The sequence below is a fragment of the Vombatus ursinus genome, unplaced genomic scaffold (assembly GCF_900497805.2).
Source record: "Vombatus ursinus unplaced genomic scaffold, bare-nosed wombat genome assembly UNPS02014801.1, whole genome shotgun sequence".
NCBI classification, from domain to species: Eukaryota; Metazoa; Chordata; class Mammalia; order Diprotodontia; family Vombatidae; genus Vombatus; species Vombatus ursinus.
This window is the reverse complement of record NW_020954579.1, coordinates 3,033,426-3,176,740: the sequence shown is the minus strand read 5'-3', so window position 1 is coordinate 3,176,740 and position 143,315 is coordinate 3,033,426. Positions and strand designations below refer to the sequence as shown.

At 42.7% G+C, this 143,315-nt stretch overlaps 4 protein-coding genes across 5 annotated transcripts in view; 3 read left to right on the top strand and 1 right to left on the bottom strand.

The window, feature by feature from the left end:
* Nucleotides 1-27,781: 27,781 nt before the first annotated feature.
* MRPL45 (mitochondrial ribosomal protein L45) lies at nt 27,782-41,265 on the top strand. The gene is made up of 8 exons (XM_027873052.1): nt 27,782-27,863; nt 36,190-36,388; nt 36,908-37,025; nt 38,148-38,246; nt 38,906-38,954; nt 39,987-40,136; nt 40,451-40,624; nt 40,821-41,265. The coding sequence occupies exons 1-8, from the start codon at nt 27,798-27,800 to the stop codon at nt 40,917-40,919; spliced, it is 954 nt and encodes a 317-aa protein (XP_027728853.1). The 5' UTR covers nt 27,782-27,797; the 3' UTR covers nt 40,920-41,265.
* Nucleotides 41,266-44,767: 3,502 nt separating this feature from the next.
* Nucleotides 44,768-62,187, bottom strand: GPR179 (G protein-coupled receptor 179). The gene is made up of 11 exons (XM_027872948.1): nt 61,388-62,187; nt 59,695-59,803; nt 55,191-55,278; nt 54,160-54,395; nt 53,391-53,459; nt 52,954-53,063; nt 52,342-52,580; nt 51,952-52,090; nt 51,458-51,563; nt 50,797-50,943; nt 44,768-49,819 (listed from the first exon to the last, which is right to left on the bottom strand). Exons 1-11 carry the CDS (start codon nt 62,185-62,187, stop codon nt 44,768-44,770), a joined length of 7,095 nt encoding a protein of 2,364 aa, XP_027728749.1.
* Nucleotides 62,188-71,631: 9,444 nt separating this feature from the next.
* On the top strand, nt 71,632-108,259 carry SOCS7 (suppressor of cytokine signaling 7). The gene is made up of 10 exons (XM_027873091.1): nt 71,632-72,710; nt 82,392-82,456; nt 85,637-85,741; nt 86,231-86,332; nt 87,231-87,361; nt 88,087-88,255; nt 90,896-91,024; nt 104,337-104,472; nt 104,941-105,096; nt 107,473-108,259. The coding sequence occupies exons 1-9, from the start codon at nt 71,632-71,634 to the stop codon at nt 105,059-105,061; spliced, it is 2,037 nt and encodes a 678-aa protein (XP_027728892.1). The 3' UTR covers nt 105,062-105,096; nt 107,473-108,259.
* Nucleotides 108,260-129,622: 21,363 nt separating this feature from the next.
* Nucleotides 129,623-143,315, top strand: part of ARHGAP23 (Rho GTPase activating protein 23) — a 121,359-nt gene continuing 107,666 nt past the window's right edge. Inside the window, exon 1 of one of the 2 annotated variants that reach the window (XM_027872995.1) lies at nt 129,623-129,676. Coding sequence is in view for 1 of the 2 variants with exons in the window: in XM_027872991.1 (XP_027728792.1) it covers nt 138,294-138,356 (63 nt within the window). In the remaining variant the exon portion in view is untranslated. Of the gene's footprint in view, nt 129,677-138,269; nt 138,357-143,315 lie in introns of those variants that run through there. The other variant, XM_027872991.1, reaches the window with a different exon arrangement.

Sequence of the window (143,315 nt, the reverse complement as noted above, 5' to 3'; positions counted from 1 at the left end):
TCAGCCAGTCAACTAGTGGTGATGGGGTTCTGAGCTGTGGGTTCTAGTTGCTTACTTACTCCTTTCTGTCTTTCTGCCCTCTTTTGACACACTATTCCTGTTTCCTAAAGACTCTTCACCAGGAGTATCCAAGCCTTTCACAACCTGACTTCAACCTATCTGTTCAGCTTCATAATATATTCCTACCCTCCCATACTTTATGGTTCAGCCAAACTGGCCTCTCGGTTCCTCATACATAACATTTTTATCTTTAATCTCTGTGAATTTGCATTGGTTGTCCCCCCCCCCCCCCAGGCCTGACATTCAATCCCTCCTCCCCTCCACTTTACACAAAATCCCCTTACTTCCTTCAAGATAAAACTCGTACCACCTTCAATCCAAAGTCTTTCCCAATGCCCTATGAGCAGCCTCTCCTTCATAACTACTTTGTGCTTATTTTGCATGATTTTCTATAGATTTATTCTGCTATACTTATATATGTACATGTCTCCTGAGAGCAGAAATTGTTTTTTTTTCTTTGAATTCCTTTACCTAGCACAGTACCTGGCACGCAGCAGGACCTTATAAATGTTTGCTGAATGATCCTGGGTATCAAGGTGGAAGACACCATAAGAGTCATCTAGGCCAACCCCACCCCATTTTACAAATGAGGAAACTGAGGCCCAGAGAGGTCACACAATGAGTGGAAGAATTGAGATTCTAGCCCAGGTTCTCTGACACCAAATTCAGCACTCTTTCCGTTACACCATAGTACCTCTCATGTTTCCCTAGTTCTCTTTTTCCACTTCGATAAGTTGGATTCTTTACTCCTGTGATCCTTGCCTTATATCCTTTTCATTTGTTTCCTTCTCATTCTTTTCAGTCATCTTTCTCCTCTTTCTGTCTGTCTCTGTCTACTTCTTACTGTTCCTTTCTCAGTTTCTTTTGCCATCCTTCTGCCCCACCCCTTTCCCTCTTTGTCCCTTTCTCTCTTCCCTCTCCCTTTGGAATCCAGCTCAACCCCACCCTTGGCATTTTTTTCTCTTCTTCTGTATATACACTTCAGGGACAAAGTGTTTCGTTGGGATTGCTGGCCTAGACTTTAATGACTTACTTGGTAAGGTAGGTAGAGGGCCAGAAAACTGTAAAGAGCAATTGGCTTAATTAAGACCTGGCCCTTCTATCCTTCTGTCAGTAGCCAAAGTTTCTTGTCCAGTTAATAGGGTAATGCTGTTCAGGCTGAGGCCCTTAGCTTTATCCAGGTCAGGGGGTGTGTTTTCTGGCTAATGCTTCCTTATTATTTTTTTTTTTGAGGCTGTCTGAGAAATGATCTGAATGACCTCATTTATCTTTCCGGTATTTTTCTTCTAAGAGTTCTAAATATTTATCTGAGATAGAGGCAATTAAAAAGTCAGAAGGCCTCTGATACTTGCCAGCTGTGAGACACTGGACAAGTTGCTTCCACTCTTAGACCCTCGGTTTCCTCATCTGTAAAAGAGGAATGATAATGTCTGTAGTACCTGCTTCACTGGGCTATTGTATGCATCAAATGAGATAAGTATATAAAATCCCATATAAACCTTAAAGCACTATTAGTGTCACCTTTTATCTGCCTATTTATTCATTCCCATGAGAACATTGGAAGGGAGGGATGCTATGCTCTTGGTTCAGATAAGAAAATGAAGTATAGACAGTGACCTTCCAAAGGTCATGCAGTGAACTGGAGGCAGATATAAGTGTAGAAGGTAGGTCTTCTGACTCCCAGCCTGGGGCTCTTTCTGTCAGACTACTTTGCCCTATAAATGTGTAAGATATTGAAAGATTTACTTATTTATTTCACTCCAATTATGCTTGGAAAATGAACTCAAACTTTTCTTGATAGAACTCTGCAGTTCTGGATAAACCCCAGTGGTATCTCCCCCCCTGCCCCCCCCCCCCTTTATCACTTGTCATTTTGGTTCACACAGTACAGAGATATTCACAGGATCACAGGGTGATCAGCAAAGCATAGACTTAAAGATCATTTTGTAGATGAGGAAACTGAAACCAAGAGAAGATAAATGATGGCCTTAGGTCACACAGGGAATAAATGAAAGAGCTGAGATGTAAACCCAAATCATAGGCATCCAGCCCCAAGACTTGTTCTAAGGCACTCTTCCACATGCTGCTCCCCTCTGAACAAATGATGTGGCATATTTTATGAAGAGTAAAGCCTGCAAGGGGGCAGTTAGGTGAAGCAGTGGATAGAGCTCTGGCCATGGAGTCAGGAGGACCTGAGTTCAAATTCAGCCTCAGACACTTGACACTTACTAGCTGTGTGACCATGGGCAAGTCCCTTAACCCCGACTGCCTCACCAAAAAGCAAAAAAAAGAAGAGTAAAGCCTGCTGCCACCTAAATGTGGAGTGGTGAAAAGAGACTGAGATTTTGGAATCAGATGACCAGGGTTTAAATCCCAACACCCTGAGGACATCAAGCAAGCTGCTTCATCTCTCTAAGCTTTGGTTTTCTTCCTTGTAAAATAAGGAAGATGGGCCAGATGACCTCTAAGGTTCTTTCCTGCACTAAATCAATGAGCCTTAAGCCCTAAACTATTGGGACATATCACTCAGAGAAGTGATATCTCCCCTGGGGATTTGTAAAATAGGCTACTATCTGGAAAGGCTCAGGTACAATCAGGTACAATGGAAGGTAGGAGAATGGGTGAGATGACCTCTGGAGATCCCTGGCCTTCTTTTCTTCTACCACCAAATACCATGTAAGTTTTCAAGCTCTGACTGAGTAGTCTGAGATCACACTACCAAAAACACTGACAAAATGGTTTGCAAAAGACTCCTCTTAGGATCCTGGAGTCTTTTTCACCTGCCCTTCATTTTTGCTCCCCCAATTCTCCTTCACCCCTCCTCCCAAAACGGTAGAAGGTATCTGACCCTATTACAGAGCTTACTGCTTCTGATTCTGTACACACTTCTGCATGAAAACTTTCCAAGGATCAATTACAATATTTCTCCCTGGTATGTTTTCTTTGAAATTAAAACTCAAAGCAAAAGCACCTTCCCCAACTCTCACTACCTGCCTGTTTCCTTTTGCTATTCCTCACCCCAAATGGATCATTCCAGTACCTAGTTGCCCAAATCTCCCCCAGACACCTCATAAATTTTGGCTGAACTGAATTTCAGGGAAGAGTAATTGAACCTGTTGCTACTTTTCAGTCTAGGAGGTTCTACCCAGGTTTCCAGGATGTGAAAGCCAAACCTTCACTGAAGAAGTAGTAGATTTGAGTGATGATTTCTTACACTCTAATTCCTACCCACCATTCTATTGCTTTCATTCTCCCCATCTACTTTCCCTCCCCACCCCCACATACACAGCAATGCCACCATCTCAGTTTGGGCCTGGAACTTATTTTTCCTAGGCCTCTGGCAAGAATAAATCCCATTTTCCACAGGGGAACGACTAGATGAGTGGGCAGGGGCCACAGCAAAAAAAAAAACAAAACAGAAATTGGAACAGAATTTAGAGATCAGAAATAGAAATATGGTTGGGGGAAATGGAAGCCTGGCCAAACTCTGACCTACCATGTTAATTAAATTTGCATATGATACAAGCTGGAAAGGATAACTAATAGTATGGAAGGCAGAATCAAAATTCCAAATTATATACCAAATTCAGAAGGATTAATTTTAACAGGGATATATTTATAAGATCCTGCATTTAGGTTGAAAAACTCAGTTGAGGATGAGCAGGACAGTGAAACTCACAGTTCATGGCCACAAGTTCAAGGTGAGCCAACAGTATAACATGACTGCTTTCATTAACAGCCAATGCAGTCATAACTGTTAAAAGAAAACAAATTTCTCATAACAACATCAAGAGAGGTGATAATTCCATTTTAAAAGGTACATTGACCAACTAGATAGAGTATGCTCAAGAAAAATAGAACAAAACAGCGAGGGGTCTAGAAATTACATTATATGAGGAAAATAGAATTTTTAGCTTGGAGAAGAGAGTACTAAAGAGCAATAGAACAGCTATGTTATAATATATAAGGACCATCATGTAGAAGGGTTAGGTTTATTCTATGTACCCAGTAGGGCACAGTGAAGATCAATAAATGAAAGTTACAAGGAGATAAATTTCACCTCACTACAAAGAAATAACTTGACAACAATAAGGATTATCCAACAATACAACAAACTGACTCACAAAAATGAAAGCAATATGGTATAAAGGAAAGGGCACTGGATTTGGGATACAATCCAGCAATTTGGTAAAGCAATTTGGAACTATGCCCCTAAAGTCATTAAACTGTGCATACCTTTGACCCAGAATATATTACCACTACTAAGCTTAAGGCCTATAAGGTTAAGGCTGAAGAAAAAAGGAAAATGACATGCTTACAAAAATATTCATACTAGTTTTGGGGGTTTTTTTTAATTATAGTAAGAGAACTGGAAAGTAAGAGGGTGCCTGTTAATTGGGGAATGGTTGAACAAATTATGGTATGTTAATGTAATGAGTATTACTTTGTCGCAAGAAATGATGAGAGGAATAGTTTCAGGGAAACCTGAGAAGATTTATCTGAACTGAGGAAAAGCCAGAAGAATAATTTATACAATAACAACCACATTATAAAGAAAGACGACTTTGGAAGTCATAACTACTCTGAACAATGCAATAACCAACCACCATTCCAGAGGACTAATGATAAATCATGCTACCTATGGATCCAGTGTGCTAAGTGAGACATTTTTAATCTGTTTTATTTGACTATACAAATTTGTTAGAAGGGTTTTCTTTTTCTTTCTTTCTTTTTTTTTTTTCCAAAGGGGGAGCCTAGTGTTAAAGATAAGGGTTTCCACTAAGGTATTTTTTAGATGCACAGAAGAGGACAGAAGGTAGGCCAGAAGGAAACAGACAAGCAAGGCAGCTTTGAAAGTTACATATTGAATTTATTATACACTTAAAAGGAAAAGTAAACTATACATAACTTAGATTTCTCATTTCATGTACAATCTTCTTTTTCTGTTCTACTTTGGATATGAAAATGCTGATTTTATATAGTTTTAAGAAAATTAAATTTTAAAAGGACCAAAGAGACTAAGAAAAATTAGTAATATCAAGATTGAATAATAAGATGACATTTACATAGTGCTTTAAAATGTACGAAGCTTTTTTTTTTAAAATCAGACCTATGATTTCATTGTAGTGACCTCCCAATGTTGAGATTTAGAGGCTTAGGGGTGCCGGGACCCAAAAATCACAACACACAGCTCCTGCCCAAAAGAATTCAACCCAAGCTTCAACATCAGTCTTACTGGGCACACTCTTAAGGAATCTAAAGCATTTGTATCACTAATGCAAGAGGGCCAGGTCTTAAGAATCTGAGCAGTGGCTAGATTTTAAGAACCTGAGCACCTTAATAGAAATAAGACGGACCTTATACACAAAAAGACTGTGGGAAGGATCCAGGAGTGGCCAAGTAGTTTGGAGTGACTGGAGGAGGGGCCTAAGGAGGATCTGGATGGGAGTGGCCAGTAAGCTGGGGTGAACAGATCCTGGGACCTGGACCAAGGTGCTAGGAGGACAAGGCCAAGGGAGAATGGAGTCTAGATAGGACTAAGGGTGGGAAGAGGCCAGGGGAAATTGGGGGGTAACAGAATTGGGAGACTGGGTCTAGCCCCAATGAAAGGCCACTTGATAGGATTATAGCCTCAGGTGAAAGCCAGAGATTTGGTCAGGTGGGAAAGTCCTTTCTGGGGTCTAGATCCCAAAGACATGGTCTTTTCCTTTTAGGGGTTCAGATCCCATCCCCATCACTAGTGAGGAACTCCCTCTGTCAGTGTATATGCTCAAGGAACAGAGAGGTGAATTGTCCAGTGAATCGTCCAGAGATATTCAGCCAATACGTATCAGAGGCAGGTCTTAAACACAGGTTTTTCTGACTCCAAGTCTAGTTCTCTCTAAACTATACTGCTAATATGATCTCTTTTTATATACAAAACTCTTCATATATTATTTCTGTAGCCTTTGTATACACATTGTCCTCTTATCTATTTGAATTAGAGTTATTTTTCCTATGGGACTGGGGATGATGATGATGATGACAAAGAATCAGTGAGACAGAAGCTGGTAGATCATTTCAGGTAGCCACCATGACCTTCCTCCTGGGGAGCACAGATTCACAAAAGGCATGAAGCCATGTGAAAGGACAGGGAAGTGAGACAGCTTGCATGCTGGAGCCTAGGTTTTGTCTCATGGCCTTTGAGAAAGAGACTTCATTTCTGCCATACTGAAAACAGAGAGGGGCAAACCAATGTAATGGGATTGAGACTGTAAAGAACAGCAGCTGACTTTGGGTCTGGCTCCTGTGCAATGGTAGCCTCAGGTTACCTGGACTGAAGATTCTATCTGTGATGACCATGACTGGAAAAAGATGTGATGAAGCCTTCCCTACAGAAGCAACCAAACCCTGGAACAGAGACATGTACTGGAGTGTGAACAGTGCTCAGTGCACAAGACTGTAGGTGGTCATGAATCCTACTAGACTGGTGAGCCAAGGATAGGGAAACCAATCTTACTGCCAATACTCCCCGGCCTTCTCTTATTTTGTGCTCCCTGGCCTGGAGCTAGGGCGTGGACGGGCACACACCCTTCCTTTATTCACTTTTCACAATCTGCAGAGGAGTATAGTTCAGAAATTTCCTGGTCATATCAAAAGAATGAAAAAGATAAGTAGGGGGAGTTTGGAGATAAGGTAAAGTAGGAGACTCCATGGATAAGTACTTACTATTTTTCCTTTCATTTTTGCTATGTTCAGTAAACTATGAGGCCATTATAAAAACAAAAATAATTAAATGAGAGGATTGGACTGTGACTGTTTCAGGGCTAAAACTCTAGGTGTCATAATCCTTGTCTTTGGAAGTTTTCAAACATTAAATAACATGGCTTTCTGCCAGGTATAGCATAGGAAAGATTTTTATATTATGCGGACAGTTGGGTAAAACTCCAAGAGTGATTTTTTATTTTTTAGCTATGAGATGACTAAAATGGAAGGAAGGTAAACTAGGCATAGAGAACAGAAGAAATACTCTGTGTGAGAAAGAGGCAGCGTACACACGTATCTGGAAGAATGGAAGGGTGGCTTCACATGGAGGTAAAGAAACTCTATGTTACAAAAGAAGAGAGGAAAACAAGGATGGAACACTGCTCGGCAAAGTTTCTAGTCCACAGTTTCTAATACTTCTGCCAGCCCAACAGGCTTGGGGTTCCAGCTTTGCTGCTTCCCCTTTCCCTCCCTTTTAGGCAGCTCTTATGGAAACTTTGAAATTCTTTCCTTCCTTCCAGATGGGGAGCTCTGGCAGAGGGAATGTTTTGGCCAGGATAAAATGACTCTTTCCTCTCAGTCATGGGATAGAGCTGAGGTTTGCTTTCTTGAAAACCAGCTTTTGTTATTAGGAGGCATGACAATGGTTAGGGAAAGACAGAACTTTTTGGTAATAAGAAAGTAAGAGTAGATATTTCCAGGATTCATTTAAGTAGTGAGTCCCTGGAAAGAGATTCAAAGTTTCGAGTCCAACATTTGAACTGGAAGTAAAACACTCATCTCAGATATCCTGCTCCTCAAGTTACTTATTCCATATGGTATCGCCAGAATCCTACCTGACATAAATATATTTTCCAACAGCCAATCTTGGAAGCTCCATCAAACACCTCTCTTCAATTGGCTGAGGAACAAAATTAAAGCTTAATTTAAAAAAATTTACAAGTACTTTTTATGTGCAAGGTGACATGCTAGGTGCTGGGACTGAAGAAATAGAGGTGACGCAGTCATTGCTCTCAAGAAGCTTACATTCTATTCAGAGGGGGAGAGAGGGAAGGAAGAAGACTTATGAAAACAACTCTGATACAAGGAAGACTGCTAAGTGCAAAGCAAAGGTCCAGGCAACGTTCTATCAGAAATCTTAAATTCCCTTGCAACTGGGGGGTGGACAAAAAAAGAATGTCGGGAAGTTTCTGAGAAGGAGGGTATTGTAAGTTGGGACTTGAAGGAAAGGAAAAATCTGAAGGCTCTTGGGGGTAGAGGAAGAGAGTAGGGAAAGGAAAGGAGAAAGGGGAATAAGGAAAAGACAGGATCAAAATGAGGGGGTAGAGAATAATGCAATTTGGCTGGAATGAAATAATAATAGCTAGCATTTATTTAGTGTTTTAAGATTTTTAAAATGCTTTGCATAATGTCAACTCATTTGATCCTTACAACAACCCTGAGAAAAAGGTGCTAATGTTGAGGTTTAGGGGTGCTGAGACCCCAAAATCACAACACATGGGTCCTGCCCGAAAGAATTCGACCCAACCCTTCTTTCAGCCAGAGACAAAGTTTATTAGAACATCCGTCATATTGGGCAGACTCCTAAGAAGTCTGAACATTAATAAGCTATTGGCTAGGTTATAAGAATCTGAGCAGTGGCTAGATTTCAAGAATCTAAGCACCTTAATGGAGATAAGATGAACCTTATATACAGAAAGCTGGACCTGGAGAATGGAGCCTAACTAGAATTAAGAGTGGGAAGTGGCCTGGAGCCATAGGGAGGTAAGACAATGGAGGGCCAGGCTAGGTTAAGGGTAACAGAGATTGGGCATAGCCACAATGAAAGGCCAACTGATGGGATTATAGCCTCCAACAGAATGCCAGAGATTTTGCCTGTGGGAAAGCCCAGGGTTTTTCCTTTCTGGGGTCTAGATCCCATCCTTATCACTGAAAGGCACCCACCTGTAGTAGTGTTCAAACTCAGGTCTTCATGACTCCAAGTTCTACATTCTATCTACTCAACCACTTAGCTGCCACAATCTGACACGGGTATGCCTTAAAGCATTAGTCTCCAAACTTGTTTGATACACATCCATATCAGTAAAAAATTGTTGAGTCCACATCCTTAATATCTGTATACATATATATCCTTAATGTCTATATATGTATAAATAAATCAAATATGTATATGAATCAAGGAATCATGAATTTTTTAAAGTACCTGTTATGTTCTAGGAACTGAGCTGGCCATTGGGGAAAGATACAAAGAGAAAAGTACAACATTCGTTGCCCTGAAGGAGTTTACATTATAAGATTTGGAGACATGTACAGCCATATATACATATATATATATGTACACACACACACACACACACACATATACATATATATACAAAGCAAATATAAGGTAACCTTGGAGGAAAAGGCACTAGCAGTTGAGAGGATAAGGAAAGATCTTACTCAGGCAGCACTTGAACTGAAACTTGAAGGAACCTAGGAATTCCAAGAGGTAGCAGTTGGGTGGGGTGAGGTGGGGAGAGGGAAGCATTCCAGGTATGGTGTACACAAGCAGTAACAAGGCATTAAGATGGAGCACTTTGCGTGAGAACAGTAGGTAGCAATGGGTCAAGGATGACACTGTTTAAAAAAAAAATGATAATACTGTACTCTGCATTTTAGGCCCAAATCTGCTAGAAACCCTTTTATTAATTTAACGTTATTCTAAATCCAAGCATTTCTAACTTAGATAAATATCCAAACTGGCAAAGTTATCTCATCACCTCAGACATAGGCTTGAAATAACTTTACTGGAATCTTGAACGAGGAAAATATCATAACATATTACAAATATGATTCAACAATTCTAGGACAAGGGTAGGCAACCAAATCCCATTGCTGCCTGTTTCCGTATGGTAGACTTGTGCCTAACAGTACAAGATTAAGATTTTTTTTTTCTTTTAACAGTGTTATCTCTGGGGTTTTCTTGTCTTTTTTTTTTTAATTTACATTTTTATCCGTACCTCAAGCACAATGCGGAACATCATAGGCACTAAATAAATGTTTATTGACTTACTGCTGCCTAAATGATTTTTACATGTTTAAATAAAAGTTTACTGTATTTTAAAATGTAAAAATCATTCCTCACAAGCTCTGGAAAAAAAAAATAGGCCACAGGCCTGTTTGAGGACTCCTGTTCTAGAACAAGTCTCATTTAATGGTCAACTAAAACTACTAGATTCCTTCCTAAAAGGGCTCTTCCCAAGGACTGAAAGGGTTTATATTCTCTGAGATCAGTACCCTAATCCTTTCTGAATAGAAAAGAGCTCTTTGACTTTAGTTGAATCATAGGGCCACTCATTCTAGTGATAGAGAGACAAAGATCTTAACTAGACTTTTTGTTCTAAGTTTGGGTACCTCCCTTAATCCATTTTGCTTTAAATTTTGCCTTAGTTTTTTGTTCTTGACCTTCTACACATTTTCCTAAAAGGAAAAGCACAGATAGGATTAATCACAACTAGAAAAATGTATTATTGTTCAGTCCATCTCTTCCTGATCCCATTTGGGGTTTTCTGGGCAGAAATACTGGAGTGGTTTTCCATTTCTTTCTCCAGCTCATTTTATAGAAAAGAAACTGAGGCAAAGAGGGTTAAGTGACTTTACCAGGGTTACACAGCTACTAAGTGTTTGAGGCCAGATATGAATTCAGAAAGATAAGCCTTCCTGACTCCAGGCCCAGCACTCTATCCCCTGTGTCACCTAGATAAATATTTGTTTCTTAATATTTTCATTTGCACTAAAAGTGAATTTTTTTTAATGTCCTTTCACATCACTGAGGTTGCAAACCAGGGTGACTAGAAGGATGGTGGTGCCCTCAATAGTGAAAGGGAAATTTAGAAAAGGATTAAGTCTTTTAGACAAAGATAATGAGTTCTATTTTAGACATATTGACTTTGAAATGCCTATAGAACATCTAACTGAAAATATCCAATAAGCAATTGGTAATATGAGACTGGTGCTCAAGAGAGAGATTTTTTTTTTTCCAGCCAAAGACAAGGTTTATTAGAACATTCATCATATTGGGCAGACTCTTAAGGAGTCTGAACATGGGTAAGCAGTGGCTAGATTATAAGAATCTAAGCATCTTAATGGAGACAAGATGGACCTTATATACAGAAAGACTATGGGAGGGATCTAGGAGTGGCCAAGTAGTCTATGGGATAATAGAATTCCAGGGACCTGGACCACAAGGCCAAGGGAGGATGGAGAAATGGCCTGGGGCCACAGGGAGGTCCACAATGAAAGGCCAGTTGATAGGATTATAGCCTCAGGGGAATGCCAGAGATTTGGCCATGTGGGAAAGTCCAAAATTTTTCCTTTCTGGGGCCCAGATCCCAACCCCATCATTCCCCCCTCAAACAAATGGGACCCAAATTCTTTTGGAGTACGGGGCGAAGGTGTCAGCTTCTGAAACTGCTTCCTGCTGGCAAGGGGCGTAGAGCTGTCCCTGCCCCAAGGGGGTCCCATAGAGGAGGTTGACTGGACCAGAGCACAGGCTGCATCCAGGGAGCCATGGGGGGACATTGGCTGGTACTGGCTGTTTGCTACCAACTGTAGGTGAATGGCCCACAGTCTGGAAGACATAAATCTGACAGAAAAACTGCAGGGCCCAGATATAAAGCAGGGACTAGATTTAGGGCCCAACTTTGAGAGGATAAAACATTCTTAGCTCTGTTTGTATTCAGATAATTCAGTTTTCCAACTAAGCAGTATCAAATCCACCTCATAGCCAGACTCAGGAATAGCCAGGTGCGTAACATTACCTTTCAAAGGAACATAATGGGGAAACTGAGCCAGGAGGATCCCATCTTAGACTGAGGCTAAAATTGTCCTCTCAGCTTTTCCCAATGCTGACTTCCCACCAGTATCACCTTCTCTGACTCTTGTGGCATTTCTCTCAGATGGTGGATTATTGATTATCAATGGATTATGACCCACCAGACAACTCAAAATAAAATCCTATGAGTTTTTACCTCAAACAGCAAACCCCACTAATCACAGTTTAGGAAAAACTTTTCCAGGATTTAAATCTCAAACTTAAATTTGTCCTGGTGTAAAAAGCCAATCATCAGAGATTTCTATACACTTGCAAATTCTCAGCAAGTCATACATAACCCAAACAAACCTTTTGGCTAGTTTACACACCAAAACAATAACCAACAATAACCAACAATAGCCAAATTATTTTAGCGGTAACCAAATTATGAAGTTGCTTGACATAACTGATACAGAAAGTTCACCAATTTAAAACTTGAAACAAACCCATTATCAACCAGGTGACTTCAGTTTTGTTAAATGTACTTCCAAATTACTTTACACAGAGAATCAACATCTCATCTTAAACAGTTAAAACTACAAATTTAAAAGAGCATGCTTACCCAAGTTCAGAGGCCAGCTTCTTTACCTTGAGCAGGATGTGTTGAACCCGAGTGATGCTTCCAGGCAAAGGTTGCCTCAGAGCCCAAGGCCATTGCCAGTGGGGCCCATGCTGTAGTTGCTGCCCCTCCCCCCTCCTTCCTTTTCCAGGAAGGCAAAATAAAAGGTGAGGGGTAAAGGAGTGAAACTCTCTTCTCCTATGAGAGGGGTTAACAGATACCCTCTTGACTCAAGCAAAGGGAGTGGGAGAAAAGAGTGACCAGGGTTGTGAGGAGTTCTAAACTCCTTAATGATCAACCACAAAACCTCCAGAATCTGCCAAGATATTTTAAACTGTTCTAACTTTCCCTGTAACCTCCATGAAGGAGGATTCAGTGGTGTGGAGGGAAGGGCGTAAGTAAGCCTCAGGGAACCAAAAAGCAACTACAGTTTTCTCCAATTCCCTAGCACTGAGGGAATTAACAGAGCATACACTTCCGGATAGGGCATCCATCCTTGTCCTCTATGCTGTGGAAGGTGTACCCAGGTCCAGGACCTTCAATCGACCCAGTGGACCGAGAGCCTGAAAGCATCAAGCCAAGTTCGAGACAGCCTTGTAACTGTCTGCCAGAAAAGCATCTCCAAGCCTTGGTGCTTGGAAAGTGACCCCAACTGCAGAGCAAGAAAGGAGGGGAGGGGGTAGGTTTACATACCTTCCAGTCTTGGCTGGAGAAGAACTTGGGGTTAGGCAGTTTCCCCATACAGGCCACCAAAATGATGCGGTTTAGGGGTTCAGGGGTCCTGGGACCCCAAAATCACAACACGCAGGTTCTGCCCGAAAAAATTCGACCCAAGCCTTCTTTCAAACAAAGATAAGGTTTATTAGAACATCCATCATATTGGGCAGACTCTTAAGGAGTCTGAACATGGGTAAGCAGTGGCTAGATTATAAGAATCTCAGCCGTGGCTAGATTTTAAGAATCTAAGCCTCAAGAGAGAGATTAAGGCTGGCTATATAGATCTGAGCAGTCATCTGCATAAAGATAATAACTGAACCAGTGGAAGCTGATGATATTACCTAATGATTAAAGTAAAGAGACGAGTGCCCAGGACAGAGCCTTGGAGTACGCTCACAGTTAGCAGTCAGCAAAAGAAACTGAGATGAATGATCAGAAGGCCGGTAAGAGGAACCCATAATGGCCATGTGATGACCTGGTGAGTTTTTACAAGCATTTGACACTGCTGACCACCTCTTGCTAGATATTCTCCTCCCTCAATTTTCGTGGTGCTGCTCTGTCTCAGTTTTCCTCCTACCTCTGTGATCATGGCTAACAATGTCAATGGGAGCTTTCTGATGGGTCCAGAGTACACTCTTACTTCATCTTCTACTGCCCAGAATCCCTAGCTTTCTTCATACCACAACTCAAGTGCCACCTCCCTAATAAGGCCTCGCCTAAGGGCCCCTCCCTGCTAGTGACCTTTTCCCCGAAAATTATTTTGTATTTATTTATATTTGTACATACTGTTCCCCCAGAAAGAATGTAAATTTCTTGAAAGCAGAAGCCATTTTGTCTTTATCATGTTCCTGATGTTTAGAGCAATGCCCTGCATGGAGGAGGCAGCAAATAAACTCTGTTTGATTATTTGCCCCAACTTTTAAAATAAAGAGTATAATTCTTACTCTTTACTAAGAATGTGGTCAGGGTAAATCTTAACTACTTCTGTACTGCAGTCTCAAGAATAGTGCATTTCTTATCATCTCTGTGCTAATGATTCTCAAATCTACTTACCTTGCCCTCTCTGCTGCCCTCCAGTCTTGTATTGCCAACAGCCTATTAGATATCTCAAACTGGATGTCCTATAGACATCTTAAACTCAAAATGCCCAAAACTGAACTCGTTATCTTTTTTTTGTAAGTAATATTTTTTCCAATTACATGTAAAGATAGTTTTCAACATTCATTTTTTATAAGATTTTGAGTTCCAAATTTTTCTCCCTCCTTCCCCTCTGCCCTCCCCAAGAAAGAAAGCAATCTGATATAGATGATACATATGCAATCATGTCATTAAATGTATTTCCCCATTATGGATTCATATCTTTTCCCCTAAGTTCTCCCCACTTCCAAAATCTCTCTTACTGTTGTCAAGGACACCATCATTCTCCCAGGCCCCCAGGTCACAACCTAGATGTCTCCTCAACTCCTCACCCCCTCTCACCCCGCATTATCCAATCTGTTGACAAGGCCTGACCATTTCTCCTTGGCGACATCTCTAGATTTCACCTCCTTCTTTCTTCTCACACAGCTTCCTTCCTGGTGTAGGTCCTCATCACCTCATGCCTGGACTACTACAACAGCCTGCTAGTTGGTCTGCCCGCTACCAGTCTCCTCCTATTCCAGTCCATCCTCCATTCAGCTGTCAAAGTGATTTTCCTAAAGCACCAGTCCAACCATGTCATCCCTCTACTCAATCAACTCTAATGGCTTGCTATAACCTCCAGGAACAAATATAAAATGCTCTGTTTGGTGTTCAAAGCTCTTCTTAAGCTACCCCCCTACCACCATATTTCCTGTCTTCTTACATCTTACACCCCTCCATGTATTCTATGATGCTGTGACACTGGCCTCTGTCTCCTTGTTCCTCAAACAAGATACTCCATATCCCACCTCTAGGCACTTTCAATGACTGTCCCCCAACCTTGGAACTCTTTCTTTCCTAATCTCTGCCTCTTGGCTTCCCTGACTTCTTTCAAGTCCCAGTTAAAGGAACCCTTTCCCAATCCCTCTCAATTCTAGTGCCTTCCCTCTATTGATTATTTCCTACTTGTCCTGTATATAGCTTGTTTGTACATAGTTGTACATATACAATGTTGTCTCTCCCATTAAGCTGAGTGCTTTAGCACTGTTCCTGGCTCACAGCAGACACAGTAAATACTTACTGACTTGTCTGACTTAGTAGAGCAAATGTAGACTTGATTGCATTCATTTTACTAACATTGTAGTCTCCAGGGCTGGTATGTATTAAATCAAGTGGCTGGACTGGTAAACTTCACATACTTGTTTAAATGTTTGAGACTCTTAGAAACAGATTAAAGAAATAGGTAGTCTGATTTTCCCTTTGGTTCTGATCCAGGGATGCTGCTGTTACTGATATGGAAATGTAAAATCTAGAGAGATTTGGGTGATACTTGAGTAATCCCTGACAAGTCAAGAACAGGTGAGTCAATATGGACCTCTGTCACCCTGCTAGGAAGCCTCTCCAGTAAGAGAGAATAAGACAGGGCGGGCCTTTCTTTATCAGCACTTTCCCCCCTAGGGCCTCTTCCCAGTGGTTTCACCCTAGTGTTCCCAGCAGTAGTAATATATTCAGTGCCACACCCACCCTAACTACAGGGTCCAGTCTTTCCTCTCCCAACCCCATACCTTTACCCAATGTCAAGGAGGAAAGAGCTGGCACATTCCAAGAAATGGGTGTACATCAGGAAGATGTGATGAGAGGAAAAGGAAAGTCCAGAGCTGGGTAGAGGGGAAGCACTTTAGAAGAGGAGGTAAAATGCAAGAGGAAGATCTCAACCCCAGGAATGAATAACATGAGAACTGTACTAACCTACAAGGGAACTAGGCAGAAGGAAGGGGTACAGAGTTAGAGCTGGAGTTGGGGAAACTGAAAGAGGGAGGAAGGCCCAAGAACCTTAAGAGGCCACCTTGTTCAACCCCTTCATTTAGAGATGAGGACCCAAAAAAGGCTAAGTGATTTACCCAAAATCACACTGGGATAATGGCAGAGGCAGGTTCTTAACCCAGTAAGTAGTATTAGGTATTGTGACTAGGAATTTTCCAACCTGGAAGCGGACCTTTCAACCAATAAATCAACAATAATATAGTATTGGCAACTGTGTTGTCAAAAAAGTAGATTTACGGGTATATGGGCTCCACTTCTAGATACTTCCTCTCTTCCTCTTCTTCCTCCAACTCTGAACTTCAAATTAAAAAAGAAAGCGTGATAGAGAATCTCCTAAATTCAGCAAGAAGCCTACAGTAATAGATGAAGAAAGCCCTGCTGAAGAATGGGCATCATATGATTTCAAAGTAATCACAGCTCACTTGAGTTTCCCAAAGTTCCAATTCTAATGCAGCTTTAGCGCCCTCTAGTGGGAATTTTTCCATATTCATAAGACCGCTCAGGCTTGACTCCAGAAAGATGACAGGCCTAAGTGGTAGAGCTCTCTGTTGTCTTCAGTCAGGCCAAAGGAGCCACTAAGTTGACCCTGGAGTCACATGAATGACTGGATTATGAGGGTAAAGCCAAGAATGTACCTTACACAGAGTAGTAAACTTACCTTCAAGGTTTATAAAGTGCTTTATATACATTATGTACTATGATCTTTACAATAATCCTGTGAGGCAGGCACTACAAATTCTATCCTTATTTTATAGATGAAGAAATAGGTACTAGAAAGGACTCTCCTGAAACCAAGTTCAACCGTCTTTCCCTTACACCATGTTAGGTAAGTATTTCATAAAACCACTGAATGTCGGAGACAAAAAGGGCCTTAGAGATAATCTAGTGTCAATTCAGAGGAGGAAAGCAAGGTCCAAAGAGGTGAAATGACTTGAAGACAGAGAGAATTTGTGGCAGATCTCAAACTAGAACCCAAGTCTTTTAATTCTTAGTATAGTCTGCTTTGTACTGCTCTACGCCATTTGTTAATAAGTGAGCTGGTGGAAAGATTTTAGTGTTCCAGCAGGCACCCATATAATTAGCAATTCTTAGGGGGAGAAAAGGAAGGGGAAAGTTAAGTGATAACATCTAAAAATTGCATTCCTCTTCCCTGCCCCATGCCTATCTGTTCAACAAACATTTAGCAAAGAGTTTCTATGTATAAAGTCCTATGCCGTGTATAAAAAAACAAAAGTGAAAGAAAAACGTGGTCCTTGATCTCAAGGAATTCACACTGTACTAGGGCATACATATAAACAGGTTCATAAATACAAGATAATTCGTAGAGGTAGAGAAAGCACTCATCAGCTATTCTCTCCTATGTGGTCCTGTGCTCAACAAAAGTTTGTGCCTGCACTTGAATGAAGCTAAGAATTCTAAAAGGTGGAGGAGAATGGAGAGGGCCTGTTTGGCTGATTTCCCCATCTTCTGGCTCTAGCTGATAACTTTCTTGCACCCCTTTTAGGGGAAGAAGTCATAGAAGGGGTTGTGAGAGAGTGAGTAGAATAGGAAACACCCATATGAAGATCTGTTTGTCTCTTGATCAGGACAAAGTTAGTAAGGTGAAGTAGCTGCAACAGCAGAAGCAGGTTGGGAGTTGAGAGAAGTGCTATCTGGTCCATTCCATGCTTCGCCATAGATTGCTGCTCTATTTACCGCCCTAGTTAAATTCTTAGTTGGGGGCAGCTAAGGTGGTGCAGTGGATAGCGCACCAGCCCTGGAATCAGGAGGACCTAAGTTCAAATCCAGCCTCAGACACTTATTAGCTGTGTGACCCTGGGCAAATCACTTAACCCCATTGCCTTGCCAAAAAAAAGAGAAAAAAAAGAAAAGAAAGAAAGAAGAGAAAAAGAAAAAAAAAGGGAGAAACTAAGACATGCCTTTGATGGATCACTGGCCCTGGAGTCAGGAGGACCTGGGTTCAAATCTGGCCTTAGACACTTAATTTTTACTAGCTGTGTGACTTGTGGCAAGTCACTTAACCACAATTGCCTGACCCATAAAAAACCCAAAAATTCTTAGTGTATACAGTGGGAGTAGGATAGCAAACCATCCATATTCTGAGAACTAGAAAGTTCTGAGGCTAAGGGCAAAATTTATTCAGAAGTGAAGCTGCTCAAAATAAGTAGTTTAAACATTCCTACTTCATGGAGTGGGTATATAAGGACCCGGGGGAGGGGGAAGGGAATAAATGCTAGGGTTGGAAAGACTTGATTAAGGTAAGATTAAGAGGGATGAGGTGGTGATGGTAAAGTTCAGAAACTCAGAAATTCAGTTTTTTCCCAGGATAAAGAAAGTATTTTTAGACTATTTTCTTTATGCATACCTGTTATAAATTCATTTCATCCATATAGGGAGGTTCCCATTGAGAAAATTCCCTCTACTAACTCAGGTAGATAACTGTTCAGCAATTTATATTCCTAGGGAGTTTCATGGGACACCAAAAGGTTAAGTTACTTGACCAGAGTCATATGTTCCACTGTGTATCTATCAGAGGTGTGACTTGAAGCCAGTTCTTTTTGATGAGGCTAGCTCTCTATCCACTAAGTCAGGGCTGCCTCTCTTAGCTACATTAATTAGTAATAAAAGCAAATACTGTACTTGATCTTTTCCATTTCTTTTGTATATAACTTGCCAAGATCACCAAATGCTATACAAAAGCTTGCCTTCTCAAACTAACCTTCTTCTAGTGATGGTAGCTGGCTGAGAGTCATAGACCACTGCAATCTCTGAGGAATCAAAATTGTGGGTAATCCAAAGGGCAATAAGAACTTGCCAGGTGGGTTGTAAGGAGGCTGAAGCATATTGCCAAAGATGACTTGGATGCATAAAGTGTTAGAAAAGGCATTATTAGGGGCATTAAAAACAGAAAAAGGAGATGTATCAGTCACAGAGTGAGACTGAGAAATAACTGATGAAAAGCCTGAAAGTTAACAGTGGAATCCACGAAATATTAAGACCTAGAGAAAGCCTTTAGAGTGTGTGACAGATCCTTCATAAATAGACAATTTATAAAAGGTCATGAATAAGAATCACATAAAAGAAACAGAATCACGTAAGAGAAGACACGAATAAATTGTAATCTGTAAAAAAAAGGTTTCATATACACCAAATATTTACATCCAAAGAACTGGAAACAAAATTAATATCCCTCAACTGGGAAAAGGCCAAACAAACTGTGGTACATGAATATAATGGAAAATTACCATGCTATAAGGAACAACAAACATGAAAAATAATGAAGCATGAGAAGATTTAAATGAACTCATGCAAAGTGAAGTAAGCTGAACCATAAATATAATGTACACAATGACCACAATGTAACTGGAAATTCAACAACAAAAAATGAAATGAAACTAACACTGAATACTGTGTAATTACACTATATAATTGTAATGAGCAAGGTTAGCCCAGAAGAAAAGATGAGGAAATATACTTCTCTCCCTTCTTTGCAGAGACAGGGGGCATGAGTATATAACATATACTTTCAGACTTGGTTGGTTAATCTTGCTGAAATATTTTTGCCTCTCTTTTTTTATTCTTCATTATAAGGGATAGCTCTCTGGATAGGGAGGAGACAGTGGTATATTTGGAAATGAAAGCGACATAAACACAAAATACGTCAATAAACAGTTTTTATTCCTTTATAAGTCACAATCTGTGCCAATAATGGAAGAACCTACACAAGAAAGATCATGGATGCATCAACGTATCTCTCTCTACGCTATACACAAAGGATACATATATACTACTTTTAGCCTATGATATATAGGCTATAATGCAACATTTCATCTCCTGCCTCCATGCTTTTTTTTATCAATTGTTCGGTATACCTGAACTGAACTCCTTCCTTATCTCCACCTCTTACAATCATCAGCTTTCTTGAAAACTCAACTTAGGAGCCAACTGCTATAGGAAACCTTTCCTGATTTCCCCCTCCTTCAATCAATAAAAAAAGCATTTTTTAAGCACCTACTATATGCCAGGCTTGTGCTAGACTTACATTCTATAAGAAACTTACATTCTACTAGTTATTAGTATTCTCTCCTCAAATTAGGCATCTTTACCCTCTTCCAGAAGAATACAAGCTTCCTGAAGGCAAGGGCTGTTTTGTTTTTGTCTTTGTATTTCCAATGTCTGCCATCATGACTTGTCCATAACAGACACTTAACAAATGCTTATTGAATTAAGTTGAATATATTGTTCTAGAGGAGAGGTGGATGCTAACTTAGGCATTTGGGAACCCTAAAGTTTGAAAAGTTGTGTCCTTTACTATTCACCACAGGCTTTGAACCTTTGCTGTAACATATGACTTGACTTATATTAGTGTGTGCCTGGGAGAACAGAATTTGGAGACAGTGAAAGTAAATAAGTTTATAAGGACATTTTGAAAATGTTCCCTATTGTGTCCTAGGTGGCTTCCTACCTTGCCTACCCCTGGTGGAACCTATATATACCCAAATTCAACTACATCCATGTGTCTTGACTTGCATATCATATGCATACGTGAAATATGTTGGCTTGTCTAGGGCACTACCATCTTCCCAGTCTCCCAGGTTCACAACCTAGGCGTCATCTTCTACTCCCCACTATCTCTCACCCCCCGCATCCAATCTGTTGACAAGGCTGGTCTATTTCACCTTTGCAACATCTCTCCAATACATCTCCTTCTCTCCTCTCATACTGCCACAATCCTGACACTGGCCCTCATTACCTCATGCCTGAACTATTACACCAGCCTACTGGTTGGTTTGCTTGCCATATATCATCCTCCACCCTAGTCCATTCACCTGACAAAGTGATTTTCCTAAAGCACTGGTCCACCATCTCCTTATTCATTCAATTCCAGTAGCTTCCTGACACCTCCAGGATCAAATACAAAATCATCTGTTTGGCATTCAAAGCTCTTCATAATCTACTTCCCCTTGGGGGGAGGACTCCCTCTCCCCCACCTTTCCATTCTTCTTGCATCTTATAGACCCCACACACTTTTTTTTGGTTTTGTTTTGTTTTGTTTTTGGCTAGGCAATGGGGTTAAATGACTTGCTCAGGGTCACACAGCTAGTAAGTGTTGTGTCTGAAGCCACATTCGAACTCAGGTCCTCCTGAATCCAGGGCCGGTGCTCTATCCACTGCGCCACCTAGCTGTCCCGACCCCACACACTCTTCAATCCAGTGGCCTCCTTGTTCCATGAACACGATATTCTATCCCTTGGCTTCTGACATTTTCTTTGGCTGTTGCCTATCTGGAGCTCTCTCCCTCCTCATCTCTGCCTCCTCTTTTCCCTAGCTTCCTTTAAGTCTCAGCTAAAACGCCACTTTCTACATAAAGCCTTTCCCAATCCCTCTAAATTCTAGGGCCTCCCCTCTGTTGATTATTTCCTGCTTGTCTTGTATATAGCTTGTTTGTACATAGTTGTTTGCTTGTTTTCTCCCTTTGAGGGCAGGGAGTTTCTTTTGCCTTTCTCTGTATCCCTAGTGCTTAACACAGTACCTGCCACATAGGGGTATATGGTGTGTTCAGGGAGGACAAGCACCTCTTGTTTAGGACTTGCTGAGCCCTTTTCAGGATTGCTCATCTACCTTTGGTATACACCTTTCACCCAACTCTCACCTGTGGATCCAAGAAGTGTTGTATGCACAATGGCAACATGCCCATAAAACCTTCCCAGCAGACAGGCTAAATCAGGTTGAGTGTAACCAACAGGCCTCAAACCCATCAGTGAATTAGGGAGGGGCAGAATGGGCACATGAGAAGAATTTGTTCCAAAGGCCATTAAGGCAACTGAAGCAGGTGCTGTGGAGCGCTTAGAGTTTGGTCAAACATCAAAGATGCCAAGATCATCCACTTCATCCCAGTCCATCACCAGCAGTCTTAACTTTTGTCTTGCCACTAGACTTCAACGACTCTGGAAGAAAGAGAGTGAGGTTGATGACTGTGCAACTCTGCCTCACTTAAATCTGACTCACTAGGAAGTCAAGATGTCACCCTGTGATGTCATTGGTCCTCTTCAAAACAAAGGACAAATAACCTGGCACATAGTACGCTCTTAATAAATTCTTATCGACTGAATGAGAGAAGAGCTATGTGAAATGGGGTAAAGGCACACTCACTGGGCTTAGTACCAAGGGAAACTTACAAGGCCCTGGGAAGGTACTGTTCAAAAGAGTATAAAACAGCTTTAATAATAACTCATTTTGTGTGGTGGCAAAGAACTGGAAATTGAAGGGCTGACCATCAAATAGGGAATGGCTAAACAAGTTGTGGCACATGATTATGATGGAATACTACTGTGATGTAAGAAATGATGAGATGGTTGATTTTAGAAGAACATGGAAAGACTTGGATGAAATAATGAAGAGTGAAATAAGCTGAAGCAAGAGAACACCTGATATAGTAACAGTAATATTGTTTGAAGAGTAACTGAAAGACTAAACTATTCTGAGTATTATACTCAAATCAACTACAAAGGACCTATGAAGAAAGATGTTATCTGCCTCTAGAGAAAGAGCTGATGAATAGAAATATGCATAGTATGCTTTTTTATATTTGTGTGTGAAATGGCAACCTTCTCTAGCGTGGGGTGGGGAGAAGTAGGGAGACAGTTTGGAACTTAAAATGTAAGGAAGGAAAGAAGAAAGGAAGAAAGGGAAAGAGGGAGGGAAGGGTGGGGAGAAGAGAGGGGGAGTTGGAGTGGGAGGTAGGGAGGGAGAGAGGGAGGAAAAAGAAGAAAAACAACAACTCATGGGGTAAAAGCCTTGAAGTTGCCTTCAGGCCACTCTTCGTGCTCTAGCTCAGAGGGGTGAAACTATCTAACCAGTTTAAATGTAACTAGAAAATGTTTAACAAAATAAACAAAAAATACAATACAGCAGAGATAACATGTATTTGTGGTTTTCTAAATCAATATGCAGCCCACAGGTATTTGTTTCTATTTGAGTTTGATACCACTGTGTCTAGCTAACCAAGGGTCGCAGCCACATCCTAATCAAGCTTTGTCTTTCCTATTTAGTGAACGGAGAATTCTGGCATGAGAAAATACAGTCCCTAGGGTCTGTGAGAACTCCATGTTCCAGAATCCAAAAACTCTTGGCTGTCCTTTCTCTCTTAACCACGAAGGTGTCAGATTTATTCCAGTCCTCCCTCCCCTTGCCGTGGTAATCCCCAAGAATGGAAGTGGGTTGCAAGCAGATTACTCTGATCTGGAAGCTTCCCCACCTCTCTTATGGAGGGAGGAGTCGCAAATAGCCTGAAATTCCCTTTTAGGATTACTGTTAGATTTACTAGTTGGGGTGAAAGTGGAGAGAGAGGAGGGAGGCATGGTGCTGCAGGCAAGGAAAGGATTAACCCTGGACACCTGGGGCCCATCTGGTGAGAAAAGGATGGAAGATATCTCCTCATATACTCATTCCACAAACATAAAAGGCAGCATCTTTGTCCCTGTGTTTTTGTGTCCCCAACTATTAAGAGTGCCAGTCACATAACTAAATAGCTTGTTGATTGATTGTTGTGTTACAGTACACGAATTGCTACAGAAGCTACAAAGTTTAGGTAAAACATTCTCCCAGCCCTTATAGAGCTTAGCCTCATTCTGAATGTGCAACTGGAAAATCTCTCAACCATCCTTGAAAAGGGGAGAATAAAGTCCGCCCCAAGGCTTTAGGAGCAGTGAAGGGGGTAGAGGTTAGTGGCAGGAAAGCAGATCCTAGAAGAGATCTGACTTTCAGACTCAAAGGAGCTTAGACAAATGATACTAGCGGTAGCGTCAGAGTCCCACCCTTGAGGTCTCAGGAGAAAGGGAACAGGAGGACTTCAGAATGATTTCCAGATCACTGCCAGGATAAGAGCTGCCACGCTGAGAGAGATTTTATGTTGATTAAGAGGTAGGTAACCACCTATGTCTAGCCCAGAGGACATCAGCCTTAAGTGCCCAAGAAAGGAGATATAGTACAAACACAAGACAAGCCTATTATTTTCTTTTTCTTTTTTTTTAGGCTCTTTTTTTCCTTTGCTAGGCAATGGGGTTAAGTGACTTGCCCAGGGTCACACAGCTAGTAAGTGTTATGTGTCTGAGGCCACATTTGAACTCGGGTCCTCCTGAATCTAGGGACGGTGCTCTATCCACTGTACCACCTAGCTGCCCCAAAGCCTATTATTTTCAAACAAGATGTCATTCAATATGAAAGCCTCCTGACTTTTAAGGAAGGATTCCCTCCTCAAATTCAACTGGGCACACATAATCATGATACAAGGCCAGGAAGTAAAGTACCTAGTAGTTCAAGTCACTGTTAAAAGGTACTTCCCCACTAAAAAGGGACAAAGATACAGATATCCTCTGCTGCTCCATATAGAGAGAATCATCTAGTCTGGGGCTCAGTGATAGCCTCAACAAAGGTTGACATATTTCTACACATTTCTTCTACCTGTGTCTGGGAATGTACAACTCCCATAAGCTTTTGAGTTTTAAATTTTACTCCCCCTCCCTACCTCCCTCCCCAAGATGGCATGCAATCTGATATCTGCTATATACATACATTCCTATCAAACATATTTTCACATTAGTGATGTTGTAAGGAAGAATTAGAACCAATAGGAGGAACCACAAGAAAGAGAAAACAAAACAAAGCAGAAGAAAAAAATAGCAAATAGTATGCTTCAATCTGCATTCAAACTCTATAGTTCTTTATTTGGATGTGAATAGCATTTTCCATCATGAGACCTTTGAAGATGTCTTAGATCCTTGTATTGCTGAGAAGGGTTAAGTCTACCAAAGTTAGTCATCGCACAATGTGGCTGATACTGTGTACAATGTTCTCCTGGTTCTACTCCCTTCACTCAGCATCAGTCCATACAAGTCCTTCCAGGTTTTTCTGAAGTCTGCCTGCTCATCATTTCTTATAGCACAGTAGTATCCCATTACATTCATATGCCCCAACTTGTTAAGCCATTCCCCAATTGATGGGCATCCCCTCAATTTCCAATTCTATTGCTGGATCAAAGGGTAATACATACTTTTATAGCCCTTTGAGTTCTCCAAAATGGTCGGATCATTTCACAACTCCACCAACAATGCATTAGTGTTCCAATTTTCCCACATCTTCTCCAACATTGATCATTTTCCTGTTTTGTCATGTTGGCCAATCTGATAGGTGTGATGTGGTACCTCAGAGTTGTTTTGATTTGCATTTCTCTAATCAATAGTGATTTAGATCATTTTTTCATATGACTATAGATGGCTTTAATTTCTTCATCTGAGAACTACCTGTTCATATCCTTTGACCATTTATCAATTGGGGAGTGAGTTGTATTCTTTTTTTTTAAAATATATTTTTTATTTCTTTAAGTATTTAGCATTCAATTTTTTTAAAAATTTGAGCTCTGAATTCTCTCCTTCCCATCCCTCCTTCACTCCCTTGAGAAGGGAAGCAATATTATATTGATTATACCTGTGAAGTTATGCAAAACATTTCCATATTAGTCACAGTGCAAAAGAAAATACACACAAAAAAGAAAAATAAAGTAAAAAAAAATGCTTTACTCTGCACTGAGTTCATCAGTTCTTTTTCTGGAGGTGAATACTGTTTTGCATTTTGGGTCCTTTGTAATTCTCTTGGATCATTGCCTTGATCAGAGCAGTTTAGTCTTCCACAACTGATCATCCTTATAATATTGCAGTTTCTATGTTTAATGTTCTCCTGGTTCTGCTCATTTCACTTTGCATCAGTTCATGTAAGTCTTTCCAGGTTTTTCTGAAACTCTCCTGCTTGTCATTTCTTATAACACAACTGCATTCCATCACAATCATATACCATACTTGTTTAGCTACTCCCCAACTGATGGACATGACTTGTATTCTTACAAATTTGACTTAATTCTCTATATATTTTAGAAATGAGGCCCTTATCAAAGACATTGGTAGTAAAAATTCTTTCCCAGTTTTCTACTTTCCTTCTAATCTTGGTTGCATTGGCTTTGTTTGTGCAAAAACTGGGAATAGACAGCTCATCCTGACACTCTGATTCAGTCTTTCCAGTTCATTGAAGAAATATTTATTGGGTGCCTAATATGGGCTAGGCCTCATATTTCAAAGCTGTTCCTGCTGTATCTTTCTTTCTTCACCTAGTTACACAACTAGCCTTCCTTCCTTCCTCCCTGAGGGCAAAGGGCACCTTTTCCTCTTACTCACACTACCAAGAATCCTCTTGTCTAAAAACTTCCCTGAAATGTGAACTGAAACTTATATTTTAGGAAACATCCTCAAAAGTGATAGTTCCTCAGTAGAATCACTCTGCCATAACTAACAACCCTTTGTTTTCTACATGGATAACCAAGTAGGGTCGTACCATGAGGATGATTCAAGATTTACTTCTGATGGATTTTAGAAGATACTGTTGTTCAGTCCTGTCTGACCCTGCATGACACCACTTGGTGTTTTCTTGGCAAAGACACTGGAGTGGTTTGCCATTTCCTTCTCCAGCTCATTTTACAGCTGAAAAGCTAAAGCAAACAGGGTCAGGATCACACAGCTAGTGTCTGAGTTCAAATTTAAACTCAGGTCCTCCTGGCTCAAGGGCTATTACTCTGTCCACTGTACCACCTAGGTGCATTTTAGAAGGTACAAAAAAAAATAAGTTCCTCGAGGGGAGGCATTGCCTCTGTTTTTAATCTCTGTATTCCTACAGCCTAGTAAAGTGCTTTATATATAGCACGTTTTTAAATAAATATTTGGATTTATTAAATAGATTTTCCTAATTCTGTTTTGTCTAGGTTTATGCTTAAAATGAGTTTTCATTCACCAAAGATATCAAAAGATAGTAGGAGAGGCAGCTTAGGAGTAGTCAGAATAAAGGGGGCAGAGTCAATCAATGCAGGCCTCAACATCTATAGACGTGGGAATGAAGAAATGACTCTTAAGTAAGCTGTTTCAGGGAAATGGGCAGAACTGGGCAAAAAAGGCTGGGGAGTATGATGTTTTGGTCATATGGGAGGGGCATAGATTCTGACAGTTTGGAAGTTCACTCATGGGAGCTTTTATGTTTCCTACCCACCTCACTAACTACCCCCAAGATCAAGCCCAGGGCTCAATAAACGATCTTTGCATATACAAAACTGTGATCCTTTCCCTGTCTTTATCTTCTTTCTTTTGAAGGACCTCAAAGCACTTACCTGTAAGAAACATTACCTCACTCATCCCCAACATTTGATGGTAAAGAAGAAGGCATTTTCTTCCCTTTGACTGGTTACGTGTGAGGAACCTGAAACCTAGGGAAGAGAAGTGACCAGGGTCGAGGTCACCCTATGTGTTAGGGTCAGGGCTAGGCCTCAGACTCCAAGAATTCTGGGCCCCCCCCCCCAGCCAATGAAGGTTTCTCCTTCTGCCCCCCACCCTGATCTCTCTGCCCTTTTAGAGGTCATGGTGCCCTACATATACCCTGCTGTCACTGGCAAGGGCAGGGTGGGGATGTAGCCGTCTGCCAGGGCTCGAGGGCGCTCCTTGTATACCTGGCGAGAAAAAGGAAAGGGGGGCAGCAGCCCCCTCCCAGGTACCAAGGACTGGGACTACATAGAGCGAATGGGGTGCGCAGGCGCAAGAGCAAGCTCGACTCCCTCTTCTCTCTCCCCACCCTCCCCACTCCCCGTTCCTTGGCCAGGTCCCAGGCGCGTGGCACCCTCGTACGCTCACGAGCGCGAGCCCGAAGATTCTCTGCCCCTAGCTAGGGAAGGAAGGGGGAGAAGAGAGACTGGCCACGCGCCCTGGAAAATTCCACTCTCCGGCTATGCCCCACCCCCTCGCCCCTGCGCGCGCACTCGCTCGCTCTCTAGCTCCCCCGCCCTCCCTGCGCTTTCCACACCTTCCCGGCGGCCCCCGCGCGTACAACATGGCGGCCCCCGTGAGGCAGGGGGTGTTCTCCCTGCCCCGGGCTTTGGGCTGGTGTTCTCGCCAGGTGGGTAGCCGCGGGGATTGGGGACCAGGAGGAGGAAGAGACTGAGTGGTGCCGACCCCTGCGGTGATATTCAGGCGAGCCTCAGCGGGGGAAAAGCCCCAGGATTCTGCGGGGTGGCTTCATCTCTCCTGGTTCGCCTGGGTCAGCCTGAGGCTCCGAGGCCGAACCGTAGAACTAATGAATGAGCATTTATTAAACGCTTACGGTATTCTAAGCGCTGGGGAGACAAATACAAAAGCAAGACATTCCCTGCTTTCCAGGGTCTTCTGTTGTACTAGGAGACAACACACTTAGGAGAGGTTCTAGCTGCAAGTCCGATGGTCCTCAAGGTGCAGCGGCAAAGCAATTGGCAGTATTTCTTCCTTAGTCCACAAGCGTTTATTGAGTGCCTACCATGGCCTGGGGATATAAAGAAAGGCAAAAACTGCCTCGTCAAGGAGTTCACAATCTGATGGGGAGAGACAACTAGGTGCAAATGAGGTATGCGAGGTAAACAGGAGGTGAGCTCAGGTGGAAAGCACTAGCGTCAAGGGGGATAGGGAAAGGCTTTTTGCAGAAAGTGGGACTTTAGCTGAGGCTTGAAGGAAGCCAGGAGGTGGAGGTGAGGAAGGAGAGAATTCCAGACTTGGGAGATAGTCCGTGAAAATGCAGGGAGTTGGGAGATGGAGTGTTTTATTCGAGGAGGCTGGAATAAGTGGAGGGGAGTACGGTGTAAGAAGATTGGAAAGGTAGGAGAGGTTCTAGGTTAGGAAGGACTTTAAAAGCCAAAGGGATTTTTGTATTTGATTCTGGAGGGGACGTGGAGTCACTGGAGTTGATTGAATTAAGGGAGTGATGTGATCAGACCTGTGCTTCTTTACTGACATTTCATTGATAAGACCATGTTGAACCATTTGATAGTGCCATGAACCTTGGGAATGAGAACTTTCTTTGCTGGGTCTTTCTTTCCAGGAGTTGTGGTTGTTGAGGAGATAGGGGCAGAAGCCCCTGCATGAATTCAGAGGCATTCATTTCCACAAGAGTTGTTCCCTTGAACGATTAGGGGAGAAGGCTATTGCTTCGGCTCTTAGATTTACCTGTTTAAGGTGGCAGTTAATAGGCAGGTGATAATGGTAATGGTGGGATGGTCACATGATACTCAGAAATCCCTCTACTTGGTATCCCCTCAATAATCATATACTGAGTGTATATTCTGTTTCTCTGTTTTTGTTGATAGCCTCCCGTCAGTGAAGGCTGCTGGGATTGGGCTGGAGACAGGTTGTACAGATAAGAGGAATGAGATTCCCCAAACTTTTGGGCTCAGGGTCCGGAAGTGTCTGTAACCAGAGTGTGAGCAGAAGTGATGGTTGAGGAGCAGGAGGTTGACCCAGAGGTGCATGCTGCCTTCTTTCTCCATGTGGGCACCCTGCTGCTGTTGAGGTATGAGAGATTTAGACTCCTCAAGGACCAGAGTATAGGACGGGGTTGTCTGGAATGAATTCACAGACTCAAGCATTCTTTAAGTCAAGGTGGCAAAGATTTATTGTTATACTACACAGCAGGCAAGGATTCTCAAGGAACCTTCCATGGTGGGCAGAGCTCCTTAGGGAATTTGCAACCTAACAGGAATGATGCTAAAGCTTATATAGGAAAAGTAGTGAATTATGTGCCACGTATGCTTAATTAGGTGATTGCATACAACCTTGGTCACACCCCTGAATCATTCACTGCTGAAACTGGTGATAGGGATTTCCTAAGGGGTGTGCTTTTGGTCTATTATGTTTCTAACAAGATAGTTTCAGGAGTTGACATCTATAGCTTGACCTCTGGATTGTACATGTAACTGTCAGCATCAGTAATTGATAGTTCTGCTGGTACAAGATAGTCCTGTTCAGACAAGGGAAATTCTACAGAGGGCAGCTTGTTCTTGTAACAGGAAGAGAGAGTTTGCCTCACTGGGCCCACTCATGAGTTATTACTGGAGATAGGGTCTTTGGATTGGGGGGAAACTGCCAGGGGATAGTGTTTCTGAGGCCAGGGAGAAATTGGAATCCAAGCACAGGCACCCAAGCACTTCATCACTGCTACTTCAAACTAGGCTGGATTGCCTGCTTCCTGGCAGTTAGCAGCATTTGAACTTTTGCCCTCTTCTTCACCATCCTCCCAAACCCTTCTCTTCAAAGTAGTGGGAAGAAAGGAAACCAGAATCCTTCAGGGTTGTGACTTGAGCAAACTCCATGGTTCTAATGTAATTCCACATCCCTTTTGGGTTCCCAAGCTAATAGGATGCTCATAGTTCCTACCCTGCAAAGCCAGAAGTCAAATTATGTAATCTTTTGGGGTCCTGCCTTCTTTATAAAATAAGGGGGTTGCACTATAAACTCCTCCATTTGCCATTTAAAGACCTACCTTTCCATGACTCCCTTTCATATTTTCTGTGATCCAGCAAAGCTGTCCTTGCTGTTCCTTATACATTGCATTCCATCTCATTTCTCTACCTTTGCACAAGCTGTCCCTTCTCAGTAGTGCAAGGTTCTTAGAAACCCTGGCTTCTCTCAGAGCCCAGGTCAAGGGCCACCTCCTCCCTGTTACCTTTTTGGATCCTACCACCCTCCCCCTCTAAATTACCTTCTATCTAACTTTGTGTGAGTATGTGTGTGGAGAACTTTTGGTTCTCCAGTTAGAATTGAAGCTCTTTAAGGAAAAGAGCTATGTCATTTTTGGATTGGTATCACCTCGAACGGGCAGGTAGGCCAGGGATAGGCTTCATCAGAGCATGTGAACAGCTGTCTAGGTATCCAATAAGGTCTCTCCCAGCTTGATCAGTAACACGGATGAAAATTCACCTTTGCAGAGATTGTTAGCAAATGCAAAGAAGCAGAATGTATGTTCACTGTGTTATTTTTGAGGGCGCACCCAATAGAGAAAGATTTTTCAGCTAAAAGTATTCAGTTAAGTTCCATAGACAACAGTTAGGTATCTGCTTTTTCACTGAGCTAGGTCCTCCCAATACAAGGATGAAAAATAGCACATCCTTTCCCTGGCCCAAGGAGTTTACAGTCTGACAGAATGTACACAAGTAAATATGATACAAGATAAACTTTGGTAGAGGGGGAAAAGAAAACCATGCAAAGTACCTTAGGAAAGATACAGACAGAATCCTCTAGGAAAATTTGAGCTTTCATTTGGAGAGATTAGATATGACTTTGTGGAGGAAGCAATACTTGAACTGGATCTTTTTTTTTATGGTAATTTTTATTTATTTTTTTGTTTTCAGCATTTACTTCCTCAAGATTTTGAGTTCCAAATTTTCACCCCATCTCGCCCTTCCCCCACCCCAAGATGGCATGCATTCTGAATACCCCTTCCCCTAGTCTTCCTTCCCTTCTATCTCTCCCCCCCTTCTCTTATCCCCTTCCCCTTCAATTTTCCTGTAGGGCAGGATGGATTTCTGTACCCCATTTCCTGTATTTCTTATTTCCCAGTTGCATGTGAAAACATTTTTTTTTAAACATGTGTTTTTAAAACTTTGGGTTCCAAATTTTCTCCCTTCCTCCCTCCCCACCCATCCTCACTGATAAGGCGAGCAACTAAATATAGGTTATATATGTGCAGTTATGCAAAACACTTCCATAGTAGATATGCTGTGAAAAACTAACTCTATTTCCCTTAATCCTATCCCTCCCCCCCCATTTATTCTATTCTTTCTTTTGACCTTGTCCCTCCTCAGAAGTATTTGCTTCTGATTGCCCTCTTTCCCAATCTGTCCTCCTCTCTATCATCCCCCTACTCTCTTGTCCCCTTCCCCCCCCTATTTTCCTGTAGGGTAAGACAGATTTCCATACCCAATTGAGTGTGTATGTTATTCCCTCCTTAAGTCAAATCCTATGCAAATAAGATTCACTCATTCCCTCTTACCTTCCCGTTTCCCCTCCACTGTAAGAGTCTTTTCTTTTCTGTTTTTTTTTTGTGAGATAATTTACCCCATTCTACCTCTCCCTTTCTCGTTCTCCTAGTATAATCCTCTCTCACCCCTTAATTTTATTCTCTAGATATGACCTCTTCATTTTCAACTCACCCTGTGCCCTCTATCTGTCTGTCTGTCTGTCTATCCATCTATCTATCTATCTATCTATCTATCTATATGTCTATATATCTATCTATATATACATATACGTGCATATAATTTTTTCCCCTCAAACTACCCTAATACTGACAAAGTTCTCATGAGTTACAAATATCATCTTTCCATGTAGGAATGTAAACAGTTCAACCTTAATAAGTCTCTTATGATTTTCTCTTTCCTGTTTACCTCTTCATGTTCCACTTGAGTCTTGTATTTGAAATTCAGATTTTCTATTCAGCTCTGGTCTTTTCATCAAGAATGCTTGAAAGTCCTCTATTTCACTGAATGACCATTTTTTCCCCTGCAGGATTATACTCAGTTTTGCTAGGTAGGTGATTCTTGGTTGTAATCCTATCTCCTTTGCCCTCTGGAATATTATATTCCATGCCCTGCGGTCCCTTAATGTAGAAGCAGCTAAATCTTGTGTTATCCTGATTGTGTTTCCACAATACTTGAATTGTTTCTTTCTGGCTACTTGTAATATTTTCTCCTTGACCTGGGAACTCTGGAATTTGGCTACAATATTCCTAGGAGTTTTCCTTTGGGGATCTCTTTCAGGAGGAGATCGATGGATTCTTTCAATTTCTATTTTGCCCTTTGGTTCTAAAATATCAGGACAGTTTTCCTCGATAATTTCTTGAAAGGTGATGTCTGGGCTCTTTTTTTTGATCATGGCTTTCAGATAGTCCAATAATTTTTAAATTCTCTCTCCTGGATCTATTTTCCAGGTCAGTTGTTTTTCCAATGAGATATTTCACATTGTTTTCTAATTTTTCATTCTTTTGGATTTGTTTTACAGTGTCTTGATTTCTCATAAAGTCACTAGCTTCCAATTGCTCTATTCTAATTTTTAAGGAAGTATTTTCTTCAGTAATCTTTTGGACTTCCTTTTCCATTTGGCCAATTTTGCTTTTTAGGGCATTCTTCTCCTCGTTGGCTTTTTGGACCTCTTTTGCCATTTGAGTTAGGCTATTTTTTAAGGTGTTATTTTCTTCAGTATTTTTTTGGGTCTTCCTTAGCAAGCTGTTGACTTGTTTTTCATGATTTTCTTGCGTCACTCTCAGTTTTTCCTCTACTTCTCTTTTCAAAATCCCTTTTGAGCTCTTCCAAGGCTTGGGACTGATTCATATTTTTCTTGGAGGCTTTAGATGTAGGAGCTTTGGCTTCATTGTCTTCTTCTGGTTGTATGTTTTGCTCTTCTTTGTCACCAAAGTAAAATAATATAGTCTGACTCTTTTTGCGCTGCTTACTCACGATCCCGGCCAATTACTTGAGTTTTAAACTCTTTGTTAAGGTAAAAGTCTGCTTACAATGTGGAGAATGTACTGTCCCAAGCTTCGGGGGTTTGTACAGCTGTTTTCAGAGATACTTCTAGGGATCTGAAAATTTTCAGTTCTTCCAAGGTGCTATGATAAGGGGTGAGGTGTTTTCTGTCCACTGCCCCAACAAACTCCACCAGGCCAGCACTCCTCCTAGTCCCAGGACCACCCCTCAGAACTGTGGCCCAGATCCAAGCACAGGTAAACCAAGAGATTCCTGTCTCAGCACTGGCAAAGAGAACCCTGCAATCCCCTCTGATCAGCCACTTGATTTCCCCTCAGTCTGTGGGCCAGAAGCTCAGGAAACAGCTGCGGCCCGGTGGCTAAGACCTAGCTCCTCTCTCACTGCAGTCGCAGACTTTTCCCACTGACCTTCCAAGTTGTCTTTGGTGTTCATGGGTTGAGAAGTCTGGAAACTGCCACAGCTGCCTGTGATTCAGTCCTCTGAGGCCTGCTCCAGGGTCGCTGCGGCCTGCGTGCCCACTCCAAACTGAGCTGCTTTCCTAGTCTGGCGAGATATATCTTTCCGATCAACCATCCAGGCTGTCTTTGGCTGGAAATTTGTTTTACTCTGTCTTTTTGTGGGTTCTGCTGCTTTAGAATTTGTTTAGAGCCATTTTTTATAGGTATTTGGAGGGGTTTGGGGGGAGAGCTCAGGCAAGTCACTGCTTTCCCTCCACCATCTTGGTTTGGCATCTTGGATCTTAAAGGAAGAATTTTAGAGTAGGGATGTAGGAGTGCATGCCAGGCATAATAAACGGACTGGACAAATACACTGAGGCAGTAGAACAGGATGATTTTTAAAAACTAGTAGCCCGATTTGGTAAGCAACAAGTATTTATTGTTTCAAATATTTAATAAATGCTTGTTGCTTACCAAAGGCCATTGAAAGAAGTGGTTCTTGAACCTAGCCTTGACTAAAACTAGGGGTTCCAATAGGCTGAGGTGGTAAGGAGTGCATTGCAGACAACTATCATGTATAAGGAAAAGCAAGGTCAATTTCGCTGAAGCATACAGGGTGTGAATGAATGAATGAATTTAAAAAATTATTAAGCACTTATTACATATTAAGCACTATTTATTAAGCACTTATTACATATTAAGCACTACATATTAAGCATTATTTACTATCTACTAGCCACAGTGCTAGGCAATTGAAATACAAATATAAATAATGAAATTATTCCTACTTACATTGCAATGAGGGAGACAAGTTTATGTAAAAATGTGTATAGCATAAATATGAAGTTAATAAATATATGTATATGTACTCATACATACATACATGAAGCAGTTAAATTCAGTGTGGGTTAAGAGCAAGGCTACTAGGAATTGATGAGTTTCATGCAGTAAGGTTTCATGAAGAAGATGGTGACAAACTAAATCCCAAAGTAAAAGAGAGCTACAAAGCAAATACAAGGATAGAATACTTTCCAGGCATTGGAGCAGCTAAGCCTTGGCAATACAAATACAATCAGTAAACAGATAATTAAACAAGCACCTATTATGTGCCAGGCACTGGCTAAAGGCTGGGGGATGAAAACAGAGACAAAAGACAGTCTCTGCCCTTAAGGAGCTTACAGTCTAGTGGGAGAGACAACAACATGCAAACATATATATAAAACAAACAGGATAAATAGGAAGAAATTAACAGAGGGAAGGCACTAGAATTAAAAGGGGTTGGGGAAGGCTTCCAGTAAAAGGTAGCATTTTAGTTAGGACTCAAGGGAAGCTAGAGAGGTAAGTAGGGTTCAGTAGGCAAAGTGGAGGAAAGAGAACATTCCAGGCAGGGAGACAACCAGTGAAAATTCCCAAAGCTGAGAGATGGCATGTCTTGTTCATGGGACAGCCAGGAGGCTAGTGTCAAAGACAGTCTCTTTTCTTGTGGAATTACTACTTATAAAGAGGAGAGGTGGGCGGAGAGTGGTGTATTTGTTCAGCAAGTTACAGAGTGGGTAAGTGGAGCTTTATGGAAAGTAGATTGACACATTTTTCTTTCCAATATGAATGACAGTATCAATTTGATTATGGTTCTAGAACTGGAAAAGGCGTGGCAGTCTTAGAGCTGAGGGTGGACATCAGGTAGCAAAGCTACTGGTGAGAAGGTGGAAGACAGTTGGAGGAGTAATATGTAATCAGCCCAGAAAAGCAGGCTGGAGTCAGGCTTTAAATTGACAAATTGAGGATTTTGTATTTAATCCTAGGGGTATTGGGGAACCACTGTTGCTTCTTAAGCAGGAATGTGACATAGTCAGATTTGTGCTTTAGGAATATCATTTGGGCAGCTTTGTAGAGGATCAATTGGAAAAGGTAGACTGGAGAAGAAGTAAAGGGGAATAGTGTAAAATAATACAGAAAAAGGCAGGTTGGAGCCAGACTTTGAAGAGCTTTAATTCTAGGCTAAAGAGTATATATTTTATTCTTTAGGCAATAGGGAGTTCTCAAGGTGTTTGAGCAGGAAAATTGCATGGTCACACCTATGCCTTGATGACAGGATGCATAGTTGTGCTAATCTGAAATGAAACAGATGAAACAGATGAAGGCATGAATGGCATACTGCCATTGAACTGTGACCTTCCTTATGGTAAAAATTCCCTCTTCTCTTTCTCTCTCTTTTTTTTTTGCTAGGCCATGGAGTTAAGTGACTTGCTCTGGGTCACATAGCTAGTAAGTGTCAAGTGTCTGAGGCTAGATTTGAACTCAGGTCCTTCTGACTCCAGGGCCGGTGCTTTATCCACTGCACCACCTAGCTGCGTCCTCCCTTCTTCTCTTTATTTTGCACCATGATATCTGCCCATAGTAAAAACTCAGGGAATGCTTCTTTACTAACTCACAGGTGTTTGAGAGGCAGAGTTTTTTCCAAGGGGATAAAGTATGTTTGTTTGTTTTTTCCTACTTCTAGAGTTTAGAAGTCTCATTCTGTCCAGCCCGAGTGACCCAGCCCATCACTGTGATCCCGGTGAGGACCAAGAAGCGCTTTACACCCCCTGTTTATGAGCCTAAATACAAAACTGAGAAGGAGTTTCGGGAGCATGCCCGTGCAGCAGGAATTGTCATCCCCAAAGAACGTCTTGAGCGTCCCATTCATTTGGCCTGCACAGGTAGGGAGCCAGGATCCTGGAACCCAGACTGACCACATCTGACCCTAGTGATCTCCTTGGAAGTGGAGACTCTTCAATTAAGATGAATAAGGCTGAAATCAGTTCAGCTTTTATTTAGTTTTTACATAAATCCCTATTTCCTAAGCACTTTTCTATCTTTTACCTTGATTTATTTTCACCCCATCTTTGGGTAGCAGAAAGAAGTGGGAATAAAACTCACCTTTTTCCTGAAGAGGAAACTGAGGCCCAGAAAAGTGAAGTGATGTGCCCAAGGTCACAGTGCAAGAACTGAGATCTCAGCTCAGTCTTCTTGATGCCCAGCCTGAGGCTCTTTCCCCAAAGAACATACTACCTCTTGTTCTTACTGCCTCTTTGGAGTGCATAGAACCTAATTTAAATTCACATCATTTCATTAGCCTCTTTAACATAGTATACCCAGGACTCCTGATTTTTATGACCTCTTAACACTTTCCTCTTTTCTCCTCACCATCATATCCTCTTTCTTCCCTCCCTTCACAGCTGGGATTTTTGATGCTTATATTCCTCCTGAGGGGGATGCTCGCCTCACATCCCTCTCCAAGGCTGGTCTGAAGCAGAAGACAGAGAAGCTAAAGCAGAGCGTGGCCTCACAGTTGGCGTAAGTGTGTGAGTTGATGGGGTTTAACCTGGACACAGCTGCCTGCCTTAGCAGTCAGGTATTTTATTCCCAAAGGGAACATCCTTAGTTCCCTGTGATTTGGCTTAGGCAAACCCTTCATAGTCTAGCAGAACCACTTGGAAGTCAGTTTAGGAAGTTAATAGAAAGCAGTGTCATGTATCTTATTCTTGGCATCTCAGCTTTCTTATCATTTCTTCAGCTAGACTTGGGATCATCTTCTTAAATCTTACATTTCAGGGTTTAGAAACAGAGAATTAGAACTAGAAGGGATCTTAATGACCACCTAATTCAACATTCTCATTTGGTAGAAAAGGAAATTGAGGCTCATGGGGCTGATGTTACTTGTTAGGGTTCGCACAGTGAGTGGCAGAGCTGCGACCAGAACCCGGGTCTGCTAATTCCCCAGGCTAGTGATCTTCTTACTAGGTCGGTATTTCTCTGGCTGTGCTGCAAGGAACCCTGAAACACCCCAAGTTGTCTTAAATAAACCTTATGTTGTTTGCTAATAGTCATTAAAATAATAATTTTAGAGGATTTTACTACAAGGGTTCTATCACAGTTTTGTTTAAACTGAAGGCTTCTGCCACTGAGGAAAAAAAAGCTTGAGAACCACATCTGCTAAAAAAGAAACCTCTGCAGTGAAGGCTGGGCTACTGTGATAGGACTGAATTAGCTTTGTCATTGTACAGGTTATACCTGGAACGCAGGTTGTCTCAGGTTTTGAGTAGGCTTGTGATAATGGAGATTCTTGGTTCCCACCTACTTGTCTATCTTTTAGAGGCAGGATTGCTTGGTGGATAGAGAGTTGCTATTGGAATCAGAAAGAATTGGAGTTCAGTCCTACCTCGGATGCTTACTACTTGTGTGATCCTGATCAAATCACTTAAAATTTCTGAGTCTCTGTTTCCTTGCCTGGAAAATAGGAGTAATTATACCTGTATAGTCACCTGTCTCACGAGGTTGTTGTAAGGCTCTAATGAGATCATGTGTGTAAAGTGCTTTGCAAACCTTAAGTGCTATTTAAAAAATAGCTATTAAAAACATTTTTTCCTGCATTTTGCATGATATCTTATGAAATTGTTTTCATGTTTCCCCCCACAGAATTCGGAAAGTGAAAGAATATGATGCTGATTTCCAAATCAGGACCTTCCCAGAAAAAGCTCAGCAGATCTTTGTTGAAGCTCATCAGTGCCTCAATGTGTGAGTCAGAGCAGGGTCTACATCTGTATCCTTTGTGGCAGGGTTCTGTGTACCACAGATTATTCTGCCTAGGTTGGGGAACACTGGTTTTTGGAATTCCTGGACTCTCCTAGGGGCACAGTCAGCTGCTGGTAAACCTCCCAGGAAACTTTGGGATCTGGCTCAGTCATTGACCTGATGTGGAAGTTGGCAGGGTAGTGCTTCTGAAAACAGGGACAAGATGATGTTCATTTCCAAAGAACATAGAGAAAGGATTAATGCTCCTGAAACATTTTTAAATGTTTGGCCTACATTATTTGCTATTGGGAATAGAGATGGAAGTAAACTTAAGATCTTTAAAGGTGATAGAAGGCCAAGCCATATTAGAAATCTGTGAATTTCTTCTAATGTCATTGGCTATGCTAGGCCATGTTTTTTGAGAAGAAATCAGCTACAAAACCCTCATGAGACATTTCACTCAACCTCACAGCTTAAAATGATGCCAAATAATTTTCTCTGTTCCTGAAATTTCAAGGCTCTTTTATTCTTCCTTTGGGTCTCAGATTTTTAAAGGATGTTTCGTTGTGTAGCTCAGTTGGTTTCAGATCCTTATCACTACAAAGCTCTAAATCCATAGCACAGAAAGCAGAAACCAATGACATGTTTCTGTTCTTCTTTAGCTCAGACCATGACCGACTTCATGCCCTGGTAACTGAGCGCTGCTTCCCGGTAGGTCTCTTCCCTTGCTTAGGGCCAAGCAGGCTTCAGGCATCACCTCTGTTTGTGTTTGTTTGTTTTTAGAAAAGATCATTGTCAAGAGTACAAGGAAATTGGTATACCAGCTTTCATCTCATAGTTTTTGTTTAAACATTGATGACTTAAATAATAAAAAATAATTACACCATATATTTATGTAGCACTTACAGCTTCCTAAAGGGCTTGTCTTAAGAGCTTGCATTTATATAGCACATATATACAGCACGTTACATTGCAAAATACTTTTCCTACTTTATTTCATTTGTTCCTTAGAACAACTCTGTGATATAGATGCTGTTATTGTCTATTTCACAGATGAGGAAATGAAGTGACTTTTCCAGAGTCATACATCTAGTCAATACCCAAGGCAGGATTTGAACTCAGGTCTTCCTGACTAGTATACCTGTTCTCTGCTCACTGTATTGTGCTGTCTCGGACTATAGTCAGACATAAATCGACTGTGCACGCAGGGTACTTGGAGTATATAATAGAATAGATATGTTTCCTTCTCTCGAACTACTTACACTTACATAAATGCTTATTGCTTACAGTACTGTGTGCCAATCAGATACTCTTGGGGCATGTCAAAAGAAGTTGTAATCTTTGCTTAAGAGTACTAGTTGGGAAAACAGAGAGCAAACCATGGAATCAATAGAAATACAGGCAGTGATCGGCAAATTGTAAAAGAACATGGAGAGAAAAGGCTGAGTTGAATATGTTGACAGTTTGGAGAATGGGTTGGGTCAATCTGGAGAGGTTTCCTGGAAGAGGTGGACTTTGAACTTTTATTACTATAAGAGGAAAGATGTAGCAGAAGGCCATTCCAGAAATTAAGCAAAGGCTCAGAGGTGAGAAAAGGAAGACATGAAGAAGATGGGACAGTCAAGAGGAAACTTAACTGAAAAGGACAGTGTTGGGTACGGGATTGTAGGAACTATGAGGCAATATGGCAGTGTCAACTGCTACAGAAGGAGAAACATCTCATTTAATTTTCTATGAAAACAGGAAATGGTATGGGACATTCAGCTTAAAACAGTACGTTGGAGCTTTGTGGAATCTCTGGAACCACCAAGGGCAGTTCATGTTCGTTGCCCAAATATGGTGAGCGAGGGCAACATATATGGCCAGGTCACCATCCGTATGCACACTCGCCAGGTAAGGGGACCACTTTTCCCACACCACCTTGTTGTACAGATTGTACAACGTCACACAGCAACAGGTTTCAAAGGTTCTAGAGTGTTCTCAGCCCTGTCCTTAGTGCCTTCTCCTTCTACCACCGCCATCATAGGGCAAAACTGGTAGGAAGCGTACCCCTCTACTGGCTTGTGACATCCTGGGTTAGTTGATGGAATTTGTACAAGATAGAAAGATTGTCCCAAGCTAGCCCCTGTGTGTTTTCCCTTCTCGTTTCTTCTGACTTCCTTCAAGAACTTTCCATGGGCTAACAGACCAATTTTTAATTCCTACAGACCGTGGCTATCTATGATCGATTTGGGCGTTTGATGTATGGACAAGAAGATGTGCCCAAGGATGTGTTGGAGTATGTGGTTTTTGAGAGACACTTAACAAACCCATATGGGGCCTGGAGAATGCATGGAAAAATTGTCCCTGCCTGGGCCCCTTCTAAGGAACCCATTCCCAAGGTAACATAACTGGGTGCTTTAATTGGGTAGACTATTTCAGGTGCTTTGACTTCTCAGGCCACAGTGTGAGGCTCTATCTAGTGGGGAGAAGTGGCAATGTAATAGCCAAAAGTAGAATTGCTAAAGGTGTCAGAGATAACTGTCTTGTATTTGCCTTGGGCAAGGTGAAAGATGACTATGCTTTCTGTTCTTTCAGACGGTGATGATCCCTGGTCCCAAACTCCAACCATGGCAAGAATATGAAGAGATGAATGTGGAAGTTCAAAAGCCTCAGCCAGTTCAGTGGCACAAGTAGGGTGGGATGGGAAGGTCTGGTGATTTAGTGTTGGAGTGTTTCACAGAGCATCTGAAATCAGGTCTTCCAAATGTTATGGCTCCTGGGAGCAAGAAGGAAGCCACCCTCAACCACCTTTCAGTTCAAGAAAGAGGAGCAATTGTTTGAAATAAAACCCTGTCAGGATTTCAGACTAGTTTTAATGGGTTCTATAGTTTCTAGTCATTCAGGGTGGGTCATCGGTCTGTATTGGAAATGAAATTTGAAATGGGAGATATGGCAGCCACAGGAAAGGGGGAGAGAGTTCGATATGAGTGATGTGACATCAACCAAGACAGTATAATAAACTTACAGGATAGACTTTTAATCCTTCAGTCTTCTTCATCAGGTTCCTAATGATCATTTACATCCCAGCAAGAACCTAGCATATAAACCTGGAGGAGAAGGGGGTATAGGGTAGGCTAGTCTTAACTGGGAAATCAGTCTGCAAGATTTCGTTGCATATATCAATACCTCTTGGCCATAGTGCCACCAGAGCACAGTAAGGTGCTCTGGTTTTCTCCTTCTGTCTCAAGTGTAAGAAAAAGAGAGGAATCGAACTCATATAAGAAGCCAGTAGACCTTTGCAGTGGGGAATTTAATCCTGTATACCCAAATCCATTAGTACCAAAAAGAACTTTTAGGATTTCCCATTCTGCTTTTTTTTGAACTATCAGTGTGATATCTGAAATCATCATCTTTGACCCATACATAGCCCTTTGAGGAAAGAGCTTTGGTTTCTGATGTGCAGTTCTCCTCAGCCTAAGGCTGCCTCTGTTATTTATTTTCTGTTCAAAAATGGATTCATTTTTCCAGGAAAAGGCTCAAATCTGTCATTCCACAGTGAAGGGATGAGGGTGTGGAGGAATTTGCTTTGGATAGACAGGAGACTGATTTTCAGCTGGCTTTGACTTAGTTTGGAAAGTTCAAGCAGAGGCTGGACTTAATCTAGTAACAAAGTTTAAATATTCAAACCTTCTAAAACCGCCACATCAGCCTGGTCTTGTGAAAGCAGAAGTTTGACTCTCGGACAACTATGGAGGAAAGCTCTTTGGCTGCTGCAACAAAGGCCCAATCCAACCTGCCTTATGAAAAGAATGGTGATCCTGGCCATTTGATGCCATCCCCTCCCAGTCTCCTCATACAACTTTTCTTTAGCTGAGTCCTTAGCCATTTTGTCTTGATAGGCACAGTGTTATAGGGTTAATGTATATATGGCATCGATAGGGGATGGTAACACTTAATTTACCTGATGAAACAAAAAGAAGGAAGTGCTGAGAGTAAGGATAGACCTAGGAAATATGAGATAATAGAAGATAATCTTGGGAGGTGGAGATTAGAGAAACAAAAACATCCCCTTAGTGAACATTCAAGGAATTGGTTCTCTCTACATGTGAGGAAATCTATCACATGTATTTTTTTAGGGAGGGGAAATATCCTTGTTCCATTCCCCTAGACCTGTATTACTGAGCTAGGACACTGGGAGATTCCTAAATATCCATCTACTTACTCACCATTAGGGAGCAGAGGATAAATGTAATTTCATTTCCCTTTGATACCAAATCTGCCAGTGAGTGGATGGCCCCAGGTGTTAAGGCAGTACTGAGAGGGCCAAGCAGGAAGCCATCTGTCATTCCATCAGAAAAGGGCATGTTGTCAGAGAAGCAGCCAGACTTACCTTGGGGCTCCCCCATTCCCCTCTGGCAAATGTCTTTGTCCTACTTCTCTTTACTAACTGATCCCATTTCACTTTGGGGAAAGAAATTGTTACCGGTAAGCTGATCTACAGATGAGAGAACTGAGGCAAACAGTGTAAAGTGACTTGCGAAATGTCATTTGAATTCAGATCTTTCTGATTTCAGGACTGGCTTTCTATCTCGTACTACGTAGCTGCCCAAGTCAGTCCTAGGCAGAGCTAGAAGTTCCAAGACACCTGGAAGCCTTTCCTTCCCCTTTTCTGTGTATTAGGTATGGGATTCTTTCCTTACCAAAGGTGACACCCACATCAGTGCAGGTGCAGCTTGAGGATATGCTATCCCTAGGACTGTGGTCTCTATAGTTTGCTATGTTAGTCCCAGGAACCCCTGCTGGACTAGGCCTGTGAGTTTTATCTCTCCCTTGCCTCCCCCTTTCCTCTCTGCTAGTCTTGGAATTCTTTTATATCATACCGTTTAGGCAGGTGTGGTTCTGAAAATCGCTTTAAGTGAGTATAGGGCAAATCCTGAAAGGGCCTTTTTGGATTCTTAAGATTAGGATTCTTTGTTTTTACTTAAACAAAATACTTAACCTGCCCCACTGTGGTACTTCTGAAAAGTGGAAGAGCAGTACTTAGTGGCAGTAGCTGTTAGCTGTAGACTGGACCTCCCTGCCTTTGAGTATCCTCTTCCTTCTTTGGGAATGAGGGTATGAACACAAGCATACAGCCAGTTTACCAGTCCAGGGCAAGTGATTTGGAGTGGTTCCAGCACTGATGCAAGAAGTGCCCTTTGGTCTCCTTCCTGGTAGAACTAGGAAGCAGGTCACTGAGATCAATGAATGGTAAAGGGTTGAGGGGAAGGAGAGAAAAGAGAATCGTGATGAAGCAAGCAGTTTCCCTTCCAAGCTTTAGAAGGGAAACTGCCTTCAAGCCAACAAGGTTGGGATGGGGTCCCCAGCAGGACAACCTAGTGAACTGGGGAAAAGATACTTTATGAAGAAATCTATTCTGACAGAACTGAGGAGAAGGACGTTGTTTTTTCTTGACCCTCCCCTTGGGGGAGGAATTACCAAGCACTATTGTGAATGCCTGGTGGTGAACCTACTTCACTAATTTTAAAGAAAATGCATTGTTTTCCATATCTGTGGCAGGCCTGATGATCAATAAATCAGAAAGCAGATAGGGAAAAAATAATCAAAAGTCAATATGACAAGATCAGTAAGGCGCTCCTAGCAGGTTTTAGTCTTTTGCATAATTACCAGGTGAGAACTTGACTTAACTAGCTCCTAACCCACCCATTGTCTTCCTGACTGTGGGGACCTTGTTTCTATTCTGGGTATAGGATGGCTCTGTCTGTCAGTATAATGGGGCAGAAATCCTACGGCAGATGTGACTGACCCGAGTGTTACAAATTCCTGGTATGGTTTGATTTTTGTGTGTGTGTTCACACAGACATTTGAACTATGCTATTTGTGTACTTCAACATAGAGCTGGGGGACCTGTGGGAAATAGGTGGGCAGGGTCTGTCAACTTCCCAGCCCACACCACTGACTTCAATGAGGAATCAAGACTCTAAGAGCGACACAGCAGGTGCTGCGTAGCCTAGTAGACTGGGAGGGCCTCCAGAAGTGTTTGTCCTCTTGGTGGGAAGAGGCAAGTGGGAGACTAAGATTGAGGTGGAAAAGGTGTGGTTTATATAGCTGGAGAATCAAAACCGCTGGAGAATTCAGGTCTGACTTAGAGTAATTCCTCTAAAATCAGTTTGCTTAGGGGCAGCAAGGTGGCACAGTGGATAGAGCCCTAGAGTCAGGAGGACCTGAGTTTGAATCCAGCCTGAAGATACTACCTGTGTGACCCTGGGCAAGTCACTTAACCCCAATTGCCTCAAAAAAAACCCAGAAACAAATAAAATAAAATCAGTTTGCTTCTGACCCATTTCGAGGGGGAAGATACCAACTCACAACTGTCTAGGAACAGAGAGCCCAGGGTTTAAAAATTTATTCTTTAAAAAAAAAGTTTTATTGATACCTTCTCTCTTTTGATCACAATCATTTCCCACTTTAGGACACTTATTCCTGAAAAAAGCATCTTTGTACATCTGGTAACCCACTTAGCCAATTGGAGGAAATCAGTCCTAGGGAGAGACAGTTGGTGGGGTGGAGTCACCAGTTTGACCCTCTGGGGAAGCTGTTTCTTGGCCCTGTGTTGAGGAGGGAGGCTGTTGATCTTTGACCTCTTGGACACTGGTCTCTGAGGTTGGGCCAGTCTCTGGCTTTCCCTCTAGAACATTTTGGGGCCCTCTGTCACCTTCAAAAGAACTGACAGTAACCTCAGGGACAGAAACTTTGCTTTCTGGAAGAAAGCCCAGAGGTCTGGGAACTGAAAGGCTAAAAGGTTGACCTTTGACCTCTTGGATACTGGTCTCTGAGATTGGGCCACCTTCAGACTTTACCTCTGGAACATTTTGGGGTCTTCCATAATCTTCAAAAGAACTGACAGTGATCTCGGGGACAGAAAGTTTACTTTCTGGAAGAAGACGGCCCAGAGATGTAGGAACTGAAAGGCTAGATTGCTTCTCTTGGACTGCTTTAGTTTCTTCTGAAGCCTGAGGGGCAGGTTTCCTAGGTAGGGCTTCTGTCCCTTCCCAGGGACAGATTTCTGCCAGGGTACCCTCTGTTTTACTTCCCCCTAGTTCCATGCCTTCCCAAGGGCATACCTCTGCTGTTATGCTCTTTATACTGCCCTGGCAAGTGGCTTTGGTTTTGTCTGGTTGAAGAAAAGGGGCCCCTGAGTCTGTACTCTCCCAAGGACAGACTTCTTGGCTAAGTTTCTCCGTTTCTGAAGTGTGTTCTCCAGTCTCTGTGGAGCTCTCTTTTCTAGGTGTTTTTCCCTTCTGTCCTTGGAGCTCTACGTTGATACCCTCCGCCCCTTCCTCTCTTGCTGCTTTGCTCATCTCCCAGGGGCAGATCTCTGCTTTGCTTGAACTCATCTTGCCCTCCACACCTGATACCTGGGAGCCAGCTTTGGGTCCAGCAGTGTCGTGAGGATCTGGTTGGGAAGGGGCATCCCCCAGGTCTGTGCTCTCCCACAGATAGACTGTCTCTTGCTGTCGGATTAGCCTCCCTTGTTTTTTGTGTGTAGTGACACTCACAGCTTGGGTGTCTGATTTTTTAGAGGGTTTTCTTTTTCCCTCTTGAGATTCTCTGCCTTGATCCCGCCTCTCTGTCACTTTCTCAGTTGGTCCTTCACTCACTTCCCAAGGACAGATTTCTGCCACATTGTTTTCTGGTGCATCGACTTGTAGCTCAGTGGCTTCCCATGGACACACCTGAGTCACCCTACCCCCGACACCAAGAAGTACTTGGGAGCTGATGGTGTCCTGAGTGTTTGCCTGGATGGACAGACCCCCTGAATCTGAATCCCCCCTTGGACAGATGAATCCCCTTGCTCCATTGGGTTTGATTCCTTCTCTAGAAGGAGGATGTTGAGTCTCTGCAGATATCCCTTTCTCAAGGTTTGCCTGATCTTTCTTTAGGTATTCTCCATCTGTTTCCTGTCCCAGTCTCCCTTTCTGTGTTGTTTTGTCACTCACTTCCCAGGGACAGATCTCTGCTTTCTTGTTGGAAGCATCTTCCACTTCCCAGGGACATACCTCGGCTACTTTGCTGTCAGGTGACTGGGAGGTCACTGGGGCCTGAGCTGAGTGCATGCTAACAGATTCTTGCTCTTGACTCAGTTTTGCTACTTGTTTTGATGTTTTACCTCCCAGCTCTCCAGAGTTCCCCTTTTCTGGAGTTTTTCCCCTATCCTTGGCTTCCCCATCTATCTCCTGTCCCAGTTCCCTTTTCTCAGCTGCTTCTTTGTTTACCTCCCAGGGACAGATCTCTGCCTTTACATTGGATAACGCTGCCTCCACCTCCCATGGACACACATCAGCTGTCTTGCTCCCCACAGTGCTTAACACCTGAAAACCAACTTTGAGTTGACCAGTGGCTTGACTGCCTATTTGTGAGGAGGAGTCCCCTGGGTCTGTGTTCTCCCAGGGACAAGTTGTCTCTCTGTCTGGGATTAGCCTCTCTGTCTTTTCCTGAGCAGGAACAGCTGCTTCTTTGAGTTCTGATTTTCTGAACCCTTTCTCTGTATCCCCATGGGAATCCTTAGCTACCTCAATTTCCAAATTGTTTTTCTCTCCTACATCTATTGGCTTCCAGGCTGTATCTACAGTGTCAGTAGACATAGCCTGTGCTTGCCATGGACAGACCTCAGCTGCCCTGCTCCCAATGCTACCTGATACCTGGGACCTGACTGTAGGTTGGTCGGTTTTCTGAGGGTCTGTCTTTAGAGAAGATATCTCCCAGGGGCAGACTGCTTCCTCAGTCAGCTCATCTAACTTTTTTGAAGCCATAGCAGTTGATTCTTTGGATTCCCCCTTGTTCTCTAGGCATTCCCCTTTATTTTGTTCCAATGCCCTTTTCTCTGCTGCACCTTCACTCATCTCCAAGGGATGGATTTTCCCTTTGGCAGACCCTGTTGTACTTGGTTCAAGGGCTTCCCATGGACATATCTCTGCTGTCCTACTACCCATAAGGCCAGGCACATTAGCAAGGTATGACTGCAGAAAAAGGGTCTCTGGGTCTGTGCCTTCCCAGGGACAGGCTGCCTCTCTTTCTCTTTTCTTAGCTTCTTTCCAGGTAGAATCTCCAGTCTCTCCATAGCTCTCTTTTCCAGAGACTTTTTCCTTTTCTTGTACCAATTCTCCATCTGCCTCCTGGACTGGTGTCCCTTTTCCAACAGTTTTATTCATCTCCCAGGGACAGACCTCAGCTTTTCTGCTAGACAAATCCTCTTCCATTTCCCATGGACATATCTCAGCTACCTTGTTTCCCACACTCTCTGAGAACTCTGAAGTCACTGGGGTCTGAGTTGGGCTGCCTGAGGGACCCCTAAAATCTGTACTCTCCCATGGGCAGAGAGATTCCCATTCTTTACCCAGTTTCTTTTCATCTTTCCAAAGTATTGTTTTCCTGAAGATCTGTTTTTCTTCTAGGGAGTGCCTGTCTGCCTCCTGTGGCAATTTTTCTTTACCTCTTGTTCCATCACTCACCTCCCAAGGACAAATCTCTGCCTTTGTGCTGTCTTGTTTATGAGCTTCCACCTCAGTTACTTCCCATGGACATACCTCTGCTGCTCTTCTCCCTATGCTGCCCAGTACCTGGTGGCCACCTTTAGGTTGGCTAACGTGTGGAGGACCTGATTGGGTTGCGGGGACTCCTAGGTCTGTGCTTTCCCAAGGACAGACTGCCTCTCGGTCCTGCAGCTGCTGCTCAGGCTTTTTCTGATCAGTGACCATCATTCCTGACTTTTCAGGGGTTTTCCTCTTTTCCTCTTGGGATCTCTGTTCTTGATCTTGTCCAAAAGTTCCTTTACTCATGTGCCAGGGTGAGGCCTCTGCCTTTAGGCTGTCTAGTTTATCAGCTTCTAGCTCAGGGTCCTCCCATGGACATATTTCAACTGTCCTGCTATCTGTGCCGTCAGGCAGCTGAGGACAAGCTTTAACTGGATTCTCATATCTCTGTCTTAGTTCTCTTTCTTGCCCAGGGGTTATTTCAGTTGTCTCAACATCTCTGTTCTTGCTGAAAGGATCCTGTCTAGCCTGCCTTGGACTGGCAACCCCCTTCCACTTTGCTCTCTCAGGCCCATGGGAAGGTCCCCTCGGCTTGCCCTCTCGTTCCTTGCTTCCCTCCTGGGGACAACCAGCCAGCATCCTGCTAGTGTGAGTGTTCTGCTGGTTCTGGATCGATTCCTCATCATCACAAGGGGCCAAAGCTGCTTGTTTGCTCACAGGTTTGGGCCGGCCTGCCCTCACCGTTCTAGTGGCCAACCCAGCACCCTCTTCAAAAGCCTTACTCTTCCCTACCCTTTCAGGACCACCTACCCCATTTTCTCTCTCCTTGTAGCTGCTCTGAGACTTGGTTAGAGCCTTGATGGCCAGTCCTAGGCTCCTCATGGAACCCTGTTGAATGGGGGTCTTGAGGCTATGGGATTTGGGAAAGATTCTGTGCCTTTCATCATCAGTCTCATTAACATCTTCTGGCTGCTCTATTCCAGCCCCCTCACCTTCTGTAGCTTCTCGCTTCTCTACTGCCACTGCCACAGAGAGGGCTCTGAAGAGCCTGGCTCGGGCTGGGGAACGACTCTCCCCTCTACCTGTCCCAGGAGCAGGCTCCTGGGTTGTACTTTCCACCTTGACTGGTAGTTCTGTATTTTCCCAGGGGCAAATATAGGTCAGTAAGCTGGGGTCTCGTGCTGGGGCTGGCATTGGGGGTAGGGCAGGGGCTGGAGCCGGAGCCAAAGTTGATGTGGGGGATAATGTCTGTGAATCTCCTAAGCATGCCCCACCTAAAGCCAGGATGGGCGTGGAGATCTGATGCCTAATAGGCGTAGGTGGTGGCCACCTCCCCCCTACCTCGTGAAGCTTCCCTGAGGCATGGGAACTGTCCACACTGCTGCTCTTGGCAGGTGACAGAGGAGGTGACAGGGAATCTCCTCGAGCCCGCTCTAGGTGCCTGGCCGATGGCCTCCTGGCTGGGCTCCCTGCTCCCGCCTTTCGCCTCTCCTCCCGCTCTAGCGCCAGCCTATAGCTCTCTTCCAGGTAGGCTTGGCTGGCCAAGAGCAGTGCCTTCTCCCTCGAGCCAGCTACTACACTGAGTGATTTCTGCAGAGAGGCAGGCTGTGCCCGGGGTAGCCTCTCACCCACTGCCAGGTTGTGGGCACTAGCTGACCTGAAGCCAAGGTGGGGTGGCACTTCCATGGAGTCACGGCTTCCTCCCCTCGAAGCCTTCTTTGCCAGTTTCCTCCGGAGAAGAGAATCAAGGAGTGGTGGGTCCTGCTCCCTTCGGTGGTCGTAGGTGCTATGAGATTTGCGCAGAGTTGGTGTTGGTCTCTCAGGTGTCTGGACCTCAGAACTGAGGAGACGCCGCCGAGAAGAACGAGGAAAGCTGCCCCGCCCTGGGGAGCTAGGGTCTCGACGGGCCACAGCCTCAGGGAGCTCAGCCAGGCACATCATAAAAGAGTGGCCCAATCCCCGACGTGAGCTGCCTCTCTTCTTGGGCAGGTGTGGGTTATTTACTGCCATCTTCCTGATTTTGTGAACCTCCAGCTGGGCATAGAGCTTCTTTAATTCATCCTGTATAAGCAGGTAGGATAATTTAGCTAAAGATGAGATAGAGCACACAGGTGCACTCCTGTCCATTTTCTCCTCTCTAAATCAGAACTCAGTTCAGCACCTGCCTTCACATAAGCTCTTAAATGGCGAAATCTTCCCTCCGCTAAGCCACGTCCTCTTCCAAACTTTGCTTGAAATTTCTTCCATTAAAGCCTTGCCTGGCTAACCCCCACTAGCTTCTGATAGCTGTTTGACAGTAGATCATCTAAACCTGGACTGCTTGTACTATCATCACTCACCAGCCTTGTGACATAGTAGAAGGAGCTCTTGACCCAGGAGTCTGGAAAGCTGAGTCCTAGCCCTAGGGCTACTGCCAGTAACTGTGGCCTCGGGCAATTTACTCCTAGGTCTCAATTCTCCCCTCTTTAAAAAGAATAACAGCTGCCCTTCACGGGTAGGTCGGGGGGCAGGGTGATTTCATTGCAGATTGTCAACCTCTAGTCTTAGAGAATTACCTGGGTTAGTGTGAGAATGGCATAATAGAGGTCAAAGTAATTGGAACAAGATTTAATGGGGTCTTATATTGCTATAAAATGGTCCTCATTTTCATGACACCCCAACTTCAATAACAACGACCTGTATTCTTTGAGCAAAGGACTGGTTTAAGTGAGCTAGTTTAGCAATAGAAAGGATAGAAGTGAGACCTCAAGAAGAACTTGCTGTTGGATGTAGGAGGGAATGAAGGAGGAATCATCCAATGGCCACACAACTTCACTGCGAGACATACATGGTTGGTACTTCTTCTGGGGGCGCTGGGGGGAGGACTAGCAACAAATGACTTTGTGTTGAGATGAAATCAGGAGACTAGGAAAAGCATGGAGGGAAAAGGTATTTGGGTGAAGAGCATCGGGGAAATAGAACCAGGGTGACTCAACTGGCTTACTCTAGCCGCTTCTGAATAGCTAACATCAAAAGGAGATGAGAAGAGCAGTACGCACTCGAATGTCTCCAGGGTCAAGGCTGCATTCACTCCAGGCAGAAGCAATGCTGCTGTTGAGGCAGGAGCCTGATCTTTGCAGGTCCAGCTCATCCTCGTAGACCTCAGCTGCAATCTCCTCCCGGGGAGGGACCCCTGGGTTCAGGAACTGTAGTTGATAGAGTAGAGAGAAGAAGGTTTCCTTCCCTCCTTCCCTGTTCTAGTGTCTTGCCTCCTCCCATATATTCCCTTTGCTCTGCCCTTCACCCCATTTTCCTTTGATCTTCAGATGACTCCAAGAAGAATCAAGCCTTCTTAAGAGCTGTCTCTCCATTAGGAACAGCCTTGTTGATAATATTTTTTTCAGATCCTACCAATCCACTGAAAATATTATCATCACACCTGACACAAGGATCTCTAAAACTTCTTAAATTTTTTTTTTCCCTTCCATCAGATACTATTATTTCTTTCCATTTCTTAGGCCTTGCCTTCAAACCACTTGCCTTATTTTGTCTCTACTCTTTACTAGGGCAGGGGCAGGGGGCAGGAGGTTGATGAGAGTCTAGTGGCTTCAACAGGACAGATATATCAACTGAAGTTGGGGTGACTTCATTCTCTTAAATTCCCCAGGGAAAAAAATAAGAGAACGCCAGGAGGGTGGTAAGCAGGCTGGGAAGCTTCACCTTGGGGATAAAGAGCAGAGCAAGAGTCGTCGTGACTGTGCCATGGGTGTGGATAAAGAAAAGAAGCAGGGTCCAGTCTGGGTGTAAGGAGGGGACCAAGATGAACCTGTGAATTGAGTGAGAGCAAAGAGCTATACAGCTGAATAGATTCTATCTCTATCTCTCCACCCCCCCTCCAATTTCACTGGTTTTCTTGTCCTCCAACTCTGAGAGCTGGGGATACAACATATTGGGTATGGGAGTGCCCCATCTTTTGCATATCTTAATACCAGCCTTTCCTTCAAGGCTTAGCTTAAATTCCGTGTCTATGAAGCCTTTTAAACTGCTCCAGAAGACTGGAATAAATGACCCATCCCTCCTAATTTGGCTTTCCCTTTGGACAACAACATTTAGTTTATACTCCTCAATACAGTGCTTGATTATATGTTCTTGTGTTGATGATCATTATTTTATGTATTTCCTCACCTCAAATATAATTGAAGAAATGTCCTCACCTGGCTGCATGGAAGGCAGCAGAGACCAGAAGCTCATTGTGTAGAGCAATACCCATGTAGCGTGGCTCGTGAAAGGCAGAGGGCACTGCCCGGGTGGCATAACAGAGGAAACTGCCCCAACAGAGGAGGAGCATCTCAGCTTGGAGGGAAAAGAGTCAGAGGCTGGGACACATTTGTCAACAACCAAGATCAAAGTGTCTAGTTCCCTTGTACAGAGGTGTGTGTAGGGGGGAGGGGGGGATGGCATCCTCTAGGGTGAGATACTGAGGAAGATAAGACGAGACATTAAGGAGAAGAAAAGACTGAGATTAGGCTGACACCGAGCAAAGAAAGAGAGGTTGAAGGATTTGGAGAGGGGTTCAGGCTGGGGACAGGAATAGGGCATCTCACCCACAACCATGATGTAGTCCCAACGATCATAGTGGCAGAGATAAAAGTGACGGCCAGCAGATGTGCGACCACGAATAACCAAGGGTGCATGCTGAGCTCCCCTTTCCAGAGTGCCTACTGTCCAGGCTGCCAGGAAACACAGAACCAGGAGCAAGAGAAGCCCAAGACGCCTCAGGAGCCGGCCACTGCTCAGGTGAGGCCCCCGCTGGGCTGTTCTAGACAGGAACAGTTGTAGTACTCTGTAGGGAAAGGAAGCAGTTGAAGTACTGAGGAGGCAGAGTTAACTGTGATGGGAGAGGCCTGAGGGCAGAGGGGTAGATTATAGAGTAATGGAGAGGGGCCTGAGGTTGTAAAATGCTGCCAAATAGCGATGGAGACAGGCTTGAGAATGGAGCTGGGTGATGGGAAGGGGCTTGAGAACCAAGGGGTGGATCATGTAGTGATGGAGTCAGAAAAGTAGGGGGATAGTTCTGGGGTCAACATTTGAGAAATGCTTCATTACAGTGAAAGAAATGCATCGGGACCTGGGACTGTGCTTTCTGATCAATATAGGCACCGGAAGACTTGGTTGGGGGAGCTGGAGTCGACGTGGTCTTTGCCCTTAGGCTCTACCTGTATAGCTTGAGGGTGATGGTGCCATAGACGATGACAAAGCCAAGCAGCCTCACCCACCGAAGAACAATGCATCGGAATATGCTTGGCTTGAAGTAGAGGATAAAGACCTGAGGCAGACAGGTTGGAGGTTGAGGATCTGTAACAACTATTGTTAACCTTTAGGCTGTTTTTTCTCTTTACCCCACCCTTGGCAGATCCGTCCCTTCACAGTTTGAGGTACTCTAAGGAAATCAGAGTAGGGGATGCCCCCCATGATAGTTCCTAGCTGCTTGGAGAAGGGGAGGTGGGTTAGGACAGGGAACACGGGGAGATGCAGAGTCCTAAGGTGGTGAAGACAGTTGGAAAAGGGAAGGGATGTGAATAACTAAGGGGGTGGGAGGATGTGAAGGAAGAACCTCGGGGCTAGGGTGCCCAGGCCTCGGCCATAGACTCACAGGGAAGTAGAGCAGAAGAGATCCAAAGAGGATGGTCTCCAGTAACATGACCCCAGATGCTCGGATCGTCTGCAAGCCCCAGAGAAGAGGAAAGGTTTCTGTGAGCAGGCGTGGCACTGGGCGAGGATGGATTGGGGTTCTTAGTTTTACTTCAACTAGTGGTATCCTCCCACCTAAATATCTTCAGGCCACCTCTGTGCATGCCCCACCCATGGCTCTGCCCCTGTCATTAACCCCAGTGAGGAGGTGGGGCAGTAATTTGAGCTTGAAGCCTAAATTTAGGAAGACCCATTTTAAATACTGCCTCGGAGGCTTCTGTGTGACCCTGGGCAAATCCCTTAACTGATGCCTGCCTCGATTTCCTTGACCGCATAAAATGCGGATAATACTTGCACCTACTTCACAGGTTTGTGAGGATCAAATGAAATATTTGTAAAGCACCTGGCACATAGTAGGTGCTTAATGCTTGTTTTCTGCCCTTCCTACCCTCTCAGTTTCCAGCTACACCTCTGGCCCATCCTTTTTGTCATCAGCAGACCTCTCCCCACAATTCCATTTTTCCCACTTCCAATCCTAGCCCCACCAACTCACAGCACTGTTGCCTGGCCCCTAACTCCCTACCGTTCCCAGATTGGACAACAATAATCTCATCTGGACGTGGGCCCATTCAAACAGCACAGCTCACCGCGGGGGGTGCCTAGAGAAAATATTCCTTGTTGGGATTATGATGTTGGAAAGGGAGCATTAACAAGAAAGAACTTGGGCTTGCCTTGCTCCTGCGGCAGTGGTAGGAAATCAGCATGCTGAGAAAGACGGCCAACATGCAGCAAGCTTGGCAAACCAACACAGCTGCTCTGAGCACCTGTGTCTCTTCCACCAGGCACGGTGTGGCATCCACACAGCTGGCACAGCCTTCTGGGCATGGATGGCATCGAAGCAATTGACTGGAACTGCCTCGGAGAGCCCTGTACTGTCCCACGGGCTCTGTATTGCTCTCACCTTCTCCTGTAAGAAAGACTCCGAGTATGTGAAAGAGAGGTGCTAGGCATGAGTCCCCCATCTTGAGGTTTCCTACCTAATGTCCTAATAATACCTCCCTTTCCCTGCTATCATGGGGCCACCCTATTTCTCCTTCCTTTTGGCAGGTGGTGATCAAGTGGGGTGATGAAGTACAGACCCTTTTAAAAATCTCCATGGAGATGTTTTAAACAATAGAAGTAAAAGAGGGCCCTAGGTCCCTGCTGATCCATATCTGATTTGATCTCCAAAGATACACACATTCTCTGCTCTGGTTCCTGTCTTCCATCTCTACACTTTCTTCTCAGCCCTTTTGCCCTTTCCCAACCCCTACTTTGGTTCCCAAAGGAACTTCAGGTCGTTCCTGCCTTTTCCTGCCTCCCAGGATGTGCTCCCAGCCTCTACTCCTTTCTCCCACACAGCGCTTTCTCAATCAATCAATAAACATTTATTAAATGCCTTCATTGGCTAAGCACTGGTGATACAAAAAGAAGTAAAAGACAGCCCGTGTCCTCAAAGAGCTTACAATGCAATGAGGGAGACAACATGAAAACAAATCTATACAAAGCAAGCTATATACAGGATAAATAATTAACAGAAGGAAGCACTAGAATGAAGGCTTCCAATAAAAAAAGGGGGGGAGGGGCTTAGTTGGGACTTTTTGGAAGCCAGAATGGTCATCAATAGGCAAAACTGAGGAGGGAAAGTGTTCCAAGCATAGTTGAGATTAGGTGGCTCCAACTTGGGAAAAAAGACACCACTGGCAAAATCTGAGGTACCTACCCATGGGATGACTGGGTCCATAGAAGCCTGGTCGGCAACGGCAGAGGTAGCGGCCAAGGATGAAGCCGTGACTCTCCAGGGGGATGCACTGCAAAGAGAGTAAGGCGCTGCGTTGGTATGGGAAGTGGATACTTCCAGGTGGAGCCTTTTTATCTCTAAGTAACACACACACACACACACACACACACACACACACTCTCTCTCTCTCTCTCTCTCTCTCTCTCTCTCTCTCTCTCTCTCACTCACTCACTCACTCAAAGGAATACTATCAAGATCCAGCTGCTCTTTTTTCCTAGTCATACTTTGCCTCTCCTTCCCTATATCCCTTCTGTCCCTGCCTGTAGCGTGAAGGTTAGGAAACAGGGGCAATCTTTTGCCCTACTTATAAAGGAAACCTGTCTTTTGTTTCAGTGGGTCCCTTTTTTCTCTCCCCACAAATCCAGCCCCTTGGCACTCTGGTGGGTAGAAAGGGACCCCAAGGGGTAAATAACTTCCTTTTTCTGGGGCCATGTGGCTTTAGTGAAAGACTGAACACCCCATCATTAGTGATGCCAAGAGAGTGGGAGGCCAAAGCCAGACTTTTATTTCTCCTCCATTCCTCAGTCCAAGGTAAGTAGATGATCAAAGTGATCCCCAAATCTAAATCTTGATCTCCAACCTCTGCCCTGAGCTCCACCCTCAGTTTCCATCCCTTTCACCACCTCACAAGAGTCAAGGAATAAATGCTTATTGACTTGACCTCTCCTTCCTCAAAATGCTTACCTGTCCCTCTCTCTAATTTCTCTATTTTTTTTCTTTTTGGTGAGGCAGTCGGGGTTAAGTGATTTGCCCAGGGTCACACAGCTAGTAAGTGTCATGTGTCTGAGGCCGGATTTGAACTCAGGTCTTCCTGACTTCAGGGCCGGTGCTCTATCCACTGTGGTGCCCCCAAATTTCTCTATTTCTTTTGATGGCCGTATATTGGTACAAAGACTCTAATCCTTGTTCATCTTTGACTCTTTCTCACCTTCTATAGTCATTCTGTTGCCTAGTCCTTTTCTATTATCACACTATCATCTCCCTCTCTACTCACCCTGCCCTGGTTCAGACTCATCATTGTTTTTTCTAAGCAATAGAAATAATCTTCTGCCTGCTTCCTGTCACCAATTTATCCCCTTCCAATGCAATTCAATTCAATAAATGCTTATTATGCAATTCAGTAATGCTTATTATTAATAAATGCTATGCGAAAGGCACTGGAATTTTTTGTTAATTGTCCCTGCCGTCAGGAGGAGTTGAAAGGGTGGGTTTGGAGAGCAGGACAGGAATTAGGAGTACCTGAATGAGGAAACATTCTCACCTGGCTGCATAGAAGGCATTTAGAATTTTCTACTGGGGGATAAAACATGTAATCAGATAATAAATATGAGACCATATGAAGAGGAGGTAAACACTGACAACCAGGGAAAGGCTTCCCATGGCAACTGGCAAATGAGCCTTGAAGGAAGCTAAGACTTCTAGGAGGTAGACAGAAAAAAGAGTATATTGTAGATATGAGGAAACAGCTTGTGCAAAGGCATAGCAATGGGAGAATGCAAGTTCAGAGAATAGTCAAGTAGGACAATTTGGCTTAAGCATAGGTTTTATTATTATATTATAATGGTATAATGTTTTTTTTATTGTAATAATGATGATGATGATGATGATAATGTATCATGGTACATAGAACCCTGGACATGGAGTCAGGAAAACCTGAGTTCAAATCCTGCTGAAAAGCCTGACTACCCATGTGACCCTAGGCAAATTATTTACCGTCTCTGTGCCTCAGTTTCCTCATCTGTAAAATAGTAGTAATAATAATAATAATAATAACACCTACCTCCCAAGACTATTATGAGGATCAAATATGAAAATACATGTTAAGTGCTTTGTGAACCTTAAGGTACTGTTAGCTATTATAATGTTAGCTAATAATTATTAATTTAGCATCCTCCCACCACTGTATCTTTGTACAGCCTGTTCCTCCATGTCTGCAATATCTTCCCTCCTTCCCTCCAGCTCTTAGAATTTTCAGCTTCCTTCTAGGGTTAGATCATTTGCCACTTCCTAAGGGGAGCCTTTCCTGATTGCCAGAGTGGTTAATACCCTCTTCCTCCTGCATTTATTATTAGTATGTGTTATTACATTATCTTGCATTTATTATTTATTTACATGTTATGTACATGTATGGAAATAATGTGAAGCAAAGCAGGAAAGGTAAACTGGAGGTGATTTTTATAAGGGGCTTTAAATACCAGGTTGAAAAGTTTCTATTCTGTCCTAGAGGTAATAGGAAGCCACTGAAGATTTTTGAGGAGGGGAGTGACAAGCTCAGAACTATGCTTTAGGAATACTATTTTGGCAGTTGTATAGGGAATGAGTTAGAGAGGAAGGAGGCTGAAAGCAGAGAGGAAGGGGGTGTGTGGTCATGTGAGTCCAGAAAAGGGGACAAATTTGAGAGCTATAGTAGAAGTAGCATCTGTAAGATTTGGGCAAGTTAGGAGGGCAAGGGAGAAAGAAGAGTCCTGAGCTTGTGAACCTGGGTGACTAGAAGAAATGGAGAAGTCTGGGGTATTTTGAGTTTTAGATGCCTGACAGACGTCCATATGGAGAGCTGATTCCAAGTCACCTTTCTGATTGTAGTTTACATTATTCCCTTTCTTTATGTCATAGTCAAATAGGACTACTCACCATTCATGTTTTTTTCTATGCCTTTGTTCACAATAACCCTGTCTGGAATGTACCATTTCCCTTGCCTGGAAAGCACTTCTTTCCCTCAAGGATCAGTTCTATCATCTCCTCAATGAAAGCCTCCCTTATTTCCCCAAAAGAAAATGATCTTTTTCTTATCCATATTCTCATAACACTCTGTCTTGACTTATATTTTTCACTTGCGTATTCCGTATTGTCATTACTTGTGTCTTTCCCTCCATTAGATTGGAAGCTGCTTGAGAACAAGTCTGTGTTTCATAGCTCTTTTCTCAAAGCCTAGCACAGTACCATGCATATAATAGGTATCTTTTGAATTGAATTTGGTTAAGTAATTCAGCAGGATGGAACTGGGAGAGTCTTTGCCCTACCTCTGACATTGTGGCAAAAGAGAAATAAATGATAGGAGAGAAGAGAAAAGAAAGATGGGGGAGAGATTGCACTCTCATTGGCTCAATGGGATAGAGCAATGTTAATGAAATTGAGGTCATAGTAAAAACTATGTCTCTGTCTTAGCCACTTACTTTCCATAGAATTTGACTGTTGTCTATTCCTAAGGAGAGTTATTCAGTTGTCTCACACATTGGAGACTACAGATGTTCCCCAGATATGGATGATTCAGAGTCAGCCCATCCTTTTTCCTGAAAAAACCACTCAAATCACATACCCTAATGATGAGTCAGATCATCTTTGTAAAAGGAGGGTAATTCCTGGTGTCCCCCCTAAATGTATACACACTCCAATTAGCTCATAACTCTGTAAAGTCTTTGCTTTTTCAGAAAATAAAGTGTATATATATTTTGGGATACCACTTTTTGGGGGACACCCTGTATGTGGGTACATACCCTCATCTCTTTTGCATTTTAAAGACATCTCCATTGGAATGAAGGCCTTGGGTTGACTTCTGTCCAAGGCAGATGTGAGATTTCCTAGAATCAGGGATCATAGATTTCACACTGGGAGAGATCTTAGTCTGAACCCCACATTTTACAGATGAGAAAACTGAGGTCCAAAGGAGTTAAACAGTTGGCCTGAGGATCACAAAGACAGGAAATGACAGAGCTGAGATTTAAGCCCAGGTCTCCTGATTCTAAATCAATTAATCAACAAGCATTTACTAAGTACCTACAATGTTCTGGGTACTGTTCTGAATGGAATGGATATGAAGACAATCCACACCTTCATGGAATCAACACTTCTCCTCTATATCATGTTTATTCAGAATAAATATGAGGTAGGTCTTTGTAATTCCTGGACTTCCTCTCTGGAGTTGCAAAGGTGATTTCATTAGACTCAGCCATCACCTCTTCTCAGCTGTACTCCATTACTCATAACGCTTCAGTATTGATGTCTGTAGTTGCCAATCTATTCTTTTATCCTTTTCTCTGAGTGTGTCTCTCTCTAGTCTATTTTCTGTCCACAGTCACTGGGAAGGGTTCCTGGTAGGGAACCGTAAAGAACCCCGAAGCACTGAGAGGGAGTATGTTATGGACACAATGGCAGCTTTAGGGGAAATAGTTGGGGGACACAATGGCAGCTTTAGGGGAAATAGTTGGGGACAGAACACAAATATGCTCCCTTGAAATCCTCTCCCCTGTTCTCCACGGAACACTCTGGGCTCATCACTATGGTCTCAGTTCAAATTGTGGGAGTTGAGATTTCAGCTTCTTTCTGCCACTTCTGGTGGTGTAGGTGATGTGAAAAGGAAATGGGCCATGAACTGAAATACTAGGACAGGGAGCCCCCACCCCCCATCCCAATCCCAATCCATCCATACCTGGGTGCTGTTGAGGTCACACTGGTGTGTATTGGAGAACCAGCCAGGGCCACTGGCACACTGATTGATGTCCACACTCTGGAGGTCCAGCTCCATCTGCACCAACCCCCTAAAGCAGAAAGGGTGGGGAATGGGATGCCTTCCTCCTGGCCATGCTCCTATGGGAGAGCCACTTCCCTAGCAAGGACATAACTCTCCCCGGGGACGTTCCCCAGCCCCTACCCCCACCCCTCCCTGAGCTTTTCTGCTGCTTTGATGGCGCTCTAAGGTCTCTGATGAGCGTGGGGATGGAGGGGAAATTTTTGCTGGGATAGATAGAACTGGACTGTAAGCTCCTCTTCCCAGTCCATGTCCAGGGGAAAGGAGGAGCCCAAGTAGGGTAGAGTTGGGCATCATCAATGGGAGGGGCTCAATCTGGAGGACTGGGGCTCTGTCAGGAAAGGATTTACACACCACCTCAACCCATCCACCCATGCAAACACACACAATCTTACACACACACACACACACACACACACTCACACACACCCCGCACATTACCTTTTACCTCTCCCCAAGTCAGGAATGTGTTAATTGTCACAAAGAGGTGAGGATGAATCAGAGCACCCCTGAGCTCCTACTGAACTGTTCACACTCTAGTTCCTTGCTCTGAGCAGATGGGAAAGGGCTGGGCACAGAAGAGTCAGGTTCCTGTCAGGTGGAGAGGCATCCTGCTTGGGGGGCTAAATGGGCGAGTCAATGACCAGAAACGAAATGAACACCTGGGGCAACCTCCCTGCTCTATCCAAGGCTGTGACCATGAGATCTTCGCCTCACTTGTCCAGTAGTGGTTTGAGTGCTCAGGTGTTCCAGGTTCTCTGCTTGGTTTGGTGGACCTTTCTCATGGGTTGTGACAGAGCTGGGGAAGGGTGGGGTGGGTCAGCTGGTAAGGAGCATCAGGTGCTCCATTGGTCAAGGCAGAGCAGATCTGATCATCCTCTTAGTCAATGGGCACTGCAGTGTACAATAAGACTGGGAACCTGAAATACTGGAAAAAAAGGATTCGGAAGCTGCTTCCGAAAAGGACAGGCCTCCTAGAACTTGATTGGCCTTAGGAAGGTCCTCTCTCAGAGTTTTAGTGGTCAAGAGGCTACTTCTGGGCTAGCTCCCCATGTATCGCAGAAGTTAGGGCTGTATATGGTCATTATTTTTCTCCTTTCCTCCAATCTTCCACATAACAGTAAAGTGCTCACCTGTTTGCACACATCTCTACACCAAAGATATGTGGACATACATCTGTATATGCACATTTACATACACATGAACATATGGACAACTGCACGTATTTGTACATGCCTGCACCCAAACTGTGCAAATATAGCCGTATTCATGTACAAGTCCAAGCATGAATACATATGCACATAAATATTTGTTGATTGCTATGCAAAATGTAGGACAGCATGAGTAGATAGGTAAGTTATACATATAGATAAAAATGTGTCCTATATTCCTATATTCCTATATCTATACCCACACATAGATTCCAAAGCATATAATACACATACTAGCATGCACATGTTTGCAACCCATATATACATAAATGTATTTTACACGTATGTATACATTTTGCTTATATAAATAGCATATATGTGTATATACGCATGTATGTATACATGTTGTTTATATACAAATGCACAAGTAAAAGCTCACTCACCTGACCTCAGGATTGAGATCTGGCTTGAGCCCGTAGAAAGTGGTTGAAAGTTCAATTAGCCAGCCAGGTCGGAGTCGACCTCCTTGACACTCCAGAAAAGGAGGTGAGAGGCGAACGTGACTTGTGTCACCTATATACCCATCCCCCCGTGGCCATTTGGGGCTGTCCAGGCTGCCAAGGTCATTGCTCAGTACCCGCTTTCTTAGGCCCATGGTGACCCCAACACCAGCTGGCCTTGCTTCCTGGACTCTGGCCATTGACAAATCCTGTAAGAGTGTCTCCTCTCCTGTCCTGGTGGCCCGAAGTGCCAACTGAGGCAAGGTAGCACCAGGAGCTGGATTGAAAGTCAATGATGCCCGGTATGCCTTTGGGTCACCCTCAGCCACACTTCGTACCAATGCTTGGTACCACTCTATGTCCTCCTCCACACTGGACTCCCGGATGTCATTGGCCTGCAGCAACATGTTGAGGAAATTTGCTGCCTGTGCCAAGGTACCTGCAGCTCCCTGCAGGATTAGGGGGAGTCCTAGGCTGCCTCCAGCTCCTTGTGCCTCATAGCGCTTGCTGCAGTTGGCTCCAGCCAGTTTCTGGGCATCCCCAGAGTAAAGGAAAGCCAAAGCTGCTTCTGCCCCTTCTGGAGGTGCCCAAGTGGGCACAGCTCCTAGTTTGTCTTGGGAAGCCAGGAGGGGTAGAGATCGAGGATCTCGGGGACCACCCAGGGCCCAGGCACAGAAGAAACACCAGCTCAGTAGCCCCCAAATGCCAGGGGCCATCACCTGTGCTCTGATGCTTACCCTCATACCAACTGCGATGGATTGCCCAACCTCTGAGAGACTTCAGTATCCAGGTCACTTGAGGAGGTGAATAGTTCAGGAAACTCTGGAAGGAGGCTGGCTTCAATCTAGAGAGATTATTGTATTCATGCGTGCTGAAAATGTGCCTTTTGCTCTTGCTCTCCCCGTCTCTCTCTATCTCTGTCTCAGGCTCGATCTTTCTCAGCTGTTTTTCTTTTCTCTTTAACCAACGTCATAGGCTGGCTCCTGGATGTAAGCAAAGGGGCCCTGCCCCTTCTCGCTCTCCAAGCACCCCCCCCCAACTCAGATACACTTAATCCTGGCATAACATCACCCCTCCAATTCAGCCTACCCCCCTATCCCAACATCTGCTTCAAATAGAGATAGACACAGATGGGATGGAAGGGAAGAGAGATGAGAGGAAAATAGTCTGGAATTCTCTCTCTCTCTCTCTTTCTCTCTTTCTCTCTCTTTCTCTCTCTTTCTCTCTCTCTCTCTCTCTCGCTCTCTCTCTTTCTCTCTCTCCCCCCCTTCTTTTTCTCTCCCTCTTCTCTCTCCCTCTCCCTCTCTCTCCCCTTTCCCTCCTTCCCTCCTCCACTCCTCTCTGTCTCCCTCTCTCCCTCCCTGCTGCTCTCTTGCTCCATTAGGAGAGATGGGCAAATCCGGGATGGGGAGCCATAGCAACCGTGGGTGAGCTGGTGCCCCCCCTTCCCACACCTATGCTCTACTCAGTCTTGTGGCAGCAACTGTATTAGGCTTGATGTGTCCCCAGGCAAGCCACTCTTGCCTCTTCCCTCCCTTAAATTTGGAGATGGGGGTGGGGTGGGATTGGGGGAAGGGTTAGAGTGGCTTCTGGAACCAGGGATTATAGCAATAATAATAACCTGACTAAACAGCATTTTAAGGTTTGCAAAGCTCTTTCCTCACCACAACCCTAAAAAGCAGGTAGTGAAAATATCATTGCCCTCATTCACTGGAAATTATCTGTTGTACCTAAATAAAATGTACCAATGCATTTGTTAGAATGCACGGATACCCTCATTTTACAAATGTGAACACTGAGACTCAGAAAGGTCAAATCACTAGCCTAATATCACCCAGTTAGTAGCAAGCATCTGAACCACAATTGAAGCCTCACTCTCGACTCTCTCCACTACAACACACCATAATGAGAATAGAACTAAAAGGAATCTTCTAAACATCGTTGCTTTATGAAGGAAGAGACTTGGGCCCAGAGAAGATGAGACTTGCCCCAGGCCATGCAACAGGTGGATGGCAAAGCCAGGACTAAAACCCAGGTGTCCTGATGATTTTTCTACTCTACCACAATCTGCAGCTGCTGCTGCAAATGATAATTATAATAATGATGTCATGATGAGGCAGCAAAGAGAGACATAAAGGGATCTTTTTGTTGTTTTAGAAGTTAGAATGTAAGCTCCTTAAGAAGAGGGACTGTTGGGGCAGCTAGGTGGCGAAGTAGATAGAGCACAGGTCCTAGAGTCAGGAGGACCCGAGTTCAAATCTGACCTCAGACACATAACACTTACTAGCTGTGTGACCCTGGGCAAGTCACTTAACCCTATTGCCAAAAAAAAAAAAGCCAAAAAAAAAAAAGAACAGGCACTGTTCACCCATGCCCCAACCTTTTTCCTTTTCTTCCTTTTTGGCATTTAGTAGGCACTTAATAAATACAATCTGTCAATCAACTGATTTTAAGTTCATATTCTCCTTCTCCTTCTTCCTTTGTTGGTTTTTATCTTGTGACGCTAATCTTCCTGATCTTCCCCAAGTGAGGAGAGGGCCCTGAACATCAACTCCCCCTCCACCATACTGGAACCAGTGCCTGTGTCTCTGGGTCCCAGATGCCTGAGACATGCACCTGAGGCTGGGATAGCAGGGTCCCTGTGGGAGGCCCCCCACAACAAAGCCCTTGCCTTCCCTTTCACTCTCCAGTGACCTTTTCTATCATTGATGACTCCCCTCTACTTTCCAGGCTGTTCCCTGCCACAGATTTACATTTCCCTTTGACAGAGGTGACAGTTGTCTCCTTCTGCTACCTTCACTGAATCTCTTTCCTTGGTCTTTCCTCAACCCTTGATGCTCCTGAGTTAGTCAGAAGGGAAGAAGAAAGGGGGTAATTTGAATGGCTCTTGACCCCACACAAAGAACCTCCAGTCCCCATCAGTGTGCCCCATATCTGCTGCTAATTCAGCCTAAGCAGAGGTACAAACAGCAGAGAAAGGATGGAGATGGAATCTACAGAGGCAATACAGTATAATGGATTGAGGGTTGGACTTGGAGTCCAAAGATGTGGTTTTGAATTCCTCTTACTAGTTGTGTGTTCATAAGCAAGTCCCTTAACCTCTCAGAGTCTCTATGTTCTCATCTGTAAAATGGGGGCAATGTTTTCACTATCTACTTCACAGGGTTATTATAAGGAAGGTGCTTTAGATAGGGATTATTTGGATTATTTTTTGAATTATAAGCCTGATATCTTTGTGGTATCTTTTGGTTGATTAGTAGAGCTGGGTAAGTCCTGAATGAACCTGATGTTCAGGGGTCAGAAGATCACTCACTGTACAGCAGCATCATAGAATAGTAGAGATAAACAGACTCTGGAGATCATCTTATCCAATTTCTTCCTTTTATTTTATTTTTTTTGTAGGAAATTACTTTAAAATAATTTTATTGCTATCTTTTGTTTTTATATCACCTATATTTCCTATTGAATTTCTCCTCCAACTTTCCCAGAAAGCTATCCTTTATAATTAAGAATAATAATAGCATAAAGCTATCTTTTATGATAAAGAAATGTAATAAATAATTTTAATTTTTAAAAGATGAAGAAAAAAGTTCCACAAAACTAACCAACATAAAGAAAATATCTGATGTTGCATGTACAGTATTCCATGCCCATGGTTCCCCTCCTTTGCAAAGAAGCAGGAGGTGTTTTTTCATATCTCTTCTTCAGGGCTAAGCTTGGTTACCATAATTTTATAGAATTCATTTTCCATTGTTTTGTTATTTTTTTTTGTTGTTCTTCCCATTTTACATTATTGTAGTCAATTGTTTATATTGTTTTCCTGGTTCTGCTGATTTCAGTTCTTATCAGTTCATTTAAATCTTCCCATACTTCAGAGGCAACTGAGGCCCAGTGGATAGAGTATTGGGCCTGGAATCAGAAAGACCTGAATTCAAATCTGACCTTGGACACTTACTAGTTGTGTGACCCTGGGCAAGTCACTTAGCCTCTGAGTGTCTCAGTGTCTCAGTTTCCTCAACCCTAAAACAGGGACTATAATGGCACTTACCTCACAGAGTTGTTGTGAGGATCAACTGAGATAATATCTGTGCACTGCTTAACATGGTTCCTGGCACATAGCAGGTACTTAATCAGTGCTTATTCCCCTCCCTTGCTCTTTCCCTGTGCTTCTCTATATTCATTTGTCATTTCTTACACATAATAACATGGCATTACATTCATGTGTCACAATTTGTTCCATGCTTCCCCTAATCAATGGTATATACACTTTGCTTCTGAATCTTCCCTGTTACAAAACATAGCTTCTATAATGGGTGAACATGGGTTTGGTGTACATGAGTCCTTTCTTTTTTTGTCATTGATCTTTGGGCACATGCCTAGCAGTAAAATCTGCTTTAACTCCTTCATTTTACAGAGAAAGAAACTGAGGCTCAGAAAACTAAGGTGACATGCCCAAGGTCACACAGAAACAGTATTAGTACTATAAGTAGGTGTCTTGACTCATAGAGACCTCAGTAACTTTCTGGAATTTCTTTTTTTTTTTTTATTTTTGGTGAGGCAATTGTAACTAGGGTTACACAGGTAGTAAATATCAAGTGTCTGAGGCCAGATTTGAACTCAGGTCCTCCTGACCCCAAGGCTAGAACTCTCTCCACTGAGCCACTTAGCTGTCCCACTTTCTGGAATTTCTTAAAGACAACTCACCACACCCATCTCATGGGATGGGGGAGAAGCTGAACAGCTTGGGTCTTCCCATTCCAGGACCTAATCACTGAGTTCTTTGGTATAAGAAATATGAATATATGTGTGTGTGTGTGTGTGTGTGTGTGTGTGTGAGAGAGAGAGAGAGAGAGAGAGAGAGATCTCATGGAGTCTGGCACACACCCTGGGTTCAGGGGAATGCACATGTACATTGGTCCCTTTCTGTGGGAATGTGCCCCTGTTAAAGGACGTGTGTAACCTAGCAACTCTTGGTTGGTACTTTCATCTTTACACTGGGGATTCCCTTGAGCCAGGAACATATGTCTGCTTAGCAGAAGAGGAACAGTTCACTTTGGGGCTCTCCCTCCTCTCCCGTGAAGTCCCATGAGTAGAAGAAGGAATGGTGGAGATAGGTGTTGGGGTGGAACCTGTTAAGATAATTGTCACAAATCCTCCAGAAGCTGGTGGGAGCCCCGATAAGAGGAGTCTTTTCTTTGTGAAAGCCGGGGCCAACCTGGAATGGATTCACCCTCACAATGGGGCCCTTGTCTTGGAAAGCATCAAGATTCTAGTGGCATTTGGTGAATTATTGCCAGACCTTGAAAATCCAGGGGAGAGAATACAAATCTTATGCCACTGTCTACCCCTATCTATAGATAGATACCTATCTTCCAGCATCATTCATAAGTATCCTTTTTAGAATTAGATGATCTCAAAGGTCCCTTGTAGGTCTGAAAAACCACATAAGCAAGGTTAAGATCCTGTGGGATTTTGGAATGTGGAGATGGATATGTTGGTCCTGAGAGATAAATGTGAGCTATTCCAATAGGATGGGCCATGGATTTCCATTGCCCAATGTATATACAAAGTAATTTCAAGAAGAAGAGCACTAATACCTTAAGGAAGAGGACAAGAATCAGGAAAGACTTGGTATAAGAGGTGGCACCGGAACTGTGCTTTGAGGAAAGCTAGGAATTCACTACAGTGAATGACATCTGTGAAGAATATACAAAAAGATGGGAAGATCTGCCGTACACCCCATACCCCTCCTTGCCCCAAAGACCATAGAGTCTAGAAGCAGAGCAGAAGATATTCCATTTAGCAATTTGAGTGTTCATAGGGTTTGAAGCACAATTAAGGGAGCAGATAGTCATAGATACAGAAAGGCAGTAAATCAAGGAAAGAGATAGCTTTGTGGAATGGGAACTTTGCCCCTGCCCTACCCCTCGCCCCCACCCTGGCAGTAGAAAAGAGGATTAGCTATGGAGAAAAGCAATCTAGCTGAGTAACCAGCCAGAAGACATGCTGTACCCAAGGGGAATTCCATGTGGACTCTATAAAGAGAAAAAGGACTTCTAGGTCCTTCACTACCAGAAGTTGTGAGTTGACTTTGCCATACCTTTATCTTATAAGTATACCTCACTATTATTGTATTGCAAGTTTTGAGCACACTCTTTCCATGGATGGTATCTATATGTTATTGTGAGAGAATACATCCCAGGTTTGTGGGGAGAATATTTTGCAGCCACTGTTTTTTACTATGCTATCTTAGTAAATGCCTTTGCTAAAATAAATCATGTCTGTTGACTGATTGTTAATGGAAAGTGCACTAATGGGGGCTTGTGATGTTAGGCATGCAAACCCATAGGGTTATCCCTGAGAACTGGAAGTAGCAGCTGTCTGGTGGGGACTCAAATTTCAAATGAGAATACGGACTATAGAAATAACCCAGAAAGAGTTCTACAATTCTTTTTATTTATTTATCTGTACCACATAATATTTGTGGCCATAGTGTTGATTGCCTGTGTAATATCAATATATCACTTGGATTAAAATAAATTTCCTAGATATGAGGTGAGAATCAGTTACAAAGATTTTTTCCATAATTGGAAAAGTATTTGCTTTTCATAACCTCTGGATAATATTGAATCAAGACCAGAGATATGCTAGAGCCAGCTCAGATCAGTTTATGATACCTGATTGTTAAAATTTTGTTGTGAGCATTTATACCCCAGAAATCTCCAAATGTAAACATCAGAGCTTGATTTATTATTTTACTGATTGTATAGACTTAAGAAAGTGATGCAAATCAAACTTTTTGGAGAGCTGGTTATTAAATGTTTACCAGTACATCCCTGATCAAGAACAATACCTGGTTACATTATGAGAAGCTAAGTAAGCATCTGGCAATGGGAGGGAAAGGTAGGCTAAGAGTTAATAGGCTATACACTCTCTGGTAGGAATATAGCAATGGGGATACTCTAGTCTTTGGGAAAGCCCCCACAGGTGACTGGTTGGACACACTTTGAGGGAAACATTTGAATGCCAAGTTGCATATAGCACTTTCTAATGGCTAAATTATTTACTCTACTCTTGCTAATTAATTCATAAAAGCATAGGTTTTGAGCTGGAAGGGATCTTAGAAATCATCTAGCTCAAAACCCTGGTCATTTTACAGATGAAGAAACTGAGGCTTAGTGAGGTTACATGTTTGGCCAAAGGTCATACAGGTAATTATTTAGTAGCCAAAGTAGGATTTGAACTCAGGTGGCCCTTGGACTCCATATCCATTGTCTTTCCACTATACCACATTCCTTCTGTAAATTTTACAAAAAAGCAGGACATGAGCCAGGAATAGGCTATTATTGCTACTTAAGCACCCAAATGTCACCCAGGACACCTACCAAATTCAAACTAAGTCCTCACCAATGTCATTAGTAAGTGTACTTTTTAGAATTAGATGATCTCAAAGGTCCCTTACAGTTCTGACCTTCTGCCGGTCTTATAAACCACACATAAGCAAATAGTACAGAAATAGAGAAAATAGTTTTAATTACAAATTTTTTTGGGTCTATAGCACTTTTTTCCTGGTCGTCAACTAAGGAGGACACCAAAGATTTGGATAAAGATTCTCTGCTCTCTCCTGAAACGGAATTTTTGTTACCTGTACACTGAATAGACTAAAGACTTAGATTTAATTCTTGATTCTATTACCTTCTACCTGTATGGACCTTGGCAACCTCTCTGAGCCTCTGTTTTAGCATCTGTAAACATAAAAGAGCTAGACTCATTGTCTTCCAGCTCTAAATGTATTATATGAGCTCATGAAGTTCCTTGTTTCTCTCCATGACCAATGACAGCCAGTAGACAGCAGAGGGAGCTGCTGGGTTAAGACCTTGCTTGATCACTTTTTATTGAACCTAGTATCCCTGGAGCAAGGGAAGAAGAGTTGGATAGGGAGCCAGGAATTCTGAATTTTCCACAGGTTCCCTTAGATGTTGTGGGACATAAGTTTAGTGAAGGTCTTTTTTTTTCATAGGGGGAGATGATTCCTGGTTTGAGTGGATGGGGTAGCTTAATCGAGGAAGGACTTTATTTGGAATTCTTACCCATTGGATCACAATGATTTACTTGTAGCAAGTGAAGGTTATGGATTTCCTTAATTTTACTTCCCCTACACCTGGCCCCCAAAAACAGCTGGGTGCAGAGGATACGAAGGCTGGACGACCTGGATTTAAAATTCTATCTGTCATACTAGGTATGTGACCATGAGCAAGTCACTTAACTTTTCAGTGTATTTTGGCAACTGTAAGTTACAATTCACATGTCTATTTGTATTGATGAAAGAAAAGGAATTTCCATGCCAAGAGTTTCCGCATTGATGCAATCACAGAAAGTAGGGGAAAAAACCCACACAAAATGTTAATTCTTCTACCTCTTACTCCACAGGTTCCTTTCCCTCCAATGGCATTGGTCCAGCCTGGGAAAACTGATTGAATTACCAGGAAAGAGAATAGGCGGAGTTGCCAATAGTTGTGATTTGGGAAGGTGAGAGACACAGGATTGGATTTATCATCCTTATCATGAGGACCAATTTTGTCTTTCCTGCAAGAATTTATGTAGCACTTTACAGTTACAAAAGTGCACAACCCTGGAGGGTGGGTATGCCAAATAGTTTTTCCAGATGAGAAAATTGAAACCCAGAGAGGTTGAGAGACTTGCCCCAGGACACAGAGGTAAATGATTAAGCCATTATTCCAGGTCTTCTGTTTGAGTTCAGTGCACTTTCCTTTACACCTACATGCCTCAATCTCCTTTTCCTGCAATAGATTTTGCATCCCCAGCCAATATCTCTAATACTATTTGAGGAGCTCAGGTGGCATTGATCGGCCAGGCTCAGCCACCTGAGTCTATGGCTCTGAACTGCCTAGCAGTAATCTCCTGTAGTGACAAGCCTTATGAGCTGTGGAAGATTACCAGCTATTCCAGGTCACAAGCAAGATATAGGATGAGCATGACGGGAGGGCGGGAGACGTACAAAGTGAAGGCAGGATAACAAAGCTGCTCTGAAACCTAGAAGGCATTGTGATACAGTTAAAAAAAGCTCTGGAATCCGGGACTTGGGCCCAATTCTCCCTTCAGATGCTGATCAAGTCTCTTAGAATTCTCAGGGCCTCGGTTTCCTCATCTGTGAAATGAGGCGGTTGAACTAGATCTGAATCCCTTTCAGTGGCAGATCTACAGATCTGGCCAAGTTAGGTGAAAGAATGACACTGTTGAACCTTTCTTTGACTTTGCCTGCCTTTTCCTTCTTCCTTTTTGTGAGGGGAAGTGGAAAGTTCAAATTCCCAGGGCTGAGGGAAGGGAGGTTGGAAGGGGAGAGGGAAGAGAGAAGGTGGAGAGAGAAGAGAGAAAGAGAAAGGAGGGGGGGAGAGTGGGAAAGGATAGAAAGGAGAGGAGAGAGAAGAAAAGGGAAGAGAACAGAGACAGGGGAAAGAGAGAAGGGGAGGGAGGGAAGGGGAGAGGGAGAAGGAGGGAGGGGGAGAGGGAGGAGGGAGGGGGAGAGGGAGGGAGAGGGGGTAGAGGGGAGACAGGGAGGGAGAAAGAGAGAAGAGAACGAGAATGCTGGAAAAGAATGGAACACGTTGGCTTCCAAGCCCACGCTCCAATGAAAAAGCATGGGACTTTTTGTCCAGAGGGAGGTGGAAGGTAGAAAGAGGGAAAAGTGACGTCAGTCGCGAAGCCTCAGCCTCAGCGCGAGCCAGTTCACAATCACGTGTCCCGAACCCTGACACTGCCACAACCCCGGCAAAACAGGAAGTTGCATATAAGCACAGGGAAGGACAGCAGGGGAGGAGGGCGTGGCTTGGCCCGGCGCCTAACGGAAGTGACGGTAGGTCCGGGGCGGGGGTAGCTTACAGCGGCGGCGCGCGGTTGGGCTCGCGCTGGGCTCCCCTGCCTGTGCTTCCCTTCTCCCCCGAGCCCCCGCCCCCTCCCTCCCTCCCTCTTGCTGCCTCCTCCTCCTCCCTCTTCTCCGCCCCCTCCTCCTCCTGCTCCTCGCCGCCGCCGCGCTCGATGAAGCGGAGGCCGCAGCGGCCGTTGGCGCTGTCGCTCCCGCTACCGGGGCCGCGGCGGGCGGGGCTCCGGCGGGGCCCAGCCTAGTCCCCAGCGGTCCCTCGCTCCGCGCCTCGCTCCCGCCTTCCCCAATGCAGGGGGCCGAGCTCCGGGACGGCGAGGCGGCGGCGGCGGCGGCGGCAGCAGCGGCGGCCTCGTACCGAGTCCTGAGCCGCCTGCTGGGCTACGGAGAGGCGGCCTCGGAGCCGGCCCCGCCGCCGCTGCCGCTGCCGCCGCCGGCTCCAGGCCATGGACCCCATCCATTGCCCCCGGCCCAGAGCCCGGTCCCGCCGCCGCCGCCGCCGCCCTTCCTGCCGAGGCCGGGGCCCCGGAATTCCCGGCCGCCGCAGCTGATGGTGTTCCGCAACGTAGGGCGGCCGCCGGAGGAGGAGGAGGAGGAGGCGGCGGCGGGACCTGGGCCAGGGCCCTCGGAGCTGCTGTGCCCCCGGCACCGTTGCACCTTGGACCCCAAGGCCCTGCCGCCGGGGCTGGGGTTGGGGCTGGGCCTGGGGCTGGGGTTGGAGCGGGGCTGGGGCCCGGCGGCGGCGGCGGCGGCGGCCGCGGGGCTGGAGGCCCACCTGGCAGCGCTGGGTCTGGGGCCGGCAGGCAAGGGCCCGGGGCCCGCCGGGGGCAGCTGCCCGTGCGCCCCGCAGCCGCCCGCGCCGCAGCCCCCACCGCCTGCCGCGGCTCCGCTGGCCGGAGAGGACCCCACGGAGACGAGCGACGCGCTGTTAGTGCTGGAGGCGCTGGAGTCGGAGGCCGAGAGCCTGGAGACCAACAGCTGCTCCGAGGAGGAGCTCAGCCCCGGTCGGGGGGCGGGCGGAGGAGGGGGCGGCGGCGGCAGATTCGCGTCTCTGCAGCCCCTGGCCCCGGAGCTGCCGCCCGCGCCCTTCCCGCTGCAGGACTTGGTGCCCCCGGGGCGGCCCTCCAGAGTGGAGCCCCCGCCGCCCCCGCAGCAGCAGCCCTCGGCGCCCCTCCGGCCGCCGCTGGGCACCTCTCGCAAGGGCTCGCTCAGAATCCGCCTCAGTCGTCTATTCCGCACGAAGAGTTGTAACGGGGCCTCTGCCAGCGGGGATGCGGCGGGCAAGAGGCCTCCGGGGGAGCTGGCTGCCTCTTCTGTGAGTCTGACCGACGTGGGAGGCTCCAGGGCCCGGGAGCCAGAGGCGGGGAGGTGAGCCTGCTGGCAGGGAAGGAGTGGGGGGCGTTGGTTGTCAGATTCCACTCTTGACCCTTACCCTACCCCGCTCTCCCTCTCTTACACCTCACCCGTTTCTCCACTCTCTTCCTTTTCCCTCCTGTCTTCCCGTTCTCTTCATCCTTTCTCTGCTCTCGTCCCCCCTTCTCTGTCCCCCTCTGTATCCCCTCTGTGCCTTCTCTTTTCCCTCCCTTTCTTCTCCCCTCTCCCCTTCTCTCTCCTCCTCCTTCCCCTCCTCAGCCATCCCCCATCTCCCTCCTCTTTCCCTCTTCTTCTTTCCTCTCCCCTCCTCTCTTCCCCCTCTTTCCTCCTCTCCTCTCACCTTTCTCCTCTCTGTCTTTCTCCCTCCCCCTTTTCTTCTCCCTCTTCCTCCTTTCCTCATTTCTTCCTCGAGAGGGGAGACTCTTCCCTCATTCTTCCCCTTGCTCCCTTTCTTTTTCCCTTCTCCCCTTCTCTCCTTTCCCTAATAAGATCTTCTTGACATTCCAGGGACCATGTTAAAATGAATAAGACTGAAAGACTCCCTCAACCTCCCTTCGCCTCATATCTTCTTACCCTTCTAGGACTGTTGGTGAATTACAGTAACTGATTGGTAGAGGAGTAGGCTCTGAAGGCTCCCCTGCACTTAAGACTTCTCAATTAGCCAGTAAATTCTGGGTGCAGGTCTTGATGGGACCTGTTCTTTGTCTTAAGTTTCTGTGTAGTGATCTCCATCCTTCCTCTTTGACTTAATGAGTAGTTTCTCTGGTTGTGTGGTCTTTTGGGACTGGGCTTTGTATGTTTCTCCCATTTCTTCAGAGGTGTTTCCTGATGCAGTCTAGAGGTCACTTGCTTGTCTAATAGTTAGGGTCATAAGGCAGGGCATTTGAATCTTGAAATTAGGCCAGAACTTTAGTTTTGAAAACTTGCTTAAGTTCCCCAAGCATGCTATAAGAGATCCATTCTGGTGCATTGGCCATCTAATTGTGGCCCAGTTGATGAAAATTCTGATTAGAAAAGGACTTTAATTTCCTTAATTTCTTTTTTTTTTTTTTAAAGGCAATTGGGGTTAAGTGACTTGCCCAGGGTCACAAGGCTAGTGTCAAATGCTTGGTCTGAGGCCGGATTTGAGCTCAGGTCCTCCTGACTTCAGGGCCAGTGCTCTATCCACTGTGCCACCTATCTGCCCCAGTTTCCTTAATTTCTTAATGGAGGTGGAATTTTCTTTTAAAGATATGACTGACTTAACATTAGTACCATAGCGCTTATTTAGAAGACTGGATAACTGATTTTCTGTCTAGTGGCATCGCAGCTTCTCTTGTGGGGACTGCTATTTTGGTTTCACTTCCTGGGTGTTGGAGAGAGAGAGAGAGAGAGAGAGAGAGAGTGTGTGTGTGTGTGTGTGTACTGGTAGCTTATGAGTGACATATTCCTGAGGAAGTCTCCATTGTACTGGAATAAGCCAGGGACATATGGCAGGAAGTGAAGAAAGTAGGGTTGAGGCAATAGGTGGTGGTCTGAGCAGAAACCTCTGTTTGAACATTTAGTATTGTCTTCATTTTGGTGAAGTTCCTTTTCTTGAGAAGGAGATAGGAGTGTAAGGTTGATTTGACTTTGGTGCTACTTTTGAACAACTTGCTCTCTGTTCCCCTTGGACATAAGGTCATACTTGCTTCTAAAAGAGCTGTCAGTGCATTCCCCCCCCTTTAGTTTGGTGAATGTTTGCCCCTTAAGTATCTTTAATGGATTAATGATGGGAACTGAGGTCTTGAAGTGTGGTTGCTGAAACAGCTTTTTGTGGTGGGTTATGCACTTGCAGCTCTACTTACTAGTGGAAATTTTCCTCATTGGTAGGGATTGGTGGGAGAGTCAAGCCAAGTGTAATGGCATAAGATAGTCTGCTAACGTTCTTGTGGTTTGTGTATTGCCTTTCTTCTTTATTGAACAGAACTTGGCTCTATGATTCCAGAATCTCCAGATAGGAGGTGTGGCATGAAATTAGCTGCTACATCCAACACATTTGAGAGTAGAAATTGCATATATTGTTACGTGGCTTTTGCCTTTGGTAGCAGAATTTAATAACCTTTGCATGCTCTGGCTCCAGCTCTCGCAGTGAGCATAATGAAGATTTCTGCTACAAAGTAAATTGCTCAGCAAAGAGGCTTAGTTCAGGATATCGGAGAATTATGTTTTTTGGTCCAGGGACTTTGTGACAAAGGTATCGAGGTAGTTGTTAAATGTGAACATGTCCAATTTTATGCAGTGGCCATTTGGTGGAAGTGCTGGATTGGTCGTCTGAATTTGAGATGCCTGCTTCAATTCCAACATCAGTTTGGTAACCTTGGGCAAGTTCCTACCTCCTTTGTGTGTTCCATTTCCCATCTCTAAAATGAGACTAATCTCAGCAACAAAATCTTGTGCTGTTTGGAAGGAAAGCTAAGGATATAATCACAGTAGAAGTTAAGTCCTTTTTAAGTGCTTGGCTGTGGTGCTGCTTGTCATATTTCCCATAGCTTATGATGTGCCAGTCTTGCTGGCAGCCTCACAGCTGTGAGAGACTTGTTAAAAGTCTGTTCCTGATAGCTATGATTTCTATAGATCTTATTAGCCCAACTCTCAATACAGCCTGTTAGGGGAAGGGGAGTAAGTAAGGTTATGGTTCTTTGAATCTGTGAGACTTGGTAGAGATCAAACACCTGAACTTCTAGCCAAAGGGTAGATGTTTTGTTTCCCCATTTCATGGCTGGAGTTAATTATGGGCCTGTGCTTTTACTGGGGCATAGTTTGACTTTTTACTAACCTCTGGGCATGTTTGCTAGTATCTCTTCATTCTCCATTCTTTCCACCCCCTCCCCTCTTACTTCTCTTATAGAAATTGGCTCTAATGCAACTACCACAGGCTAGTTTACCTGACTTAGCACTTCTTTTAATATCCTGGCACTAAACAACAACTTTAGTTCTTTCAAAATGCCTTCAAAACTGCTGTATGGTTTTACCCCCTTGCATTCTGAGACCTTTGTGTTTAGGATCAGCGTCTGCCTAGTGAATACAGTTCAAGTGAAGAAAGAAATGGACCCCACTAGCTCATCAAATTTCATTCCAAGGAATCAGGCTAGGATTTATAACACAAATATTGGAGTGGGAACAGCAGAGCTACCGCATATGGCCTAAGTGTGGATAGACCATTGTTTCAGAAAAACTGGAGAAATACCCTAATCCATTTTAAATGTGTTGAAATGATTGCCCTTTGGATTTGGAAGAAGGAGGGTGGCATTACTTAATGTCCTGTTGGCCTGCTCCTGCCCTTTTCTGGCCATCCTAAATTACCTTCCACATACACACACATTTGAAATCTGGTGCCATGTGTTCCTCAAGTTCTTCTAGGCCAAATTCCTTCAGGAACTAGTTGATACCATTTTTGACAGTCTCTATAATCATGGAGTTGAGGTGGAGGGTGGGTAGAGACAGCATAATTACAATACTTTGTTCTTTTTATGTGTGTTTGAGGAAGAGATGCTAATCTGCTTTGGTACCTATTTGGGGCTCTGCTGTCATGAAGAAATCTGAAAATTTATGAAATCTTCATGTTTCCTCACAATGATCATTGTCCAGAGGTTCTATTTCTGAATTCCATTGTGACATTCCAAATACTTTGACTCTTTATCTGCAAAGCTTGTCATTTTGGTTCTGTCATTCTGTTGATCCTAAAGCTGGCTTCTGTCATCTCCATTGTGGTTATCATCCCCCATTAGAGCTTGATATATGACTTCGGGAAGGTTCTTTCCATGTATGTCTATAAGTCTTAGGTTTTTCACACCAAGAAATGACACACCCATACTCTAAGACTCTAAACTTTGACACTTCCTATTTGATTTTCCGTGAAAGTTCCATCATTGGGTGCCTGGAGTTGGTTCATGAGAATTTTTGAATCTGACCTTGCTGCACAGAGGCCTTAGTGTTGGAATTGAACATGAATCCCAGGATTTTTGTGCCTTTTTGTGTGACTTTTCTCTCTTTGCACTCATTACTTCATAAGGGATCAAGATACTCTAGGGCTGTAAAGCTTGGGGGGTGGTGTATGACAGCACAGCTTGATTATTTTTTGTTGTTAAATTTTTTTTTGTTGTTGTAAACTTGACAAGTATAAATATACACAAACGTTTCCATATACGTGAACGGGAAAAAAAAAGGATTGTATATGAAACTGTGAATTTCTTTCATGTACAACTTTATGAAAAGTGTATATTAAATTAATCCAGTGATGCCAACACTGCCCCATATTTCTCTCCTGACTCTCCAAATTTCTTTCTTCTCTGTGAATGCCTTCCTACTCCCCAACCCCTTTCACTTTTCATTTATGGATTGTCTTCCCTTTACATTAGAATAGATCCTTGAAGTCAGGGACTTTCTTTTCCCTTGTATTTACATTCCTTGCACTTAGCTTGGTGCTTGGCACTTAATAAATGCTTATTGACTTATCTTTATATCCTTCTGAATTTCATTCTGTGTATTTTTTGAAAGAATGTTTCATTGATACTTTTTTTTTTTGGTCATCCCTGTCAATCTTTCCCTCCCCCTACAAAACCCCAAATCTCTTATAATCTAAGTAGAGTCAAGAAAAACAAATTTACACATTGGTCCTGGCAGAAAATGTATTCTTCTTAATATTCTTTTTCTGCACCCTTACTCCATCACCTCTATTCCAAGAGGTGGAAGAACATATTTCATTAGCAGTCTTCTGAAGTACTGATTGATCACTTCATTAATCAGAGTTTTTATGTCTTTCAGTCTTTTTTTTTTTTTTTTTTTGGAGGCAGTTGGGGTTAAGTGACTTTCCTAGGGTCACAGAGCTAGTGAGTGTCAAGTGTTTGGTCTGAGACTGCATTTGAACTCAGCTCCTCCTGACTTCAGGGGCAGTGCTCTATCCATTGTGCCACCAAGCTGCCTCTTCTTACTTCTTTCAGAGTTGTTTTCCTGTATGGTGTTCTATAGATTGTTCTGGTTCTGATCACTTTACCTCAGTATTCATGCAGGTCTTCTGGTTTTCTCTAAATTCATTCTTTTCATAATTTCTTATGGCCTAATAATATTTCATTGCATATACATACTATATTCCTCTCTTTCCCCAGTTGATGGACATTCCCTTCATTTCCAGTTTTTTGTTAAAAAAAAAAGGTATTGTCTAAATATCTTTGTACATATGAATCCTTTCTTTTCTGCTTTGATCTCTTTGGGGTATTTGCTTAAGTAGTAAAACTGGGGCCAAATGGTATTCGAAATTTAGTAACTTTAGGTGTAGTTACAAATTACTTTCCTGAATAGTTAGATCAATCCACAGCCCACATCAGTGCATTAATATTACTTTGCCCTCTCAAAGCCCTTCCCAGCTATTTTAATTTTCCATTTTTTTTTCGTTTTCGCCCATCTGGGTGTAAGATGGAACTTCAGAATTTTAATCAGCATTTCTCTTACTAGTGTTTTGAAGCATATTTTCATATGGTTGTTGATAATTTCTGTTTTTTGAGAACTGTTTCTTCATATCCTTTAATCATTATCTATTGAGGATTGGCTGTAGTTCCTATAAATTTGTATCCATTCCCTATACACCTTGGATATTAGACCTTTACCAGATAAATTTGTTTCAAAGATGTTTTCCTAGTTCACCATTTCCCTTTGAATTTTAATTGCCTTGATTTTGTGCAAAATGTGGGACAAATTTGTCGATTTTATTTAATGAGATCCCCTTTATTCCTTTCTTGGTTAAGACCTCTTCCTCTAGTCATGTTTGTGAAAGGTATCTTCCTTTTCCAGTTTGTTTCTGATGTGACCTTTTATATTTGGGTTGTTTCCATTTGTAACATCGTGGTATATGGTATGAAACAGTCTAAGCCTAATTTCTTCCAGATTGTTCAGTTTTCTCAGCAAGTAGTTTTTGTTGAAAATTGAATTCTTAACTTAGTTGTAGGAGTCCTTGTGTAGTCACTGCCACTATATTTGATTGCTTCTGGGTCTTGTGTATTTCATTCTTGCCATTGATCAACTTTTCTATTTTTTTGATTCTTTTATTTTTCAAGTGGGTATGTACACCTTAGAGAAGATGTAGGAGATGGATGAGGAAATGAATGGAAGGTTAATGAAGGAAATGTGACTTTTCACAGACGACCTGTATTTAGCCATAGACAAAACCTTGCATTGGCTCATTCTATGCCGTAACATTTCTTCTCACCCTTGTTTAAAGCTATGACATGCCTATATTTACTGCAGCAAAATTAGTGATTTGGATTGTGGAATCACCTTATAGTGCAGCTAGCCTACATCTGGTGAGTAGTATGCCCAGAACTTTATTAACTTCCATCCTGTTCAATTCATATACGGCCCAGCTGAATTTTCACCATTGCCTGCCCCAGTCTTCTCCATACATGCTCTATTCTCCCTACACATTTTCTGTTTCTGGCAAGGACATAATGACATTGCTGTGCATCCTGGCACATTGCCTAAATGACCTGGGGGAGGGAATGATTTGGACAAAAATGATACATTTGTTGAGAGTCCCAACATTAATGTTGGTCCCCAAACCTGGGACATCTTGCCCAGGATGATCTTTAATTGGGTGGTTTCCTGGAGAGACATTTATTAGGAAGTGAATTTTCAACCTCTTGGTTGTTTATACGTCCCCTAGCCACGGATTCTCTGAATAAGAGAAGTCTGTCAGGTGAAACTGTTTGGGGCTTTTGAATGACTGTGCCTAGGCTTAAGTTCACATACTCTTTCTGTTCCATGCTTGTTGAATTCCAGATCCTAGAAATTACCATCCTCCTTCTCTTCCTCCTCTTGGTTTCTAAAATGCGGAGGCGAGAAGATAGCTGAAGTGAGAAGGCCTCTACAAGATGTGTGCATTTTGGGTACTGCTGTTCCTCAGGGTTTGGCACTAAAGAGACTATAGTCTCCAGCATGGGCAGATGGCAGAGTAATGTAGTTTTCTTTGGAAAAAGGCAAATGGCCAAATGGCTGAGGCGTGAACCTTTTGAAAGGCCAATGCTTTAGGTTTTTGCTTTCTGAGTTTAATGTTGTGCCCCCAAGTTATTTTTAAAAAATCATTCTGGAAGCTCTGTAGCAGACTTAAAGATAGATGTCTATTCACTGAAATTAAATCTTCCTTTAAGGAGGACTGCATGTTAGAACTGAGCTTCAAACAGCTATAGGCAACATGATAAGCACTGCTTATCTTTTCTTATATAGCCAACTGAATATGCAGGGGTGGGTTGTACAGCGTGTGCATCAAGTCAGAGTGTGTATCTGTTCCCAGCATGGAGTGAGGTTATGGGGAAGAACTGAAAAGTAGCCAGATTGTGGAAACTAGACAGCTTCTCAGTTTTCCTCCTTAGGTCTTTACAGTGTGTCTTCATTATTTTGTTTTGAAGATGTGGGAATAGTGGCATCTGTTTTACATTGGCTGGGACAGCCCTCCTATAAAGGAGGCAAGGATGTGGTGGTTCCTTAGGTTATAGTCTCTCAGGGCGGATAGGAACACATTTATGTACATGGTAAAAGGCCATTGGAGTGGACAGGCACCAACAGCTGGGGTGGGAGTCAAGTAAGAGGTGGCATTTGAGCCGACTTGTGAAGAAAACTTAGGGATTTTTTAGAATCCTTAGAGGTAAGGCAGAGTGTATTCTAGTAGGCATGAGGAGTCAATGCAAAGGCATAGAGATTGAAGATGGAATGTGTATGAAGAACAACAAGAAGGCTACTCTGACTTTAACTGTATTTGGTTTTGGAGGTGATAGGGAGCCACTGGATTTTAAGTAGGAGAGAAACATGATTAGAAATGCACTTTAGAAAAAAATCACTTGGGCAGTTGTGTGCAGAATGTGTGAGAGGGGAGAGACTTGAAGAAGGGAGACCAATTAGAAAGCTGTTGCAGAAGTCCAGGAGGTGGCAGTGGGTGTGATTAGAGAGAAGAGGACAGATGGGAGAGATGATATGGAGAAAGAATCACCAGGGTCTGTTACATGCAAAGCACTGAGCTGGGTACTGGAGATAGTAAAAACAAAAAAGGAGGGGGAGGGACACCTGCCTTTAAGGAGCTTGCTTTTTCAGCATATGACTCCTCTATAACTTATAATTATGACACCCCTATAACTCTGTGTGTGTGTGTGTGTGTGTGTGTGTATGTATGTATGTATGTATGTGTGTGTGTAAAACAGTTTTCCTTTCAAAGAGATCTTTTTTTTTTCCTTTCAAAGAGATCTCCCCCAGCATTAAAACCAGCTTAGATTTGGGATTGAGCATTTAGGGGAGAAGGTAAGCTGACTTCTTTGGCTTTGCTGTTTTGAAACTTTCAATTCATTTATTAACATGTATACATATAAGTATGCATATAACATATATAAAATGGATATAGGGTATTTCTAGGAGGTAGAGAGCAGCTGGGGGGAAATGGAAAAGGCTTCATATATAAGATTTCATTTAAGCAGAGTCCTGAAAGAAACCGGAATTTGAGAGGCGGAGATGAGGAGCAAAACCCATTCGAAGTATGGGTTTCTTTTTATTAAAGTCTTCTGGAATATTCTAGTTTCTTATTGAGAAGCCAGGTCAACTGAGGTATAAGTATAAACTCAAGCTTTTCTGTGATGTTTCTCAGGAGAGAGTTTGTGTTCAGGTTGGTGCCCAGGAGGGAATTCCAAGTACTTTGTTTTGTAAAGATAACTTCTTGGAGTAGAGGATAATGCTGATGAAGAGCCTTAATACCAGGAAAATATTTGAGAAAATAAGAGCAGGAAGGGTGGGGGAAAGATGTGGGTTAGGGGAGAAAAAAGTTCAGTCTAGAAATGGATTTATAATAAACTTTTCTCTTTCCTTCATTAATTTCAGTGAGGTAGAACAGGGTGAGAGTCCTTTCAGTGTGAGCCAGTGATGGACAGGTGATGGGGCTTTGACTAGATTTAACAAAATGCCTATTGGGAAAAGTTAAAGAAAGCAGTGCATTTACTGGCACATGTCATCCCTAAGCAGTTCAGAGAGGACAGGAATCGGTCTCTTTGGGTTCTGGACTATGCCCAGCTCACTGTGGGAGCTCACTTGTTAATTGATGCTTAAGATTTTCAATTTGACTGTTCCCTGCGGCCTTTCTTGAGGGCTTGGAGACCTCCTGGTTTATTTGTGCAAAAGTAGTTGAGAACTACATGTGTCTCAAGTAGTGCTGTACTCAAGTCTAAGCTCATTCCGTGGCTATCTTTTAAGGCTTCCGATTCTAACAGCAGTCCCCAGTGGGAAAACCGATGCTATGCTCTGGCTTCCATTCAGGTTTGGAGCCTCTTTCTTGGCTCTCATATGAAAATCGACTGCATCTGATTCCTTCCTCCTGAAATGGATTTGCTAATTACCACTCAAGGTATTTTACTCTTTTAATGTGCTGGGGTATGGATAGAGATCCAGAGGGATTTCTTATTGCTTTGTAGGCTATTGAATTCTGAAGCCAAATCTGTTCAAAAAGCTGCTTAATTATTTCATTTCCCAACCCTTTAAATTTTAGGCTTTATTACAAGATTCTTACCAACAGTGACTAGGGATTTCTTTTGTTTTTCAATGCATCTGAAATTGAGTTTTCCAATGAATTCAATGCACAGATTTTTTCCTCTCCCCTTATTCTTTTTTTTTTTTTTTTTGCCCTCCCAGGAAACCCAGGTTGACAAGAACTCAAAGTGCCTTTTCTCCGGTCTCCTTCAGCCCCTTCTTCACAGGTAAGCCAGGTCTACTTGTCATTCTGGTCACTTCTGCTTTCACTGTCAATGTCTCTAAGCATCCCTCCCTTTCTTCCTACTGCCACCACCCTAACCCAGGCCCCCGTTACTCCTCACCAAGACTGTCACAATAATCTCCTAATTGGTCCTCCTCTCTCAAGTTTCTCACCTCTTCAGAAATCTCCACTGGCTCCCTATGGCCTCTAGGACAAAATAGAAACTCTTGTGTTAGACCCTTCAAAATCTGGCTCCAGTTTACCTTTCCAGGTTTATTACACAGTACTACACATCACATGTTCTACAGTCTAGCTAACTTAGCCTTGTTGCTAATACTCACATAAAACAATTCCATCTCCCAGCACCATGCCTTTCTACAGGTTGACCCCCATACCTGGAATATATTCCTTCCTCACCTTCACTTTTTGGATTCTCTAGTTCCATTCAAAGTTCAGCTCCAGCACTACCTCCTTCTTGAGGCCTTTCCTGATTTCCATGTCCCCAGTGGCTAATACCACCCCTCCCCCATTATCTTGTAGTTTCTTTGTATATATATTTTCTTTCTCCTTGTACGCATGCATGTTGTTTCCCCTGAAAGAATGTAAATTCCCTGAGGGCAGGGACTTTTTAATTTTGTCTGTTTATACCTAGTATAAACCTATACCTAAGATAGTATCTGGTAGGTGATGAGTAAACATTTGTTGATTGAATTTTGATAACCTAAAAGAAAGAGTGGATCTGAGATCTGTCACAGAAATGCCCTTCTGTGTAGGCCATAGAAAGGGCTGTTTTATGGTGTTTAGTATATTCTAAAGTTTTAGGGTTGATTAAACACAAAGAAGGATGAAGGCTTGTAGCGTAAGGTAAAAGGATATGCCCATAATTAGGGAGAGCCCCCCCCCCCCCCCCACGAAATGCATAAATTCATTATTATAACACACGGATTAAAAAATTCCTAATTAAAATTAGGAAATGCCAATTTATATGATCACAGTGCAGAATGTAGCCATTGGAGGGTCCTATAGCCTTAGAGCTATATAGTAGGAGTCAGCAAGGCCTGCAAAACTTCAAGTACTGCCCAAAGTAGATTAAAATGTAATGGGAGGGGCAGCTAGGTGATGGAGTAGATAGAACACTAGTGCTGGAGTCAGGAGGACCTGAGTTCAAATCCAGCCTCAGACACTTAACACTTAATAGCTGTGTGACCCTGGGCAAGTCACTTAACCCCATTGCCTAGCAAAACCAAAACAGAATGTAATGGGAAATGTTTGACAAAATAAATAAAACTACAACATATTATTATATATAACATATGTATGATACATATATAACATACACAATACATTGTTTTATACATACAACATACAATATAATATTAATTTATGGTTTTCTAAGTCAATATGTGGCCTATTGTTCCTGTTTGAGTGTGACACCACTGTCTTGGAATATCTATGCATTAGCTAGACTGGATTCAGGATTATGTAGTCTGTTTTTAAAGATTTCTAGTGAAGGGGTTTACATAGTCCTCATATGTTACCTATTCCTGTGTCTTAACTGCCTTTCAGCTGTTAGGGGGTGCTTCTTTGTGTCCATTATAAGTCACTCCTATTGTAGCTTTAGCAGAGAGCACTGTTAGGAATCCAGGAAGGGATCTCTGGTGTCCTATGGGTAACAGCTTCCTGGTTTGGTGTGAGGAGGCTCTCCAAAGAGGATAGGTCTTTGTTATTCATGTTAAGATGATGGTGTTAGATGATAGATGTTAAGATGATATGCTTCTGTTTAAATAGGCTATAGTGATGAATGGTCTTTATCAAAATAAAGCCATAAATTTTTTGTGGTTTGGTACTTTGTATTGAGCTCTGGTGAGAAGGACTGACCAGTCAAAACCTTTTTGAAATTCCTCTTTTTTAACTGTCCTAGATTTTATACCTTTTCTTAGTAAGGTATTATTGAGGAAATATCAAAACTGAAGAGGCTGTTGTTTTCATATGTATATGAGATGAGAAATGATATCACATTGTCCCAAGCCTCAAATTAAATGTTTCTTTCCAGTTATTAATTACTCCCTTCTTGAAGCTGAGAATGCTCAGATTTGTATGAGTCAAAGTTCTTGTGTAGACTCCCAAAACTTTCTTGATTTCACATGCAACCTTGTAAAAAATGACTTACATTTACCATTCGGGACATCTTTGTTTTCATATCAGTAAAACAGGTTGTTAGTGGTTGGATTCTTGGTGACAAATTTGATTGATTGTGCATAGCCCTATGTGGAACCACTTGGACCTCTCTGGTCCCTATAAGGGTGTGGGGAGGGGAAGAAGGAGTTAGTACAACACTCCTTATATTTAATTCTTTTGATCCTGGTAGAAGTGTTGACCACTCCTTCTAACTGAGGGATTGATTTTTGTCTTCTGAGTGAAACCAACATCCTTTCACCAAGATCCTACTGAAGTGTTCTTGTAGCTGTTGTGACCTTTGACTGGAGTGACTTTTAGGGTTGTAGATATAGTTTTCAGCCTATGTGGTTTTTTAGTTTTTTGGATTAATCTGAAATTAAAAAAAAAAAACTGATGGCGAAGTGCTCTGTGAAAATCGGAGTCATCTAGAAGGAAAAAATTGGTTAGTGGTTTAGGGTCTTTTCCTTTGTTACCCTTGCCAGTGTTTTCTTACAGATTATTTTCCTGTCTCTCTCTTCCTCTGAACTTATAGCAAGTGCCTTGCTTTATTTCTTGAAGCAGAACTTTCCAAGCTGATGCTTATTTGGCTTAGGAGTCTGTGAATATGAATTGTGATAAATAAATTGTGATAAATAAAAAATAAATTGTGATAAATAAAAAATAAATTGTGATAAATGAATAAATAAATAAATAAATAAATAAATAAATAAATGTGTTTGTATATCTCCCTCCCCCAAGGTTACCCAAGTTAATGACAGAACCTAGATTATGGATTCCTACATGTATGTCATTTCCCCAAATGCCTCTTATTCTGTGCTTAATATTTAAAATAGGTAACCTGGTTTAAAGTTATTTTATTACTGTGCAGTGAAGACTTAAGCCCTACTTAATAGGCTTTGGACTTTTCAAGAGTTGTGGCCCATCCAGCCATCCTTGACCTTTGCTTGCTTTTGACCTTCAGCCTCTGCTTTCTGTAACATGCTTGCTCCATGAATTAATCCCTTAGGTGAAACGGTGTCACTTGTGGACGTGGACATTTCTCAGCGAGGTCTAACCTCTCCACATCCTCCAACTCCCCCTCCTCCTCCACGAAGAAGCCTCAGCCTCCTAGGTACAGTGCTTCTCCCCTTCACTTTTTCCTGCCCTTTGGGAGGCGGGGGTGGAAGGAGTGCTCAAACAACAAGTTTTACTTTAGTAGGAGGCAAGTAAGCCTTTGATGGATTCCCAATATTGGCTTCTCTGGTTTCTTCCCTATCCTGTCTCTCTTCCTCTGCCTCTCCGAAGCTGGAGTTCTTGCATGTTGTGGTACCATTGCTGCTGTATTGACTTGAGTTTTTTATTTCTACTCTTCCTTGGGTCTCTTGCCACTGAGCTACTTTAGAGATAAAATCATTACTTTCCCTAACTCATTCTACCCAAATCTCTCTCCCATTCTGCATTCAAATGCCAACCAGGTTAAGGTGGTTGCAGGGATCTGCCTTCAAAGGCAGGTTGGAAGGATTAGCCTATATTGCTTTAGGGGGTATCCTATTGCTTGCTATCCCCACTGCTTACTCTGTTCTTCCATTTCTGAACTGCTTGCTTTTGTTCTCTCTTCTAGATGATATCAGTGGGACGCTGCCTACATCTGTCCTAGTGGCTCCGATGGGGTCTTCCCTGCAGTCCTTTCCCTTGCCTCCACCTCCTCCGCCCCATGCCCCAGGTCAGCTTAGCTTTAGTGGCAAGACTTGAGAAAGTAGGGCATGTGGTATGATTAACCCTGGGTGGGGAGGAGGAGGGAATTCGGGGTGGGAGTGGAGGCTGGAGCTGGGGTTGAGTGGAAGAAGGGAGGGATTCTATTTGAGAAAATCTAAAACTGTAAGAAAACTTGAGTCTTGCCCCCTTGGCTAGGCTAGACTACTAGGAGTGAGTCTGAGCTGTCCTTTCTTTAACATCTTTCTTTTGTGAGTGAATCAGATTTTATTAGGAATTGGGGTCCCCTTATTGAATTTTCTCTGTTTATTACTAGGAGCAACCAGTCTGTAGGCCTTGCATAGTTGCCCAAATCTTCTCTTGTAATAGTGGAAGGGCTTTATAAATAACTGGTCATGAATAGTACTGTGGTCTTTCTAAGCTTTTGGTTTTTACTGCAGCCTGGTAAATAAGTACCAAACATTTAGCAGCCAGTACCCACTTTTGCCAGCCTACTAGGAAATAGAATGAATGAGTTGAACATTCTTTTCTACTTGCCTGGCGTAAATTGTTACTCTCCCTGGGCAAGTAGGCGAGTGACTATTTTCAAGGCTGTTTTACCTGGAACTTTACCTCGATGTGGGAGAAGTTGGAATCTGCTCTAGGCTGGTGAAGCCACTGAAGTAGTCACCTTAGTCAGGTTAGTGAGTTGCTCCCTTGTTCCTCTGGTGGGGTAAAAGACCCCAAACCATCTTCACTAGCCTTCACAGCTCACATAAGCCTTCACAGCTTTCTTTTGGTCCATCCGGCTCTCTCCTACTGCTTTGGCTTTTTTCCCTTTTCCAGCTTAGCCTCTAATGCTTTGCCCCACCCCCAGAAACTAATATTTGTTTTGGGGGAGTGAACAGATGACCTCTGTTGCCCTGCAGATGCATTTCCCCGGATTGTACCCATCCGAGCTACTGAATCCCTACATAACCAACCCACCCAGCACCTTCAATGTCCTCTCTACCGACCTGACTCTAGCAGCTTTGCAGCTAGCCTTCGGGAATTGGAGAAGGTAGGATTGTGCTGGGGACCAGAGGTACCTTCCTTCCCATACTCCAATTCCATCCCCTACCACTGGGGTGCCTACTATTCCTTGGCCTTTCCAGCCTTTCCTTTAGGGCAGGGGTTCTTAACCTTTTTTGTGTTAAAGACCACCCCTTGGCAGTCTAATGAAGCCTAGAGACCTTATCTAAGAAAAAAATGTTTTAAAATACATAAGATTCAAAAGGAAATCATTTATATGGAAATACAGTTATCAAAATATTTTTTAAAAGTTCACAGACTGTAGATTAAGAACCTCTGCTTTAGGGGAAGGATGGTTTTCTTTGCCCCATTTGCCTATAATTAAAATATGGTCTACTCTTGTTAAGTCCAAGAAGAAAGAAAGGGTTATTAGATTGCTAATTCATAAAGACTTTTGAATGGTAGAGAGAGTCTTGTTTGGGGGTGGGAGAGAATTTACACAAGTAGCTGGATCACTTAGTCAAACTACATCAGTTTACACCAGTGTTCATTAGTGCCTCTGGTCATGGAAATACTAGAATTATTCTCCTGGAACTGTAAAGGTCCAGAAAAACAATGGGCTTATTGTTTATTGCTGACAGGCAGGGCTGTTCCCAACATATTTAGCCGCCGGGATATTTTGAAGATGTATTTTTCTTTTGGTGGCTTGGACCTTTTTAAATAGTTTACCATTTTTCAATTCTGTTAACCAAAAACCTGCTTTTCTCTTGGTAGTGTGGTTGGTATTGGGGGCCTATGAATTGGGAAGATGCTGAAATGAAACTGAAGGGGAAGCCAGATGGTTCCTTCCTGGTACGGGACAGCTCTGATCCCCGATATATCCTGAGCCTCAGCTTCCGATCCCAGGGTATCACACACCATACCAGAATGGAGCACTACAGAGGTGAGAGCAGATAATGTTCTTCTGGGGAGAGCCTTGGAACCACAGTGTTTTAGGACTGGAAAGGACTCTAGAGATGATGTTGAGGTACAGAGAAAAGAGCTTCAGTGGTCAATGATCATTTTAATGCTTACTGTAGATAGACACTTGCACTAGAGATTTTAGTCAGGGGGAGAATATGTAGTGCAGAGAAGTGGAAAACATGATCCTTGCCTATGAAAAATTTATAGTCTATTCAGGTTCTTTGCCATTATATGATGTTTTGCCTTAGGATCTGTAAACTTTGTTTTTAGTACTTTTACCTTTCAAAGTTTACTGCCTGGGGGCAGCTACCAGCCCTGGAGTCAGGAGGACCTGAGTTCAAATCCAGCCTCAGACCAGACACTTGACACTAGCTGTATGACCCTAGGCAAATCACTTAACCTCAATTGCCTAAAAAACCAAACAAACAAAAAAAAAAGTTTACTGCCTGGGGTAGCAGCTCATGACTAAAGTCTGAGCTCGTTCCCTTATTTCCAGATAGCCATCTTGCTACCTTACTTATAAAGGGGTCAAGAAAAGTATGAGACTGCAAAGAGGAAGAAATGTGACAAAAGAGACTTCCATGAGGGGGAGGGTAGCAAATGTTAGTCACTAGAATAAATGCTTAGGGTGGGGGGAGGGTCTATTTAAAGGTTTTCTTATTGACTTGGAGTAGGAGAGAGTGACTAAGATTGTTGGGGAGGCTTCCAGTAATGAGTAGCACTATAATTCTCTTGGTAGAAGGAAGACTCAGGATCATGAGATAAATTCTCCAGTTCTTGATTATAATTAAATTCAACATCTAGAGACATTTCTGGCTCATATGAACTACGAAGATGTGCACGTGGAGGTATTTTGCTCTGATCTCATGGTTCTGTTCTGAGTCTTCTTTGAATCTTCTTGTCTGTCAGCGTAGTAATGAAAATGTCCCTCACAGTCAGCTTTGAAGCTATTTAGACAGAAGTCCTCTTCAGGAGGAACTTAAGGTGGGTGAGCCTTCAGCTGCCAAACTCTCTCATAGTCAGGGGATACTTAACTCATTTCTGTAGTCCTATCTGATTAGAAGTTGACTTGTTGGCTTTTCTAAGGAAGTTGAATTTTCATTTTTTTTATTTGGTCTGTGCCCAAAGGCTTGTGGTGATAATTGAGGTTTAGCCTTGGTAATAAGCTCTCCATTATAACATCTGTATACTCTCCAAAGAAGTAGGAGTGTACAAATCCTTTGAGGATGTCACTTGATCACTTAAGGTAGTGATCTTAGCATTTCTCTCCCTGAGTTTAGCCTAATGGAGTTCATCATGCCAGGCAAGACCTTCCTTCATAGTCTTCTTGAGCACTTTCTTCTCTTCCCTTTTCCTTGCCTCATTTGGATGACGTGGGTGAGGTCTGTATCACTTTTGTGGCAGGGGTTGGTCATCTAGGTCAACATGAACTCTATTCTTAATGTTCCCTAGTAGCCTCCTCTTCCACCCGAGGGCAAAAGGGGAAGAGGAAGGAACTTGATTCCAAAGGCTTGGGAATTAATTGGTATAACTGTGGGGTTAGCTGCTGCTTTTTTTCCAGCTGTTCTTAAAAAAAAAAAATTGCAGAGCCAAGCACTTTGATAAACCAATGAAAATGACAAATGACTGGGCCACAGGAAAAGTAAAGAGATAAATGTTTGACTTTCATATTCCAGGTAGGGAAGATATCAGGAACAACCATTTTAAACCCTTCTCCAGTTACTTCTCCCTTCCTCTTCCCCCCAGATACTTTTCTTTCTGGAATCAATAGAGTTTTTAATAGAAACTTTATGTAGCTTTTTAGGTACCAGTCTGCAGTGGAACATTTGTCTTTCTCTCAAAGAAACACCTTGAATAATGAGCCATCCCTTCAGTGATCAGTATCACTTTTTAGGGCAGAACCTTTTGGATACTACTGATTCCTGCTTTAAAAAAAAAAACAAACATCAAGAATGTTCACCTTCCTTCTTTTCATTAGGTTCCTAAAGTCTTGAGAGGAAATCTTTGTAATGTGTTAGGACTAGGGAATCTATAGGGAGAGAGAAGATTGCAGGTTCACAGCTTTCTGTCTTGTCTATTTCTTGCTTAACACAAGAAGGCAAGTGAGATCCCTGAAGATTTAACTTGTTGATTTTTTTTTTTGTTTTTGGTGTCACTATTCCTATCTTTACCACTATTTTAATAATTTATTTGATGGGTGGGTTCCCTAGTGTCCTATAGTGAAAGGCAAAGCCTGAAAATGAATTTTGAATGGATAAGGAGTTAGGACCCTTTCCAGAGGATACCTTTTGGAGGTGATTCGGAGCTTGGACTTTAGCTTTCAGAAATTGTGGGTTAAATGGGTCTTTCCAGAAACTTGTAATCTTCTAGTATCTTCAGTTTATATCTGACTTAATTCTCTTACTTAATACAGTCTAGCTATTACTTTAGTATTGCCATTAGAAGCAGTGCCATTTTCTTAATGTTACGAGTAGGAACAGGGAGGTTTGGCATTCTACAAGTTTTTTTTTGCCTTGTCAGATATTACCATGAACTCAAAAAGGTTCAAGACTCATTATTATGGTACAGAATACATCTCTACCTCCTTCTAATATGAATTGTTTTCACTTTTTGATGAAAGGAACTTTCAGCCTCTGGTGTCACCCAAAGTTTGAGGACCGTTGCCAGTCAGTGGTGGAATTTATCAAGAGGGCCATAATGCACTCCAAGAATGGGAAGTTTCTCTATTTCTTAAGGTCAAGGGTTCCAGGTAAGATTTTTTTTTTAGAGTCTTCTAACTGACTTGGATGTGATATTGTCCTATTTTAGGCTGTTTTTGTGTTTTTAAATTTTTACACGTATATTTTTAACATTGATTTTTTAAAATTTTGAGTTCCAAATTCTCTTCCTCCCTTCCTCCCACTCCTCCCCTACCTATTAAGAAGGCAAGCAATATGATATCAATTATACATGTGAAGTCATGAAAAATGTATTTTCATATTAGCTATGTTGTACCCCAAAATAAATAAAAAGCAAGAAACACAAAGTGAAAAAAGTATGTGTCAGTCTACACTCAAATTCATTACTTCTCTCTCTGGAGGGTAGATAGCATTTTTCATCCTGGGTCCTTTGGAATTGTTGTGGATCATTGTATTGATCAGAGTAGCTAAATCTTCCACAGTTGATCATCAGTACAATATTGCTGTTACTGTGTTCAGTGTTCTTCTGGTTCTGCTCATTTCACTTTGCATCAATTTAGATAACTCTTTCCAGGTTTTTCTGAAACCCTCCTCCTTGTCCTTTATTATACCACAATCTTATTCCATCACAATCATATACTGCAACTTGTTCAGCCATTTCCCAATTGATGGACATCCCCTCAATTTTCAGTTTTTTCAGGCTATTGTTTTGGGGTGTGTTTTTTTTTTCTTTTTGGTGAGGCAATCAGGGTTAAGTGACTTGCCCAGGGTCATATAGCTAGTAAGTGTCAAGTGTCTGAGGCAGGATTTGAACTCAGGTCCTCCTGACTCCACTGACGAATGGAGCTCTATCCACTGCACCACCTAGCTGCCCCCAGGCTGTTTTTGACTGAGATTGTTGTAGCAGCCATTCTTGCTGACATGTCAGGTGGCAGATCCTTTCCCCTTGTATATTAATGTCTTAGCAAGTTGAGGATGAGTCTCTCTGGTCATCTGACTATAAGAATGAGAAAACTGATCCTAGTTGTCTAGGCATTTGGTGAGCAGTTGACACTTGGTGATAGTCATTTGTTCCCTGCCTTAATCATCTGGGCACTTGTATGAGAGTTTAGTCTCACCTCTGTAGAATTCATCTGTGCCAAAGTAGAAAAGCAAGCAAGTACTTGCTTAGCAAAGCAATTGTGAATGTCAGGGAAGCCAGTTTTAATTAGAGCCTGTTAAAAATTTAAAACAAAACAAACCACTATAATTTCTGCCCAGTCCCCTTCTAAGCCCACCACCAAACAATAGATATTATTTGTAACTTGCCACCCCTACGAGCAGTGACAGTATGAAGATTATCCTTCATTTGAGTGATCTCAACAGTTCCCATCCTTTGCTCCTTGTCATTTACTTTTCCTGCCCCCTAAATTGGGAGCTGATAGCATAATCCTATCTAAGAAGGAAAAGAAGTTATTTGGGGTGGGGTGGGGATGCAGCTTTAACACATTAGCTAGAATAATGGGAAAAATCTGCAGAATTCAAGACATTTTAAAATGAAGGTTTTGTGATTCCTTTTGGGACCAATTGCAGCATGTGAAGTAAGACTGGCATGGAGAGAATATCAAAAGTGAAGAGTACTGGAAAACCTCAGGTAGAATGTTAGTTCTAGGATTGAGCTAGTTTATTGGAATATTTGAAATCCTGATAATTTAAATAAGATGTGATAGATTGTAAATTAACTGTATTCTCACTTCCTTTTGTGTTGTTAACACAGTTGGGTCTCTCATGTTTGGTAAGAGGAAAAGCTTGGAGTAGTTAGAACTCTGACCTCCATATTGGAATTGCCTCTCTTAGCATTACTTCTCTACTCAGAAAGAAGTGATCTACTTTGAAAGGGTTTTCAGATTCTCAAAACCAGGGGTGGAGAACCAGCAGTCTTGAGGCCACATGCGGCCTGGAGGCTGAAGGGGTCTCCCCCCACCCCCGCCCTGCTCAAAACTATACTGAGGTTTTGAGGAAGTTGAATCCAGTCCAAAAAGGAGATATTTGCGAGGACAACCCAAAGATGGTTGTGTTGTATTAGGTAGGCACAAGAAAGGATAGTTTTCTAGGAATGATTGAGCGTGTTTGCTGCATGTAGAAGATTTTACAATTACCATTAAAGGCAGATTGGGGAAGGTTATGAAGGTTTCTTATAGAAACCACCTCCTGTAGAGTTAAATTTCCCTGGGAGGGCATAGCTATTGCTTCCTGCTCATTTTTGCTTGTTCTGTAGTGTGGGCAGTATGTGAGTTCAGCTTAGCACAAATTCATTATCATTACTGGAAACACTACTTAAAGCGCATGTCTTACCAACTCTTGTTGAGAGAATTATTGTTATGTAAAGTATGGCACATTTGTTTTAGTTATACAGTAGACAGTTAGGGATAAATGGTTTTATTGGTGAGTGTGAGAGAGGACCAATGAGCAGTTGACTTCTAGCTGAAAACCTGGCTGATCTTTATAGGATATAGGCCTATGTTTTAAGAATCACATACCAAGTGGCTGGAGCTCTGAAATAAGGCCACGTACAGTTCACTGTGCAAAGTAATAGCCTGATTGTGAGAAATGTATGAAAGTATGTACATCAGGACTAAGGTCTCTGGACTATAGGGAATGGTTAGTCATTGCAAGAAGACTGACGTTCATTTGCCCAGTTGTCTTTTCTCTAATGTTGCTTTCTTGTGGACATAGGGAAAAGGGGAGAGGAGAATGGTGCAGAAGGAAAAGAATTAGGAAAGAGCAAGTGCTGATCACACCCTGTCAGCTACTGATACCCTATCTTGGATTTCTGTAGGTTTTTAATCCTTTCACTTTGACACTGTCCTATGGCAGCAACAATCCAGACAGGTGGATTTATTTTGGGCAGAACTGTCTATTTCATGAAACTAAGAGGAAAGATCAGCACTGGAGTTATCTTGGTTTAAATTGCTGTTTAGGAACCCAAGGACAGAAAGTAACAAAATAAGCAAGTTATAAGCTCATTAAAATTCAAGTAGGCACAAAAAATCAGGTAATTGCACGCTCTTTTTTTTTTTTTTTTTCTGTAGGATATTGATTTGAACCTGGAAAGGACCTTAAAAGTCATTTAATCTAACTTCTTACTTAACAGATGAGCAAATTCTTAGACCCAAATATTGTAACTTGCCCGAGACTATACTGGCAATAAGTAGTTGAGTCTAGATTTTAAACCAGATCTTTGAACTCCAAGTCTAGCACTTTGCACCCTGTGCCAGGCTACCTTCCAGTATTGAGTATGTCCTGTTAAAAGAGATTATGTATCACTTAGGGAATAGATATATAAATGAGTTAACTTATCAAAGATATTGTGGAATTTAGAAGCATTTTCTGTCCAGGTAGGCGCCACCACCTCCCCCCCCCTCCCAGTTTTGCTGTTAGTGACATTTAATTAGTTTAACTTTAAATATTTAAAAATTTTAATTCAAATAAAATTTTAAATATTTACAATTTAAATATTTAATTAAATTTTAAAATATCAATTTAATTAAACTTTAAACATATTTTTATACAAATAGGATCTTTTACTGTTTCTTTAAGTAGGAAGAATAATAGCCCCTACCTCCCAGGGTTTTAAGAATGAAATGAAATAATATTTATAAAATGCTAAGCACAGTGCCTGGCACATAGTAGGTTCTATGTAAATGCTAGCCATTCTTATTATTGTTGTTATTGTTATTAACAACCTAGCAGTGATAGAGCTAGGTCTGTGGCACTTTTAGTAGCTTCTTGTATATAATTCCAAATTGCTTTCCAGAATGGTTTTGTACATTCACAGGTCCAACATCAGTGCATCAATATGTCTGTTTTCCTGCAGCCCCTCCAACATTGATCATTTTGCTTTTTTTGTCATCTTTGCCAGTCTGATGAGGTGGAGGTGGAATTTCAGAATTGCTTTGATTTTCACTTCTAATTTATAGTGATTTTTGCAGCATTTTTTCACATAGCTATAGATAGCCTGGATTTCTTCCTTTGAGAACTGCCTGTTCACATCCTTATCCCATTTCTCTTTTTTTTTTTTCTTTTTTCTTTTTGGCTAGGCAGTGGGGTTAAGTGACTTGCCCAGGGTCACGCAGCTAGTAAGTGTTTTGTGTGTGAGGCCGGATTTGAACTTAGGTCCTCTTGAATTCAGGACTGGTGCTCTATCCATCGCGTATCCCATTTCTCAATTGGTAAATTGCTCTTATAAATTTGTGTCAGTTCCTTATATGTCAGAGAAATGAGACCTTTATCAGAAAAACTTGCTGCAAAGATTTTTTCCCAGTTGTTTTCCTTTAATCTTAACTTTATTAGATGTGTTTATGCAAAACCTTTTCAGTTTCATGTAATCACAACTGTCCATTTTATTTGTCCTTTGTTTGGTCATGAACTTTTCTTCTATCCATAGATCTGATAGGTAATTTTTTCCTTGTTTTTTTAATTTATTTATAATGCGACTTTTCATTTATCCATTTGGTACTTTTCTTGGAATAAGGTATGAGGTGTTGGTCTAAATCTATTTTCTTCTATACTGCTATCCAGCTTTCCCAGCAGTTTTTATCATATAGTGAATCTTTATCCTACTAGCTGGAGTCTTTGTGTTTATAGAATACCAAGGTACTAGATACATTTTGTCTGTATGTTGTATAGCTAATCTGTTCTATTTTTTGATCTTTCTTTTTTTTTTAATCAGAACCAAATTGTTTTGAGAATTATTACTTTTGTAGCATAGTGTGAGTATGGAACCGCACACGTCTTCTTTGTTCTCACTTTTTTTTATTTCCATGAGATTCTTGACCTTTTTGGCTTCTAGATGAATTTCATTATTATTTTTTCTAGTTTTATAAAGTAATCCTTTGATAATTTGGTATGGCATTGAATATATTCTTTTAATTAATATTGTCATTTTTATTGTATTGACTCATCCTACCCTTGAGCAATTAATATTTTTCCAATTATTTAGGTCTTTATTTCTGTAAACAGTGCTTTGTTGTTGTATTCATGTTGTTCTTAAGTATCTTGTTAAGTAGACTCCCAGAAGTATTTTAATATGTTCTGTATTAATGTTAAATGGAATTTCTCTTTCTTTATATTCCTGCTAGGTTTTATTGACATTATATAGAAATGCTGATGATTTGTATGAATTTATCTTATATTCTGCAAGTTTGCTGAAGTTACTGTTCCAATAATTTTTTAGTTGACTCTTTGAAGTTGTTTAAGTACAATGTCCTACCATCTGCCAAGTGATAATTGCGTTTCTTCTTTATTTATGCTTATTCCCTCAATTTCTTTTTCTTGTCTCATTATTATAGCCAGCATTAAGAATACGATGTTAAATAGAAGTTGTGACAATGAATATCTTTGTTTCATCCCTGTTTTTATTGGAAAGAATTCTTGTTTATCTCAGTTGAGTATTATGGTTGCTCTTGGATTTAGATATATAGTATTTATCATTTTAAAGAAAGGTCCAAAAAAAAAAAAAAAAAGGTCCATTTAGTTCTGTGTTTTCTAGTGTTTTTAATAGAAATGGGTATTAGATTTTGTCAAGATTTTTGTGCATCTGTTAATATAATTGTTATTTTTGTCAATTTAGTTATTAAATATGGTTGTTGATAACTTTTTCTAATAGGAAATCAGTTCTACATTCCTGTTATAAATCCAACCTGGTCATGGTGTATAATCTTTATAATATGCTGTTTTAGTGTCTGCTCATATTTTATTTAAATTTTTTTGCATTTATGTTTTTTAGGGATATTGGTCTTTAGTTTTTCTGCTTTGACTGTTCCAGATTTATGAATCAAAATTGCATATATGTCAGAAAAGGAATTTGGTAGGATCCCCTCTTTTGCTATTTTTTGCCAACAGTTTGTGTAATATTCAGATTGTTTTTTTTTAATATCTCATAGAATTCAATGAATCCATCTGGTCCTGTATTTTTTTTTCCTTTATAAGTTCATTTATAGCTTATTCAAATTATCCCTTTGAAACTAGGTTATTTGAATTCCCTATTTCTTGTTAGGTTAATCTGGATATTTTATATCTTTATATATATTTTTGTTGGTTTTATTGGAATATAGAGTAAGGGAAAATTGTTTCTAATTCACTTTATTTTTAATTCATTGTGAAATCTCCTTTTTCATTTTTATTATAGGTAATTTAGTTTTCCTTTTTTTTTTTGATCATATTAGCCAGTAGTTTTACAGTCTTCCCTATCCCTACCAAAAAGTTCCTTATTTTATCAATTCAGTGGGTTTTTTGTTTTGTTTTGTTTTCAAATCTTGTCATTCTCTTTGATTTTTTTTTTTAAGGATTGAAATATTTATTTATTTATTTAATTGACATTTAATTAGTTTTAGAATTTTGTTGGTTTTCTAATATTTTTAGTTTAATTTCCAATTTATTGATCTCTTTCTCTTTTTTATTAATAAAAGTGTCTACAGATATAAATTTTTCCCTAAGGACTACTTTCGCTGCTTTTCCCCAAAATTGGCATTAAATCATTATTGTTATTGTCTTTAACAAAATTATTTGTTTCTGTGATTTGTTCTTTGATCTCACAATTTTTTAGGATTAAGTTACAACCTTGCGATTTGATTTTTGTTTTGGTTTTTTTTGCCAGGCAATTGGGGTTAAGTGACTTGCCCAGGGTCACACAGCTAGTGAGTATCACGTGTCAGAGATCAGATTTGAACTCAGGTCCTTCTGACTCCAAGGCTGAACTCTATCATCCACCAAGCTGCCCCTCGATTTGATTTTAAACACAGAAAATACTAAAATTTAAGACCAAGGTGAATCCATTAGTACAGTGCATTTTTTTTTAATCTATAAGGCAAAGAAAATACAGATGGCAGGATGAAAAATTTTATTTCAGAGTAAAATTAGAATATCTCCTTGCAATTAATTATATTTAAAGTACATTTGCATAGATAGGAGAAAGAAAATAGTATCAAATCTATTTCGTTGTAATCACTTATTTAGGAATCACATTTTGAATACTTTTTTGTAGCTCATTTACTGCAATTTTGGGTTGGTTTCTTTGTGGGGTTTTTTTTTTCCCCCAAATGAAACATGTTAGCTCCTGTTCTGGTACTTCGTAGTGTCACATGCAATGTGTTTTGGCAGTAAGAGCCTCCATGTCTTCAACTCATTGTCGCTGTAACTTCTGATTTGCTATTTGAACAATTTTCCACAAGGTGACCAGTGGATTCTTTCAGTTTCTACTTCGCCTCGGGTTCTAACATATCTGAGTAGTCTTCTTTTATGATTTCTTGAAATATGATGTCTAGGCTCTTTTTTTGTTCACAGATTTCAAGTATTCCAGCAACCTTACATTATTTCTCTTCAATCTGTTTTCCAGATCTATTGTTTTTGCTATGAGATTCTTTATATTTTCTTCTTCAGTATTTTTACTTTGTTTTATTATTTCTTGATAACTCAGAGTCAGTTGCTTTTATTTGGTCAATTCGGATTTTCAAGAATTTATTTTCTTTCTTTCTTTCTTTCTGTTTTTTCTTTTTTATTTTTTTTTAGACAATTGGAGTCAAGTGACTTGCCCAGGGTCACACAGTTAGTAAGTGTCAAGTGTTTGGTCTGAGACCAGATTTGAACTCAGGTCCTACTGATTTCAGGGCTGGTGCTCTATCTACTGTGCCACCTAGCTGCCCCAAGAATTTATTTTCTTTGGTAAGGTTTTGTACAGTCTTTTTCAGCCAATTCTCTTTTTAGATCTTTCTTCTGGCAATAAATTCTTTTCCTGTTTTTCCTCTATCACTCTAATTTAACTTTTAAAATAATTTTTAGCTCTTTTTTTTTTAAATGCTAGCTCTTCTAGAAAATCTTGTTGGACTTGTGTCCATGCTGCATTTTTCTTTGAGGCTTTGCTTGTAAATGTTTTTGGGTCATTCTCTTCTGGATTTATGTCTTGAACATTGCCATAATAACAATTCATAGTGGTATTCTTTTGTGTTTGCTCATTCTTCCAGCCTACTTCTTGACTTTGGATTTCATGTTAATGTTGGGCTTTGCACTCTTAGTGGGGGTGTGACATATGGCCTGGCCTGAGCATCTGTCCTCTTATATCCTGCTGCTTTCACACCTCAGGCTGACACCATTGAACTTTTTCTAATTCACCTAATGTCATAGACTAGTTAGCATTGTCTGTTACTTGTTGACCCTCAGCATTTGTACGTTTCTGAATGTTTTTAAGCATTGGCTTACTAAGTAAAATTTGAAAAGAAAACATGAGACTTTACAATATGACATGGGTTGTTGAGTAGGACCAAATCAATGTATGATATTTAGCTGTTGCAAGTGTCCGCTCATGGCTTGAGAAGCAACAGCTCATTGTCAAAAAGAACCATTTTTATCTTTCAGGCATTGTGGCCCTTCATCTCTTTTGTCCTGAATTTGGGTCCACATTGCTTATTTTTCTCTCTCTCTCTCTTTTTTAATTAATTTATTATCGTTTTTAACATTCTCTTCCATAAGATTGATTTTTAAATTTTCTCCCCCTCCCTCCCCAAGATGGCATGCAATCTGATATAGGCTATACATATGCATTCCTATTAAATGTATTTTCACATTAGTCATGTTGTAAAGAAGAATTAGAACCAATAGGAGGAACCACAAGAAAGAAGAAACAAAACAAAACAGAATTAAAAAAAGAGCAAATAGTAAACTTCGATCTGCATTCAGATTCCGTAGTTCTTTCCATTTTCCATTATGAGACTTTTGGAGATATCTTAGATCCTTGCATTGCAGAGAAGAGCTAAGTCTATCAAAGTTAGTCATCACACAATGTGGCTGTTACTATATACAACTTTCTCCTGGTTCTGCTCACTTCACTTAGCATCAGTCCATACAAGTCTTTCCAGGTTTTTCTGAAGTCTGCCTGCTCATTATTTCTTGTTTGTTTGTTTGTTTTTTGGTTATGCAGTGGGGTTAAGTGACTTGCCCAGGGTCACACAACTAGTAATTGTTATGTGTCTGAGGCCAGATTTGAACTCAGGTCCTCCTGAATCCAGGGCCGGTGCTCTATCCACTGCATCACCTAGCTGTGCCACCTAGCTGCCCCCCTGCTCATCATTTCTTATAGCACAATACTATTCCATTACATTCACAGACCCCAACTTGTTCAGCCATTTCCCAATTGACAATTCCCTCAATTTACAATTCTTTGCCACCACAGAAAGAACTGTTATAAATATTTTTGTACATGTGGATCCTTTTCACATTTTTATGATCTCTTTGGGATACAGCCCTAGAGGTGCTATTGCTGGGTCAAAGGATATGCATATTTTTATAGCCCTTTGGGCATAGTTCCAAATTGCTCTCCAAAATGGTTGGATCAGTTCACAGCTCCACCAACAATGCATTAATATTCCAACTTTCCCACATCTTCTCCAACCTTTATAATTTTCCTGTTTTGTCATGTTAGCCAATCTCATAGGTGTGATGTGGTACCTCAGAGTTGTTTTGATTTGCATTTTTCTTATCAATAGTGAGTTAGAGCATTTTTTCATACGACTATGGATAATTTTAATTTCTTCCTCTGAAAACTGCCTGTTCATATCCTTTGACCATTTATCAATTGGGGAATGGCTTGTGTTCTTATACATTTGATTTCTCTATATATTTTAGAAATGAGGCCTTTATCACAGACACTGGTTGTAAAAATTCTTTCCCAGTTTTCTGCTTTCCTTCTAATCTTGGTTGCATTGGCTTTGTGCAAAAACTTTTCAATTTAGTGTAATCAAACATTTTGCATTTTGTAATGTTCTCTGTCTCCTGTTTGGTCATGAATTATTCTCTTCTCTATAAATCTGATAGGTAAACTATTCCTTGCTCTCCTAGTTTGCTTACAGTATCAGCCTTTATGTCTAAATTATGAACCCATTTTGACTTTATTTTGGTATATGGTGTGAGATTTTGATCTATGCCTAGTTTCTGCCATACTCTTTTCCAGTTTTCCCAGCAGTTTTTGTCAAAGAGTGATTTATCCCAAAAGCTGAGGTCTTTGGGTTTATCAAACAGTAGATTACTATAGTCATTGACTACTGTGTCTTGTGTACCTAACCTATTCCACTGATCCACCACTCTATTTCTTAGCCAGTACCAAGTAGTTTTGATTATTGCTGCTTTATAATACAATTGAAGATCTGGTGTGGCTGGGCCTCCTTCCCTAGCATTTCTTTTTGTTAGTTTCCTTGATATTCTGGACGTTTTGTTTTTCCCAGATGAATCTTGTTATTATTTTTTCTAGCTCTATAAAATAATTTTTTGGTTCTTTAATTGGTATGGCACTGAATAAGTAAATTAATTTAGGTAGGATGCCCATGAACAACTGATGTATTTACAGTTATTTAGATCTGATTTTATTTGTGTGAAAAATGTTTTGTTTTTTGTTTTATTTTTAAAATTAATTTATTTTGATTTATCAACCATTACTTCCATAAACTTTTGAGTTTTAAGTTTTTCTCTCCTTCCCTCCCCACCTCCCTCCCCAAGGCGGCATGCAATCTGATATAGGCTATACATATACATTCCTATTAAACGTATGTGAAAAGTGTTTTGTAATTGTGTTCATATAGTTCCTAGGTTTGTTTTGGCAGGTAGACTCCTAAATATTTTATAATGTCTGCGGTAACTTTAAATGGAATTTCTCTTTCTATCTCTTTCTGTTGGGCTTTGTTAGTAATATATAGAAATGCCAATGATTTTTGTGGGTTTGTTTTATATTCTGCAACTTTGCTAAAGTTGTTTATTATTTCAAGTAGTTATTTATTTGATTGTCTAGGATTCTCTAAGTATATCATCATATCATCTGCAAAGTGTGATAGCTTTGTTTCTTCTTTGCCTATTCTAATACCTTCAATTTTTTTTTCTTTTCTTATTGCTAAAGCTAATGTTTCTTGTATCATATTGAATAACAGTGGTGATAATGAACATCCTTATTTCACCCCTGATCTTATTGGAAATGCTTCTAGCTTATCCCCTTTACATATAATGCTTACTGAAAGTTTTAAGTAGATGCTACTTATTTTAAGGGAGATTCCATTTATTCCTATGCTTTCTAGTGTTTTTAATAAGGATGGGTGTTGTATTTTGTCAGAAGCTTTTTCTGCATCTATTTAGAGAATCATCCACATTGCTTATTAACATTTATATTGTCAAATATAGCAGGAACTTCATTGATAGGAATAATTATTGCTGGAATCAAATGAGGAATTCTCTTTGTCTCACTTTTTCAATTGTAGTGTTTATGTCATTGAATTCACTGTCTGAAAGCTCAACATTGGATAAGTATGATGAGATATTTCTTAATAGTTGTTTTTTAAGATAAGTTTTTATTGGTATCTTCTTTTTCTTAGATCGTTATAATTATCTCAACTATTACTTCCCTTCCCAGAAAATCATCCTATATAAAAAATATTTTTTCATGAGGAAAAAAAGTCTAATCAATATGTTAAAAAAGTCTGAAAACATATGTAACACCTGAGGACCTTCCACCCTTCACTTGAGTCCTGCTGGGATCTTTATATTTCTTAATAGTTCTAAAATCTTTTCATCAGAGAGTCTCTTGGACATTTTATCATTAATGATATAAGCAAAACTGTATTACTATGACATCCAGACTATACATTTTGAAAATCTAAAAATGTCCCCCCACCTAATTTGCAAGTTAGTAAAATAGGAAAAACTACACACAAAGATAAACTTTTATTATACTCTATCAATTGTTGACAAATTTTTATTAACATTTGACATATTCTACTGATGTTCCAAGGGGAAAAGACTAATATGAGCAAAGAAATGACCCAATAGGAATGATTGTAGGATCATGTCTTCATATTTACAATAAAACGTTAGCCATATGCATCATCCAGCCAACACATCCAGTCCTTGTGGGTAAAACCATGTTTTATTTTTATTTTTTTATATAATATGAAAAAGTCTTTGGAATGCTAAGGAATATTGATAACAAAGGTTATAGTTGAGATATGAAGTAGAAATGTCTTTTTGAGTTTCAAGTGTGCAGAAAAAAAAACATTATTATGTCAGTTGATGAGCCCAGTCCTCCTATTAATCCGCATTTATTTTTTTTTCCTCTCCCCACTGGAAAAAAAAAAAACAGAAAAACAAAACACTTGTAACAAATAGGCATGGTCAAGCAAAATAGATTTACAAGTTGGCTATATCAAAAAATTTTATATGTCTGTACCTCGAGTCCATTACTATTAGGATGTGGGTAGCATGTGTCATCTTGGGTCCTCTGTAACCATGGTTGATCATTGCATTGATAATAGTTTTTCTGACTGTTTGGTCTCTATAATGTTGTTATATAAATTTTACTCCTGGTTCTGCTCACTTCACTCTTCATATAAGTCTTCCCAGGTTTCTCTGAAATCATCCCTTTTGTCATTTCTTACTGTACAATCTTATTCTGTTGTATTCATGTACCAAATTTTGTTTGACTATTCCCCAATTGATGGGTACATCCTTGGTTTCCAGTTCTTTGGCAAAGAGCTGCTTCTTTTTCTCTTTTTTCTTTTTTCTTATTGCTTTGGCTTAATAGTGATATTGCTGGTCAAAAGATATGCACAGTTTAGTGATTTTGGAGGGGCTTAGTTCTAAATTGTTTTCTAGAATTCCTGGCCCAATTCACCTCTTCAAACAACTTTGTTTTAGTGTTCCTGTTTCCTGCAACCTCTTGTCATTTGTCATTTTTCTTTTTTTTTTTCCAGTTGGACAATTTGATGTATGTAAGGTGGAGTTTCAGTTTTTTAAATTTGCATTTTTCTAATTGTGATCTAGATCACATAATGGTTATTTGATAGCTTGGGTTTCCTTTTTTGAAAACTTATGCAAAAACTTCAATTTTATGTGATCAAAATTGTCTGTTTTGTCTCCTGGAATCCTATCCTGTGTTTAGTCAAAAACTCTTCCATATGCATAACTAGCTCCTTCCCATCTTCAGATTTTGTTCTAAGTTATTTATTCTCCTTTCAGTTTTTTCTTCAGTTATTTTTTTGAATGCTCGTCTTATTCTTAAAAGCTCCACATACTAAGTGGGGGATTAAATGTTATGTGGTTTTCTCCAGTTAAGTAAAGCTTGAACATATTGAGAAAAGAATCTGAAAGGGCCATATACTTTTTAATTTTAGTCATAGCCACAGCCCCTTTCCCAGCCAGTATTTGAACGTTTTTCTCAGCTATAGAGACAGAAAGGACAATTGAGGTCATCAACGTTAAGCCTCTTAATTCACAGATGAAAAAACTAAAGCACAGAGAGATTAAATCATTTTCTTGCTCAGGTCACCCAACTACTAAATGTCTTGTTTTTATTTCTTGTTTTTGTTCCTAAAGGACTCCCACCAACTCCAGTTCAGCTTCTCTATCCTGTGTCCAGATTCAGCAATGTCAAATCTCTCCAGCATCTTTGCCGCTTTCGGATCCGACAGCTTGTCCGGATAGATCACATCCCAGATCTTCCTTTGCCGAAGTATGTTGGCATTTGGATTTAAAGGATTTGGGGGCCGAAGGGGAATATGGGAAAAGATAAATATATTTCCTGATAAAGCCTATTGGCTCAAATTCCAGAAATGGAGCTTGGCATAAAATGTTCTCAGTTGTCACCCTCTCCAGGTCTGTTTCTTCCTAATTCTAACTGTAGGGCTGTGGCACGTATCCAGATGAGAGGGATGCATGTGTGTACCTAGCAATCTCCACAGAAAGGTGGGGATGAATATGGTAGAAGTAACATGGGGACTCCTGAAGGATAAAGTCAGAGAAAGAGACATAGATGAAAATATGGGAAGAGATCTGTATGAGGGGCAATTGAGAATAGTCTCCCCTGTCCATACAGAGACAGAGGAGAGGAAAGGGGGGGAAAATAGAGCCTTATTTTTATTAAAACATTTTTTGTTCAATATCTTTTATTATAATTGCCCGTGCCAATTCTATGTCCTAGGCCTCTGATCTCTTACATCAGAAAATTCTACTACTATGATCCTCAAGAAGAAGTATACCTGTCCTTGAAGGAGGCGCAGCTCATTTCAAGACAGAAGCCAGAGGTGGAGCCCTCCACGTAGCGAGGGGCCCTATGACAGTTATGTGTTGCTGTCAGGTAAGGTGTCTGCTGCCTGCCCACTCAGCATGGTTCTCTTTGATGATTTAAGTGGCATGAATTGAGCACCTTCTCTCTGTACTGAGCCTTCTTTCCCTCAAGGAGTTGATAGTCCAGAATAGAGAGGGTCATAGGTTTCAAGCTAGAGCAGACTTTAGAGGCCGCCAACTCTAATTTTATATATGAGGAAACAAGCTCAAAGAAATCACACAAGGATTTGAACCCAGGACTGTGACTCCAAATCCAGTGTTCTTTCTGCTTCTGTCTTTTTTTTTTCTTCTTTTAGGCAATTGGAGTTAAGTGACTTGCCCAGGGTCACACAGCTAGTAAGTGTTAAGTGTTTGGTCTGAGGCCAGATTTGAACTGAGGTCCTCCTGACTTCAGGGCCAGTGCTGTATCCACTGCGCCACCTAGCTGCTCCTCCACTTCTGTCTTGATGCCTTAAGACATATGACATGAATATGAAACACTTAAAGGAATATTTATAGAGAAAGGTAAAGATATCTGTAAATGAATATGGTGCCAGATACTAAGTGGGTAACCTTTCCCACCTCTCTTGGAAGATGCCCACCCTGAATTTATTCACCCTCATGTGCTTAATCAGCTGTGGTGGAGAACAATTTTTGGTTTCTGTCGTACACTACAGTTGCTTAAAAACCAAAGAAAATCTCTCATCACCAGCAGATTAAGGTTCTCTAGGCGTGGATTTTCAATTAAATAGCAACCATAGCCAAGAACCCAGAACATAGGGAAGGCAACTATTTTGCCTCTTTCTAGAGTTCCATTTGGGCCATAAGGGGAAAAATGTTGGAGACAATTGATGAACCAGAAAATTCACTTAAAGAATTTATTTTCCCTTTGTCTGACCTGCTAGTTTTTCTTCCTATAAAGCTCCTTTGACATCATCTATTTGTATAAAAGAATTCTGAATCTTTCTTAATAAAGGATGTTAAAGGATGGAGGAAGAGTGCAAAGTTGCTGGAGTTCTAGGGTTTTTTTGTTTTTGTTTTTGTTTTTTTTGGTGAGGCAGTTGAGGTGAAGTGACTTGCCCAGAGTCACACAGCTAGTGAGTGTTATGTGTCTGCAACCAGATTTGAACTCAAGTCTTCTTGACTCCAGGGCCAGTGCTCTATCCACTGCTTCACCTAGCTGCCCCCCTAGGGCTTTTTTAAAGAACTGGTAGTATTGACTACATGTTAAATCTCATGTCTCATGGATTGTATTTGTCGTCTCTTAGCCCATCCTTTTTAAGAGGAGAAATTTTACCCCCCACAACCCTCTTTCTCTCCCCCCCATCTTATTAGTCAGAGTAGGATTAGTTTTCTTAAGACTCTGCAGCTAACCCAGTACAGTTGGATAGTAGTAGATTCACTCAACTCTTCACCTGTGGGTCCAAGAAGCTATTGCATGGCTAAACCGCGAAGGTCCTGAAGCAGGTGCCATGGAGCACTTAGAACTTGGTCAGACACTGTAGACACCAAGGTTATATCCATTGCATCCAGGGCTATTGCCAGTTGTCTGGATTTTTGTCCTGCCGCTGGATTTTCAATAATTCAAGAGAGTGAGGCTGATGATTTTGTGTGATTCTGCCTCACTTAAATCTAGTTCACATCACCCCGTGATGTCATTAGTCCTCGTTGAAAATGACGAACAAACAGTAACAACAACAATAGCTCTACGTGGTTCCCTTCGTACATATGTTGCCTTAGGAGTCTCATGTGGTTGTGGTATGTGTTAGTTTGCAACTTGAGTCTCAACTGACAAAACCCTTCAAATCCGGCCTCAGACCAAACACTTAACACTTACTAGCTGTGTGACCCTGGGCAAGTTACTTAACCCCAATTGCCTAAAAGAAAAAAATTTATATAACAACATTACAATATTACATATGTGGGACCAGTACAAAGTTAAAACAACCAAAATCAGCAGTTCTTTTCTTGATCATTTGGTGTAACTTTCCTAAATAGCTGACAGCCTGTAGGAGTCCTAGAATTTCTAGCCAGGCACACAAGGTGTTAGTGCAGTAGTCATGGATTCTTTTAGCCCCAAGACACTATCCACAACTATGCATTGCCTGTGAAGGTGATTGGTAGGCCTGTGGGGGAAAAATAGAAGTTCTATGAGACCTTCAGGGACGGTGTTGGGGAAGACAGAGAAAAGAATAGTAGGGAGTCATAGGATGCCACAAATGGCAGGTGCCACAGGATGTCTGCCCTTGCATTATCTCAGTAATGGGCTGCTTACATATTTTAAGATAGTTTTTGTTGGTGTCATTGGTACCCATCTCATTTTACTATTTGACAATATCCATTCTACTTCAAGAATGTTGGGCCTTTGCTCTTGTTGATTTTGATTTTTCTCTCTTTTCCCCCTAAGGTATTTTGGTGGCCAAGCTCCAGTTGCAAAGAACCAAATGAAGCTACGTGGTTGATAAGGGAAGTGAAGAGCAAAAGGGAAGGAGGAACAGTTAAGACTTTCTGTACAAAATGTTTGATTCCCACATAAGGCACAGAAGAAGCACACAACAGAGTTCTTGAGGTGGGAATGCCAGCCGCCAGCTCTGCATCCCTTGTTGGGATCGTACTACTGGATCAGCAATGTGGAAAGGTGGAGAAAGTCTCAGTACTGTTTCTTTTTCAGAAGTTTTATTTTTGATATTTCCATTTTCAGTATGGAAAACATAGTCTTAAGAGCAGCTGGCGATTGTGCCCGTTGGATTTGAGGTGGGTTTGGGAAAGAGCTGCCCCAGTCAATGAAAAGAAAGGGCTTACAAACAGACACTTTAACATTAGCTATGGTGCTCTGCAGTGGAGAAAACATGTCATAAGTAATAGGGGCCTGAGGGAAGATGGAATGAGGGATTTGGAGTTCCTTAATTTAGAGCCTTTTGTGTGAAGTGCAGGCTCCTTGGAGGAGCTCATGAAGAAAGCAGACGATGTGGGACAAAACATCATGGGAAGGAAACTGACAAACGGGCATATTGTTTGCAGTGTGTTTGAAGTCTCTTCACACCTGTTTGAGGTCTGAGATCTTGAAATCGCATGCCTCTGATGTTTAGAAGCTTTTAAAATTTGCTCTACCTATTTCCTGAAATCCACGACCTCAGGGTACTTCTGTTCTTCCTTCTAAACCAGGAAGAAATAAAAAAACATTTTACTCCTCCCTTCTCTCCTATAAGCAGCCCATTTTACCTTGGACATGGTACATCCCATTGTTTCCACAAAGGAAATAGTATTTTTATCGTTGCTTGAATGGTTCAAAGCCCCAGTCGTGGTTTCAGATTCTTCATGTCAGACCATCTCCGTAATTTAGGATTTCCGTCCTAATCCATCAGCCAGTTAGATAGAGTGAGGATAGAGGTGAGGGACAAAACCATCACAGTTTTTCTGGAGATGCTCTCTCCAGAATGCAGGGTCCTTAGACCTGATCAGCAGAGTGTTAAATCTCATGCTTGAAAGTTTATCTTCTTGTCTAAGCATGTCATTGCTTCTGGACCAGGGAGGTAGCAAGGAACCAAATAGTGGCTTGGTTTCCAAACATATTAGGGTGGGTTGGGGTGGGGTGGGGTGGAGAGTCCTGTGGATCACTGCCCTTCTTTTGATGAAAAATCCAATCCATTGCTGATTTAGAAGCTGTTCTGTCCTATAGCATTGACCCTTAAGTCTTCCTGTTGAGAGGGGAAGTGCAGGGAGGCTTTTTGGAAGCTTAAACTTGTCCCAAAGGTGACCATCACCTGACTCTGAATGATAAGCTTTTGAGACTGTTGTCATGTGGAGTTGACTGAGTTGAGATTTCATATTAAGATGTAAGCTTATAAAATATTTTGATCTAAGAAGGGCCACAGTATATGGAAGACTGTTAATACTTTGCAATAGGTGCTCCGTGAAATTGTTTCCACAGTTCCCCTGTGTTTATCTCTACTTCATCTTAGATGTGTTATCAAACCAAGACGGTGGTTTCCTCAAAGTTTGGGGTTAGGCCCTCAGTGTGTCTCAGTAATTTGTAGAAATACCTCATCTGGAAGCATTGACTACTGAAGGCTGAGATGGTGGCTCTTCCTGTCACGTGTCCCCCATCCCAAATGGCTGGTCTCCCAAACTATGAATCTTTCAAAGGATGTAAAGACACCTGGGAGATCTGGCCATGAAATCTGCTTTGCAGCATTAACTTAGCCCACCACTCATCACAAGGAACATTTCCCTTCTGTGGCTTTTAACGCAACACTTTCAATGCAGAAATAGACTTAGCACCTGTGAACCTTGACCCTGAAGAGGAAAGTTTAGAATCCCTTCTGGTCATAAGAAGGCAGATGCTCAACCCCTGTTTTCTTTGGCTATTGCTAATGAAAACTTGAGCTTCTGCTATTTTCAAGGTACTCTGGGAATTCAAAAGGAGTCTTGAACCTGATTCATCCCTAAGGTGAGATAGGAATTTGGGGAGATACTTTGCATCACACAGAGCATTTAGAAAATAGTATGACAATGAAGAATCAGCTGCCAAATTATAGTACAGATGTGTGATAGGAGTTAGGGGAGAGGTCCCTATGAACTAGAAGTGGGAAGTGAAGGCTTCATAGATGTGAAACTTGGCAGTCTTGAAGGCTTAGTGGGATTGAAATAGGCAGAAAGGGACAGAGCAGCATGAGTAGGTGCACAGAGGTAGAAATGAGTGTAACATATTGGGCAGCTCAGCGCCCCAAGCCAATACTAGCTACATACATCAGCTTTGAGTTTTTCCTCCTTTTCAGCTCATTGGTTTATAGTTAGAAACCTCCAGCATCCATCAGCAAATCTGAACCCTGAGAGGGAATCTGGAGGAGGCAGACTGCTGAGTCGAGTCTCGTTGACCTACCTTCCTTTCCCTGGCAGCCTCACAGGACCCTCTGAAGGCTGCCAACCCCCTACCTATTGTTTCACAGGAATAGCTAAGGAAGGACTGTGTAATATTGCCCTTTTCTCATTTGAATTTCCATGGTATTATTTGAATTCTCAAATCCTGACTCAAACTGGCCTGAATAATTGACAGTTCTCCTCCCTACTTGTCTTTTTTCTCCTTGGTTGCAGCCTCTTGCTGGATGCTCATCCCACAGCAGGGGATGGTAGAACAGAAGAGGGCAGGAAGCGACTTGGCTGTCCTCAGGAAGTGAGTGGAAATGGCAGAGAAGCAGAGGGTGGTAGACTGGGATGGCCTGAGGTGACCCTGGACAATCAGGCCCGAGAGGGTGGAAGTAGAGCAGGGAGAGGCTGAGCAGCTATGCCAGGAACATATGCCCTTCATGCCCTCCTCCAGGTACCTTCTGATTAGGCTGACCTACCTACCTCTTCCTCATTCACATTAAACTCAGCAAAAATGGCAAGTTACTCATGAACTCATTCTTCCCCACTCTCATTTTCTCTTAAGTCACAGAAACTGGAGAAGACAGAGGATCCATCACTTCCTAAAGGGTTGGCTTGGGCAAGCGATGGGCTACTTGCAAAGTGGACCCACTGAATCAATCCTCTTGTCCGTTATCTACTGTAACCTTCCTTGGGACAGGAATAGACTTAGACTTATGTGAGCTGGTGACAACTACTGCTATAACTTGCTATTACTTGAAATTCGTATGCTGCGATGGGGGTGGGGAGGGTGGGACTTGTGGGGAGACACACATCTATGGGTGAGGACGGATGGCTTTGAGGCTCCTGATCAATAATGTTTGCCTTGGCCTTGGGACCTAGCCCTGTGCCTAGATATAATGACTGGAACTCTCTGGAGCCCGAGCTGCCTCAGGGAAGGGACTTGAAAGGGGTGGGGCCAACTCCGTTCTATTTCTAGTAGCGCTGCTTATATAAACCCCTTCTCCTCATTAAGATTGGGAACAGTGTGGAGGTGACAGGAGCTTCTAACCCGCTGTGCTCCCAAGAAGAGATGGGGGAGGTCAGGGCACCCAGAAGGGGTACTGGAGATGAGGCAAAAGGAGAGAGGCACATCCTAGGAGAAGTCCCAGCCTCTCAGGTCTTTCCTCTGGGCTGCTGGAACAGCAAAGCTTTCCCGAAGCCCTCTGCTCTCTGCAGAAAAAATGTTTTTGTTTTCTCTTTTACCTTCCTTGTTGCCTCTAACTTCCTTTTGAGCTCTGGGGTTGAAAGGCTTGGCAATGGTACTAAGAGGTCTGAAAGTCTGGGTGCATGTCTGTCTTCACTTACAGAATTGCTCCCCATCATTTGGGGAGTTGGGAGCATCTCTGTTGGGGGGAAATCTGACATGGTTGCCAAGCTTAAGAAAATGTCTTCTGCCCCCAAGGGAGGAGCTTTGGAGTTAGACATTTTCCCTATGGGAATCTTTTGGTTTGGTTTGTGGGGGGTGGGGAGGGTCAGAGGAGGGAGAGGGTAAGTGCTTTTATCTATAGTCTCCAACATAGCTGGTCTTACACTGAATTTGTGCTATTGCATACATGTAGCCATCTTTCTTTTCACTGCAGCAGTGTTTATTGGTAGTTCAAAATGATTTATTTGCTCCTGGGGAGTAAAACTTTTTTTTATTTAAAAAGAAAAAAATTAATGAACCAACCTCCCCCTCTCCCTTTAAAATGACTCTTATAATAATTGTCTAAGGATTATTGGGTCATAAGACTTAAGAAGGCAGAGTCAGGTACAGAAGTGCTTATGACATCCAGTTATAACCTGGGGAATGTGATCCTTCATGCTCAGCACAATCTAGAGGAGGATTTGGAAGTGATAGATTTGGGGTGGGGGGTGGGGGGTAGTGGGTAAGCCACAGAGACAGGGAAGCCAGGGATACAGGTGCTGCAGTTAAAACAGAAATGGTGATGCACTGTTTTTAAAGTCTTATTTTCTGACATAAGGAAAACCTTTTCTTTACGTGCAGATTATATGACATTTCTGTCTTTGTCCTCTTCACTCCTTTTCCCCTTTCTGACTTGGTGCTGCCACCATGTTTCTTCCCCATTCTTCCTGTTGTTCTCCATTGGTCTCTTTCCAGCCGGCCCTGCATGCTGAGTTTGTTGACTCACTGTCATTTGTATTTCCTCTCATCTTAAAGAGTCCATGGAATACTTCCCACAGAAGGGCATGCGGCAGCAGCCAAGAAGGAAATAAGGCAGCCAACAGTAGTAGGATAGACTTAAATGGCTTTGTCGCAGCTGGACTGCGATCTTCTTTGCCCTTAGAGAAGGAATGCAAGAAAATCACAGTTTATACCCTTCACCAGAACTAAAGTTGTCAGTCACAGACATAGGGCCTCAGCTCAGAAGCTGGAATCTTCTCTGCCTTAGCTCCTCAACCTGCAGAAATGGATCAAGAACGTCTGCTTGATTTCTCCCACCCAGGATTGTCTCTTGGGAAGGTTCTAACCCTTAGAGTTGCACCATGAATTTTCCAAAGAACATAAAAATACAGACACTGGTCTCTTGGAAGATTAGCTTGTTTGAATGCAGAAATTGGTATTGTCAGTGACAAAACCACTTCTCTCTACTTGTGTTCTAGGGAAACTTTAAAAGTAGGGTATCCAGATCTGGGCTCAGGTTGTTTGCTAGTTCTCAGCCAGAAGTTCACCAGTCCCTTCCCCATCACTTCCCACCTCCAACTTTGTGCCCTTTTTGAAATCATTCTCACTTCCACCAGCCCAAAGTGACCTGGCTTCTTTTCCCACTTAGTTTGGACACATTTTTCTCCCCACCTTCCCCTTATTCCCTATCTTTTTTGTGCTTAATTTATTAAAATAGTTGCTGTATAATTTATTTTCATAAACTATTAAAATGTACTAAATGGTTAAAAATAGACTTGCAGGCCAATCTTTAAGGGGAGAAGAGTACGGGGGACGGGGAAGATGTTTTGATATAAACATAACAAATGCACTTTGGGTGTGTTTTGGTATTTTTCTTGGGGGTGGGGGGTGGGGGGATGTTTGGATGTACCTGTAGATTAGTTACAGAATGGGGATTGTCTGTATATATTGTATTAATAGGCATGTTTGGACTCTTGTATTCAGACAATAGTAGCTGCTGCAGGTCCTGTTTGGAAATCCCATGTAAAATTCCCAGTTTTTTTGTAAGTGTTGGTGCGGGAGACATTTGACTCTTGTGTTTGTATCTCCTTTTTATGACTGTTGTTCAGACCCATGTCTTTTTGGGGGAGGGGTGGGAAGGGGATTTGAAATAAAAATGTTTAGAAATTGTTTTGTGTTGGTTTCTCTTTAGCTTCCTTGGCCATATCACACAACTCCATTCCTAATAATTAGTATTATTGACTCTTTCATGGAATCAAATGGCCTTCCTCTAAAGATTGGACAAATTCCTGGATGCCAGGTAGAATTTCCAAAGGGTAACTTGTGAGATTTAATGGTGCTAGAAAGGATGTCAGGCAGAAGCATATGGCACTTGGCAGATGTCTGTTTATAATAATTGCTGACATGTACACTATATACTTTATATCCGTCTTGTTACAAAAGCTTTATGAGGTGCATATTCCAGGTATTATTCTCATTTTACAGATGAGAAAACTGAGGCCCAGAGAGAATAAGTGACTTGCCAGTGGTAGTATTTGTCCGAGTTGAGAATTTGAACATGTCTTACTGGAGTCCCTGGTCCAGCCATGTTTCCACTTCCTCTCTGTTCTAACTCTTCTCCTTCTTCCTATCAGCCCACAAAAAGTGGAGGTTACTTCAGGCCATTGATCGAAGACCTCCCTGTCACAGGATCATAGATTTGTAGACATAAGATTTGGGGGTGGGGGGGAGTAAGGAAAGGAAAGAAATTTGTTGTGAACTGTGGTGAAGTGGCTAGAGCACCGGCCCTGAAGTCAGGAGAACTTGAGTTCAAATCCGGCCTCACACCGGACGCTTGACACTTAATAGCTGTGTGACTTTGGGCAAGTCACTTAACCCCAATTGCCTAAAAAAAAAGAAAAAACCATGGTCACTGAGTCAGGCAGTCCCAAGGTGCCTTGTTTGAGGTTGGTGGCGGAGACTGGATTTATTTTAGAAAATAGTGGATCTCCATTGTTTCCTCCTTTCTTTTCCTAGTATCCCTGTAGTGCAGGCCCTTTGCACTTCTAGTCCACCTCCTTCATTTTTTATAAATTAGGCAACTCGAATCCCTGGAAGGAACCAGATCACACAGGAGCAACAAGGAGCACCCAGGATTCATTCCCAGCCCCAAACTGTTCATTCGATAAGATGGGAACTTTAGAAATAACGGTGCCAATTTGGGCAGGTGTTAATGAAGGAGAAGCAGCAAAACCTGTGAACTGGTGATAAGGTGTTCGTATCCTGCTAAAACTTCCTTTTCTTCCTCTGCTCTGCAAAGTAGAAGTAATAATCTGCTGTCGTCATGTAGTGCTGCCACAGCCTTTTCCTCTTTCCTGAGACTGGACCGAGGGGCAGTGTTGAAGACCACACAGCTGAAAGCATGGGGGTTTGGAGAATTTGCTTCAACAGTTTTTCTATCTACAAAATCAGGAGGCAGTGCAGAGGAAGAACCAAAGAAGTCTAAAATTCAGCAGCTGTCACAAAGGACTGAAAGTGCTGAGGCATTTGAGAATTCTACCTATAAGAACCTTCAACATCATAACTTCAACACTTAACACCTTCTTAGATGTTAACTTGGATCTTTTGAAATTTAGGTTGCCTCAGCCATCCTCAGGATGAGAGTCACCTAGACACGGAGTGAAAAGTTAAAAGAAAAATGTCAAGTTTCTTTGTGATTCAACTTGAGTCATTGTTGATGTATTTTCTCCTCCATAAATATAGTTAATGCAACAGTAAAAACAACCATACAGCTACCTAATCCCAGATGCGTGGAAAGAGACCACGTTCACTAAGTCTCCCCTATCTGGAATTCACTGATCATCTTGTGAAGATTCACACTAGCATGTCTGTCCAGAGGACCCAGGCAGTTGCTGTGGTGACCACATAGATGTTTTTTAACAAACAAAGAATAAATTGAACTATGCCTGCTTAAAAAAAATAACCATTTGTTAGGTGACTGTTTTGTGCAAAAGATTATACTAGGTTCATAGAAGTTATCTAAGATCTCTGCCCTCACGGAGTTTGCAATTCAATAGTATGACATTAGTTCTGACTATCCTAATTCATAATAGGGCAGCTAGGTGGTGCTGTGGATAGAGCACTGGGCTTGGAGTCAGGAAGACTCATCTTCATGAGTTCAAATCCAGCCTATGACACTAGCTGTATGATCCAGGGAAAATCACTTAACCCCGTTTTCCTCAGTTTCTCATCTGTAAAATGAGCTAGAGAAGGAAATGGCAAACCATTTTGTATCTTTGACAAGAAAACCCCAAAATGGGATCACAGAGAATTGAACATGACTGAAACAACCAAACAACAAAATTCATGATAATATGGGCATTGGATTATTTTATGGGGGGCAAAGGAAAGGCAAAAAAATTGTAAACAAGATAGGCAGAAGAATGTTTAACCTACTAGAGAACTTTTCAATCTCTGTTAGCATATGTCTGAATATAATGCTAATTATAAGTAATCTTTGTCTTTCAGAATCTGTATATGCCAACACCAGAGTAGTTAATTTGAATGTTTATTTCAAAGAAATGAAGTTTGTTTTTTTTAAAAAATATGCCATGAAGTCTTTTTTTAAAAAAACTCATTTAAGTGGGTGGTTTCTCTAATAGTCCAAATCAATGAGATTTTGTTATACATAGGATTTGAGATATGATACAGATTACCATCAATTAGTCCCATTTGATTTATAGGAAACTAAAACCTGGAGAAGTTGAGTAACTTGATCAAGGCAAATAAATTGATGGCCAAATTTCAGCAAGATACCTCAATGTAAACATGATTTTGGTATGGTGATTCTCAGTTCAGTAAGCATTTTATTTACTATCTGCTATATTCCAGGCACTGTGCTAAGCAGTGGGGATACATAGAAAACCTCCTGCCATAATGGTTAAAATCTACTGGGAGATTAGATGTGGATTTAGAGAGTTGTTCACCAATATAAAAAGAGCTACCATTTGGAGCTGTCAAATCAGTGCAGCCATTTTAGAAAACAGTTTGGAATTATTCAAATGAAGCGACTAAACTACCCATACCCTTTGACCCAGAGATTCTGCTACTAGGTATATACCCCAGGGAAGCCATTGATAAGAAAGATAAACAAACTATTTATAACATATAATATTTTTTGGTAGCAGAGAACTGGAAACAAAGTAGATGTCTATCAGCTAGGGAATAGCTAAACAAGTTTTATTGTGTGAATGTAATGGAATATTGCTGTGTTGTAAAAGACAATGTGATGAATAGAGAAGGACGTGATCTCATGCAGAAGTAAGCAGACCCAAGAAAACAGACAATGACTATAACAAATATACATAAAGAAACAGCAACCACAAAATACCAAAAGTGATTATTGCGATGCCCTTAATGGTAGGCTAAAAACAGCCAGACCTGGAAATTTTGAATGCCATTGAAAGTATAAGGCGAGCTCAGTCTTTACAGTATCCTCAGTATCCTCTATCTGTGGGCAATCCATGTGAATTCTCAGTAGTCCTGCTTCTGGGTATGTGAAATGGAGGGGTCCTTTCTTCAATTTAGAGTATGCACAGGTATCCTTTGTTTCCTGTCAGTTTACTGTGTGGTAATGGAAAGTCATTTAATTGCCTACTGAACCAGAACAACTTTGCTGACAAAAAGTTTGACTAGACCAAACAACTATTTTTTCCTTGGTGGCTTTCAAGTAAGCAGAAAGAAGAAATGGTATAAGCTTCTGGATGGAGAAGTAATAGCAGTGGCAGCAGAAGCTTTCTGCTACCAGCTGCCTTCCCATACCACCCAGCCTCCATGTGGTCATGAATGCATGGTGGTACCTACATTCCTTTCTCTAAGTGAATGAGTAGTGGAGAAAATGGACCAGGTTATGTATCACTACGTGGGCTTCAAAAGGCTGGAAGAACTCCCAGACTTCCAGCAACTAGAGTCCATAGCAGTGTCTTCCGGTAGCTACAGCTGCTAAGCCTGGTGTAGAGTGACTTTTATTTTTTGCTCTTTAGAAAAACAAGCAAACAAAACCCTCTTTCATTAGCATTTCTAGAAATTCTTGTTGGGCTTGTGTCTGATCTGCAATTGTCTTCGAAGTTTTGCCTGTAGATATTTTCAAGTCATTGTCTTCTGAATTTGTGTCTTGAGCTTCCCTGTCATGTAAGTAGTTTTTTTTTATAATTTTTCCACCTTATTTCTTGACTTTGTACTTTATATTAGTGTTAGGTTCTGCTCTCTTCTGGGTGGGTGGATGGGTGGTGGCTGGCCTGAGCTTCTGTCCTTTATGTCTTTCTGTTGCTTTCAGAGCTCCGTCTGGGGAGCTGTAAGTTTGGTGCTTCCAACATAGTGTAATCCAGGGAGAGGTCTGCTCACTTCCTTTCTGGTCTGCACTATGGTCCTTGCCCAGGTAGGGCCCTTGTTCCCTGGAGACCATGACCACTCCTACTGGCCCTGGAACTGTGATCTGGAACTGGATAATGGGCTGCAGAGCTGCCAAACGGTACCCAATCCTGCACTGAGTGCTGGTATATGGGTCCCCTGGGATCTCCTGCCCAGGTATTCAGTTCCCTGGACACACGGCTGCTCCCCAGTAATACTACTGCTGTCGTCTCCACCAGGTACTGCTTCTGCATCTCTGATCTCCTGGCACGCTAACCCCAGTGTACACAGACCTCTCTCTAAGATGCCCTGGGCTGGAAAACCTCTCATTGTGACTTTTTCTTGGCTTTTCTGAATTTCCAGAATTCAATTTGGTATGTTTTCTGTGGCTGTTTTAGAAGTTTTGGGAGAACTTTGGCAGTTGTGTTCACTCATTCCACTATCTTAACTCCACCCCTGAAGAGTCGCTCCTGAGGAGATGACACTTGCTTGACCCAGCCCAGTAGTGAATGGAATCGATAGTCCTACAAACTGGGGAATGGCTTACTCATCTGCTATGCCACATTCAAAAGGGAATCAAATGTTTGGGGGAATGTTTGGGAATCACCACTTGAAATTTGAGTTCACTATCCCCAGGGACTGAGATGGTAGAGGAAAGGGTGTTCCTAATTTGGGAGGTTTATAATTCTTTTGTTTTTGCTATAGCTTCTTGATGTTAATTGGTTTATGGATTTTGAGTGGAGATCAGATGGACAATTGATAAGGTGGATGGGAGCTTGTCAGAATTACCCACTAGAACTTTGAGAGTTAGGAGAGTGAGCCCTAGTGACTGTATGTTACATAAGGAGTTTGTATTTTGTTTAGTAGGCAGTAGGAAGTCACCCAGAGATTTTTGAGCAAGAAAATGATGTGCATAAAATAGATACTGAATAAATGTTTGTTGAATTCAAGTGAGTGAATCACTGGATAGATCCTCAAGTCTCGTCCATGAAGCCTTCCTCACTAAAAGTAATCCCTTTTGCCTGGAGTCTCTCAGACCACTCTGACTTCTTCGTGTACTTAATCATTTTCTGTTTTGTGATATAGCTTTTTGTGTACATGCCTAATATATTTGTTCAACTGGAAGCTTCTTGAGGGCAAGGGACTACATCTTGATGTGTTTTGACATGCCCAGTGCCCAGCAGAATGCCTTAAATACAGTATTTAAATAAACTTTTGTTCAACTGAATCTCTCACAGGTTAATAGAATTTGGAGCTAGTAGGACTCTTGGAGATAATCAACATTGATTTTACAAATGAAGAAACTGAGGCTCAGAGAGGATAAGTAACTTGTCAAAGTTTACACAGGTAAGTAAGATGCAGAGTGGTTGGTTGAAAGAGTTCTTTGAAGTTATTGTTCTGCTCAGTCAGTGGGAAGACAGAGCCTCAGAAAGTCTTTTAGAAGAATAGCCTTTAGAAAAGGACATATATGTTCAAAAATACTTATAGTGGCTCTTTTTGTGGTGCCAAAGAATTGGAGATTGAGGGGATGCTCATCAATTGGGGAATGGTGAACAAGTGGTGGTATATAATTGTGATGGAATACTATTGTGCTATAAGAAATGACAAGCAGGATGGTTTTGGGAAAACCTGGGAAGACTTATATGAAGTGATGCAAAGTGAAGCAAGGAGAACCAGGAGAACATTGTACACAGTAACAGTAATATTGTAACAGTGATCAACTGTGAAAGATTTAGCTACTCTAATCAACATAATGATCCAAGACAATCCCAAAGGACTCATGATGAAAAATGCTATCCATATCCAGAGAAAGAACTGATGGAGTCTGAATGCAGATTGAAGGTTACTATTTTTCACTATTTTTTTTCATGGTTTATTTTTTTTTGGTGGGTTTCTTCTTTCACATCATGACTAATGATGAAATGTATTTTACGTGATTGAATATATATAACCTATGTGAAATTGCTTACAATTTTAGGGAGGGGGAAGGTGAGAGAAAGAGGAAGAGAAAATTTGAAACTCAAAATTTTTAAAAATTGAATGTTAAAAATTGTCTATACCTGTAATTGGGGAAAAAAATAAAATATTATTAAAAATAAAAAGTTAAAAAAAGAAAAACCTGGGAAGACTTACATGAACTAAGCAAAGTGAAGTGATGCTTATTCATCATTTGGGAAATGGCTGAACAAAGATGTGGTATATGATTGTTATGGAATACTATTATGCTATAAGAAATGACAAACAGGATGGTTTCAGGAAAACCTGGGAGGACTTACATGAATTGATGCAAAGTGAGCAGAACCAGGAGAACATTGTACACAGTAACAACAATGTTGTAACAATGATCAACTGTGAAAGACTTAGCTACTCTAATCAGTATAATGATCCAAGACAAAAGGACTCATGAAAAATAATGCTATCCACCTCCAGAAAACTTAAGAACTCTGAATGTGGATTGAAACATTTTTCACTTACATTGTTTTCATTGCTTTTTCAAACTTTTTTTTTTTGTTGTTCTTTTTGCAACATGGCTACTTTGGAAATATCTTTTGCAAGACTTCGCTTGTATAGTTGATATCATGTTGCTTCCTGGAGAGAAGGAGAGAATTGGCAACTCAAAATTTAAAAAAAAAGAATATTAAAGTATAATTATTTTTTTAAAAGTATATAATTCTTATGCATTACTTTTAAAACTGTGAGAAAAAAAGAGGAGCCTTTAGGAGAGGGACTTACCACAGAGAGATAGGGAGAGGGTCAAATGAGGGTAAAAAACTGGCAAAAGACAGAAGAACCCCTTGAGGAACAGAGATTAAACCCAACAGAAAAAATAGATATTGGAGGTTATATCCAGAAGTCTGTGGCAGGCTTCCTCCGCCATCTAGTGGCCAGTGTTAGTTATATCATCCTAGGTTTATGGGATGCTTGGAAAGGCATCTCCAACCTGACCAGTAGTCATTATTTAACACTTCATAGACCTGTCATGGGGGATAGTGTACATTCATTGGAAGGAAGCTGAGTTTTACCTTCTTTGTGGCTCTTACTGAACCAGGGGAGCTTCCATCTCATGAAGTCAGATTATCAGAGCTAGAAAGGCGCTTCGAGACCATTTTAGTCCAATCCCACAGACAACAGGGTGAGAAGAGTGGGAGGTAGCTTTCTTTATGCTTTTTATAGCCTTCTTAGGCCGAGGGGACTGACGTCTTGGAGGTGGCATAGGTTCTGCCACCCCCACCCTCCCCAAAAAGTGGGTAGATGGATGCCTGCTGGTGGCAGTGCCCACAGAAGATACTATATCTCCTTGCCTCTCAAAGATGTAAATAGGACTTAACGTCCCATAGCCTAATATGTCCTTGGAAAGTGGTGTGATGTGAGCCCCAAAGCCATTTAGCCTTGTTTATCTTTCCATTTTTTTCTCTCCTTACCACTACTCCCCCCAACCCTACTCCTCATTTCTCTCCAGAGAGAGCTGTCATTCCCCTCTAAGGAGGACATCTGGAATGATGCTGTTGTTGCATCATGTCTGACTTCTCTTTTATAAAACAACAAATGGCATCTGGGATGGGTTTGGCCTCAGCTAATCCTTAGGGAGTGGGGCACTGACAGGAAGATCCAGGAACCCAGGGCAAGTGTCTACAGATAGCTGCTTTCACTGCAAGCTCAGATAGAACCTTTCCCCCCTCCACCCAGTAAAGATCCTAAACCCTGCCTGCACCCTCCATGATGTTCCCTCTCTCCACCAACACACACAGACACACACAAGCACTTCCTCCCTTCCTCCCTCCAACTCTTCCTCTCAAAGGCTTTGCAATCTCAGCTCTCCCTCACTGTGATCGCATCATCTTTGGCTTTTGTTCACCAAGCAGCAGGTGGAGGAGGAGGAGGAGGAGTGGTGCTGCCTGCCCCTTTTCTTCCTCCCATCTCTATCCCCTCAGTCCTTGGTCATTTGTCTCGTCTGTCCTGTCTGGTCCAGCAGCTTCCTCCCTTACCAGCTGCTCCCAGACTCAGCCCTTCCCTTTACCTCCAAGATATCATCTTCACAGGAGTAGAGGGAAGAATGACCTCAAATGAAAACGGGGTAAAGTCAGGATTTATAAGCCATTCCAATTGTTCCTATTCTCTGATTTATCTGGCAGAATGCTGGTGGATTTAGGTCAACAATTCAACAAATATCTGTTTACTTGTTGAAAAGCAGCTTGGTAGTATAGCTACGTCTGACAGACTGTGTGACCCTAGGCTTGTCTCTTAACCTCCTAGTGCTCTAAATAACTCTCTAAGACTGAGTAGTAGAGCTAATGCCGACCTGCTTGGGTAGAGGAAATTTTCTAACCCAAGAGCTCCCTAGATCAATGAAATCATAGGTACAGCCTTATGTACTTTGTATTTCATATTTACTTCTCTGTGTATATATTGTTTTCCCCCTCATCCCCCAAAGGAATGTAAAGCTCCTCAAGGGTGGGGGGACTGTTTTTTTGTTTGTTTGTTGTTTTTTTTTTTTTTGCTTGGGTGAAAGGAGTTTCTTCATTGGCATATCAGTGAAGTCACAGGTCCACTCCTCTCCATCCTGTGTACCAGGTAATGAAAACAAAGGTCATGTGGCTAAAGTAAGGAGAAGAGTGAATGAAAGTGTTGATAGCTCTTTGTCTGAAATTATAGCCTTGCTCAATGTCAAAGGCATCATTGAGAGCTTTAGGAAACCTCTTTTGCTGAAGGGGAGGCACCGAGTATGGACAGGTGGGAATAAGGTCAAATGAGGATAGGAAACTCACGTTCTCCTGGTCTTCTCCTCCTTCTCTCTGTGTCTGCTACTCACCCATCTCCCCACTCCCACAGCCCTCCAACGATACTCTGCACTGGAGAGGATTTTGAATGTCATCTTCACTAACCCTCTCTCCGTTTGTCACTTCCTTTCCTCATGGGATGGCTAATCTGCTGGGCTTCTCAGCCTGGGCTTGGAGGGAGGGAAACTATCCGTGGTCTGAGCAAGTCTCTCTTCCTTCTTGGTCTCTCTTTGCCTTGGAACAGACTCTGTCTGAAGGGACAAAGGGACCCATTGACCCCATAGCCTTGTGACCCCACCCAAGTCTAACACCCCCTTCCCCTCCCCTCTCTCCACTCCACTGCCAACTGACACAGACTTTTGGATGGCATAGTGGCTACTAGGGCAAAAAGAGGGCATAGGAGGGAAGTTGAGGAGAGAACTGTGCCAACCATCTGGGGGACATCAAGGGGCATGACCGCCCAGAGCCCTGGGAAGCTGGGAAGAGGGAGGGAAGTAGAACTGAAAGGATCTGGATTAATTTTCCAGGGGAGGGCTTCAAGGCTTCTGGTCAGAGCCATAAGTAGTGTCCCTTCTTTCAAACATGCTGTCCATGGTCAAGCCATCTGTGGGGGCGGGAGGAATCTGGTCCAGTGAGGGGGAATCAGACTTCTCCTCATTTCTTTCCCTGGCCCTAAACTAAGTTGGCTTGGGGAGCTCTGGGCCTCCCTGCCCCTGGTCTGCATTCCTGCCTCCCTCACCCCAGCACCCCACACATACCCTGCCCATAAAGTCCCCTTTGTCCTCAGCTCCCTCCCCTGCAGGAGCACAAAGGATTTCCAACTTTCTCCCTGCCTCTGTTGTGGTGACCCCCCCAAGTCTCCCCACTCCAGTGCCTGACAGTGGGGTAGGGGGAGGAGGCAAAGGAGAACCAAGCTATCAGAACAAAAAGGACTTGTCCCTTTTTATCCTGAATAGTGTACTGACTGAAGGAGGGCTCTGGGCAGAGAATCTGCCTCCTTGACACACATGGCTCCTTTCTCTCAGTACTAGATCTGTCTGGGTTAATTGCTGCCCCCTCCACACTCCCTGACTGGGTACCCCCACTTTGGGCAGAGTGCCCACCTCTCACATGCCTACTCATGTGACGTCCTTTTGACTCTGGCTTGCCTGGCCAGGCTGGATGTTTCAGGCAACAAGGGCAGAAGGGTTGGCATAAGGGACACCACCCAACAACCTCTTTCCTGGCAGTCTAGGATGGGAGAAAAGCCTCTTTTTTTACTAACCCTTTAGTGTCTCAACAGGATTCAGAGTGGATGTCTCCTGGCTAGGGTGGCACAACATCCTTCAGACAGACTGGCCACGATCCCAAAGCGTCAGGTTCTTTGGATGCTGCCCAGGACTCCGGCCACTGCTGTTCTTTCTCTGGAACTGGGTAAAAAATGTGGATTACTCTCATAAGAGAGGCAGGATGATGTAGTGAACAGAGTTGGCTTTAGAGTCAGGAAGATTCGGGTTCCAATTCTGCCTGTGACATGCTGGCAGTGTGACTCTAGGTGGGCAGCTTACCTTCTCTATGCTCTAGGCAGCTCTATATGACTATAAATTGCAGAAAAGCTGCTAACCTGAATGAGTAGAGGTTATAGTCCCTTTCCCTACTATCCTGAGCACCCAGACACATGCCCTATTGTCCTTTGTCCATGTCCACACCCCCACCCCTCACCACAATATAAACACAAGGAATTTGGGGGAGGGAAGTATTTATGCCCCCAGCTCAATTAAAAAAAACAAACAAACCCTAGAGACAGATTTTGGTAGATGATTAAGTTGAAGACTGGTGCCAAACTAAGCCACTGTTTCCTTCTCCTCATCTAGAGTTTGTCCACTCCTCATTATCATGGGAAAATCTTTCAGCAGGCAAGACCCTTTGGCCAGATCTTCCAAACCAACCAGTTTTCAGGACCTGCGTGTTTTTCACAAAAGAGACAGGATTTGCTGAATGAAGGGATGATGGGGTCCCTGAGCCTCTGGGCCTTCTCTGCCTCACTCTGGGAAATGAAAGTCAAGTCTTTCTGGAAATGAATGGTCCCCTATCTCACTCCAGATGATTTCTCCCCACTTGAAGATGTTGCAGATTAATTTGTCCATGGGGTTTGAGTTCCCTGACCCTGGAGAAGGTGATGATGGCCTCTCCTTTTGCGAGGCCCTCCCCTTTCAATGCCGAGCCTGGCAACTGCATGACGCGTCTGCAGCCCCCCTCCCTCCGGGGCAGACAGAAAGCAAAGTGCAAAGAGGGGTGGGGGGTATTGGTTGGGTGGGGTCTGTGTGTGAGAGAGAGTGTATGATGCCTTCATCAAAGAGGGGCGGGGAGGGGGCGGGCAGAGGGGCGGGCCCTGGAGGGAAGGGAGGGAAGGGAATGGGAAGGGGAGGTTGGTGTGCCAGACATCAGCAGCTGCTTCTCCGCTCCCCCGTGGCTCCACTGAAGCCTGGTGCTGGTGCTGGCATTGCCCGGCCCTAGGCTGGGGACAGGACCTAGGTTGGCACGGCTGCATGGAGGGCCCGCTGCCTCCGGCGCCCTCTCCATCTGGCTGGGCGAGGGGGCCATAGAGAGGGCGCAGCATGGAGCAGGTAGGAACGATGGCGGGTTGGGAAGGAGGGTGGGAGAGGGAGACTTTAATAGCCCGAATAGATGCTGGAGTCTGGGGACGGCCAGAGAGGAGAGTCCTTGGGGCGGAGGAAAGGCCGCTCCCTGCTTAAGCCGGTGGGGGCGGGGCCGGGAGGCTATCCCTGGGCATGGGCGGGAAGGATGCTGGGCTCTGAGGAAGGGGTTGGTGTGACACGGAGTGGCATCTCTCTCTCTCTCTCTCTCTCACACACACACACACACACACACACACACACACACACACACACACACCCCACGGGTACTTCAGGGTAAGCTTCCACTATGCCCCCCCCCACTCCAATCAACACACAGGGAGACACAAGGAGAATTGAATTAACGCATACACCCAGGGAGTGTACGTGGGGCACACACACGCACTCATACGCGTGCGCGCGCGGACACACATCTCGCCTTGCCTCAACACCGTACACCTCTCACTGAGATCACATCTATTGAAAGAGTATCCTACGTTTGCTGTATGTCAACAATAAGTCTACACAGGTTACTCGCGTTCACAGTTGTTCTGTGTGAGGTGTGGTCCCGTTGGGAGTAAGTCCCATTTTGGGGTTTTGGGGGGGAAGGGGAACTTCAGGTTATAGCTCTGGAAGCTTTAGAGGCTGAGCAGAGGGAAGGATGTCTGCTTGCATGGCCCTACTTTTGGTTCAGTCCTCCCAGTGAGATTACTCCCTCCCTTTGGCCTTTCATTAGGAACAGTAAGGAGCTCCTCTGAGCCTGGGCTCTTCTTTTTTTCTTCTCCCTCCTTTTTTTTTACCCCATTGCAAAGCAGCAGGAGCTGTTAAGTTAACATTTCATGACATGGGAATATGAGGTAGGACGGGGTAGGAGAAGGAGTCCGGCTCTACCCTTCAAGTACACAGACCCGCAGACCCGCAGAGACCCTGTGCATTGGCCTTGCACACGCCTGCCCTCATGAGAAGTGACAAATCATACGAAGGTCATCAGGAAGCATGATGCTGTGGATAAACTTATCTGTGTGACCTGGGCAAGTCACTTCCCTTCTGTGCAACAAAGAACACTTTTATGGACACACACACACATGTGTCCATAATATATAGGTATATATTTGCATGCTATTCCAAAAAGTCTTAGTGAAGTTTTAAGTTATTAAAGCCTAAATATACATCTACACCCACACCCACACAAGTGACCCAAAAATCTTAGTGCATTTTTAAGCGTAAATAAACACCCTGTGTATGTACATATATGTATATATGTCTATTGGAAGCCCCTTTCAAAACGGAATCATTCTTGTTCATTCTATTGTCAATAAAGAAGGAAATGAAGCACAGGCCCAGTAGTTTTGTTTACACAGCCTCAGAGGTGACTTTTTCTTTTCTTTTTTTTTTATTTTTAGGCAAATGGGGTTAAGTGACTTGCCCAGGGTCACACAGCTAGTAAGTGTTCACCTAGCTGCCCCAAGAGGTGACTTTTTCTAGGGAGAAAATATTTTCCCCTATACTCACAGTACTCACGTTCACCTAGCTATCCTGAAATTTGCCGATTCTAAGGAGCTTTGTGTCTATGTGAGGGGGGTATCCATCAGATCAAAGGCTTTACCCTCCCACTTGGGCATCTGAGTGAATTGGGAAAAAGCCTAGGTCCCAACCCATACATCATGATTTCTTCTTTCCTAATTACGGATTATCCCTAGAGCAGAGCCAACAGCTGTCAACTGCCAGATGTGGGCATATTTGCAGGACTGGGTAGGTTAGGGCACTTTCTTGCTCTGATTTTCTCTCCCAATCTGCACTCTCTATTCAGAGTGTATTTCCTTATTCTCCCAGGTGACACTGAATAGATAGTCCTAGTAAAGAAGGTCCCTGATGAAGAGAGGGCATTGAGGCAACAAGGGAAGGTGAACACTGGAGTTACTTACCTAGTGGTGACCAGTTGGGGAATCTCTTGCTTTCAGGATCCCAAGTTATCCCATATTGTCCCAAGTTGAAGGCAGCAGGAAATACAAGGCATGAGGTGGTTGACTTAGAAGTAGACCGATGATCCAAGAACTCTAGGAGATGGAGTGCAGGAGGTTTCCCATGACAAGTGTATCCACATGTTCTAGCTTGTCCATGTATATGGACAAATCTGTCCATATTTGTCCCCTTTCCCTTCTTTGCTGCTGTTACCAAGGAATACCCTGAGGGGTGTGGTCTAGATCCTGCGTCCCTGAGGACTACTCTATCTCCAGGCTCTTCAGGATTCGAGGCACTCAGTTCAATCAGTATTAAATTCCTGCTATAGAGAGCAGCTAGGTGGCACAGTGGATAGAGCACCGTCCCTGGAGTCAGTAGGACCTGAGTTAAAATCTGATCTCAGAAACTTATTAATTGGGTGACCTGAGCAAATCACTTAACCCTGATTGCCCCTCCCAAAAAAAAAATTCCTGCTATTTACAAGGTGCTAGGATGCAAAGACAAAACTTGCTACCCTCAAGGAGCTTACATTGGTGGCTAGGTGGCATGGTCAATAGAGGACCAGATACAGAGTTTGGAGAGCCCAAGTTCAAATCCTGCTTCAGTTCAGTTTAGTTCAAAAAAACATTTATTAAGTGTCTACTGTGTGTGCTAGGCTTTCTATTTTCTTGTGTTCAAATCTGGCCTCAGACACTTATTAGCTATGTGATCCTGGGCAAGTCACTTGACCCTGTTTGCCTCAGTTTCCTCATCTGTAAGAAGGAGGCAGAATCAAGACTGGTAAAAGGGGTGTGGGAATGGAGATAAGGAGCTAAAGTGTCAGGGGTCTGAGATCTGGCATTGGGGTTGAGCAAGTGGTTACTGCTGGGGTCTGGGAGAAGAGTGTGTTTCGCTGGGAGACGATGCCCTCCAGGGGCGATGGATCTCCAGGCCTGTTTGGTATCTGGGCTTTTAATTCAAATAGTTCCTGGCAGCTTCATAGAATTCTGGGCCTTGGAACAAGAAGACAGGAGGATGGAGGTCTGCGGGTTGAGAGCTATGATGGTTTAGTGCAGATAAATTGGGTTTCTGCCAGCATCCTCAGTTGGGGCACAGGCACTAGGAGATGAGGAGGCGGTGTCCCTCCCAGAGGACCTGGAAATCATCCTACTGATTCACTAATGGATTGGGCCTGGAAACAAACTATCCCACTGCCTAATTTTGTCTGTTGAAAAACCAAGATACATACTGTCCTCTCTCACCCTTTCAAGCATCTGATCACATCTTTTCTTATTTGGATAGAAATTTTGGGGCGACTTGATAGGACCTCTCTAATTTTTTAAGACATCTGACTTGGTTTGGATCCTGCTCATTAACCTACAGATTAGCACCTAGCCTACATAAAAGCATAATAAAAATAACAAGAGCTGGCATTTACAGCCCAGTGAGGGAGGTATTCCTCCTTTTAGAAGTCATATCTCTACTTTACAGAAGAGGAAACTGAGGCTAGCAGTGTTAAGGGACTTGCCTAGGATCCTACATCTAGCAAGTTGTTTGAGGTAGGATGTTAACTCATGTTTTCCTGATTCCAATTCCTGGGTTCCAAGCATTACACCACCTCATTGCCTAGCAAACTATGACAATATGGCACACTGGTTAGGTCATCAGATGTGGGCACTCTCAGTGACATGTGTGACCTAAGGAAGCCACTTCCCTTCTGCATAGAGTACAATAAGGAGTATTTTTACATGGGTGCATGCACATTCCCTCTCCACCCCCCCCCCAATATACAGTGTCCCAAAAGTCTTTAAATTACACTAAGACTTTTGGGACACTGTGTGTATACACATAAGTGTGTACATATCTATAACTACCTATGCATGCAGACCAAAGGTTTCTTGGGTGTGAACTCCCTCCATCAATGCAGATCTTCACTCTTCCTTAATTTAGAGTTATAGTCTCGTAGTTCTAAAGCTGAGAAGGAATATAGAGACCATTTAGTTCAATGTCCTCCTTTTTCAGATGAGGAAACTGAGGCTTAATAAAGTTAGTGACTTGTTCATGGTCTCATTGTCAGTAATGTTTTATCAGCAGGAAATTAACCCAGGTCTTCTTGATTTCAAAGCCAGCTCTCTCTTCAGTATTATATGCTGCATCTTAAGTTATTTTTAATAAAGACTTATGCTTAATGCCACAACATTCCAGTCTCTGTAGTCCATAGGTATTTCTTTTGTGGCACCACACTCCATGTGCTCTGGTACAAAATGCTGAGTGGGGAGGGGGGAACAGTCGCACTCAGCCAGCCCAAGCTGGCGCCAGGGTCCCTCCCGTTGGACTAAATGACATCAAAGGTCCCTTCCAACCTAATTCCATGATTCTGTTTCTTCTTTCCCAATCCTCTTCTCATGTCATTCAGACTCATAGGACAGATCTACTGAGGGAAATAAGCAGATCAACTCTTTCCACTGTATTGCTAAATGTATTATTACCATTGTTATCACCATTGAAGAAGTCTTGACTTCTTATATATAACAGAGTGGGACCCAATGGTCATGCAGGTGCATCACACTTTATAGCTTTTCTGGGAAATTGTACATATATAGAATTTTCATAAACTGAATTCTGTCTTAAAAAGACAAGGGTGAATAGCTATTTTAAGGACCTCTGCACTGAAAGTGAAAAAGCCTTTTAAAATGCAAAGAAATATCACCTGATTTGTCCCTTTGGTGTGCCTGGCTTTTCTGCAAACAAAACAAAACAAAGCCAATGTTAAGAAATGGATCACATCTAAAATTTATTGTTGAGCCAGGAATCTCCAGGTATGACAAAGGGGATGATTTCCAAAGTGACACCAAGGTGAGATTAAATCCTTATCCTTTTTCCTTCCTCTGGTAATTCTCACTTCTCCTTCTCTACCTTCCCCCCCAAAAAACTTTTTCTCCTTTCCCCCCAGTCTAGGCAGCTAAAGCTACTAGCCTAGACATAAAGCTATCTTTTTCTCTCGATTGTTTTAAAAAAGCAATAGCTTATAGTTCTATAATAATAGTGTATAGACAGGACTCTGAGGTTTATAAAGCAGTTTACATATGCTGTCTTTTTTTCTTCTTTTTTTGTCACTTAATAGTATTTTATTTTTTTCCAGTTACATGTAAAGATAGTTTTCAACATTCACTTTTATAAGATTTTGAATTTTTTTCTCCCTCCCTCGTCTCCCCTCTCCCCAAGACGGCAAGCAATGTAATATAGGCTATACATTACATATGCTCTCTTATTTAACATTCACAACAACCCTGTGAGATAGGTAGCTACAGATATTATTTACTCCTATTTTAGAGAAGATGAAACAGGCTCAAAGATAGGAAGTGACTTGCTTAGAGTCACACAGCTGTGAAGTGTAGGTAGGATTCAAGCCCAGGCCCCCCCCCCCATTATGAATATGGCACTTTCCCCCTACTATACTACTCTGTAGCATTAAGGATATACAACATTTCCCTCAGGACAACTCTATGAGTTGGTATTGGCTCCATTTTACAGATGAAGAAACAGAGAGCTGACCAAACATTACATCTCGGTAGAACAATGGAGTCAGGGCTTGAATCCTGGTCTCTGAATTCCAGATTTCTACTGTCTTTTCACTATTTCATGCTTCCTCTGGACAGGGAGGTCTGGGGTTCCCTCTTCCACCTTGCACCCATTGCCTGTGCTAAAGGAAAGAGAAAATTGAGGTGAGCAGGGGGTGTGCCCAAATGGGAAGTTTCTGAGTTCAGCAATCTCTCCTAATTGTGTAGGAGGTTCATGGCTCCCGTGAGAAGCCAGATGAAAGAGAAAAAAAATAAGGCTGGGGCCTGACTGTCAGTGATCCCACAGGGATCTGCCATTGAGAGGCAGCCTGGTGCAATGGGTAGAGATAGATAGAGAGCTGACCTCTGTCTTAAACTCTCAGTATCCTAAAGCAACTAAGGTCAGAAGTTGCAGAAAAAGTGCTAATCTACATTGGAAGAGGGAATTTACTCATCTGGGAGGTTCCTATAATAATGAAATCACAGATCTAGTCCCTATCCCTTCTAGCTTCAATAGCTACTCTGGTGCAGCTAGGTGGTACAGTGGTTAGATCATTGGGCCTCCAATCAGAAATACTCAAGTTCGAATCCGGCCTCAAACATTTACTGGTTATGTGACCTTGGGCAAGTCATTTAACTTCTGCCTCCGTTTCCTTGACTATAAAATGGGGATAATAATAGTACTTACCTCCCAGGGTGTATCTGGCATATGGTAGACACTTAATAAATGTTTTTTCCTTCCTTTCTTTCTCCCAAATTTTGTTCCCTGCCTCAGTTCCCATGATGTACAGTTAATCCAAATGAGTATTTGGGCTCCCACCAGGTATGCTCAGCCCAGAATGGCAGAGCAGTGGAATCTCTTAATCATAGATGTAGAATTGAAATGTAGAAATCAAGTCTAAGCCTCTAATTTTATTTATTTATTTAATTTTTTTTTTGCTTAGGCAGTTGGGGTTAAGTGACTTACCCAGGGTCACACAGCTAGTAAGTGTCAAGTGTTTGGTCTGAGGCTGGATTTGAACTCAGGTCCTCCTGACTTCAGGGTCGGTGCTCTATCCACTGCGCCACCTAGCTGCCCCTAAGCCTCTAATTTTATAGATGAGGAAACTGAAGTTTAGGGCAGCGAGGTGACTCAGTGGATAGAGTACTAGGCCTGGAGTCAAGCTCATCTTTGTGAGTTCAAATCCAGCCTCAGACATTTATTAGCTGTGTGACTCTGGACAAGTCACTTAACCCTGTTTGCCTCAGTTTCTTCATTTGTAAAATGAGCTGGAGAAGGAAACGGCAAATTGCTCCAGTATTTTTGCCAAAGAAAATCCCAAATGGGATCCCCAAAAGTCAGATATGACTGAAAAGGATTGAAGAACAACAAAACTAATGCTTAGTAAAGAAGAAAGAAAGACAGACAGACAGACAGACTTGCTCAGGGTCATAGAGCTAGGGAGGGAAGTGGCAAAACTGGGATTCTAACTTGGGTCAAATAATCTTAACTTAATGTTGCTATGGTGCTTTAGGGTTTACAAATCACTTTCCTCAAAATGACCTTATGAGGTAGGAATGGCAAATATCCCTATTTTGCAGAGGTTCAGGGAGGTTAATTTACTTGACCATAAGTATCAAATACAGGTCTCTCCTGACACCAAAATCCAGCACTGAAGAAACTGCTTGCTTTGGGAGGTCCATACAGCTAGTAAGTAATAACTCCTTTCTCATCCAAGACACCCAGGATGGACCCCAATAGAGAAAGGAGAGACATCCACAGCCCTGCTACCGGTGCCAGACCAATATGAGGTACCTGGATAGTCAGAGAAAACAGTCTATGTCGGGCAGAGTGGCACTAATGTTCCCTGCCATTTTCATTCTTTGTGCCCTTAGGCAAGTCATTTAACCTCTATCATCTGTTTCCTCCTCTGTAAAAAGCAGGAGTTGGTCTAGAGCAGCAGTCTCTAAACTTTTTTGAAAGCTTATCCCTATAAGCATAAAATGTTTGAGTACACCCCCAACATATGGCTATTTATTTTAAAATTATGTATGTAGACAGCTACACTAATATATATATACATACATATATCATAAAATATATGCAAAAACAAAATTTAAAAGGATGACAAAAATGAAATGAATATTTTAAAAATAATTTTTATTTTACTAAATTTACAAAAGCTTTTTTAAAATTTTCGCTAGAGCAATTGTAATATTTTAATGAAAACAATGTCATTGAATCTACCTATTTGTTTAAATTTTGGGTGAAACTTTTTGTGATCCAGTGATTCAGAGGTCTGGTTCTAAGTTCAGTGTATTATGATTCTTGGTTTTATTGGCCACCAGTGTTGAAAATGATATTTCCCAAAGATACAGAGAGACAAATGGAAGAAGCATACTATTAACTACTCTTACTAAATCATAATCACTCTTTAAAAATCCTATCTACCCATTATGCAAAAATAGCTGGTTTTCTAAAAAAAAAATAAATGCTGCTAGTTAAATTCCATTTTCCCTAATGTCAATCATTCTTGCAAATTAGTCAGAAAGTGTTGCAGTTTTATATTTTTAACAAATAGGTTCACAATTCATCATTTGGAAGATTTTTGAGTAGGATGGAAAATTCTGCTTCCAAGTTCTTGAAAGTGGGTAGATATGAGAGTTTTTATAGGTGACACACACATCATTTTGGTAACCCAAGCTTTGTTTTTAAATGTCTGGCTAAGCATGATTACTCCATATTATAATTGGGTAACATTTTTAGACACAATATACCCTTAGGTAAGGGTTCATTATTAATAATAGTGGACATAAACCTACATTTTAAACAATCATCTTGATAATGTAGAATTTTTAAGTCACCTTATCAGATCATTGTTTTTGCTTCCTCATGTGACTGATGAACTTGGAACTAGGAGCAAGAGAAGTTTGGGTTGTGCTTTTTGTTTGTTGTTCTATTGTGCTCAAATAATTAGTATTACTTGATTTCTTTGCAAGAATCTTTTTGAGGCACTTGTCCATTCTGTGAGGGGTAGTTTATTTAAAATCAGATAACATAATCCATAAATCCACTTCATTAGCTGCAATATATTACAACAGGCTGAAAATTAACCAGTGGGGTTGATATTCAACCCCTTCCCATTGTAGAACTCCAGCCCTCTCCCCTCACGATACCTTGCCTTACGGTAAATGACCACCTGATGTATGGACAGAGTGATGGCACCCAGGTGGATTTGTAGATTCAATATTAGCAAAGCTTAATGTCTTATATTTAATAATACATATAAATAAGCTATATTTTCTTCCTGTACCCCATTGCATCATCTTGTGCACCCCTTAGAGCAGGGGTGGAGAACTTGAGGCCTCAAGGCCACATGTGGTCTTCTAGGTCCTTGGGTACGGCCTTTTGACTGAGTCCAAGTTTTACAGAACAAGTCCTTTTATTAAGGGGATTTGTCCTGTGAAGTTTGGATTCAGTCAAAGGGCTGCTTGTGAGGACCTAGAAGACTACATATGACCTGGAGGCCAAAGATTCCCCACCCCTGTGCTTAAGGAGTGTACACCTCATCTTGGAGATTATTGGACTAGAAGATTTCTGGGGACCTTCTATCTCTAAGTCTAGGAAATTCTGAAACAATTTTCATTGCCTCCTTCTTAGGGAGGTTGGGGGTGGAAATGCTCCTTAAGTATGTGGTATCAAGTTGGTGGCATCAGTGAGGCGATGGTGAGTAGATGCCTCCCTCCCACTGCTTGGCTGGCAAATACAGTCAAGAGTACAGTAGTTGCCCTTCAAAAGAAATTAATGTTAGCATCTCCCCTAGGATGTAGAGATAGCACTTGGTGAGATCTCATTCTGGATCTGTGGCCACCTTCTTGTTCCACTGGACGCACCCATCGGTTCTGGAGAGGGTAGATGAGAAGTAAGGGGGGGACAGGATGGGGGGGGCTCTAGGAGAGCAGCCAGGCTAGGGTGGTTAAGAATGGATTTAATCAGTCTACACTTTAGGTTCCTCCAGCCTGCCTCTATCTGTCCACAAGAGGGCGCTGTTTCTCCTTCGGTTTTTAAAGCCTCCAGGCTGAAACCTTTTCTACTGTCACAATTCCTTCCCAGAACAAGATCCCTCCCCCTGCGTTCTTAGTACCTGCCTCCTATTTCTTATTCTGGGCGAAGATGGCTGCGAGGGGGTGTATTTCAGGGTCAATTTTAGGTTCTGAGACGCTAGTATGATGGGTTGTTTTCTTATTCCCAACTCTCCTCCCTACTCTCCCACATCTCCACTTTTAGAGGGAATTAGATTTGGCTTTATCATCCTCTTCATCACAGCATTTGGATTTGGAAGAGACCTTAGAGGTTTCACATCCAGGATCTGCTACTTATATACCCAAGTGACTCTGGGTAGGTCATTTGCCCTATCAGCCTCAGTTTCCTCCTTTATTAAAAAAGTGGATTTAGATTAAATGTGCCACCCAGCTCTAAATCCTATGACCCTTGATGTAGAACCAGCAATTGGTGTCAATCTCCACCGAGAATTGGAGTTCCCCTGGCACGTTTGGGGAGGGAAACGAAGACCCTGTTCAGGCATAGCCACCTATTGATAATTTCTCCCTCATCTCCAACCACCACTATCTAGGCGAGAGAGAGAGAGAGAGAGAGAGAGAGAGAGAGAGAGAGAGAGAGAGGATGTAATGAGATGTGTGGAAGGAAAATAATCAGATAAGAGAAGAAGGTAGGAGGGAAATGAAGGGGCTGGAGCTTTGGGGGCAACAGGGAAGGAAGGGATGAGGGATATAAGATGAGATGGAAAAGAAAGGTAGAGGGGTGTGAAGGGACAGGATGGATGTCTGGGCCAGAGGAGGTGGGTCAAGAGTGCAGGAAGAGGTGTGGAAGAGCAGTGATGTGGGGGAACTTTCTGGGAAATGGGTGGGAGCAGGATTGGGGGTAGTAGTCAGGGGTTTTGTGTGTGTGTGTGTGTGTGTGTGTGTTTGTGTGTGTGTGTACTAGTGTATTGTGGACTAAGGAATTTGGCCGGATGGGAGTGTGAGCTCATTTCCTCTCAACTTTTTCAGGAACTGAGGGCACCACAGGCTGGAAAAAGTGAACAGGGGGCACCCCAGCAGTCACCACCCTCCTTCCCTCCCTTTGACTCAGGTCATGATGCCTGATGCCAGTGGCCAGATTCTTAATCAGTCTCAGACTAGTGAATTTCATTCCCCCCTCCCCCCAAAGCAGCTTGTTTGTCCAGGAAGGGGAGGATACACTGGAGAGACAGAACACTTGGGACCATTCAGCAGCAAGGAGGAAAGAAGTGGGGGTCCATGGCCTGAGGAAGTGACAGGAGAATATAAAGAACTGGCAAGAAAAAAATGGCCTACCACTACAGCATGAAGGATTGAAGTTAGACGGCGAGAATGATTTCCTGTGTTAGGGAAATTCATGGGCTAAGATGCTCTGAGTCACCCCTCTATGTTCTTGAGGCTGGAAGCTTGGTGAGGAGGTGGGGATTGGAGCCATTACTATATGGAGCCATTTCCACATGGGCATATGGTGAAAAAGATAACCTCCCATTCAGTACCCAGGTGCTTTGACATGAGGTTAAGGGCTATATTTCGGGGCAAAAGGGGGGGGGACCAGGGATAGGGCAGAAATTATAATAAAAAGACTTTCTCCACCAGATTAAGGAACCCCAGATAAGAGTAGAATCTCTCCCTGGGCTTCTTAGTGTTAGCACTATCCTTGCCCCCATCTTTTTTTTAGCTCTGGAGATTCATATCCTGCTTTGGCCCAAGGAATGGAGGGTTGGGAGACACTGGATACAACCAAGATATAGAGAAAGGGTTTGTTCTTTCTTGTCTCACTGGGAAAGGGCAAAATAAATAGAGAACCAATGAAATTTCTTTGCTCCTGAGGTTTTGATTATGAGTATGTATAGAAGGTAGTGGGAGGAGGGCTGTTTTTACCTATTCTCCACATCTCTAGGCCATATTTCTTTGTGTGGACCCTGAATCCTTTCCTTTAATCATCTGGAAGCACAGGAAGGTTATTAAATCTACAAAGGGGTGGAAGGAAATGAAAGGAACACTGAGTTTCATGTAGCAAAAAAGATAGAGGTTAGCTTGTAGGAAGGACTTACCAACCTGAAAGGTCAGGTGTAACCCAAAGAATCTAAGGTTTCTTTCTTCTTCACCCTCCCCGAAGGGGTAGGAGCATTACCAGGCTGGACTAAGGATAGAGGGTTGAGGGATTTCTAGGTGGTGGCTGGAGGGAGGTGGATTTCTGACACACCCTTGGGATGCCCTTCTAGGCAAATCTTTGTGACTGGCTCAGTGTTAGACCGGAAAACACTCTGGGTGCCTTATGTAGGAGTCCAGTGACTCACAGGTATGTGTCTGTGAGTATGTGTCTGTCCAATATTTCATCTCTCATCTGGCACTCACCAGTGGGGATAGTAGGAGATAAAGGAATTATGGGGGTAGGAAGGAATTTAAGTAGCAGCTTTATATCTTTCTATTGATATACTTCCTACTTCCTTATACTACCTCTTTTTTTATGCTTTTTTTGGGTGAGGAAATTGGGGTTAGGTGACTTGCCCAGGGTCACACAGCTAGTAAGTGTCAAGTGTCTGGGGCTGGATTTGAACTCAGGTCCTCCTGACTCCAAGGCCAGATCTCTATCCACTGCTCTACCTACCTGCCCCTACCTTTTTCCTTCTATTTCACTGCATTACCCTGACTCCCAAACACACATACCTGAGGAGGAGTGGAATCAGGAAGCCTGGTTTAGAATACTTTCCTGGGGGAACTGATGATCTATGGGGAATACTGCATTCTTTCCCATAGTGCATCACCACCAAAAGATAATAGTACTCCAGTTAGGATTCTGACTGCCTCTCTCTCTATCTCTCTCTTGTACGTGAGTCTGTCTTGGCTCTCTCTATGACTTTGTGTCTCTGTTCATCTCCATGTGTCTAGTATTTAAGAAATGCTCTATCTACCCCGTTTTGTAAATGTCTATATCTTTCTATTTTTCTCTTTTGCTATTTCCCATACCACAGTCTCTGCATCTGTGTCTGTTTCTCTGTATTTCTCTTTGTCTCTCCATGCCAGTTTTGGGTAAGGTGTCCTTGACCTCTTTGCCCGACCTCACCAAGCTCTCTATCTGGGCCATTCTGGGGGAGGCAAGTTTTGTTTCTCTCTCTCTTTCTCTTTCTCTCCTCTCTTCTCCTCTCCTTTCTTCTTCTCTCTCTTCTTCTTCTTCTTCTTCTTCTTCTTCTCTCTCTCCTCCCTTTTTCTCTCCCCTTCTTCCTCTCTTCTTTCCTTCTTCTGTCTCTCTCTTTCTCTCCCTTCCTCCCTCTCCATCTTCTTCCCTCCCTCTCTGCCCCTCCCTCCCTTCCTGTTTCTCCCTACTCTCTTTCCCTCCCTCCCTCTCTCTCCCTCCTTCCCTACCAACTTTCCCTTTCTATCCCTCCCTCTCTGTTCCTTTTACTCTCTCCCTCTCTCTCGCTAGCTCTCTAAGCTCCATTCCCTGGTCTCTATCCTACCCATCCCTTTGCTGCTTTCTCAGCCCCAGGGTTCTGTCTGTTCTATTATCCTGCGGGTTCCGATGAGCTGGGCAGGCTCTGAGCTCCGTTTCTATCGGGGCAGAAAAGTAGGGTGAGTTCTCTTCTTGTTTCTCTCTTCCAGTTTCTAGTTCCTCTATCAGTCTCCTCTCTCTGGGTCTCTGTTGGTTCTTCACTTTGCTCTGTGGGATTGCCCCTTCCCTACCAAGATCTTCACCTCCTCCTCCTGGGGCCCCTTCCTATCCCGCCCAGGTTCCTCCCACTCCCCGCCCAAGCCACGCCCACTCCTCTCCAGGCTCCGCCTCTCCCCTCCCCCTTCCCTCTCCCTGTCCCTCCCCAGCCCTGAACGGGCCCCAGAGTCGCCGCTGCTGCCCGATGAATGGAGTCACCTTCTGCCTGGTCGGGATTCCTCCCCGTCCGGAGCCCCGGCACCCCCAGGTGAGAGGAACTGGGAGGGAATATGGACGGGAAGCCTGGCGCCAAGGGATGCAGGGCATGGGCAAGGCGAGTGATGCTACCCAGGAATGACACTACCACCTCACACAGAGTTCACCCAAGTGAGACCTGGGCATAGGGGGTACCCCTTCCTGGGATGGAATTGATTGGTTGGCAACTAGGGGCTCTGGATCCTGGGTCAGGATATGGGTGGAAACAACCCCTGAAGCTACTAGGTCTGATCAAGGATGGGTATAGTGCCAGGAGAGGAGTGGGCACCGAGAGATGGCAGAGAGTGTGGGCAGTAGAAATACTTGCCCAGGTAAATGGTGAGCAGGCTGCTGGAGTGGAAGGGGGAGGCCCAATCCCTTTGTCCCTCCGTTTGCCTGCCAGCCAGGCAGGGCGACTCTCACTCCCGTTTCCTCTGCCCGAGTTTTCTTTTTCCGTTGGTGAGGCCCAGACACAGCTGGAGAGGGAGAGAGTGGGGGAGGGGGCTCCTTTCAGACTGGATGTCCTCTCCAGGGCAGGCAGGGCAGGCAGGGCAGGCAGGGCAGGCAGGGCAGGCGTTAGGATGCCAGGCTTTAGGGCTTAAGAATTGGGGCTACTTCCTCTTCAGGGCTGAGGGCAGACTGGTCAGCTTCCCTCCCCCCATAACTTACAGCCTCAGGACATATGGCTCCTCACTCTCTGGGGGAGTCCCCTGCCCCCACCCTTTGCTCTTGGGCTGCTTGTCTGGGTGGGTGGGTCTGGCCTGGAGGTGCCAGGGGGATTAGTCAGAGCTGTGCTGCTCTTCCTCCCTTGTTTGGGTTCTTTCATCTACCCAGCTGCTGAGGATGGGGAGGGACCGTGCACCCAAAGGCACCATCCTGCCTGGATGACAGAGAGGGCTAATCTGGGGGAATACCTTTCTGTCAATAAAGGAACCCTCATCATCTCCAGCTAGGGACCCCTCTGATCAAAAACCTCACCTGTCTTCCTTAGAGGGTTTTGTTGTGGTTTTGTTGACTGGAAAGGACATTGGAAATGAGGGGGCATTTATTTGTGGGTAACTGCTATATTGTCTTCATAAAAGGATCAGCCTAATGGGCTCTTTCAAGTTCAAAAATTGTCATTTACTTCCCTGTACTATCAGTGTAGCCCTGAGCAAACCAAGTTACCGTTCTCAGTCTCAGTTTTCTCATCTGTAAAATGGGGGTAATAATAGCACCCACCTCCCAGAATTATTGTGAGGTTCAAAAGAGATAACCTATGTAACGTGTTTTGCAAATCTTAAAGTGCTATATAAATGTTAGAGCTATCACCATCACCATCATCATCATTATTATTAAGAGTGGCTACTGGGTATGGAAAACACCATACCAAGAATGATTCAGCTTTGGGGTCTTTGTTGGATCCTCTTCTTTAGAACTAAATTCTTAGGGACCCCCCCCCCCGCCTTAACCTTCTTTTTATTTAATGGTTGAGATTTGGTGCTTTGAGAATTCTGTGCCTGTGGGCTTGCGTATGTCTTCCCAGGACCTGTCGATGAGATTCTCATCTCTGGATGACTATGCCGGCCTGCCCCCTCTCTTCATTCTCTCCCCTACCTCCAAGCCTAAGTGTGTTTCCTAATTACGAACTTGAAATTCAGGATGAACTGGGGGGGCGGGTGGGTCATTAAACATGAGTCCTTTGGATATACCCCCTTCTACATCTTCAAAATTGGGGGTGGTTGGGGTGTGAGCCTGTGTGATTGTCCCCCTCAGGCAAAGCTACAGCCCCATTATCAAAAGTGTTGGGGTTGTTGATTTGATGTGTGTTTTTGCATATGATTTGCTTCACTTTTATGGGACAATCCCTTTCACCCCAAACCTGGTCCAAAGGCTCTCAAATCCCAGTCTTCCTAGTGCCTCTTGTCTAGCCAGGGGTAAAGTGGGTAATAAGGCTAGTTGAGATCAACCCTCTTTCCCCTATTTGCTAGGCACCTCCTCTTCCTTGGCCTTAGAGAAATTTTGGCAGAGTTGTCAGTTCACTCTGGTACCTTCTTGGGCAGGAACGAGGCAGGGGGGATAGGGGAGTAGTGTTGGGAAATTGGCAGCAACACCAGGCTCAACTGGGCATGGAGTTGGAGTGGGGATTGGGATGGGTGGTGAGGAGACCAGTTCCTGATCTTCACTCAACTCTGTTTTGAGGATTTTGTTCTCTATCTCCCTCCCCCACTCCCAACTGCAGCCCCAGATCTAGGTCTGTTCCCAGCATCCTGGGAGAGATTGGTCTAGTCTGGGGAGTGAGTTTGTGCTTCAGAATGAATATCCTGCCCTTTTACTTCTTCCATGCCCTCAAGGAGCATGTAAACCCCTGCTGCTTGGGTCCTCTTAGGGGTGTGTGTGTGTGTGTGTGTGTGTGTGTGTGTGTGAGAGAGAGAGAGAGAGAGAGATAGAAAGAGACAGAGACAGAGAGACAGAGAGATGCAGACATAGAGATAGAAAAGGAAGAGAGAAAAAGACAGAGAGAGAGAGAGAGAGAGATTTAGTTCTAGGTACAGAGTAGGGGGATGGATGGTTTCATTTTCCAGTGGAGGAATACTTCTTGTCATGCATGACACGACAGGAAGAAATTTCAGTTTTTAGCATAACAGATTGAGGTTAGATGTCTGGAAGGGATAAGGCGAAATGATGTACCAGGAAAAGCCCTGGACCTTTAGTCCATAGACCCGAGTTCAAATCCTAGCCCTGACACTAGCCCACTAGCCTTGTGAGCCTGGGTAAATGATTAAACTTTTTCTGAGCATAAAGTTCCCTTATCGGTAAATCAGGGAAAGGTAACATTTTCACTGTCTACCTCTTCTGCTTTATAAACTGTAAAACTAAAAGGCCTGAGTTATTGTTATTATCAAGAAGATTTTGTAACTTGTATCCCTGGTGCCTCGAACAGCACCGGGCCCATGGCAGCCACTTAATTGATTGTTGATTGGTTGATATAGAGGACTGTGAGATGGGGAGAACAAGAGGCAGCAGAATCTCCCATTCTAGAGTGTTAGTTTTCCATGACTAGAGGGGGTTAGACGGAGCCCTGAGCAAAGGCAGAGTAATGATGAAGGTGATCTCTCAGAAAGGGGTAAGAAAGGAAGAAAAAGGAAAACAGAAAACCAATATGAAGAAACGATTGCTACACCTCCTTGGGCCTCAGTTTTCTCATCTGTAAAATGAAGAGTTTGAACAACTAGATGATGTCGAAAGCCCCTTCTAGGTCTAAATTCTATTAGTGTTTAAATGATAGGATCATAAATTTAGAGCTAGAAGGGACCTTGAAGTAGGAGTGTGCTGGAGCCAGCTTAAACTGGATTTATAAGAACTGACTGTTCAATTTTCACTGTGCTCATTTATGCCTTTGAAATTGACAAGCTACACATCAGGGCTTGATTTATTGTTTTGTTGATTATCCACACCTAAGAAAGTAATGGAGAAAATATAATAATGCAGAATCAACTGAAAATTGTGTAGTGCATACATCCCCTCTGCCAAAAGCTGGTTGTTAAACATTTACCAGCACAGCCCTGCTTAGATGGCTCGTTCAATCTACATATTTTTTCTTTCTTTCTTTCTTTCTTTTTTTGCAAGGCAATGGGGTGAAATGACTTACCCAGGGTCACACAGCTAGTAAGTGTCAAGTGTCAGAGGTCAGATTTGAATTCAAGTCTTTCTGCATCCAGGGTGGGTTCTCTATCCATTGGCCCCTCAACCTACACGTTTTTCAAATGAGGAAACTGAGTCCCACAGAGGTGAAGCAATTTGCCTGGGTCTAAAGTCTAGCTTTTCATTACAATGCCATCTATGCTATTTAGCACAAAAGTAATCGATGAAGATAATTTGTTTTTAAGACTCAGTCAACAAGTCTATTAAGGCACCTACTATGTGTCAGGTACTATGCTAGATGCTTGGGGATATGAAGAGAGAATCTACATTCTCCATTCTACCAGGGAGGGTTCGAACAGCACTTCCACCTGCCTTTGGTCCCTTGTCTAAGTTACATCTTCTGCATATCTGATGACCACCTTCAATTCTAGGATTTTGTCAAGGGATCACAAGACTGTAGTATTTAGAGCTGGAAGGAACCCTAGAGGTCATCTGGTCCAACCTCATTTGACACGTGAGAAGGCCGAGGCCCAGAGAGAAAATCACTTGCCGAGCCACAAAAATAGTAATGGAAGAAGAGGTAGAATTTGAATCCAGGTCTCTCTGACTCCACATCCAGTACTCTTTCCATTCGGGTCAAGGATGACTAAACCAGGTCTTTCACCCTTCAGTCTGGGCAGGGAGAACAATGCTCAGTATTCCAGGAGATGGTGGGTACTGTTGGTTAAGGCTCTTACTTCTTTTCTGACCCTCACAGGCCCTATCCACTTTGGGGTTGTCGGTGGGAGCTGGGGCAAAGAGAAGGGAGATAGTCTAATACAGCTTGCAGAGGTGGAGAAGAAGAGGTGAAACCATTGACTGAAAGGATTTTGGATTTTGCGTGATTTTGAATTATCTAGCCAACTGACTCCCTCCACCTCAAGAAACATATGAATAGGGACCAAGAGAGCTGGCTCTGCCTTCCTCCTAACCCCCTCACTCCCATCCTCCCCAGGCACACAACCCGCCTTTAGATCAAGGGCCCCTTTACATTGTGTGAGATGGTGCCAGCTTGTCAGCATGGCCGTGCCAGCCAGTACCCAGTAGGCACCCCCTCCCCCCTCCACTTGCAGGGATCCAGGGCCCAGCCAGCCTTGGAACTGGATCTTAGGACAGGTCCTGATCAGGGACAGTGGGATGAAATGTGGGCATGATTAACCCTTTGTGTTTTCTGCTAGAGCGGAACATTCCGCAGAGCAAGTGTTTGTTTTTGTTTTTTTTCTTCTTGTTGTTATTTTGTTTTCTTTTCTTTCATTAGTCAACTGATTTTATTTTTACTTGCAATTCAGAGAGATGTCATCTCTGAGGA

What these genes read in the sequence shown, in the direction of transcription:
- GPR179 (XM_027872948.1), bottom strand. Translation starts at nt 62,187, where the DNA reads ATGAGGGTAAGCATCAGAGCACAGGTGATGGCCCCTGGCATTTGGGGG. An exon ending in ATCACCCTCAAGCTATACAG is followed by an intron (nt 52,581 to 52,953) that starts GTAGAGCCTAAG and finishes CTTTCCCTACAG; the next exon opens with AGTACTACAACTGTTCCTGT. An exon ending in TTGACCCTGGAGACATTCGA is followed by an intron (nt 49,820 to 50,796) that starts GTGCGTACTGCT and finishes CTGCTTATACAG; the next exon opens with GATGAATTAAAGAAGCTCTA.
- SOCS7 (XM_027873091.1), top strand. Translation starts at nt 71,632, where the DNA reads ATGCAGGGGGCCGAGCTCCGGGACGGCGAGGCGGCGGCGGCGGCGGCG. An exon ending in CGGGAGCCAGAGGCGGGGAG is followed by an intron (nt 72,711 to 82,391) that starts GTGAGCCTGCTG and finishes TTGCCCTCCCAG; the next exon opens with GAAACCCAGGTTGACAAGAA. An exon ending in GCCTTCGGGAATTGGAGAAG is followed by an intron (nt 87,362 to 88,086) that starts GTAGGATTGTGC and finishes TTCTCTTGGTAG; the next exon opens with TGTGGTTGGTATTGGGGGCC.
- MRPL45 (XM_027873052.1), top strand. Translation starts at nt 27,798, where the DNA reads ATGGCGGCCCCCGTGAGGCAGGGGGTGTTCTCCCTGCCCCGGGCTTTG. An exon ending in TAACTGAGCGCTGCTTCCCG is followed by an intron (nt 38,955 to 39,986) that starts GTAGGTCTCTTC and finishes CTATGAAAACAG; the next exon opens with GAAATGGTATGGGACATTCA. An exon ending in CTAAGGAACCCATTCCCAAG is followed by an intron (nt 40,625 to 40,820) that starts GTAACATAACTG and finishes CTGTTCTTTCAG; the next exon opens with ACGGTGATGATCCCTGGTCC.